Source organism: Anabrus simplex, chromosome 4, assembly GCF_040414725.1.
Source record: "Anabrus simplex isolate iqAnaSimp1 chromosome 4, ASM4041472v1, whole genome shotgun sequence".
Lineage (NCBI taxonomy): Eukaryota > Metazoa > Arthropoda > Insecta > Orthoptera > Tettigoniidae > Anabrus > Anabrus simplex.
Window position 1 is genome coordinate 77,833,949 of NC_090268.1, and position 144,179 is coordinate 77,978,127.

Below are 144,179 nucleotides of genomic sequence, written 5' to 3' on the forward strand. Positions count from 1 at the left end.
ATGTTTATAGTGTTATCATTTATATTGAAATTGTTGTATGTTTGACAGACTGGAATGTTTATATCTTACAGAGTAATATTTAAAACTCAAATACAAAATAATACCATTTTTTGCATTTAAGATACTATGAATGATTTCAGATTACGTTACTCAGAAACCAAAGTCAGTGCTTTTATTAGTCCACGTTAATAATTATGGAATTACTTCGGGTTAAGTTACTCAGAAATCCGAATCAGCACTTTTGTTAGTCCACCTTTACAATTACGTAACCTATAGTTTTGTATAAGGTGTTAAATTTTCAAGCTTTCTTAGCAGAAAGAATGAGGATTAGGGATGTTCTTTTACTTATTATAATATAATTAATGAGTTATGAAGGGTTGTATGAAGTCAATCATCATTGATCTGAATTTAGGACTGTCTATACTTCGAGGAATTCATGTCAGTGTTTTTATTAGCCCACATTTACAATTACGTGACCTGTAGTTTTGTACAAGTTGCTAGACTTTTCAAGCTTGGTTAGCAAAAAGAATGAGGATTAGGGGTGTTCTTTTACATGTTATAATATCATTGATGAATTATGGAGGATTCTATCAAGTCAGTGATCATTGATCTGCATTTAGAGCTGTAGCCCATTTGGCAGATTTCCTATCATTTTACCTAGTATTTTCTTAAACGATTTCAAACAACTTGGAAATCAATCAAACATTTCCAAATGAACTTACTGACCTTGTGTTGACACAAATTAAACAAATAGCAAAAATTAATCAACGAATGGATTAACCACATGTTGACACAATTCAAACAATGATTTTCCCTTGCTTTAGGCAAAAACAACTGCTAATCAATTGTCATATTTACTACAAATTGTACCAGATGGCAGCACAAGAAAATGCCATTTGGTCCTTGTTTCAATGACGGTGAAATCCTAACATTCACCTCCCCGCGGTAGAGAGGGGGCAACGACTGCATAAAAAATAATATTTTATATGCAGGCGGCTAACGAATAAAGGGACTGATTATCTCTCGGTATAAGGAGATCCCCTATACCAAGTGTCAACAGTCTCTTTGAGAGTGGATGAGCGGGTATGGGTAAGGGTACTCTATTGTCCTGGGGACAATTAATTGTTCCCAAAGGCGGAGGAACCAGTTTGGTCAACGGCAATAGGATACAGAAGGCAACAAGAAACCACTGCATTAAAGATCCTGAGAGATATTCCAATAAATTCACATGGCATGGCTGCAATGTCAAGATCAGAGCTGGCCGCGTAGATCGTCAACCTCCGTTCGGAGACGATGTCTTAAGAAGAAAGAGCCCATCAGCGGCCATGCTTTTCGAGAATGCGTTCTGATTAGCCAGGTCTTATTACCGTAGTGTTATACTTGTACGCATGTTATAGCAATAAGTGGTTAGATGAGTAACAGATGTAAATTTGAGTGGAATCTTTCTGATAGTTTTCTGTGTAATATTGATGAGAGAATAGTCAGTTGTATAGATGTAAAAAAAAAAAAAAAAAAAAAAAAAAGAATGAGTGCATGATACTGTATGTTCCTTGCACTTAATATTTTATCAGGCATAATATTAATTATATAACGAAAATTTTATTCGCTTCCCACGTAGATACCTACAACAAGCATTACATCTGTAGGCTCAGTTGTTTCTGAGAAAAGTGCACATGTGAGGAACTTACAAAATACCATGTGCTTATTACATTTTTTTCTTTTGAGCAGCTGTATATTACAAGTACTTACAGTATTTTCCTCAAAGAATTTGCATGTAAGTATTTTATATTTAGTTTTGGTCATGATTCTATAACATATTGGTTTTCAAAACCATGCTGCTGCTTTTTTTTTACAGAGAAGTTTAATTTTTTTCAAGTTTCATTTCTAAACGTAAACGTTATGATGAAACACTGAAAGCAACTTTAAAATATGTTTGACTCTGAATATAATGCTAATAATTGGCTGAATTTATAGTGGTAGTGTTCAAATTGATCTGCCACACATAGGTAGGAGAGGAGATGGTTAGGGTTGCAGTCTATGACATATAATAGTAAACTTGACACTCAGTACAAATAAATAATTTATTGTCTCCGGACTGTGGCTGATTTATCCTCGCAAAAAAGGAAACGATTTAGTGTGCGAGTTGTATCGGACACAATATATACCATTTAGCACCAACAATTATAATGATATTGTTTACAAAGAGTAACATTGACACATTTCTATAATCAAATATATCTATAACACTCAAGTTCAGAAAATATAAAAAGCTAAAAACTTAAAAATTGAAATATAATCTATTCAAGAACTTCAGTTGATATTAAATGCAGATAAATGTTTTTCTCAACTTACAATTAATTTGCTTTGGCAAGTGGAGAATGCTGTCAACACAATGTTGGTGTTCATGTAAACTAAAAGTAAAAAAGAAATAAGTTTTGTAACACTTTCAAGTGTTTGTTTAAAATTCATTTTCCTAGGAAATTAATAATCTTTTAATAAACATTTTTCTACATTACATAAAATGACTTAACAGTCATAATGCATACAGTCCCACACAGAGCATTATTTTCTAATTTACATAACACAGACATTGGTTAATTTCTTGTACATATTAAAATTTAATTTACAATTACTTTCCAGCAGGGCAATAAGATACTTTTGGCTGCAAGACGTTATACAAAATCACATCTCAAATATTAGCATTATTTATCACAATATTTTTTAGTAGCATGGCATACTCGTATGTACTTGGTGTGATACACAATCGGATTTTTAGACTTCTGCACTATCATAATGCCTCTGCTTTGAATGAGATTATGATGGTGTGTTCCTCCAAATCAACTTAATTATTAACTTTGATACAATTAAAAACTGTACAATATATCTACGATCAGTATCTATTGTCCACGTTGTTTGCTTCATAACTATGCTACTATTAACACAGACACATTGAAAATTCTCTATATTATTTTTCAGTTCTCTATATACTATATTTGGAGTCTATAGATATGTGTATTGATTCATTTACACATCATTTTTGAACATACAGGTATAGAATATATTTCAAACATATATATGCACTTAATATGGCCTCCCATTTCCATCAAAGAATTTCATTTTTGTATGCCAATCTTTTCTCAAAGCTGCTCCATTTGTCCATAAACATCACAAACATCATTTTAAAATACAGATGTATCTAGCTCTATGCAATAAAAATAAACCCTCTTTATGTTGAATATCAGAGAATATCAGCTCAAGCAAAATTGCTAATAATTGCACAAATGTACTTTGAAGGAATTCAATTTTTAGCTTACAAACTTAGGCAAAATGAAAGAACTGTTTCAACACACGTTTCATTCAAACATAAGCAGAAGTGAATGAAAAACAAAACTTGTTCTCACTAACTTGTACAGCTGACTTTCATTTAGCAAAAATAATTCATACAATTAACAACACAAGACAACATCATCCCCCACTACAGTTGGTGATATCAATCTAATACGCCTTATTTGCACATAAGAAAGGATGGCCTATATGGAGATGGCTTTACTTTAGATAGGAACGGACTGATAAAAAAGGATATCTGCTTTATTAGAAGGAGAAATACATTCACAATGACTTCTATGGGTTCTACAATGAAAGCATGACAGTGGCAGTCGTGATTATTGTTTTAAGGGGAAGTACAACTAATCCAGGGTAAGTGCTTCTTCAAAAAACAATATATGTACACACACACGCACACACACATTGTTACTTAAGCCTGTCTTTGACTGCTGAAATTACTATGTGAAAAGTAATTGCAAATGAACAATGGCTCATTAATCTACGATAATCACCACCACCAACACAATTCTCATGCTTTCATTATAGAACCAATAGAAGTCGTCATGAATATATTTCTCATTCTAATAAAGCAGATATCTATTTTTATCAGTCCTTTCCTATCTAAAGCAAAGCCATCTCCACACAGGCCATCCTTTCTTATGTGTAAAATGGAGTTCATGTACACATAAATGTAAAAACAAAAGAAGTGTTATAGTCTGAACTGTGTGGAGAAATGAGGAGTAAAAAAAAAAAAAGACAGAGGTTACCTAAGTTTCAAAAATCACCCTACATCACTGGTCATGAATAAATGACATGAAGAGAAAGAGTAAAAGAGAATTATGTTGTCTACTTGAGTGAATGACATACACTGAACATACTACCTTATTGGTATTTGTATCAGATGAAAGTTGTTAATTAATATAGCTGTTCATTGTACATTATTACAGAAAGAATCGAAAATCATGATAGAATAGCTTATTGTACTTAGTGAACTAGATACATCTCACAGTATTTAAAGCTACCATATCTTTTATAACAAAAAAGAAAAAAAAAAGAAAATTCTACAATCAAATTCCCTTCGAGCACAGGTAGATATGACACCAATATCAGGTATGAAATGCATTCGTGCTGGTATCAGTTGCACAAACAATGACAAACAGTTACGGTATACAAATGATTCTTGAAATGTTGATTAATTGTAATTCAACAGAGATTATAGAATTGAGATTTTTTATATTCTGAATTATTGCATATTTCAACATTTTAAATTATAGTATACATTTGGAAAGTTCAAGATAGTTGAAAATATTTAAAGAACAGACGTTTCTGCTGCTCTATTATTGGCAGCAGCATTTTCTCCAGAATGACTTGAACAGTAGAACTTCTTGTGGGCAATGAAAGTTGACAGATACTGGAATGAGATGTCACATGATTTACAGTATTTTGGTCCTGTTAACTTCACTTTGTTTCCACTTAGATCACTGCCTGCTGCTGCAGTCACATCCAAACAGTCTGTATCATCTCGTCCTACTTTGCCCTCTAATTTTGGAGACTTAGCTGGTGGCTGCTGTGTTTCTTCAGAATCAGATAATGTCTCAGACTTAATACCACCAACATCTTCTACCCTAACATATTCCTTTTCTCCCTCCCCATCCTCATGATCATGATCATGCTTTTCTTGTTTTATCACTATGTCTACTTCCCTTTCAATCTTTCCACTCTCTCCTTCATCCATCTGTCCTTCAATGCTATTACTAATACTATGAGCTATGCTACTTGGATGAGACTGAACCTCACTCTCTGATACATTCACTTTCACATCAGCTGATGAAGATGACGACGATGATCCACAATCATCCCCCAGTGGGCCTGATGTCTTATTATGTACCAGCTTGTAATGTCTCACCACATTTCCTTTGTATGTAGAACTGTAATTGCACAATTCACAGAAGTGCAGCTTCTCCAGTCTGCCTCCATCACCTACGGGTGTGTCTACAGGCTGTGGTTCCACAATGGCGGATACTGCTTCTGCTGAACTGGAGAGGGTAGGTGTAGAATTACTGGGACTAGCTTCATCTCCAAGGATGCACGAGATATAGTTCTCCTCCTGTTTAAAACAAAGTAGACATTTCAGTTTAAAGGATGTAATACCTGGGTGATTAGTAAAAAATATATTGGTTGTATAATGATACAGAGTATTCACTGAAATATACATTCATATGGTAGAAAATGAGAAGTTTTGTGTAATAATCTCAACCCTAACAACATGAAACTGAGGTTAAAATGGTTAAAATTTTCAGATACAAAAATAGGTTGTATAGACCTGTGCTGTAACTTTCAGATAGATAGATAAATTAATATACTCAGATTGAAAATAATTTTGGCAAAATAAATATATTTCTGGTAAAATTTCATGCATTTTATTTATTTCATTTGTATTTTACATATTCTATTTACCATTTTCCACAGAAAAAACCCCCAGTTTCTTAAATATAATTGTCTTTGTAATGATCAAACGTTTAGTATTTTGTAAAGGCACCCTTAGCCGCAATCAGTGCAGAGACCCTTCTTGGCATAATTGGATGGTGTTATGCATCAATTGACCAAGCGCCAAAATTGATTTCTTAAAAGATTATTGCACCATCTGGTAGCTAAATGTGTAAACTTTACATAGGTTATAGTTCAGAATTTTATTCTCAGTATGATTTTGCAGGAAATGAATTTTGATCAAACGCCAACCTCTCAATCATTAAATTGAAATTTTGCATCAAATGACCAACCACCATTTCTGAGTCTGACTTACGCATCAAATGACCACATGACACGCATGCAGTCACTTAGTGGTGTGATGCTAAATGTGGATTCCCGCGTTGCAGATTCCCGGGCAGGTTTTCTTCCTTGTTACACAGCTTTTGAGTTTGCATTGTTTCTCTGCAATGTGTCATCATTGTAGTTAACCTACCTTTTGTTTATTCACTGAAATCCCTCATTGTGGTAATAAGTGCTTAAGCCTAAGAACCGTTATCCTCATATATGTCGGTCTGAGCAAATTCTCTTGTTAACGAAGAATCAGGTGCTTCAATAATCTTCTGTTAATTAAATCAGTGCTTATAGGTATTGTTTTATGTATTTAAAATGCATTCCTATCTTAGGAAACCAAAGATATTTTAGAGGGTCCCATCACACCTGCAATTGCTACGCCCGTTTCAATAAACGCAGATCACTGGCAGTTGACAAACAGCTTCATAACGCTGAGTTCATTGACAGATGACCTAAATTCTTTGGTTACATTACACGAATTTGTGGTAAGTTGATACGGCCCGTTACCGTTACACTTATTAGATATCATAATAAGTCACGATTCAATATGCTGTTAAACACACTTGTAAATAAGAAATTCAAAATGTGAATGCACGTTTGCTAGCTTTCCCTAAAATATTTTTTTGTAATCGATGAACCACTATTCTAGGAAAATAATACAACAGAGGAAGCTGTTCCATTTGCTTTGGAAGAATAAGATGAGAAACAGGCAATTGAAGGTGTAGATCCCACAACATTCTCTCCAGCAGAAGTTAGCCAACAACACTTGACTGCAGTAAAAGAATTTCAGGTGTGTTAAATGCATTACTAAATATACTTAAATTTTCATTGATCTATTTAAGTTTTTTTATGCAGATTTATAACCTTAAATATTATTATTAATAGTAATTATTTCCTGCTTTTATTTAGGGGAAATCAAGGACAGAAACTAGTGATGAAAGTGAATTATGCTATGGAAGACCAAAGAAGGGATGAAAAAGAAAATATCCCAGCCAAAATAGGGAGACAAGGAAAATGAAATGTATAAGGAATGAAATTTACATAACTCAGAGGGGAAAATTGAGGGAATCTAAGGAGTTTCTCGAGTATCTATGCCCTTGCAAATGTCTGTCCAAGCTAAAAATGCTTAAAAGGAATTTCAAAAATTCTATAATACAGATTCTCACAATGCTCAAACAGTTCGTCGCCGGCTTCAGAATGAAAATGGAGCAGCTCTACATGGTCTGCTCACTCCGTTATGGCCCAATGGAAAACCAGTTTCAGAAGCGAAGCTGAACGACCTGTGCTCCCTCATGAAGCTAATTCCCAATGATGCTAAGTAAGCCTTTCTACGAGGACCTGTTTAGTGATCCTGGAATAGACGATGATATAGATGGGTTTGATTGTGGAAATATGGATTTTGAACTTGAAAATTCTTAAAATCCTGTATTATGTTACACTTGGAGAAACTGTGTGTTTATGATGTCTTAATACTATGATCTACCAGTGTAATTTCTACACTATATTCTAAACTTCATGCTTTTCTATGTCATGTTATATGCTGTTATGTATAATTTAATCCTGTATTTAAATAAGCAATAAAATTAGTTAACAAGTATCATATTTTACACTTCACTGAATTTTGAAAAGTCCAATCGATCACTAAATAACAATTTTATTTGTTGCTCAAGTGATGCAAAACAAAAAAACTAAGGTAACCGCAATAAAGCATCAAGTGACCAAGCACCATTATCTCAGATTACGACAATATACTTCAAATATCCCTAAATTTATACATTAAGAAGAAACTTTATGTTTCTATCTTTATTTTGGTATAGCATACCTCACATTTAACAGAAAATGTGAATTAATACAAAGGATTTTGCACTTGTGTCAATATCTCAAAATCTACTTTTGGCGCTTGGTCAAGTGATGCATAACACCATCCAATTGTAATGCATTTTCTTGTCTGTTCCTCCATATATGGGCTGTTCCAAATCTCATTCTTTCTAGGACCATGTTCTTGCTTGTAATGCCACCTTTTTAAAATAATTTCTTTCTTCAGTGCCTTCCAAATATTTTCTATTCTATTCTATTCTGGCCAGTCCAATACATTAATTTTTTGATTCTGTAGGAATGCTGTTACCGATTTAGCCTTGTGGCATGATGCTGAATCACGCATGAAGGTAAAATCATTTTTCAGGAACCATTCCGAGACTTGAGGCAAAAGTTCGTTCCTTAGCACCAGCTCATACTGATCCTTCCCCATTGCGTCTTGAACAATATAAAGAGGCCCATTACACTTGCCGCTAATCACAGACCATATCATTATGGAGAGAGGATTTTTCACCCGTTCTACAACACAGTCTTCATTTCATTTTTCATTGGTGCGACGTCAAACGAACTCTGTTTTATCATTAAGGATCTGTATGGAAGATTCATCTGAGAGGCAAACTTGAAAAATACAATGCCAGTGTAAGAAAGTATTAATCAATATTATCTTATATCATGAGAACACAAGAAATTGCATGTACAATTTTACAAACCTTATTCCATTCTTCCTCTGACCAGTTTTTGTGATCCTTAGCCCACTGAAGCCTTTTTTGTTTCATAGCAGTTGTCAACTTTGGTTTCTTTAAAGGGCAGTGGCACTTCAGACCCATCTCTTTGAAACGCCGCTATTAAGTTCTTTGCGATAAAGCAATCCCAGCATTCCAAAGTTTATTGGTTAACACTTTAGCAGGTGTATCATAATTTTTTGTTGCATAATTGTGTATTATTCTGTCAGTTCTGGGCGAAGTTATCCTCTTTCTGCCACACCAACCTCTGCGGCATGAGTCAAGAGGTGTGCTTGTTTTAATTATTTTGGCGATATCTCTCGCAGATGACTGTGAAACCCCCACAATTGATGCAACTGGCAGTGGGATAATAATGTAGGAATTGTGGCTTTCTTACGAGGGCTTAAGTCACAAAACTTCCCCATCTCAATTTGTAGGTTAGAATCCCTAAACGGAGAATAACAACAGATTTAATGCATTGTTCCACACAGCTTCTTATTACTAAGTACTCTGTATTCCTTACTGTAAAAGTAACTTGTAACCTTAAAAGAGAACAGATAGACCACAATAACCATAGGACATCAACGAACAATAGTAATATACAACTTGCGCGCCAATAGTGCTGAAGTTACAGACTGACCAACAATGACACAACACTATTTCAGGACTTGCCAACTTCTTTATATATGTAGCAGTCTCCAAAGAATAAATAATTCATGAATGGACAAGCTATAGAACTAACAATGGAAAATATAACAGCTTTGCTCTTCAAAAAGGCAAATATTTGTTCTGAGTATAATAATTTGGCAGACCACTGTATTTATTAATATAATTCCTCATCATCCTCATCATTTCCCCTTATCCAGCTCCTGCCAGGTCGGGGTATTTATGGCACTTCTCCATTTTCCTCTTTCCTTCAACCATTCCTCTTCTACAAGCTTGTCCCAGTCTAAATTTTGTCTTCTTATGCCGCTCTTCAGTGATTTAATCCACCTTGTTCTAGGTCTTCCTCTTGTTCTCTTGCCCTTGCACTTTGCTTCCAGCATCTGTCTTAGAATTCTATACTCCTCCATCCTCTTTACATGTCCAAACCACCTTAGTTTATTCTTTTCAACTCTCTTGTTTAGCTTTCCTATCCCAACTTCCTTCCTAACATCTTCATTTCTCACTCTGTCTTTCCTATCATACTTCTTAGGAATTTCATCTCACTGGCTTGAATTCTACTCTCTTGCCTGCCAGTCAAAGTCCAAGTCTTAGCTGCTTAAGTCAGTATGGGTACATAGTACATTTTGTACATTATATCTCTTTACTTTTCCTTAGTACTTCTTTGCTCCAAACAAGTTTTCTTACAGTTTGGTAGAATGCATTACTCTGCTGTACCCTCCTGCTAATTTCCATGTCCACCCTAGCATTTTGCATTAATTCACTTCCTAGGTATTTACAGCTGTCCCCAATTTTCAGACTCTGACTTCCAATTTTCACAGTGCCCTTTCCATGCCTTTCCCCTCTCAACATCACCATAGTCTTGCTTTTCTCAAGGATATTTTATCTCCAAGTTACTTAAAGTTTATATTGTTTGGTACCGGTAATTATTTATTATTTATTAATTCACATTTGGTAAATTCTAATTTCTCTTTGTTAAAACCTGTTCAGTATTTTAAATATTTCATATTGTTTTCCAAATATTAATATTCATATGTCATTTAAAAGAATATGTTTATTTATTAATTATTAATGCTGGGACGTCCTAAACATTTTAAAATTTGTTTTATTTCAAGCTTATGTTTTAACTGAAATATTCAAAAGAAGGGTGGTTAACTTAAAATCTATTACTTAGTGAGGGTTTATGCATTCTTTAGTGGAGTGTTTTAAGCATTTAATATCCTTTACTTTATATCTCATTGTTGCTATTATCTTGTCTCCATTTTGTCCTATTACATAATGGTGTTATTGTTGCCTGACCTTGCTCATCTTTCTTTTGTTCTTACGTGGGGATGCTGTTTGTTTTGATGTTGGCGTGGGTTCGTTGTTGATTCTCTGTGTGTACAGACGCATGGGTTACTGAGTCTGCTATTATTTCTATTTTATCGCCCACGTGATTTTATTTTGTTGGTTTACTAATCCGTTTGATTTTAATTTTGGGATTTCTATTTGATTTATGTGTGATTGATATATTTTTTGTTCTCTAAATTTTGGGCTTATTGTGTGTTTGAATATTTTTCTCGTGGTTTGTCCTTATAGTTCCATCTCATTTGACCATGAATGGCCCTATGCCTCTGGTTACATTTTAGGTGGGTGATATCTCCACTAGGAATGGTTTTAAACTCTTCATGTTTATTCACCCTAGCTGTTCGTCCCACATTTGATTTTATTAAATTTTAGAATGTTAAAATGTTATTTAAAAATAAATTTATGGTGCACCATTTCTAGTTTTTGTTAGTTGAGAAATTTATTTTAAATTCCTATATTTATTTTAGTTTCATTGATTTATTTATTTTGCAGAAATTTGATTATACTGTATCTCGTTGGCTGAACGGTCAGCGTCCCGGGTTCGATTCCCGGCCGGGTCGGGAATTTTAACCTTAATTGGTTAATTTCAATGGCACGGGGGCTGGGTGTATGTGTTGTCTTCATCATCATTTCATCCTCATCACAACAGGCAGGTCATCTACAGGCGTCAAATAGAAAGACCTGCACCTGGCGAGCCAAACCCGTCCTGGGATATCCCGGCACTAAAAGCCATACGACATTTCATTTCATCACTAAATTGTTTCCTAATATTTTCAAATTTTCATTTATTTAAAGATTTTCTTATGATTAATTATATATTTCTTTTAAAGTATACTGGTGTTCTCTTTTGGTAGTTATGCCCAGTATTATCCCAGGGTCCCTGGGTTTTCAGCACAGATTCCATTGCTTCTGCTTGTGTCTGGGAAAGTTAATTTATTTTGAGGGTTTGTGTGTTGTATATTTTATTTGCGCTCCTTTCCTTTTTTGCTGTTAATGTGACCCCATGGCGTTTGTGGACCATAACATCATTCCCTTTCTTTCTGGGGTTGCGTTGCAAGGAATGAGAGTCATGGAGGAGAAATAAATCTGGTAATAATAAGATGAGAAGGAGAAGGAGTAATAAAATGTGGCAATAAAAGAATATTGAAGTTATAAAGGAATCTAGAACTGAATTATTAGTGGATGCATACCTGCAAGTCAGCAGATCTTTTTTCAAAATGCATGCGGATATGTGTCCTCATGCCCCGTAGTGTATTTCCTTTGTAGCGGCAGATGGTACAGCGAAAAGCCTTGACCCCACTGTGAGTATCCATGTGTCGCTGGGCTGCACTGGCCGTGGGACTCACAACATCACAACAGGGACACCTCCATCCTGAACCAGGACTTGTTCCTGCTCCTGCAGGTCCTAGACATTGATGTGATGACATCTGCTCCAAAGGGACAACTACCTGCAAATGGAGCATTACTTAAATTTCACTGTGGTGAAGAAAAGTTTCATATTACATAATTGGTCATGTATAGTTAATTTGTAATAAATACTTTTGTTTTTAAGAGTTGTTAATTTGAACACTAGAATTGTTCAAAATATTCTTTCAATTCTTTGGAAATTTTGCTTAGCTTCAGTTCTTGTTGATAACAGTATATTCTGAAGTATGAGTTATGTGATAATATTACTTATAAGTTTATATATGTTCAATGGCAGTAGTTTCTATGCGTACTGTAATGTTTACAGATGGAATCTATTATTATTATTATTATTATTATTATTATTATTATTATTATTATTATTATTATTATTATTATTATTATTATTATTATTATTATTCCACATATGACCCAATGCATGGAAAAGCACCCAAAGTCACAATGGAAATTTTACAGCAGAACTGAATAAAAGTGTCTGAGTAGTAAAAATTGCATTTCTTTGTTTTGACTTCTTGCACTACCTATGGGTCCACTAAGTTATGCAGCAGTTTGAATCTTTGCCATTCAATATCATGAAAACTTTGTACAATTCGTAAGAAAAGTAGCAAAAGCTGTAACTGCATTTTTTCTCAAAATACAGTTTTCTTAATAACAACAGTCAATAATTAATATCTTCTGAAGTACTGTATTGCATGTAGACGCATGGATTTTTTTTTAACTGCTCAGTATCTTATGACAATTTTAAAACCACAAAACTCTCAAAAATGAAAAAATCAGACTTTAGGACTTTAGGATATTATAATATCCTTCTTACGAGTCTGACCATGCATTCTCACTTTTTGTCAAGTCTGTTATTCAACCATGGTAAAATTTAATATGATATTGTGCAAGTAATCATACGCCCAACAAAATGAGAAAAGTGGTCTTTCTGACCCAGAGGCCAATGAAGAATGAGGAAGGTGTGGTTCTGCTATTCTTGGACTTCAAGAGGGAGAGATAAGGGGAGTGAAGTCAGGACTATGTCTTAGCAGGTTCTTACTGGCTGAGAAAAACATTTTTCAGGGGAGGGAACATCTCTAGGATCTTTTGGAAGTCTGCAGAGTTGACTAGAAGCTGTATTAAAAGGTAGGGAGACTTCCCAAATTCTTACTTCTACAGGGAAGAAAACACTTTGCCAATTGAGCCATGAAGGCTCACATTATATGAGCCATTTATTTCTCAGGTGGTGTGTCCAAAATTGTCAGGTTTGGACTAATGCCGTATTCTTTAAGGGGTCCTTTATATACTGACAATGTGGTGTATGTTGCAGTTAAAAAATTACCTACATAGAAGCAGTACAAAGTTGGCATGGTGAACAAATTCACTCAACACTCTTAACCCGGCACAGGGCGCGAGGTTACTAGGAACGGAAGTGGGCACATGGTGAGATTTTCCCTTACCCATTAAATAAATTAAGAAAATCATCTTTATACTTCAGGTTTAGATTTAATTGTTTAATTACAGCTTTCTGTATTTATTTTCATAAGAATTATCGAAGCCTTACAATATTTTAGTTACAAATATAGGGTATTCTACTCAAGTACACCAGCCTCCTGAGGGAAAAGATATCGGCACCTCGGGTTCTTCAAAAACCATAAAAAAGTATACAGCGAGGCATGAAACCAATAATAATAATAATAATAATAATAATAATAATAATAATAATAATAATAATAATAATAATAATAATAATAATAATAATAATAATAAAAAATTACAAAGTATTAATATTTCCCTGTGTATATGGGTTTATTTCATACCAGTTGATTAGAATTTACAACAACAGGTTCTGTTTCAACTCCCAAAAACTCGTTTTTGCTATTTTGTTCAGTTTGTTGAACATTATCACTGCAACTGTCAATTACATCATCTACATCTTCACCTCCTTCTTCCTTCCTGTTCATGTCTTTTTCCACTTCATCTCTCCATTGTAACACTTTCTGTACAATTTTTGTCACCCATAGTTCAATATATTCACATATAGCCAATATATTTACAGTAAACAACAATGCCTGAAATACTAATGTAACTAGGTGCAAGTTGAGAGAAAATCTCACAAACTGCAAGGATTACAACAATGCAATGCAAACAAAAAGCAATGAACCCTCACCAACAAGCAACAGTTGCAGACTGATGCAGAAAATAATGAATTTGGAAATACCTAGAGAGATAGACATGTGCCAAACTCACTATGCAGTGGGACATGACAAAATCAAGGAATGAGAGATTCCCTCACCATGTGCCCAGTGCTGGATTAAGGACCTAGAGGTGTGCATCCAGCACACATGGTTCTTATTCTATTTGCTATTTTGGAACATCAGAGACTATATTTTCCCTCTTTCAATAAAAGTGTTTCATTTTCTCTATCATAGTCTTGATTACTCTTGTAACCATATAAAAAATTAGCCTGACAAACTAAAACTGAAATGTAATAAAAAGGAAGAAATATTAAAAAATTGATTCCAAAAATATTTAGTCACTGATTTGGAGCAGTACAATGTTTTCGGAGATACTGAGGTGCCAAATTTTGTCTCACAAAAATTCTTTAGTACCAGTAAATCTACAGATTGAAGGTTGGCATAATTGAGTACCTTCAAATACCACCAGATGAGCCAGCTTTGAACCTACGTACTTTGAGTCAGAAGGTCAGTGATTTTCTGCCTGAGCTACCCAACCTGGCTATAATATATATATATATTTTTTATCATTGGACATGTAAATTTGACAAATTTTCCATGTGTTTCTATATGCTTCCTAGAATTCACTGTGAGATCAAACATCTCAAAACCGCAAGTATGGACTTACACCACTTGAGAAATAAATTCATATGCAAGAATCAACACAATTCATTGTATAAAAGTTTTAAATTTCAATCTAGGAAATGAACTCCCAGTAAAATATATACCATACTGCTAAGATGTCCACCCCAAATAACTCATGAACTGTTCAATATATCAACATTCTGTTTTCACTTTCAGTAATGTTACCAAGAGGCTCATAATTAAACTTGCAGTACATTTCCAGGCTGTCAGAATCTGCTGAAATAATGGTATTAACTTTGTCTTGAAACAGAACTATGCTGTTTTCTATACCTGGACTATAACTTACAAATATTACGAATTCAGAATCATGATTGTTTTGAAAATTGGACAAGTACTTTTGAGAAAATTTAATGTATTCAAACGTGCTTCATTTGCCACCTGGGGACTGCCCTGTTCAATTCGCACTATGTTTGAAACATGAGCTAGCTGTTGACCTAGAGAGTTGCTTCACCCTTTTCTGTGCTCATAAATACACTATGATAAAATGAACAATTTCACACTTTTAATATCACCAAAGTTAACAGGAAGAGCAAAAGCAGATATGCAATGGGTTTCCTATCCAACTTACCTTAGTCAACCCTTGTTATTTTCTAATTCTGATGGCATTAGGTTTGTGAAGCCTAGGGAGTCTTTCATTCTCATGGCCTTTGTGGCTGTTCTCTTGTTCATTCTTCAAAGAATTAAACCACTTCTTATTTCCCCTTCTGATTAACATTAAGAAGGGGTGATTGCCCAGTTGAACTAGTTGTACTCCTTCAAATAATGCTCACTTCCACCACCTCCATTTCTTTAAAATATTTATACTAGGCCTTCCTTTCTTTTTGTTTATTCATGTTTCTCTTTTCTCTGTCACTTTTCCAAAAATTTGTTGGTGGGAATGTGTTGCAATCCATGTCACGCATGTCGATTTGACCCAGTTTTATGAGCAGATGTCCTTTCTGACACTGAGCCAGGTGGGTTTTCGGCGACAATGGGACAGGAAAGGACTAGGAAGACAGCGGTCATGACCTTAATGAAAATGGTGTGGAAATGGCAAACCACTGGGAACCATCTTCAGAGCCACCGATGGTGGGGTTCGAACCTACCATCTTCCGAACGCAACAGCTAAGTGGCCCACAGAACATGCTAGCTCGTCCGGTACTATGTGGTTTAATGTCACATCAGGATAATAATGTTGTCCCATAGATAGAGCCCTGCGCGGATATACAAAATATTATCTACATCCGCTCCACATCTACTCTTCCTTCATCCGTGAGCGGTTATCCGCATCCACGAATGGCTATCCGCGAATATTGTAAATATTTAACTACAGTATTTTATACCCAAGATATTAAAACTGATAGATCTGTTAACATAATACAATAGGCCAGGTACCTGGCACCAGAAACTCCAGAGTCACAGGTTTATGAGGGATTTTCTCTTCCGACAACTACCGACATATTAACCTTTGTTCCTTCTTTCCATTAACTGTGGGCAGGAGCCAGTTCAGCTTAGGTCAGATTTACGGCTTTATTGTGTCAAAGCTCTTTTATGTATCACCATTCTCCCATACCACTGTCAAGGGTCGCCTAACCACAAGTAAAAATAAGAGCAGCATATCTGAGTGAAAAATCAATAAACTTCATTATTTAAAAATTATCCACAAAATTATCTGCATTGCCTCACAGTTTGCATCCACCAAAATACTAACTTAGTGGATATCCACATCCGTGCAGGGCTCTACCCATAGAACCTGTTGAATATCCATTTTTCATTTACCTGTTACATACAGCAATATTAAAGGCATTAAATCATACATTTTATCAGAGTGTATTTTTGGGCTCAATGTAGTAGATTCCTAGGTGTCAGAAGAGTGTGAAGGAATTCCGTATGTTAACAGCTATATGATTTTTCACGAGAGTTTAATCCTGATGTACCGGTAAACAAGGCATGTCCATGCCTCAGCCAAAGAAAGAGTTATGATTCGCTGAGCGTGTAGTATCAACCTCCGCCTCGTCAACGTCTCGTGTTCGGACATACAGTGCTGCGCATATGACCTAAAATAGACGAGGAACAGTTTTTGAGCTGTGTGAAACTAAACAGAGGGGTCTGAAGGGAGATTCTGGATTCTGTTCACTTATTTTATTAAAAACATTCACAACGCACTGCCTATGGTCACTTCTAAGCGGTTTTCCTCTTTTGTGCTTCACTACACGCGATGGTCCTACGTCTTGCTCCATTTCTCTCACTATGAATACTGACACTGACAGCTGCTGCAAGATGCAACACCTTATCTCTACGCTGTACAGCTTGGGACTTTCCCTCACTATGAGAAGACTTCCTGTATTACACCACGCCTTCTGCCTTCATATCTTGTTATTTAATCACTGTTTTATTTAAAGAAATATAGATATATATACCGGTATATATGACAACCATATTTTAATTTGATTACGTACTCCTTCAGACTATCTAAATGTAATAAACTAAGATAAAATTAAATTAATGCGACGTACTAATTTTCTTCGAGCTCGCATACAGTCCAGTGAGTGCGACGGTTGATTCTCCAATCAACTACGTATATGTCCATGTGCAAAGCCAAGATGCTCCGCCTATTTGTTTACATCAGGATTAAACTCTCGTGAAAAATCATATAGTTCATGTTTCATACATAGCGTGAATCAAACAGGGCAGTCCCCAGCTGGTTAAAGAAGCAAGTCTGAATACATTACATTTTCTCAAGAAGTACTTGTCCCATTTTCAAAATAATCACAGTGCTGAATTTTTAATATTTATAGGTTTAAGGATAGGAGAAGAAACCAGTGTAGTTCAATGTAAATAACAAAGTTAGTACCATTATCTTTGAAGATATTGATGCTATGTAAAAGTACTGTAAGTCGAATTATGAGCCCCTTAGGACCATTACTAGGAGTGAAAACAGAATGTTAATATCTTTAACTGTTCAAGAGTTATTTGAGGTGGACAATTTGGCTGAATAACCCTGTTGTCTACATAAAATAAGCAGTACATACCTTGCATTTACCACATTTTCGGCCTCCTTTGTCATTAACAGCTTCAGTTGTTTTGCTGGCCTGAATTTCTGACCTTTTTGGGCAATAGTAAGCTTGATGCGCAGTCAGATTATCAAACGAAGTGAATTTTATTCCACATGCTGCACATATGAACTGAAATAGTGTTGGTTTCTGTGACACTGGCTGACCTGAGCTTGTTGGACTAACTGATCTACACTCTTTACCATTGCTATTTGTTGGCGAGCCAACTGAATGCGAACTGTTCACAGCACTAGGCGAGTTTGAGACTGCAAGAGGACTTGGTGTACTACCTCCAGGTCCACTGGCAGCACCTTCTTCTCCTCCTGCTGAACTGCTATCAAGGCGTGCCGAACAGTAATGTTTTTTGTGAGCAACATAGTTCTCGTGCTTGCAAAACACTATATTACACTCACGACACTTCGATACACCTTGCTTTACTACAACTTGAGGTGAATGTTGGAGATTTTGTAAGTTTGGCAACTCAGCAGCCATCCTAATGGCCATTTCTGGTGTTAGCAGTGGTAGTAATGAGGCAGAAGCCAGTAACTCTGAGGAACTAGGTCTTGGAGATGTCAGAAGGGCAGCATTTGCTGGCGTTCCCAGAGGTAAGATAGGAATACCTCCGGCAGTTGAGATTACTGAAGACAGATGAGATGCAGTTTTACTTGACAAAGTCGAAGATGGTGATGACGAGGATCCTCCTTTGTTATTAGATTGTTTCATGTTTATTACTGATGGGTGATATGAATGGGGTAATCCTTTCAGATTTGGAGTTGCAGCTCCATTACGATCCTCTCTCTGTGCTGATGCAGCAGTCATAGCTAGTAACAAACTTGACAAATTGCTGCCTGGTTCCTGAGATGCCAACTGACTGATTGCTGCTGCTATAACTTTCTTGTGAGTTGCACTGCTTGCAGTTTCCATTGTATGCTTAACCACACTGTTATTTGCACTGCTAGTAACCAGATTAATAACACCATTGGGCGTTCTTCGAGGAGATCTTGGAGAAGCCATAGGCTGATGAGGTTTGGGACTTGGACTATTGCTACCAGATTCTGTACGAGGTCGTTTCAATGGCACATCAGAAGATAACCTTTTTGTGTTTGACAGTGAAGAAGCTGATGGAGTAGGAGAGACAGCAGATGGTGATGGTGTGGAAGATGCCGAAGAAGTTGAAAGCATTAACGGAATTGATGGAGCACATACAATATCTTCACCTTCAGGTGATGAAGCAAATGTCCTACAAATATTGGAATTGTTATCAATACTCCGACGATTTTCCTTCTCTTCTTCATGGTCATCATCGGTCCCGAGATCTACAATGAGATCCCTAACTTCAGATGAACGTCGGATGCTCAGATCTAAAGGAGCAGATCCATCTCCACTTTGCTGTGAGCGACTGATTTTGGCAGGTTGGGGTTTCGCCTGAAACAAAATGTTTGAATGCACATAGTAATTCAACTTAGAGAAAAGAGGGCATCATTTTACAATATTAGATATTTGACTGAATTATTACTAATGACAAGGCTGTTGTAATTTCATCGTTATAACAGACCCCACTGCTCTTTCTGAAACTGAATCTGTTACTTCACATATCAGATATTTCCTCAATTATCCTAAATCTTGTTCCAAATGGTCATGGCAAGGAAAGATTCAAGGCAAGGTTGGAGTTTAAATGTAGAACTGCCGTTGCACTCTAGTTCATTGGTGGACAGGACTTGTGCCCATTGCATGCTGGCACGGCTTAGGAGTATGGCCATGTCTAGCTAGCACTCTGCTAGCTATGATTTCGGTGAGAGTGTGTGAGAAAGTCTGATGTAGGTAGGTAGACACAAGCTGAAGGTGTGTTTGTGGTGAAATTGGTCTAATGAAGACAACCCACATTCACAGCCATCATAATGAGATGTAATATGACCACAAAAATAATTTATAATTTATTGTATGATAACAATAATTTTGCATAAGGCTCATGCATTCACTCTGAGATGAGATTTGTGTTAGTTTATTTATGTTTGGACTGTACAATGTGTTTTAATGTATGTTTAAAACAAGGGTTTGCAGTCCACTCAATTGCACTGAGTTGCATTAAACGTGCATGTTGCCAGGACTTCATTACCTTCATAACAATTAAACAAAAACCCCTGTTACACTGTTTGTTTTGGGTGATTTCCGACAAAGGAGCAGTGTTACGAAAATGTTGCAAATTTTGGGCAGGGAAGACTTGTGAGTAAGGAAAAGAAATGCTCAACTATGTGGTATGTTTTGAGCTGTCAGTGGAGAGTTGGTATGGAATGACATAAGTAGAGAAATAAGCTTGAGTGGAGCTTTTAAAGTAGGAAAGAATATGAAGTTGGAATTCAGGAGGACAAATTGGGGCAAATATTAATTTATAGGATGAGGAGTAAGGGATTGGAATAAATTATCAAGTGAAATGTTCGATAAATGTCCAAGTTCTTTGAAAACATTAAAGAAAAACCTAGGTAACAATTTATAGCAAATCTGCCACCTGGGAGACAGCCCTAAATGCAGATGATTGATTGATTCTGCAGAACATCAAAGCTTTAGCAGCTTGCATGTGCAGTCGATGATGGTGTTGAGGAAGTATTTCATAAATAATCATGCACATTTTGAAATTGCAGAAATATGTTCTTGAACAGTAGATCTGTCAGCTTAACTGGAAGTAACAGGGAACCTTCTTAGCCAAAAGCAAGAAAGACTTGATAAACAAATGGAAATCAGTCTTGAACCTTTTGAAGTGTTGAAAACCTCTCTAAAAACAGATCAGCTGACAGGCTGATGTCATACACTCAGACTGTTAATCTTTCCCTCCTCCTCTACCCTCAGCATGCCATAACCGTGTTTGGTGCACAAGGTAAGAGTGCAGCCTGAGCGCTCGCTGTCTGACCAGGCCTGCTCTAGCTACTGCTGTAGACCAGTAATCAAACAGTTCAGCTATTTATTTTTAAAATCACTGAACAGAATGATGCAACTACTCTTGTGCAGGAGTAAGAAAACAGTGCAGGAATTATATATATTTTTTGTTAAGAAGGGAGCCAAACTTTCCAGTTTCTATTCAGTCAAGTGTGAATTAAAAGCTTTCAGTCTGACAAACACACAAGTTGAATATAAATATAACACTGTAACATACCAGTAAAAAACATACATTATGAAGGAATAACAATTTTTAAAAATCAATAAATATAACATATTAGAAGAACTCTCTAATTTTAAAAATTAAATTACTGGTATAATAGGCAAACCATTAAATGCTCATTAAGGACCCTTGCATCGTTTTTAATAATAATAATAATAATAATAATAATAATAATAATAATAATAATAATAATAATAATAATAATAATAATGGTACACTAGGAGTAAAGCACCAGAAGGGGAAGTGCAGCATATCATTGACGTGACCAGGGTGGGGGGCGTAACGTAATGGAGGTTCAGCGGACTGGTAGCAGGTTTGGATACAAGCCAATGAAAGAGTAACGGTTTTTTAAATGTCTCGCATTGTGTGCTGGAGTAGAGACAATGCAGGACTTCATTAAGGTAAGTTTGAAATTTCAAATTCCTAAATGTTTTGACAGAAATATACATAAATATTTACAAATGTTGAGTGGGACTTGATAGAATCTGATGATGTTCTTTTATAAATAAAATATACATTTTTTGTTTAAAATGTGTACTTTTTTACACCTTGTTTAATAGTGTGTTTTTTACAGGTAAGTTCTTGTTCTGCATCTGTTTATCCTCCAGGGTTTGTTTTTCCCTCGGACTCAGCGAGGAATCCACCTCTAACACCTCAAGGGTAGTGTCCTGGAGCGTGAGACTTTGGGTTGGGGGATAAAACTGGAGAGAAGGACCCAGGGGCCTTGTGGCAAATGGGAAGATTGGAAGGGATAGACAAGGACAAGGGAAGGAAGCGGCCGTGGCCTTAAGTGAGGTACCATTCCGGCATTTGCTTGGAGGAGAAGTGGGGAAATCACGGAAAACCACTTTGAGGATGGCTGAGGTGGGAATCAAACCCACCTCTACTCAGTTGACCTCCCGAGGCTGAGTGGACCCCGTTCCAACCCTCGTACCACTTTTCAAATTTCATGGCAGAGCTGGGAATCGAACCCAGGCCTCCAGGGATGTCAGCCAATCACGCTAACCACTACACCACAGAGGCGGACTTACAGGTAAGTTATGGTGTAATATTTAGATTGAACATGTGTGCTCGACAGACTGAAAAGCTTGCAAGTTGGAATTATTTTCGTTATGCTCATGTTCTCTGTTAGCTTTAGTATGATATTCTTCAATCAACCAATTATATAGAGTTTTAATTCATATAAAACATATGAAGAGAATGATTCATGAATTTTGTGGCAGTTTTGGAAGGTGTTGTAACTGGTAAAATATTGTCTCCTAGCTTTTGTTTCAGAAAACAAAACATACATTCTCACACTTCTTTGGTTTACTATGTTTCACTCTTATGTTTCCTAACAAAAAACGTAATAAAAGGGTTGTAAGGTATAAAATTATTCACCAACTCAAGGCAGGATATTGTAAAAATTAAACTGACTTTCACTATCTTATTTTAACATGTGTTCAATACATTAAATAAAGGATTCTAGTGATGCCATGATAGAAACGGTAAAAGACTGGAAAGATGGCACTTGCTTAGTGTAAAAATGAGAAAACATGGGAAACCAGGTTCAGAACTGCCAATAGAGAGGTTCAAACTTTCCCTGTGTCAAACAAAAGCCAACATCTACATGATATCTAGTGCAGAACCAACTTGCTTAATTTCATTCTCTTATCTTGCTATGCTAAATTAATTATCTAATGTCAAGTCATATTTATATATGTAGGTAGAGAGAGAGAAACATGAAAAGGAATACATAATAGGATAAACACAATGAAGGATCAGTGTTGGCAACTAGAAACAAGTTTTACACTTATTTGTTCCTTTGAGAGAGAGATTTTTTTTAAATCGTCCGTCCTCCAATGAGGGTGACCATTTGGATCCGGAATACAGTCAGGTTGCAATTTCTATAGAATTTTAAAATACCGGTATCTAAAAGTGGAAATTTACAACTGTTAATACTGTATTGTCTTCTTTTCCTCTGGGTGGAGGATTGGGAGGGGGGATATTCATCATGTTCTCAGGTATAGATGGAAATGAATGATTTATAGAGAGTCCACCAGAATCTGTATTACTATTTTTTCTATTTTGCAGAATGGAACTTTCAAATTTTTTTACCAAGGCCGATATCTGACTAAGGAGGATGCCTCTTGCTCCGAATAACAGGCCTCTGACAATCCAACGATAGCCAGAATTTAAGCCAACCACCATATTGTTTGGGCTACAATATTATAGACTGGTTGCTGTCTGTTATTAATCAAGTTACTATACTTAAAGTCAATACAAGGATTCAGTATTATTATTTGAATTTATTGAGAAGTTTTATTTTTACAATTTGCTTTATGTCGCACTGACACAAATAGGTCTTCTGGTGACGATGGGATGGGAAAGGGCTAGGAGTGGGAAAGAAGCAACCGTGATCTTAATTAAGTTATGGCCCCAGCATTTGCCTGGTGTGAAAATGGGAAACCACGCAAAACTATTTTCAGGACTGCCGACAGTGGGGATCGAACCCACTATCTCCCAGATGCAAGCTCACAGCTGTATGCCTCTAATCGCATAGCCAAGTTGTCCGGTATTGAGATGTTGAAATGAGTTCTAACAAAAGTGAAGGTATGGACTTAAGGAAGAAATTAGAAATCTACAAATAAATGGCAGGATGAGTTTGACTATGGTAAAGCTAGACAAAAATATTGTTCATGCAGAAATTCTGATGGGATTAGCTTCAGGAAGAACCTGTTTTATGCCAAGAATAGATTTGGAAATTTTGACATACCACTGATTCTTAAGCGGAGGCACTTTCCTCTAAATTTAGCCTTCTCTGACACAGACAACAAGCCACAAGGACAAATTTGACCAAACTTTACATAGATTTGGGATAAATCTCTCCACTCAAATGTTTACCCATGGATAACGAACTATAGGCCTATGGAACTCAAGAGTTCACAGTTCCATAAACGTCAAAATACAACTCCCGTCGACAACTCCACTCAACATGGTTCATGAGAAAATTTCATAATTCCTGTACGATTCTATACAATTGACATGTATGTAACATAGGAAGTGTAACTTTTGTTCCTAGGATATATTAGCATATTCATTTCAAATTTCCAATTACATCTAACATTCTCATTTTTACTCTCCAAGACAGGCTTACATACCAGTCTTATATATTGTCCTTCTAATCAAAATGTTTCTGAAGGACACAAAAGATCAAGGGTCCTTCTTCTAGAAGTCATTTACTGATGATGACTGTGCAGCAAATCATTCAAATTAAGGTAAAAACATTTGCCATTATAAAAGTAGTGAAAGTTGGTTTAATTTTGTGAATTGTTAGCATTACTATGTAATAAACATCAACACTGTAGAATTTGAAAACATAATAAATAAGTTTTTACCTGTTCAGAAGTTTGTGTTGGCAATGCAGATTGTAAAGTTCCACTTGCTGGCACTCTTGAATTTGAATGACTTGTTAGCTCCTCTTTGGATGGTAGTTGTTGAGGTGGTACAGCTGCTATGTTAGGCTGAGGTAGGATCCCTTGAGCCATGGGCTGCAAAGTACCATTGGGTAGGAGTATGCAGGCAGTGTCTTGAGATGGCATACTCATGGTCACTGGACCTGTCAGCAAACTGGCACCTTGGAATAACGAGTATGGCACGATGAGCATTGGATTTGTTGGTAGTGCAAGAAATGGCTGTGTTGGAATTTGGGGATTTTGGTGATTTTGATGACTACTACGATGACTTGAAGAGTCTTGAGTTCCTGGAGAAGATGGAGAAGTTCGAGATGCAATATCTATCGGAGATTGCGGTGCAGATTCTATGGTTGACGGTGTCTTAGGTACGGAGGGTGTCGAGACAGGATTTGGCGTACCTTTAACAACATGTCGAGTACTACAATAATGCAATTTGTGAGCTCTAAACGTCTTGACAGATGAGAACCTTATATCACAGTCTTGACAATAACGATCCACAAGATGTGGTGAATTTAACATGGCAGCAGCTACCTCTGGTGTATGTGGGTCTCCAAGGCCTGGAGTGCCGTTGATTGCAGCTGCTTGATTTGGAGCTGGCATGGGGGAAGCAGAATGCATGCGCATATGTCTGTTGAGACTCACTTTCTTGTCAGCACTATACGAACAGTGTGGACATGCATATTGCTTGCCGGTCCGAGACACTTTATTCACTGGGCTCAAACCATTCGATTCTCCTATGCTCTCTGACACAGAGTTATCATCACCATGCATAACCATATTTTCTGCAGTATTTGGAGTTACTGAAGCACTAGGAGGCTTCCCATCTTCTGTATCACTATCTCCTCGACCTAGAAGACATAAACAGAAATCTGTCACAATGTTGAATCTAAGCAGTTTATAACACAATATATTATGCAACATCTGATGTTCTTTCAAACATATGACTGTTACATGAATTTTTTCATTCATTTTTCATTTTTTCATTATGAGAGAATAAAATGCATTTTGAAAAAATAGAGAAAAAGTAAATATTTAACTTTGTGCTATATAAGAAAAGGCATGTTATTGAATTAAACATCATAGTAGTAAGTGAAAAGAATGTATATAAGAAGTTTTCACATGCATTTTTGAGGTCTCTTATTTCTCAATGGTTTTCTGCATAAAGCAGCAATTTTCCAATGGCTATGGAACAGATTTTAGAATACAACTTATGTAACTTACTCCGTTGGCTCTGCAATTACAAGATAAAACAGAGGAATGCTGCCTTCAGGCTCTTCGTAATGTAATGAGAGAAAGATATATTTCAAAGGAAGTAAATATGAAGGTTTATAAGGCAATCAATCCCAGAGTTGTGTATGGAAGTGAAAAACTTTGACTTTGTTAGCTTTGGCAGCCTGGACTCAGAAAAATACTTGTATAATTGCAGACCCAAGGGAGTAAATTACACATGTTGTATCCTAAAATCTGTTCCATACTTGATACTGGTAATACCTACTCATCACCTCCTCCATTCCTCAATCCAGGAATTTGCGGGCAGTTAATCAGGAATTAAATACTTTATATTAAGATCCTGCTATAGTAACTGACAAAGGTAAGAAGATTAGAATATCTGCACCATGTAGTCAGAATGGATAGGCACAGTATCCTGAGGATTGTGTTAGATGCAGCAACTGATAGGAAAAGGAAAACAGAAGACCAAGACAGAGATGGGTAGATGAGGTCTAGTGAATCTAGATAAAGTTGGCTCAAAGGGATGGAGAAGGAAGGTGGAAGATTGAAATGAATGGGCAGTTATTACTTAGTAGTATGAGGACCATAATGCCAAAGAAGAAATGAAATTAATAATAAAGTAAACTGCACACCACAGCAACAGAATAATATGAGTAGGATTCTTCTAATCTGATCTCCTCTGATCACTTCCATCCCTTACGGACCTTCACATGTTTCCTGATCAGTTATTGGTTTAACAGTTGCTGTTGTCATGGTAGCCAGAGAATGGCTTGGAGAACTGGTCTCCCTTGTTCCTACCCTTCTACAGTATTAGTGAGTGACGACTTCCTGGTAACAAATACCTCAAATACCCGAGTCTGCTCAATTCATCTACACTACTGGGAATCAAGAAGGAAACTGAATATCTTTTGGCGTGTTCAGCAACTAGAACACGGCTTTAATTCAAAATATCTTGGGGTTGATTTGGATAGATCCCTTACATTCAGACAACACTGCCTCAGCACAAGAACTGAGATTAATGCCAGAAACAGCCTCTTGCAAAAGCTTACTGGGAAAACATGAGGAGCACAACCAGCATTACTCAGTATTCTATTACACTGTATCCTAGGATGCAGCTCCTGCGAAGCAGGTTGACTTAGTCCTCATGCCTCAACTGAATGGTTTGCCTCATTACAGGCCACCTCAAACCCATTCCTGTTCACCATCTGTATCACCTTGTTAGCATTGCATCACTGAAGACAAGAAGAGAAGTTGTCACAGAGGTAGAAAAGAAGAAGCAAGAGACAGACTGTAGACATTCAATGTATGGCCATCAACTGGCCAGACTTAGACTGATCCTGTCATAGTTTTTTGGCAAGATCAACACCTTTAAAAGGAACTGGGGAAGCTAGCAGGAACTGGGGAAGCTAGCAGGCTTCACAGATAGAGAGCCAATAACCAGTTTCGCCATCGTTCCACTAAAGAAAGAGCTACCATTTGCCTTTCCTTGTAAGGAAGCCTTCAAACATGCTCTGCACTGGAGTTTCATAATGAAAAACCAATTTAAACTAATGGGGGATTCGCTAAAAAGGAGAAAATGCCCTACATTCCTGTGGGATAAGGCAGGACTCCCAGCATTTGTTGACTTGTAGAAGTGTACAAAGTACTAACAGCAGCTATTTATATCATGGACATCTGTTACTACAGAAACTAATTATTTGAGAACATCATGCCCAACTCTGAAGTGATGTAACATCAACTAAAACTCATTTATTAAAGGTGTTAAAGGAATGAGCCAACACCACCTGTATTACTGTGTTCAGTCTGTGAGGCATTAATAATTATCATATATTTTCAAATTTACCATAACTTTGTTTGCTACTTTTCAGGAAAACCAAAGCACAATGGTCTATTTTAATGAGTTTGAGTTACCGATAATAATATTTCACAATATCCAAAATTCCTTACAAAGAATTACACCAACGCACTGTAAACAAGTGTTATGATTAATACAGTACCCTATATCTGAATTCTAGCCAGGAATCACTGTACATGCAAAAATGTTAAAGATTTTTCTCAACATCTGTGTAACTGACATTTTAAATTCAATTCTTAGCAGATCACTGTTAGAGAATGATGGAAATGAATCTGTTCAAGTATTCCTTTGTATTTATTGCTGTGATTAAGATTTTGAAATAAAATCTATCCAAAACTGTATAATTGTATAGTTAAACTTAGTTTGAGTCATGCATTTGCAAGTAATATTTTATTTCTAAATTGATGAATTTAATTGTAATGGCAGAGAAACAAATTTACATTCATATTTCAAATAAACAATGTAACTGAACTGTTCATGTAAATATAGAAGAAGATTAATGAATGTTTTTTAGAGATAACAACTAACACTTTATCACTAAAATTTCATGATTTGCAAAGAGATAATAAAATAAAATGAAAATAATTACCGTATTAGTAAAATGGCAAAAAGTATCTAGTCATTAACCTTCCAACAGACAAAATTACCTTTAAAATGAATAGTGTCTTTGTTGTATACCACTGAATGCATGGCAGTGATTGTATAAAATAACATAAAATAAAAACATATTCTTCTCAGCATCTGAGTTGGTAAAGGAATTGCCCCATGGTATTCCTTGTCCATCTCAAAGGACAACTTATGGACCATGTCTGCTGGGGTGAAGAAGGAAATGCAGTCAAAATTTCCTCCTTTTCGTAAAGAATGACTGAAGTCAATAGTGGTCAATACTTCATAATTAAGAGTAAATGAGCAAATTTACTAGTCACTAGAGGACGTAGTGCAGGCATGAGAGTTAGAAAGTCCATGTACAACATTCCCACTGCTAGCTCATAAACAGTCCTATAGACTCCCTTAGTCTTCATTTATCTTAATAGAGGTATTATTGTTATAATTTATGAAGACATAGAGGTGCCATAATTTTGTTCTGCAGGAGTTCTTTTACATTCCAGTAATCTACAGACATGAGGCTGGCATGTTTCAGCACCTTCAAATATCAGTTAACTGAGCTAGGATTAGAAAACCGCCACTCTATGGTCTGAGCCACTTAGTCCAATTCTGTCTATCGTTAAGCATGCACTCTGAACAAAGCTTAATAATAAGTATAACTGTAAACCACTGAGATGGTCATTCTCATATTATAACCTAATAACATGGCTTACTGTGACATCTATCCAAGTAAAAATCACTATAATTTTAGGGGGACACAGGATTAGGATAGGTGTCCCACAACTAAAAGTATGGTACCCACAACATTCCAGTACATGAATTACTGATTTCGTTATGGATTCTACACAACTGTAGATCTATCCTTGCTTTCACATATCTTGGCTGTTTGTTGAACAGAGAAAGGGAGCTAGATAGAGCACAAGGTACATCTATTAGCATGGAAGTGTTGTGTAAGCCAGAGGGAAGGGGAAATACCAGCTGTACTGAATGAATATGGTTGACTCTCAAGAAATCCTGCCCCCTCCCTGTATACCGCATACACTTCCTCACCTGCCAAATTATCTGCAGCGTAGTTGTCACAAGGGAAGGTGGGTTTAGCTGCGCTTTTGTGTTAGTCTGAACAGCTGCATAATACTCAGTGGTAAGCGACACTGTTGTGTGTTTCTTTTCACAAGGATAAAAGCCACCTTGAGTGAATAGTTCCTTTTGTCACAAAGAATTTATAGGAAGTACCAGTAGTGGCTTTAGGTTGTATTATCAATGTTCTCTTCCCATGCACATCATTTTAAGGGAATTAAAAATCCTCTTCTACCCACTTTCTGTGAAAAGAGTATTTTGGAATACTTGAACAGTCCCAAGGAAAGATAATTACTAAGTTTCTATTCCCACCTTTCTGAGCCTTATGTCTGTGCGAGCAGTAATAGGTCTGATGAGCTTCCAGAGTACTCAATGAGCTGAAGCGGATGCCACATGGAGCACACATGAAGATGGGAGCTGTGACACAGTGAGACAAACACACATTAGCAGCAATATCGTAGCACATTCGGTAGAACATTTTAAGCGCAGATCTAGAAAATGTTGATAGGAGTGATGGGAACTTAGGGCATTACTAGTACTTTAAAACATATAAAATTATGAATAGTTATATCTTGATAATGAAATAGCTGGAGACACTCATTTACAAGTTAACAATGCAATATATTAAATGTTTTATTGAGGAGAGAAAGGTTTCTGTAGAGGAGGAGGATGGTGGGGGGAAGAAATCCAGTAGAGGATCTCCAATATGCTTTTCTTTCAGCCAGCTTAATGAAGATTACATTAACAATTAATTCTAAAATGTTATTTAAGTAAATCAATTACACAATGTAACATGCTTTTTGTATCAACTTAACAACTTCACGTGAAATATCACGTTAAAATGATCGCCTTGTAGTCGAGATTTTGCACTTTAAAATTTTGATATATTTCCAAAATTAGAGATAACTTTTTGTGCACTTCGATTAACTGGTATGTGGTTTTAGGAGAGCTACACAATTTGAACTGAAAAAATGAAAAACCAATGCAAAAAGGTTTGTGACTACATATTTTTTCAAGTAAAAAAAAAGGTGATAGTAATTTCTAAATACTTAAAGCAGAGAGATTAAGTCCTGATAACAAAGGCAATCAACCTCCTAAAATCTGAAGGATTTTCCATTGCCTTTAGCTACAAGAAATACAGTACTTCTCATTTAGTCATTAAATTGACACAAAAAATCAAAATGTGTAGCCAAATGTAATAACATGCACTGCAATATACATATTATCACTAAGAAATAATATTTTGAAGTTCAGAAATGTTGAGAAAGTCAGAGTGGGCCTAAATGTTTTCTAAGTAAGTTACTTCATTTTCTGTGGATTTTAGACATTTAGAGAGTCAAAAATCCCCATATATCTTGAAAGGAATGTTATAAAGAGGAGGGACTGAAACAACCAGAAACTGTCCCTACTTCCATATACTGTTAAGTATGGTTTACCACTAAAAATTTAGTAAAATAAAATTTCTCTCAGTACATATCCCCCTTCTTCATGTCTTCATATCCACACCTATGAAAGCATAAAGGTTGGGAGAAGAATAACTAAACTGTGCAGGAGAAAATTTGTATTTCAGGTAGGAAATAGTTGCTTTACTAATAATTTTGGTGTGTACTGCTCTCTGTATGATTCAGAGTAATTTAGAAGTGCACTGAAGTGTCCAACATCTCTGACCAAAAAAAAGAAATTGATCAATACATCCAGAGATACCAGTATCACTGTTTATTGTTTATGTTAGCAATACAAATTTGGCAAGGAATTTTAGTGTTGGCCAAATCCTGCTCCTTGGCCGAATAGTTAGCATACTGGCCTTCAGTTCAGATGGTCCTGGGTTCAATTGCTATCTGGGCAGGTGATTTTTAAATGCGTAAATTACATTTCTTTAGCTCAGAGAGTGGGTGTATATGTGTGTCTTAACAGACATCATCATCCACATAAAACACACCACACAATAATGAATACATTCCACCACATACAGTTGGCATTAGGTAGGACATCCTGAGCAAAATCTACATCAAGTGCTGATGCCAGTAAACTGGGAAAAAAGGCCAGGAAGAAGCCAATTGTGGTGATCAGCAATATAGTCATATTGAAATGACAATCAGTGGCATACATAGGATATAAGATTTGAACAGAGTTTTCTTTGTTTTTGCTAGTGGTTTAACATAGCACTAACACATCTATATTCTTGGTGATGCACGGATAAGAAAGGGCTACAATTGGGAAGGAAGCAGCCCTGCCCTTAATTAAGGTACAGCCAACAGCATTTGATTGGTATGAAAATGGGAAACCACTGAAAACCTCATTCAGGGCTGCCAACGGCAGACTCGAAGCCACCCCGAATGCAAGCTCACAGCTATGCGACCCAAACCACACAGCTAACTTGCTTGGTTGATCAGGGATACCTTGTATGATACAGCACCTTAACATTCTCAGGGGTGTAAAGTAAAGCAAGGTGAAGAACTCCTTTATGTGGTACATTAAGAACCTAGGTCTGCCAAGATGACTCATGGCCTACAGATAATGGATAGCCACATGGTCAGCGAGACATATTCAAATGTACTACTCGAATCTTGGTTGGGTCCACTGACTCTCATATCACACAACTCAGTTGATCTCAAATAGCTGTGATAATCCCATCTCACCTCTCACACCATGGGGCTAGGCACTAATGGCAATAGGAAGAAATGAAATGAATATATGACAGAAAACACTGCAACTTGTGAAACAATCACTTATTTAATTTGTGTAGATAGTTTTTATGTTCTACTGGTATGTGTCTAGTGTCATTATTGCTGTTCCTTACATTGCAGGCTTTTAGGAAAATTTCACCCAATTTCTCAATTCGTTACTTTCAACCTACAACCTACCACATGAAGGTCCATGAACTTTCCCAGTTGGTATTCCCTTTCAAATGGCAACATTAAAGAACGACAAACTGAAAATTATGTTCAATGCATTTCAGCTTCGGAAAATAATCCAAAAATTAAACTAAATACATTGAGGCATAGGAAAGCTTGAGCCTATTGTTGTGACTCCCATATCCTTCATTCCTCTGTCTGTACACCACTGATGTGGTATTTTGATAGGTACCGTGTGCTGTTGACTGTTGGAACAACAGAAAAGGACTAACAGCTAGGCCACCATCAACAAGACATTATATGATTGGTTTTGCACTACGCAAACTATTATTGCGTTCCAAGGTTCGTTAGAAGACAGGAATAATAATAATAATAATAATAATAATAATAATAATAATAATAATAATAATAATAATAATAATAATAATAATAATAATAATAATAATAATAATCTTCCTTTCCTACCGCTTTTCCCACACCTGTGGGGTCGCGGGTGCAAAATGTGTCGCTCATACGGATTGGGCCCTGTTTTACGACCGGATGCCCTTCCTGACGGCAACCCTATGTGGAGGGATGTAATCCTTATTGCATGTTTCTGTGGTGGTTGGTAGTGTAGTGTGTGTGTAGTGTAGTGAGTGAATATGAAGAAGAAAGTGTTCGGACAAACACAAACACCCAGTCCCGAGCCAGAAGAATTAATCAGAGGCGATTAAAATCCCCGACCCAGCCAGGAATCGAACCCGGGACCCTCTGAACCGAAGGCCTAAACGCTGACCATTCAGCCAATGAGTCGTCGGACAATAATAATAATAATAATAATAATAATAATAATAATAATAATAATAATAATAATAATAATAATAATAATAATAATAATAATATATTGCCAGGAAACACTCACTTTTCGTTGGGTAGCGTGAAGAACTGTTAACTGTTGTCAAATCAAATTCAAACTGAAATAACATCTGATTTGCAAACAATGAGCCAATAAGTTTGAATATTTTATTTTATGATAGTTCGACATTGTGAAAAGAAGTGAATGTAAATTCGCGTCCTGGTCCCGAGGTGTGCAGGTCTTTTCAGGCACACCCCAAATGGCGATGAACTATATGCACTTATTTAACGACATACCAGCCCTCCTGCCAATCCTGAAGTCCTGGTAGTAGGCCTACTGGGAACGGCAACTACTATCGCTACCCTTATCCTGCGGTGGTGGACTGAAAAGCGGTGCTAATATCTCAAGGGAGGAAAGAATACGTCATTAGAACTTACGTATTCGTACAACAATGCGCACTGGAGCAGAAACCTCGTTGTCCATGCAATACTGTCAGGTAAATAGAGATGGGTCGAACCAGTTCATTCGTACGAACTACTTCACTCATTCACACTCTTAACTGTGAATCGTTGAAATGAAGTAGTTCGTTCATGAAGTAACGAAGCTGTTCACTATGTCGTTCGGCAGCGATTTCATTCACAGTTCCTCATTAATACAATAAAGCTTCAATAATACTTAAAAATATTACCAACAGATGGCAAAAATTTGTAATTATGGACACGCAATGGCTTACCCACTTACAGCATCTAGAATATCTAGATGATGGCTGATAGCCTGATAGGGACAAAGAAAAGAGAAGCCTGTCTCATAGTTAAAGAAGGAAACACGTGTAAAGGCGGGTTTACACGCAACGATAAATTGCTTATCGTTGTAACGGAATCATCACGATTTATCGTTGCGTGTAAACAGGACATTGTAGCGATTCATTGGAGTTGGAATTGGATTGCATGGTTGGTGCCGGCCGGCATCAATTTCTACGAATCCTAACGACAGGTTGGGACATGTAAACAGTTGCAGCCACGTATCGCTACAATTTGACTGTTTGCGTTGGCTGTTCACACAAGAGAGATTGTTTTGAAATAGTGTTTTCATTCCTTGTGATCATGGTAGGTAGTTTCCAAGCAAAGTCCGCATGAGTTCTTGAGTGAATTCATTGAACAATATCAGAGTTTTCCGTGTTTGTGGCTCATTAAGAGGAAATAATACTCCGACGGAATTAAAAAAAAAGACCTGGTGTATGCAGAGCTTGTTAAGAAATACAAGGAGTTTGATCCGTCGGCAGACAGAAACACTGTAGTGAAAAAGATCAATACATTGCGTACTGTACATACAAAGAACTAGCCAAAGTCAACAATTCGCTAAAATCCGGGGCAGGTGAGGATGATGTATATATACCTAGTTTGTGGTACTTCGACCTTCTGCATTTTTTGAACAGCCAGGACTCTGCAAGACCTGGTAGGAGTACAATGGACGATGGAGACGAAGAAAGACCACACGATGTAAGTAAACCGAATTTTTATTTGTAGTAAAAGTAATCACATGTCAGAAATCAGTAGGCCTACATTAATTGTAATACATATTAATGAATGAATGGCATATATGGTTCAAATTCATTTTCTGTCTATATAATTAAATGTTTGCAAGGTAATAAAGTGAAAAACATTACTATAAATGAAACAAAATGATCATAAACAATGATTATAATACGCTTTTTTCAGGAACTGTAACGTTCAAACGTTCAATGCACTTTGTTCCTGCCCGTTAAAATACGTACAGAACTTTTCTCGAACAATTTTTGCTTTTTCTAAAACTTGACCTCCTGAACGTCTACTTCAGTACTTCCTCCATCGCAACAACAGCTGATTGCGTTGTACCGCTTCAACAATAAATATTGGACAAGACATCGCTGTGTGTAAACAGTACTAACTCTTTCGATTTATTTATAACAATGAATTGTTACAATCACATCGTCACGATTTATCGTAGCGTGTAAACCCGCCTTAAGAACAGGTAGATAGGTGTGCCTGGGAGTGAAGGGGTTATGAATGAAGCAGACAGTGGGAGGGGCTGAGAGTGCGACAGACGAATCAAATGAGTTGTGAATGTTATGAAGTGTCAGAACCGTTGCCTACGCTATAATACAAGGCTTTGAAATGCACTCACGGAAACGGGTGGCATCCTAGTTCACCATTCAGCCGCTAGGATCGCTTTCTTACCCCCTTGTATTCGCATGGCCGTATATGTCAATAAGTAAATTATATCCCAAATAAAAATAACTGAATGTTTTTGCGAGTATTGACAGTACTTTATTTATAGAGCGGTGCTGCATTGGCTTGGATATGTCATTGAAGTTTCAAAACTTTCCTTTTGAGGGGCTTCTTATCAAGTTTCGAAACGTTCTCTCTTGTACTTGAGTGGCTCGAAGCAATGTGGTCTAATAGAGGTCTCAGAAATGTTTATAGTAGAAAAAGAGGTGTTTTGTCGTCTTTACACTTTCTACACATAATTTCACTGTTGAACATGTCTTTCGGAAAAAACGTATACCTTTTAGAAACTCTCTTCGGGGCAAGTACTGCGTAGCGGAGGTGACAAATTCCGTCGTTCACTGCAGAAGTGCCACAGACGATGATTTTCGGTATCTGAGGGCTCCTCAATCTTGAAAACGAATAAGATACAATGTTGGATTTTGAGTAGCTGGAGAAGAGATATGTTCTAAATAGCTTTTACAGACTTTTCTTTCTTTTGCCACACGAACCATAATGTCATTGCATTCCGCTTGGCGTCTTAGGTAGCTGAAGAAGAGCTCGATATTATCGCTTGTTAGGTTCCTCGGCAATGCATAATGCAAATGTATTCTTATGAGGTATTTTACGCAGGCCACAGTGGACTGGGTAGTCAACATCATGCCTGATACATTTCCCTCATGAATCGTTTTTTACTTTCTCTGAATGCGTTTGAATTTTCTTAATATATGACAGGAAATCATTAATTAACCAACTGAGGCGTTCATCTTCAGCACTAAAAGATGCTCGTTTGTTCTCATTACTTGAATATATCCCATGTGAAGTGTTGCAGATATCATGCGCATCGAACAATTTCATAAAATGCTCCATAAAACAAATGGTTTATTTTAAACTTATTTAATCATCTCGGGACAAACCACCTCCATACTTTTCAACAGGGGAAAATACAATATTTTTAGCTCTTGCTACATTCATTTTCGCCAAATTTGTTGGGCAAATTATTTTTCTGGTTGGTTTCCTAATTTAAAATTTCTGAGTTTGAAGAGGCCTCTCAAATGATCGCCGATCACGGTAGCATTGTTTACAAAAAAGTCCAGTAACAAATTTTGGGACCGCCCGATTTTTATGACGTAACTCGGATCAAAACTTAGGAACAGAGACCTAATTTCATCAGCTTGAAGTCGTATCTCATGCGTAATACTTCCTCTGTATAATGTTTCGAACATTGAACATTCACTGGAAACTTGTGAAACGAAATTCCACTACCTTTAATTTCTCGCGAATAATCTATGACTGGAACTGCGAATGCTTAACATCAGACGAATATATAATACATTCACAACCAACTCAGTTAATAAGCACGTTCAAAGGCGCGAACCTGGTAGACAGGGGCAAGAAAGCGATCCTAGCGGCCCGGCATTGAACTTCAGTGTGACCACTTCGATAGCGTTTTACGGGCTCTATTTCCAGGCCTTGTGTTATAACGTAGGCAACGGTCAGAACTGTGAAGTGTTTGAACTACCAGTTCACTGAAATTGAGTGGTTATTGAGTACGATGACTTTAAATTTCTCAGAGTAGTAATTAACTATGACAACAAGAAAGTAGCTATTACAGGAGTATATCGGTCACATGAATATCACAAACAGCGGTTTCTCAGTGCGTTAGATCATTATATCCAAGATAGATGCCATGTTGAAACCGAACTGATAATAGGGGACACAAATATAGACCTTTTAAATGAACACGACTGTGACGAATATCTCAACATGGTACAAGAAAGAAATTTTCAGTCCTTAATAAACAATCCTACTAGAGTATCTGGTACAAGTAAATCCTGTATTGATCATGCTTTGATTAAAAGTAGGTTGAGAAATGACGACATTCTGTCTATCATCTCTCAAAGTAAAATTTCAGATCATTATCCTATAATAGTAAGTCTCAACATTCAAAATGCCTCGGTCCCTAATAATATACCAAATTTTCGACGTAACTGTTTTAAAATAGATCATTTTGAGCTTAAAAATCATTTAAGTAAAATAAATTGGGGAGACATCTTAAACAGCAGTGATTTAGATATCAAACTTGATAAATTCGTGAATACAATTAAAAGCTGCATGAGCCTGTCCACTGTTAAATTGAAATCAAAGGAAGTCAAAAGAACAGAATGGATTTCTTACGGTTTGGTAAAATCTATTCACACAAGAGACCGACTTTATCAACAATATTTAAAAAATAAGGATAACTTGGAAATTAAAGAACAGTACAGGAAATATAGGAACAAACTAAATGATCTAATTATGAAAACGAAAACTGAGTACTATAGGAATCTGATCAATCGCAATTCAAATAACCGGGGTAAGGTCTGGGGCATAGTCAATGAAATAACACAAAGGTCAGTTAGAAAAGAAGAGATCAAGGAAATCAGATATAAAGGTGAAATCTGGAAAGATGACATAAATATCTCTAATAAATTTAACAATTATTTCATTAACGAAACCACTGAGAAAGCAAAGCATCACAGACAGATTTCCGACCCCACATTAAATATCGCTCGCAACCCTCATACTTGCTTCCTTGTACCGGTAACAGAATACGATCTGAAGAGATGTTTGAGTGAAGTACATGAAAACAAAGCTGTAGGAATAGACAATATTTCGGCTCGAATTATTAAAGAAAATATAGAGTCATTAAAGGAACCGTTGCTGAATATTATCAATGATTCCTTCACCTTAGGTTACTTTCCAAAACAGCTTAAAACAACAATAGTAAAACCTCTTCACAAGTCTGGAAATATTTATGACATTAGAAATTACAGACCCATTTCGATAACTACAACAATATCAAAAATATTCGAGAAATGCTTAAAGAACAATATTTACCAATTTTTAGAAAAACACCAAATACTTTCGCCCAGACAGTTTGGATTCATTAAAAATCTCGGAACGACTGATGCTATATCCGCCTTAACAAATAGAATATACGAAAATCTTAATTCTTCTCTGCTCTCCACAGGGATATTTCTCGACCTTGAAAAGGCATTCGATAGTGTGTCACACCGCTTGCTCCTCCAGAAATTGGAAAAATACGGCTTTAGGGGTAATGTGCTGGATTTGCTTGAGAGTTATTTGACAGATCGAGTACAGTATGTCAAAATTAATCAACATCTAAGCACACCAATGAGGATAATAAAGGGTGTCCCACAAGGCACAGTATTAGGTCCTTTATTGTTTATTCTATTTATTAACGATCTAGAGAAAACAATAGCAAATGCCGAACATACGCACGTCGTAACATATGCAGATGATACAGTCATTTATGTTGAGGGTGATAGCTGGAATCTCGTCAGACAGAGAGCAACTCGAGCACTGCTTAAAGTTAAAGCATGGTTAGATAATAATGAATTATTTCTAAACATTAAAAAGACAAAATTTATGAATTTTTCTGTAACAGATACACGAAACGATTTTAATGAATTAATTGTACACAACATCAACTGTAAATTTAATTGTAACTGCTACAAAATTTATAAAGTAAATAATGTTAAGTATTTGGGATTATTAATTGATTCGAACATGAAATGGAAAAGTCACATTACCGATTTAAGAAAGAAAATCAGAAGAACTGTTTATATATTTCATAATTTAAAATACATATCCAGTATAAAATTGTTTAGAGAGGTTTATTACGCTTTAGTTCAGTCTATTCTTAGCTACGGAATTTTGGCATGGGGAGGAGCCTACAAAAATGTAATCAATAAAATACAGGTTGTTCAAAACCTTATATTACGAATAATGTACCAGAAAGGAAGATTATACCCAAGTAGTCAATTATATGCTGAAGCAAATATATTTAATGTAAAACAGCTCTATGCCCTTGAAATATACAAATATATTAACAAAAACAAAAATATAATTGAGAACATTAAACATGAATATTCAACACGCAGTAAGATGAACCACCGTTGTATGTTATACAAACCCAAACTTAGCACAACAAAGCGCAATTTCTTGTACTTCATTCCAAAATTCTTTAATGTCCTTCCCGGTTCTTTACAAACTACTTTATTAGGTCAGAAAATGAGTCTGAAGTGTCTTAAATCCTTTGTCAGGGATAATAAAACTGTTATGGAAGAAATAACTAAATGAGAATATCACGTCACCATATCCAATTTCTATTCAATGCTCCACCATGTGCTGTTGATCATATCCGTCATTCACTCATACCCATACTCGTATTTCAGGCATCATTTAAAATATATTTCTCACTATGTAATTAATATTCTAAAATTACCACACACAAGGTTTCACCTTACGTGGTATTTTACTGATACCTACTCGACTCTGATGAGGTTGGTGTGATTTTGTATAATAATAATAATAATAATAATAATAATAATAATAATAATAATAATAATAATAATAATAATAATAATAATTTATTTAATGTGTGCAAGAGATAGTTAGTAGTTCAATTTATTTTAAGTATTAATATGTTGATAATATGTCCTACTACTTCTGTAATATATGTGGTTTAGTTATAAGATTAATATTTCTCAAGTAATAATGTTATTAGAAGAGTTATGTATATATAAAACAGAGTCCTGTAAATATGTAAACGACGTGATGAATGAATAAATACTACTACTACTACTACTACTACTTCATAGGAGTGAAGCGTTCATTTTGAACGACTCATTGACGAACTACCCATCGCTGGTTGTTAGGCTAGATCTTGTTATACTGTTATGATTTATATTATGTTATACTGTGATTGTGAGCGACGACAAAATGACCTAGACAATGCTGTTAGATAGACGGCAGTGAATGGTATGATGGTAAACCGTGTGAAAAGTCAGGTTGTAAGTTTCACCAAAAGGAAAAGTCCTCTCAGTTTTCATTACTGTGTTGATGGGGTGAAAGTACCTCATATGGATCACTGTAAGGATCTAGGTGTTAATATAAGGAAATTACATTTCTTGGGGTAATTACAAACAGGACTGTAAACAGAGGGTACAGATCTTTTCATATGGTTATAAGAGTGTTAGGGGCATAGAAGTCAATAGTAAGACCACCATTAATTTATGGTTCCAGTGTATGGGACCCCTCACCAGGATTACTTGATTCGAGGAATGGAAAAAATACAAAGAAAAACAGCACAATTTTTGCTTTATTATTTCCGACAAAAGAGCAGTGTTACGAAAATGTTTGCAAACTTCGGGCTGGGAAGACCTGGGAGTAAGGAGACGAACTGCTCCACTGTGCGGTATGAGAAGGGAAGATCACAATTTGAAGATCAAGTTGGAATTTAAAATGAAAAATTGGGACAAATATTCGATTATAGGACGAAGAGTTACGGACTGACATAATTTACCAAGTGGGATATTTGATACATTTCCAAGCTCTTTGAAATTATTTAAGAAAATACTAGATAAACAACAGACAGGGAATCTGTCATTCGGCGATTGCCCTCAATGAAGATTAGTGGTGACAGATTCACTGATCGATACATTGATTGATTGATCGGTCTTTGATAAAAGTCGATATTGTTAATCAAGTGTCGAAAAGAGACTTTTGAACTACCGTATGCACGGAATCTATTTCCATTCAGATAAACCGAGAGTTCGCGAGCTAAGAGCTCCTGAAAAGCCGCCGCCACTGCGAAAAGCACTTTCGGGACATTGTGACAGGCCACTAATCTGGAACTGTCCCAAAAAATCAGGAACGTATAGTAACCCTAAATAGTGCCTATGTTCACAAGACAAGCTGAGCTGCTATGTTAGGTGATTCTTCTCCTGAGACCTTTAATTTCTGGTAGGCACCATGGCTAAATGGTTAGTGTGCTGGCCTTTGGTCACAGGGATGCCGGGTTCGATTCCAGGCAGGGTCGGGAATTTTAATTATAATTGTTAATTCCGTTGGCACGGGGACTATGTGTATGTGTCGTCGTCTTCATCATCATCTTTCATCCTCATCACGACGCGCGGGTCGCTTACGGGCGTCAAATCGAAAGACCTGCACCTGGCGAGCCGAACTTGTCCTCGGACACTCTCGGCAAGTTCGTGTTTTATGTTCTACATATCTTAGTGTCAATATTATCATTCCCTACACTTCACGCTTTTACGACAGTATTTTCTCCTTATAGAGTGTTTAAGTTCAGTTTCCGTTTCTTTCGGTTGATTAATTTCTCTGAAGTTTGATTTATCGATTGGGTATAATGTGAAGTAGGTACGTCATTAATCAGTGATAGATAAAAATGAATTCAGAATCAGAGAGCTCAATCGCAGCAATTTACTTTCATTAAACTGATAAACGTTTGTTATTCCTCGCACTACTTACGTTGTCTGGATTCATGGCCTTCAGGTTTATTGTGGGCAGCAATGACAGCCCCTTCTGGCAATGGCGGCAAGCAGAAGTATGGATTTGAAGCTAGAGCTGAAAATCCAACAAGGAAAACTGCATTAATTCCATTAATGTGTAACTATTGCATTTATGGTCATGCTCATTATATATCAGGCCTGGCCAACATGCCGAACGCGGCCTTATTTTTGGTCGATAGCTGAACGTTTTTTGAGCGAGGAATATTCAAATTCATTAGCTCTGCGACTTAGATTTCTGACAGATTTCACTGGCAAACTAAATTATATGAATATAGAACTCAAAGGAAGACAGAAAACCAGTGCTGGATTAAACCCTGTTGAAGTCCCTACGCAAACGAAATCTCGTCTCCTAGTACGTTTTAATTATATCGACCAAAAATATTAATAAACCAGTTGTATTAAAATATAGTAACAATGTCAAGAAGCAAGTTAACACATATTATTTAATACCATTTATTGAATATTAGGCAAATTAAACAATATTCCAGAATAATGCACAACAAAAATTTAAAATATGAAATTTAATAAGCCATCAACACTTTAAATATTCAATATCCTATATTTTTGTGGTGAAGTCTTACAGAGTATTTTTGAAGTCTGTCTTTTGCAAGACATCGTATTCAGTGGCCTTAATGGCATGTGGGTTCCGTCGTTCTAGTGCCTTTCTAGACCGATGACAATTTTTCAGCAGTTTTGTTCACGAATGGCGTTTGTGACATGACACACCTAGGGCGATAAATTCTTACCACTGTCCTAATGTTTGAGAACATCAACTGCACTATATTTTCAAAAAAAAAATACCGAGCTCGATAGCTGTAGTCGCTTAAGTGCGGCCAGTATCCAGTATTCGGGAGATAGTAGGTTCGAACCCCACTATCGGCAGCCCTGAAAATGGTTTTCCGTGGTTTCCCATTTTCACACCAGGCAAATGTTGGGGCTGTACCTTAATTAAGGCCACGGCCGCTTCCTTCACACTCCCAGCCATTTCCTGTCCCATCGTCGCCATAAGACCTATCTGTGTCGGTGCGACGTAAAGCAACTAACAAAAATTAATTTATCGTGGCTTTTGTTTTTCTTGTAAAGAATTATATTTTGTTAAACGTCAGGCTGCACCGAAGTTTTTTCGAAACTGACAGCTGACAGAAGATGAGCTTCAAACAGACAAAGTGTAACGCAAACTTGTATATCGTTATTGTAGTTTAAATTTTTAATAGGGTCATTACACTAATAGAGGACTTTTAATGCGAAGTTTTTGTTTCTTCGAGTTCCTACTCTGCCTGTTCGGTAATCCGGTACTGCTAACAAATATTGGCTTCATTCCTTCCTATGAAAACCAAACTGATGATTATTGAACTTCAATCAAAAAATTTCCACCACTTTCCATGCCTGCAAGATCAAAAGTACCTTGAATGTTTGATACTGAAATCGAGAAATTTGTTGTTGAAGTTGACATCGTTCCTTGGGACCTTGAATCTAGATTCAACTTCAGGAATATCTGATATACTTATTGATCAATATATAATTTTTCCCAGTAAGAGAAGACTCACATACAACATTGCAGGAAAAAAACAGTATGATCTTCATGGATAGTGCATCTCTTGAGAATGAGATACCGGTAATAACTTAAAGGCTCGGTGGGAAGAATTTTGAAAATTATGTATGACAATATATTTAAATATGAAATGCAACATTCTTGTTTTGGATCAACATTGCAGTATTGCCAACTTGGCGGATTTTCCGCTAAATTTGGCGGAATTAGAAGACTGTCGGCGGAGAAATATATAATTTAGCGGACAGTGGATTTTTTGGCGAAATTCTAGACTTATTTTAGCGGAATTTAGTGTTTTATCCATTTTACGTTTTAAAAAAAAATGCATACTCCAGTCTGTCTCCGAGCTAGTCCGTATTTCTTGTCAGGAGCTAGCAGTCACATGAGGAAAACATGTTATTTGGATTTGATGGTATCATAAATTTGTAATGCGTGGGGAACGGTTACTTATCTCTTAGTTGACGAATGACGACAGATAATGAAACTGTGAGAGAGTAACATTTATATTTATGCTATGAAGGAAGACCGTTTAATGAACTGGCCTGTTCTGTGTGTGGCCCCTGAGGTAGGGGATTCACCTAGTTTGCACCCGGCAGTAAAACGTCTACAAGTTTTAACTCGCCGGCTCGCAGACAGAGGGTTAATCCCAGTGAAACTCACAGATCAGGTGAGTGCAGACATTTATCATTATTATTATTATTATTATTATTATTATTATTATTATTATTATTATTATTATTATTATTATTATTATTAATTTATTTAATTAATTATTTATTTATTTTTATAATTGCTCATTATTTGAGATCGGATTTCTTAGCGGAATTTTAGCGGATTTTTAGTAGTATTTAGCGGATCTTGAAAATATAAGTTGGCAACACTGCAACATTGCTATGTATCTGCATTTTTCTAATTGAACTAACGAGGATCAAACACCGCTCCAGTTTAACGGATCTTACTTGAGAAGTTCCTTTGAGATTCTCCTTTGTCACAATATACGCCTATTTGGAAGCCTGGCAGAGGACATGAAACCACATTCTTCTAACACAGTACCTTTCTTTAAGTATTAGTATCTCCAAATATTGTATTTGTAGATTCCAATCAGTATTTTGAATGAGTTAAAATGCACGTACCGGTATGTAGACTTCTTTGTGCTTGTGATACTGAGGAGGTGGTAAATATATGTTGGTTGGTTTTAATGGGGGTAAAATGCAGATCACGCCATAAAACAAGTTGGCCAGACCGGCTATAGAACAATTGAAATTCATGTGTTAGGTCGTAATGTGATCACGGTATAAAGTACCACCCATGTGTTTTATTATTTAGGCATCATCATCATCATCATCATCATCATCATCATCATCATCTTCATTATCATATATTAGTCATAATCCAAATGTGGCATGAAGTATAACATTTAAAGTCTGATTATGTGCATACAATGAGCACACAAACATTAATTAATAGGAGCAAAAGATCCACATGGCGACGCCCCGAACAAATATCATTAAAATAAAAAATAAACATTAATTAATTAATCAATTGCAAGGTTATCCACAAAATTTACAGCCATTAAGGCTGGTCATTTGATAAAACATTTTAACAATAAAATAAGGAGTTAAAAATAAAAATTATTATTATTATTACTCCGTTCGTTAGTACATTGACACATGAACTTAACAGCCTCATTCAAAACAAAAACAAAAAAAAAACAGATTTTTGAATTTGTTTTAGATGCCTTTAAAAAATAATACGGTACACAGTCACTATGTATGAAAACAAAATAAGGATATTTGAGATCATATCAAATAATGAGAAGAAACACGTTAAATTTGCTAACATCTCGTTATACTGTATTTAGGCCTACGTTTATTAACTGAAAACAACGCTTACTTGTTTCCATTTCGTAAAAAAAAAGAAAGAAAACAAGCAAGTGTTCTCTTCAATGTCATAAAAATAAGACATTGAAATGAAACTCAATACTCTTTTCATAAATAAGTAACCAGATCGTGTTACTGTTTCTATTATGTTTCATGCCGAACACATGCCTCTCCAACAGGATCTTTGCAGGCCGTTTAACTGGACAGTACTAGTCTTGGCAGATTTAGGTCCCTTACGAGCTGTTAGTGCCACGTGCTTATTCTTCGTATTCCTTAATTGTTACCAAGAACTGTAATTTGATGTTAAGGATTCGGTAAGTCTATCTCCGGAGAATTGGAGCGGCTCCGGGATTGCGTCAGTAATAGCAAATGAAAGAACAATTTAAATAAAATGACAGCAATTTACTAAATTCTTCCAAACACTCAAATATGAGTAGGGAAGTCCAGCGAGATATAATAATAATAATAATAATAATAATAATAATAATAATAATAATAATAATAATAATAATAATAATAATAATAATTTGAAGGCTGGTTGGATCCCCCAGAGTTTCACTATCAGCTGTCATTGAATGCCCGCGCGTCATTGCGTAAGGAATGGGATTACTTAACATCGCACATACCTCACTTTTATATGGTCAAAGCCAAACTTTAAACCTAGACAGGGTCATTAAACTAACAAACTTGTTTGAGCTTCTATTAGGAGACAGTGTTCTGGGCTTAATAATAATAATAATAATAATAATCATAATAATAATAATAATAATAATAATAATAATAAACAAGAGAAGAACTGATATTCTATGAAATGTGAAATTTACATTATTATTATTATTATTATTATTATTATTATTATTATTATTAAATGATTAGCCTAGTCATTGTATGTAAAACACTTACCTGCGGGGAATCCCGGAGCGAGTGTCGATAGATACTCTATGTCTGCAGCTGTAGCAGGCAGGACAGGACTAGGGGAGTGTTCAGGCTTGGTGGCCGCAGCAGAGGCTCGAAGCGCCGGGTCAGTGGCTAAGCTGGCGTTGAGACGGAGCCTCGGTGGAGGCGCATCCTCGCACTTCGCTGTCACACCAGCGTCCGAGCCGCCGCTGTGTGGAGATGAAGGTGGAGGCGGCGTTTTGCTGACAGAGGCGGGAGACGATGCGACCGTAGCGCTGGCGGTGGTATTTCCCTGCTCGTCGGCCGAGGTGTTCACTGCGTCCGCAGTCGTCGCTTCGCCATCAGCGTCGCTCCCCCACTCGTCCTCGTCACCTGCAGACAACAAATAACACGGTTTAGCGATAATCTGGTAGGTTACGTGACAACCGCCTCGGAGTCAAGCTCTTGTTGTAGTTCGTAAGACTGCCGATAGATACCACTGCCAGTGCCAACTCACGATCTTCAGTGGAAAGGAACTTTCATCGTATATTAGAAATACGATAATAAAGTCCTGTAAAAACCACTCACTCCCAGAAGTTATTACTCATTTCCTCATGTGAATAATAAATCTATAATATTAACTTATAAAGAGGAAAAATTTGTATATATGTTTGTAACGGATAGACTCAAAAACTACTGAATCGATTGTAAAAAATACTTCATCTATAGAAAGCTACATTGCCAGTGAGTAACATGGGCTGTATTTTATTTTCAAAACAATTCGACGGGGGGGGGGGAGGGGGGCGACGGGGAGATATATAAAATATAAAAATAATACGCTAATAGCAGAAATTGAATTTGTCGTACAAGGACGATACAAAGCTCATTTTAAGCCCCTTGACGCAAAGAACAAAACTCGGTAAGCCCTATGGGCCCGAAAACCATGTTTTAAGGCCCTAAAACCAACCGTTATGGAGATATTGGCACCACACTACCCCTGCTCTGGGAATCGGATAAAGAAATGAACTGCCGTAACCATGGCAACGTCAGCTCCAGTATTCTACAGCAGTGAGATTATCTACAATATCACAAAAACCTAACCTGTTACAGACATGAAAATTGGTATTTGGAATCTCCTTTAGAAATAAAGAAACTCTTTTTTTTTTACGACTTAAAGGAGGACTGTTTCTCACCTGTAGATTTCCATGTCGCATGTTCCAGATTTAGCTCTGCCAGTAGCCTGGTCATCTTAGCCCCAAAAGGCAATGCCACAAACGTGGTTTACAAAGAGGTTCTGGAGTAAATGAAATGCAATATTTCGGTGAGTTTTTATAGGGATTTTCAAATAATGTCTTGGTGCAGTACCGAGGAACAATTACTTTTATCAACTTACGAAATCCTCGCGAGCGAAACCGTGGGTAACAGCTAGTAAAGAATAAATAAAAAAATACCTTTATTTTTTTTAACTATACCGATCGGGAAATGCGTTTTAAATGCTGGCCACTGTGATATCATGCATTTAATCCAAAGGGCAGGTGTTCTACAGGCAGCCATCTCATGATATACTCTACTTTCTCATATCAACCTCTTGCAAATTTTGGATGGTGAATGCCATACACCACAGAAACTTACTTCATTGGCCTGCCTGCACCCACAATGAACTGATGAGAAAGACGTTCCAAACCCCAAAATCAGTACAACGAACATTTTAAAAAAGGTAGAAAGTTTGTCGTTTTACATGATTTTTGATAACGTGATCATAGTCACGGGACCTCCAGTTTAACGTGGAGTCAGAACTACAGGGATGTGTTTAAAAACTACTCCAGATTCCAAGATCGCCGCGGGTTTAAACCCGAGAGAGGTAGTCTGATTTTTTGAAGGGCGTATAAAGTCCATTCTCCACTCCATGGCATGTCGTTGCCATGTAAAATATTTCTAGTTACACATTTGGTGTTTACCTGACAAAATTAATTAAATCTCAGCTACAGATCGCCCAAGAGAGACCCAGTTTACAATGCCATCTGGTAGAGTAAAACGGAACGTCGAAATTTGAGCGCAGGCAGCCCAGATGGCGTCACATTAAAATAATTGTACACGATAGCTGACGCCATCCATGATGATGATGATGATGATTATATTATTATTATTATTATTATTATTATTATTATTATTATTATTATTATTATTATTTTCTACGTCCCTAAACTACTTTTGACGGTTTTCGGAGACGCAGAGGTGCCGGAATTTTGTCCCGCAGGAGTTCTTCTACATGCCAGTAAATATACCGATACGAAGCTGAAGTATTTGAGCACGTTCAAATACCACCGGACTAAGCCAGGATCGAACCTTTCAAGTTGGGGTCATTCAAGATTTGGATGAGTTGCCACGCGCTGTTGGTGGGGTTAAGGGAATGGGGGAGCGGAAAGGAACTGCTTTAATGAATAAAAGTGATGATCAGGTGGATACATATGATGCCCTGATTGATAATTATAACAAGCAATATTATCAACATGCAATTAATATAATAGGCTTAATTATAGGTACTCGCCGAATTTGAAATGTAAGGAACACAAGCTGCATTTTTTGTAACTACCAACGATGTGATGAGGGGCTACGGAAATTACAGTTCTGATTGAAATACTTGAAATCCAAAGAATGATTTCCCGTTTCGAAAATCTCACATGAATTACCATGAACTTGTATCACTTGAATTAACGTGAACTTTAATTGCAGAAACCTTGATGAGAAGTTAATTGGTTGCCAGTCAAAAGCAAACAATTATAATTTAACTCCAACATCCATTTGAGTCCCTCTTTAAATTATTATTATTATTATTATTATTATTATTATTATTATTATTATTATTATTATTATTATTATTATTATTATTATTAGGCCTATTAGAATACAGTTCAAACTCTTGTCGTTGACCGAGTCCAAGTATAAAATGAAATACGCCAGGACTTGAGTTTATCGCAGGTTACTAAGGATATGATCCGAACAGATTTCTGGAAATCATTTTACTTACATCTGAACATGCATTAAAAGTGATTAAATAATTGAAAATTTTTCCCTCGAAAAGACATGCGGACAGGCAAGAACATTTTACTCGAGGAAGGAGTTTGAAAATAGGAAGTTCACCTTCAAATGGTTTTATTTCTTGTATGATCCACGTTAATTAAAAAAAGCAACATAGTTTACCATTACAAAAAGATGAAGTCATTAATATTATTAATACCGATATTAGTAATATTATTTTTTCTCAGGTTATGGTACTTATTACACTTCCGTTAGGGATCCACAAAGTATGATAAAAGTCCCACTCCTGAGATCCAATAAAAAGACACGGACCGAACTTCGTATTCCGCTCATTAGATCTCAGGTAAATAAAATAGTCAAGATGGCCAAGTCTAGAATCCTCCTTAATCAATCTACCGACCTACTCTTAAACCAGGTCGTACGGATCAAGAAGCCGAATACCCGTTTCAAACATCGGCTCTTGGCTAACTTACGACCTGTTTTAACTTGTTACCTCCCCATTTTCGGCCTAATTTAAATTAATATTCTAAATTACTAAAAATCTAAATTAATTCCCCCCTTCCCACTGAAAAGGTCCGTTTGTTAAGAAGGGAAGCTTTCCACCCTCTCTAAATTTACTTCGACCCCATGATTAGATGTTTAACAGAGTAGCGAAGAGGGGGTTTCTTTCCTGACATGGAGAATTTTTTTCTTCCTCATGGCAGATCGCTTCTTCCCCCCCCCCCCCCCCCACCGCGCCCCCTCCACTGTACGTGATGGAGATTTTCAGACTCATCAGCACGTCGCGGAAACATCAGTAGAAGGGTATAGTTTTCACCCTGGGACTCATATGTATTCGCTCTTAACAACAACAAAATAGTTCTTGAATCGTATCCATGTGCTATGCTGTGGTATTTTGTTCTTCAGCTGTGCTCGGAATCCTGGAGTAAACAAGAAAGACTTCTCGCGACCCCATCTGTTCCATCAAGCTGGTCGGCATCATTAAACACGGTACATGGTGTTGTTTGATAAGCACGTTGAAATAATTCGGTAAACGTGTACTCCATTAAACGTCATAAATAAGCATCGAGCGATCAAATCAGGTGTTCCAACATGCATTAAACTCCCGCCCAGCGAACATCAGAACCGAGTCGGCCTTTGGGATCTCAACCTTCCGATCTTGCAACACGACTCCACAAGCTGGAGCGAATTGTGGGCATTTAGACTGATTAATACAAGGTCACTAATGATCCGTACCCAATCGATCTTCACTTTTGTTTATTTATTAACTGCACGAAAAATCGACATTTGTTGTTGTAAGCTGGACTCTCAATCTTTACTCTCATAGATCCAATCGAAACTTACTTTTCTTTTTCTTATCCAGATACAATTGTTGTAACCTAAATAGAGAAGAGCACAGTTAAAGGGTACGGTCAGGTTTCTAATCGTCTTTGTTTTGAAACTAGGGTAAGCTATGTGATAGTAAACCAGTAAATTTCGAGATTTCTTATCTATATTTTTCTGTTAGTAATTTACGTTGCCACTATCGGCAGCCCTGAAGATGGTTTTCCGTGTGGTTTCCCATTTTCACACCAGGCAAATGCTGGGGCTGTACCTTAATAAAGGCCACGGCCGCTTCCTTCCCATTCCTAAGCCTTTCCTGTCCCATTGTCGCCATAAGACCTATCTATGTCGGTGCGACGTAAAACAAAATAGGAAAAAAATTACGTTGCACCAACGCATACAATCTGTGACATACAGGTTAATAAAATCGTGATTTTTTCGTTTCCTTGTTATTCTTATGCTAATGAATGAATAGTGATTGTAAAGTACAGAAAACACATTAGTACAGTGTCAACTCTAGTTCTTTTCCGACCCCGACGATATTAGAGCACTCGAGGCCTTTCATTTACACGTCCTTCGTGGCCCTTGTCTTTCTCTGGCCGAAGTCGTCATTTTTCGAAGTTTCGGAACCCTCCAATTTTTTTCTCTCTGATTAATGTTATATAGAGGAGGTTGCCTAGGTGTACTTCCTCTTAAAACAATAATCACCATCAATCTGGCGTTTCTTCCCAATTTTGAGATGTAAAATTGTAAAGTAATTATGATCGGGGTCCACTCAGTCTCGGGAGGTCAACTGAGTGGAGGGGGCTTCGATTCTCTCCTCAGCCATCCTCGAAGAGGTTTTCCGTGGTATCACACTTCTCCTCCAGGCAAATGCCGGGATGGTACCTAACTTAAGGCCACGGCCGCTTCCTTCCCTCTTCCTTGTCTATACCTTCCAATCTTCCCATCCTCCCAACCAGGATCCTGTTCAGCATAGCAGGTGAGGCCGCCTGGGAGAGGTACTGATCCCTCCCCCAGCTGTATCCCGGACTCAAAGTCTCACGCTCCAGGACCCTGCCTTGAGGCGGTAGAGGTGGGATCCCTTGCTGAGTCTGAGGGAAAAACCAACCCTCGAGGGAAAACGGATTAAGAAAGAAAGAAACAAAATAATGGTACTTTTTAAATTTATTTTTTTGCTATTTGCTTTACGTCGCACCGACGCAGAGAGGTCTTATGGCGACGATGGGATAGGGAAGGCCTAGGAGTGGGAAGGAAGCGTCCGTGGCCTTAATTAAGGTACAGCCCCAGCATTTGCCTGGTGTGAAAATGGGAAAGCACGGAAAGTCATCTTCAGGGCTGCCGACAGCGGGATTCGAACCCACTAATCTCCCGGATACAAGCTCACAGCTGAGCGATTCTAACCGCACGGCCAACTCGCCCGGTATGGTAATAATAATAATAATAATAATAATAATAATAATAATAATAATAATAATAATAATAATAATAATAATAATAATAATAATAATAATAATAATTGGACATTTATAGAGAATGGATGACAACAGGTTAACAAAACAGATCTTCAAATTCAAATATCTTTGAAACAAGAAATTAACAGCAACCTGGATTCATGAAATCAAGAAAAATTTGGAAAGAAACAACATAAGAGAATAAGCAGCAACTGAGATATTTAGAAAGAAAGTGTTGGAAGGATTCCAAGGTCGGGAGAGAAAGAAATAGGCTCTAAATGGTCCGAGGAGAGGAAATGGAGTATTGGAGGATGAAGGAACGACCAAGGATGAAGCACGGAAATTGTCACGTGGTCACTAGAAGACGCTAACGGAGAGATAATAATAATCAGTTCACACGGTAACCTTCCCGGCTTCATTGCTTAAAAAAAAAGCTTTCAGTTTCACATAGCCTACACATCTAGATGATATTATTTTATTTTGTATTGACATTTACCGTGTTGCTACAAAGGAAATTAGCCAATTTCTTAATAGAAATTTTAGAAATATAAGTATTTATTTCACAACTGCCACTCAAGTTGAGAAATATCTCCAAAGAGATCCGAACTCACTTCTGATTGACCAAAAATTATATTTTTTATGTAGCCATAAGGTTCATGTCTTTGAAGTTATTTCCCATTTCTTGAGGACCATGACTGATTACTCGCTTGCTTCTGATTCGGTTGTTGCTTTTACTTCTCCCAACGATTAGACTGGTATGAGTGAAATATGAGACTTTCTTTAACTGATCTAACGATGGAATATGATTGAGTTTAACTATAATAATCCTATAAAGCAGACTGTCCGCCTTCGTAAGGTAGCTGCCGTCCTCGGAGGCCCGGGTTCGATCGGCGGTACTGCCAGAAATTTAAGAATAGCAGGAAGACTGGTATGTGGTTGAAATGGTACATGCAGCTCACCTCCATTGGGAGTGTGCCTGAAAAGAGCTGCACCACCTCAGGACGAGAACACTAGTTTGGTTTGTTCGACCCGTTAGCTGACTGGTCAGCGTACTGGTCCCGGGTTCGATTCCCGGGCGGGTCGGGGATTTTAACCTTCATTGGTTAATTCCAGTGGCCCGGGGGCTGGGTATTTGTGCTGTCCCCAACATCCCTGCAACTCACACACCACACATAACACTATCCTCCACCACATTAACGCGCAGGTACCTACAAATGGCAGATGCCGCCCACCCTCATCGGAGGGTCTGCCTTACAAGGGCTGCACTAGGTTAGAAATAGCCACACGAAATTATAATAATTATTTTTTACAGCAACTTCGGTGAAGATTAAGAATGGAAAAATATTGCGATTTAGAAAGGTAAGATATAGTGATTCACGAGGCCGCTAGATGTAGGTGGATGTTTCCTAGAAATGGTGCGGAATCGCGTGAGTGACGCGAGCGGATTCTCTTACGTCTACCTCAGGCCATTTCCATTTCAATACATAGCAAGGACCCTGCACGCTACTACTAACACAACTCAACTGATTGTGAGCAGTTGCATTACAGACCTGTATATCACTACTCTGCACTAGGATCTACCTCAAAACCATCACTCTTGATACCAATATAATTTGATTTAACTGCAGTCCTCTATATTCTATTCCAATAAATTAAAACAGTGTTTTCAAACCTTTTAACACTTGTATACTCACTTTAAATAGATTTCTTACTGGTTCTTACTGGTTTACTGGTTAGCATGATAAGCTGCCATCCTCGGATGCCCGGGTTCGATTCCCGGCTCTGCCATGAAATTTGGAAAGTGGTACGAGGGCTAGAACCGGGTCCACTCAGCCTCGGGAGGTAGGTCAACTGAGTAGAGGTGGGTTCGATTCCCACCTTAGCCATCCTGGAAGTGGTTTTCCGTGGTTTCCCGGGAGGGTACCTAACTTAAGGCCACGGCCGCTTCTTTCCCTCTTCCTTGTCTATCCTTTCCAATCATGCCATCCCCCTACAAGACCCCTGTTCAGCATAGCAGGTGAGGTACTGGTCCTCCTCCTCGGTTGTATCCCCCGATCCAAAGTCTCACGCTTCAGGACACTGCCCTTGAGGCGGTAGAGTTGGGATCCCTCACCAATCCACGAGGGTAAACAGAATTAGAAAGAAAGAAAGAAAGAAAGAAAGAAAGAAAGAAAGAAAGAAAGAAAGAAAGAAAGAAAGAGCTGAGCATCGGCCGTTTGGTTGACTAAGGCCCATCAGAACTGTGCTATAACATTGTCTTGCTGCAGTATAGTTAGGGTGACCTCTTTTATCCGGACATGTCCTCCTTTTTAGACAATTGTCCGAGGTCCGGGTGGATTATTTAAAAAAAAACGAAATGCCCTCCTTTTTTTAGTTAATCTGTTCATTTTGGCGTAATCTGTTTTACTACTTTGTTTTTACAAGTATTCTTCACTACGCGATGGCATCATCGATATCGTATCGATATATAGAAATGCGATTATCGATGTACAGTACATGCGATTATTCTGTGCATGCCTTGTATTGTGGTAAAGAAATGGCGTATGGCTTTTAGTGCCGGGTGATCCCAGGACGGGTTTGGCTCGCCAGGTGCAGGTCTTTTGATTTGACTCCCTTAGGTGACCTGCGCGTCGTGATGGCGATGAAATGATGATGAAGACACCCAGCCCCGAGCTAGGGAAATTAACCAACGATGGGTAAAATTCTCGACCCTGTCGAGAATCGAACCCGGGACCCCTGTGACCAAAGGCCAGCACGCTAACCATTTAGCCATGGAGCCGGACTGTATTGTGGTAATCGACGCTATCTACCATTCTACATGCTTCTCTCTCAGGAGTACCCCATCGAAACACTGCTATGTTAATATGTTACAAGCTATAGTTCATTTGGATTTGAAGGAAGCCTGTTTTAAATGAATGGCGCTGTAAGTTATATTTATTGTTGTTATGTTGAGAAATAAATTCTGTATTTGGCTTTCCAATTGATGGTGTGGAATCTTTTGATCAGTTCCGCAATTTCAAACAATGACTCGGAATATAACAATTTACCTTGTAGTCAGAAATGGGTAAAGTTGGTTGTAGTTCAGAGTTATTACAACTTGCAGAATACTTTTTACCATACTAAGCCACAATGCGAATGTAGAAAAAGTATTTTTATTGATCTCAGCACAATGGACTGATAATACGAACCGTTTCAAAGTAGAATCCTCTTAATGGTTGAATATAATCTAAAGGAATTTGCATCTTTTTACGTGTTAGTCACGCCAAAACTCCTGAAGACAACTGAATCTTCAGGAAAGTACTATTTAAATTTTGCAAGAATTTACTGTATAATACATAAGTCTAAATTCAGACTCTCAATGGAGGATTTTTGTGTCCCTTTTTGGGGCATTGTCCTCCTTTTTAAATAGTTTTGTCCTTTTTAAATCTATTTGCATCCGGCCACCCTCTCTGAAGGCCACACGCATCCATCATCACCTACTAACAGTATTTTCAGTGTCAGACATTGCACGCGTACTATGGTATGTTATTTTCAATGACAAGGATCTAAGGATATTTCTAACGATTTCTCATAATAGTACTCGACGTCAACTTCATGGACGTTCGGAACATCTAGAATATCGAAATTTCATCAAACGTAGAGCAACATCTTTTATGAAAAATTATCTTGATGGACTACCGACTGAGGTTTCTTCACGGAACAATTACTTCTATGGGGGGCACACTTCCAACTCGGGCGACCCTGGTTTGAATCCTGATGACATCGGGTTCACTAGAACCACCTGGGAGAGGGAAGAAGAGGGTTCTGTGTTAAATCCACTTCCATGTCCTAAACTGGGTGCTCCATACAATCCACACAAACCCACATAATGAGGGGAGGTTTCGATGAAATAAAAGCATTCGGGATTTGCACTGTATACTTTGTAGAGTCAATCAGATGAAACATGTGGTTTTCTTTATGGTCCATTGGAATGGATGAATACAACCGTGTCCTTGAACAGCCCTCGCGAAGCTCTCCCGGTGAGAGGATAACCCTCCCGGTAGTAGCGATAACCTACATCCACATCTTCAGTTAAATGACTCACGGAAGCAGTTTACAGAACGAAAATCAGTTACTTTACTTACTCTTCCACGTACAGAGGATTGAGGTTGCAGAACGGCTCTCACGCCATTACAAGACGTAATTATCCTTCATTTGTAAGCCGAACACGCAGCCGGCATGGTTAGAATGCTCTCTTCGAACTAGAGATGCGACAATACTGTACCTCCCTCTATAAGAATTCTCATTTCATTATCCTAAACTTCCAAGAAATGGCAAGCATTTTTAATGCTAGTACACTCGTTTGTTTCTTGCAGATGAAGATCAACTTACTAAATGAAAATTCTGAATGGAGAGACATAAATTCGACGACGTTAAACTGTTAATGCTATAACTAGAGACCTGGAAATTTATTGAACATCTCACTTGGTAAATTATTCCAATCTCTAACTCCTCTTCCTACAAACGAATATTTGCCCCTATCTGTCCTACTTTTAAACACCACTTCAACTTATTCATTCCATGCCATCTCTCCGCTGACAGCTCGGAACATATCACTTAGTCGCACTTCCTTCATCCGCACCCGCATCCGCGGTAATTGTAAATATTGAACTATATCACACCGAATGTATTGAAACGAAGATCTGTTAACATAATACAACAGGTCTGACACTTGGCAACAGAACGCCTATAGTGACAGGTTTATTAGGAATTTCCTCTCGCGACTACCGACACGTTGAGCTGTTCTCTTTCGGACCTTTTGTTCCTTCCACCAATTCAGGGCAGGAGCCAGTTAGGCTTAGGTCAGATTTACGACTTTATGGTCTCAGGTATCTCACAGTCCTCCCACACCAATATCACGGGCCGCCTAAACACAAGCAGAAATAAGAAGATATCTGAGTGAAAAACCAATAAACTTCATTATTTAGAAATTGTCAGCAAAATTATTCGCACTGTCATACAGTTTGTATCCGTCAAGACACTAACTTCGCGGATATCCGCATCCGTGCAGGATCTAGCTATAACCCCTTCTGCCAGATATTCGTCACACAGTTATTACACGTTCAATCGGTCACCACTGATCTGTATTTAGAGCTGTCACCCAGGTGGCAGATACTCTATCAATTGTTTACCTAGCTTTTTCTTAAACTTTTTCAAAGACCTTGGAAATTTATTGAACATCTCCCTTGGTAAATTATTCCAATCTCTAACTCCTCTTCCTACAAACGAATATTTGCCCCTATCTGTCCTACTTTTAAAAACACCACTTAAACTTATTCGTCTGGTAATATCATTCCATGCCATCTCTCCGCTGACAGCTCGGAACATATCACTTAGTCGAGCAGCTCGTCTCCTTTCACCCAAGTCTTCCCAGCCCAAACATTGCAACATTTTTGTAACGTTCCTCTTTTGTCGAAAATTACCCAAAACAAATCGAGCTGCTTTTCTTTGGATTTTTTTTTCCATTTCTCGAACCAAGTAATCATGGTGAGGGTCCCATACACACTAACTGGGGTCTTATCAGAGACTTTACATCCTCACTACAACTCCTAAATACCCTCATTAATCATGTGCAGAGGTATCTGTACCCTTTATTTACAATCCCATTCATGTGATTAAAAAAATGCTTTAAGTTGCACCGACATAGATAGGTCTTATGGAGACAATAGGATAGGAAGGGTTTAGGAGCGGGAAGGAAGCGGCCGTGGCTTTAATTAAGGTACAGCCCCGGCATTTTCATTATATGCTGTTCACCCATTTTCTCGTGGCTTGACTCTGATATGGACTTAGCAACAAAATCGAAATTCATGAATATCTCTGTTATCATAGCCGATACGGTAAAATGTTTTTTTTTTGCTAGTGGCTTTACGTCGCACCGACACAGATACGTCTTATAGCGACGATGGGATAGGAAAGGCCTAGGAGTTAGAAGGAAGCGGCCGTGGGCTTAATTAAAGTACAGTCCCAGCATTTGCCTGGTGTGAAAAATGGGAAACCACGGAAAACCATCATCATGTATAAGACATAAATGATCGGAAATTTAATTCTATATAACTTTACTTATGCAGTATTTATCGATACCACTTATAAGATAAATATTTTGAGTATTGAATGTTAGGCCTTCCCCTAAGTTACCATTTCACTCAGCGTGAATATAATTATTTATAGCCTAGATTGTAGTGCCTCGTTACCAGACTTTACATACCGATTTTCATTAAATTCTCTTCAGTCATTTCCTCGTGATGCCCTTACAGACAGACAGAAATGATGGAAAATGTAAGTGTTACTGTGGACAGGACCGATGCAGAAATACCATTCTTTTTAAATTCTGAGCAATGTACAGATAAAATATATATACATTTACTCATTAATTTATTTATTACCGAGCTCGATAGCTGCAGTCGCAGTATCCAGTATTCGGGAGATAGTAGGTTCGAACTCCACTGTCGGCAACCCTGAAAATGGTTTTCCGTGGTTTCCCATTTTCACACTAAGCAAATGCTGGGGTTGTGCCTTAATTAACGCCACGGCCGCTTTCTTCCCACTCCTAGCTCTTTCCTGTCCCATCGTCGCCATAAGACCTATCTGTGTCGGTGCGACGTAAAGCCCAAGTAGAGGACTGCCTGTAGGGGTGAAGTACAGTGGGGACTTCGAGGGCCCTGGGACCGCTACGGTAGCTGTGAAGGCCCTTCAGGAACTCTGAAAAGTGGTGGCAAAAGGGGCTCTGGTTAAGACGCAGCAGGTCGTTATGCTACTTAGGTTCCAAAATGGGTAAAATATAAATATGTAAATAAATTCAATGTTAATTTTAATCTTATACCAGTTGTATATTATTATAAGTAATTTCACATACTGTATATGAGTTGACTATGTTTGTAAGATATTATAAGTAGAATTTTGTAAACAATATAAATTTATTAAGGATGATGTGTGTGTTTAATAGAACAAATTATTAGCGTAAATTGTATAATATTGTATTCTAGGAAAATTTTCTTCGTCTCTTGTTAATTTAAAATTTAGTGCTTAACAATAATGTATTTTAGTGTACCATTTGCCACCGAGGTAGACACCTCATTTGCAAATAAAGAGATTTTGATTTGATTTGATTTGAACTAGCAAAACAAAAAAACAAAAATTCCTAGAAAGATACGAGTGCCCCATCGAGTAAGCCTACTTCGGATATTCGGAAAGGAAACTCGCTAACGCACTGTTTAGCTCCACATAGCAACGTAGTTGAATTTAACCCGAGCTCAAATCGGGACTAACGTGTTCGACGAGACATACAGTACACTGTATGATACACAGTATTACTCAGTACCTTTTAAGTACCGAGCGAACCTGCCTAAAGGAGGTCGAGCCATGTAAGTAAACACGCCTCATACGAGTATCTTATTGGTGTCCCTTCGTACGGTATTTGATTGACGCCTATTACGCACTCACTGTGGTCTAGGAGGCTGGACTGTGGTGATAAACGTCTGTCGACGACCGGGATCGGTGGAAAAGACTGCAAGTTGATGATATCGCGTGTCCGCCAATCGCATTCGGGCACAATCACTAGTGTTGAAGACCCGTTACCATGGTCACTGCCTCGCCACTAATGAAGCAATACATCAGTCAGCCTGTTGAAGACTACCTGCCTCGAGGTAAGGTCAGAGAGAGAGACTGGTCCATTTCTTACTCAAGGGCACCATCCGAACTGTTCGGACACAAAGAATAACAGGCGAACGCCTTAATCTAATGTAAATAAAAATTCTAATTTTTATCTGTACAGGGAGCTTGATTGGCTCAGTGACTTAGCCGCTGGCTTCCCAACTGGAAGGGTGAGGTTCGAATCCCGGCCGATTATCGATTGAGAGTTTAATCTCAGAAATACGTAGTATCCGGCCTTAAATCCCTGGTCAAAAACAAAATGAGCCTGGATGGCAGATTTTTATCTGTGCATCAAACTTTTTGCCTCACTTTTTTGTTTGTCGAGAGTTTTTTTACAATTTGTGTTACGTAGCACCGACACAGGTCTCACGGTGACGATGGGATAGGAAATGGCTAGGAGTAGGAAGGAAGCGGCCGTGGCCTCCATTAAGGTACAGCCTCAACGTTTGCCTGGTGTGAAAATGGGAAATCACGGAAAAACATCACCAGCGCTGCCGAGAGTGGTGTTCGAACCCACTATCTCCCGAATGTAAGCTCACAGCTGAGTGACCCTAACCGCAAGGCCAACTCGCTCGGTACCGGGTGAGGTGTTTAGTAGGTTCAAAGTAGTTGAATTGGTTAGACAAGCCCTATCGTAGTACATAGGGGTCATTTACTAAATGCTATAAAACGACAAGGGAGAGGGGGGAGGAGGACTATGATGATTCAGTTGGGTGGACATATAGTAAGCATTTTGGCCTATGCTGATGACTTAGTCTTCAAGACAGACTGCACTGAAAACTTACAATCTAATATATTGGAGTTTGAAAACAGATGTAACGAGTAGGCTATAAGTGGCATTTCCAAGATCAAAATGATGTTAGTTGGGAAGGAAACTACGACGATTGAATTTCAGGTATGGGATACAACTTGGAACGAGTGGATCATTTCAAGTACTTAGAATGTGTATTCTCTTAGAATAGGTAGTGGTATAAGTAAGTGAAATCCAGTCAAGGTGTAGCGAAGACTCAAGTGAGATCTCCCCCTGTGGGTGGGGGCGATAGAATAACACCCACGTTACCCCTGCCTGTCGTAAGAGGCGACTAAAAGGGGCACCAGGGGCTCTCAACTTGGGAGAGTGGTTTGGCATCCACAGGGCCCTTAGCCGAGTCCTGGCATTGCTTCCACTTACTTGTGCTAGGCTCCTCATGTTCATCTATCCTATCCGACCTCCCTTGATCAACTCTTGTTCTTTTCTGACCCTGACAATATTAGAGCGCTCGAGGCCTAGGGAATCTTTCATTTTCACACCCTTCGAGGCCCTTGTCTTTCTTTGGCCGATATCTTCATCTTTCGAAGTGTCGGATCCGTTCCATTTTTCTTCTCTGATTATATAGTATTATACAGAGGATGGTTGCCCAGTTGTACTTCCTCTTAAAACAATAATCACCACCACCACCACCACTCCAGTGAGCTCAAAGTTGCTATTAACAGCGAGCTAGCCCTGTGACGAAATTATGTCTACATCGGTCTGTTTTTAGGCAGAGACTTCTGTACGAGAGTGAAAAATGGTTGAAATAAGATATCTAATTCACAAATTGGAAGTAACAGTCATGAAAGGATCGAGAATAGCAGCCGGTACGAACGGATGAGAACAATGGCAGGAGGTTATCGCAACAAGTTGGGAATTAACTTGATGTACGAAGCTGTTCGTATGGACCGGCTTCGATGGTAGGGTGATGTGAAGCGAAGGGAGGAGGAGAATAGTGGTCTCGGCCATAGATGGTAAGAGAAGCAGAGGGAGATCAAGACTACGATGGTCATTCAGAGGTGAAAAACGTGGGAGTAAGCAAAGTCAACATAACTAATTGCAAATATTGGATTGTGGTCGTGCTTGGTTACCTCTCAGAGACTTCTTGACTCCAACACTACAAGGTATAGAATGAAAATGCTTGTACACATGTTATTATCAGGAAAGTATTTTTATACATGATATTATTATAAAAATTGTTGCCATTCGCCGTAATTCATCACATAATTGGCAACGCTGATGCCAAAGTCATACCTAAGAACGGAAAGTGTTACCAATCACAATCCAGGACACAAGCCGAGGCGGAGAAACTTCTAGAGCGCGTACTACGATTCCATCTTTATAGCTCCATTACGTTATCCTCAATCTAAAAGACTACATGCAGATGTGAAATCTACCGAGCTCCATGGAAAGTTTCTAAGCAGATTTGGCAATAGTTTGCAATTAATGTCTCGCTTTTAAAATTTGTAATCAAGAAGATTGATCTAGTTTAGAAAGATATCCTGATATTAGTTCAAATAATAAGAATTTTATCAAGGAAACAAAAAAGATATTTCTTCCTCACGAACCTTAAACACGAATGGTTGCTTGTTTGAAGAAAAATCACCAACTCCAAAGAAAGAAATTCACCTTAATCTTGTACTTGAGATCCCGCTCGGATATACCACAGCCATGACTCAGCGCTGCAATAAAGTAACCCAAGTCTCACGGGTGACTGAATACGTGAGAGGTTTAAAGGCACGTTTAAAATGCAATTTGAGTTCCCTAGATTTTACTGCAATATTATTTTATATAATGTGGTTTCACGTAATTAGGTTTAATAACTTTTATTTTTGCTAATTGTTTTACGTCGCAGACAGGTCTTACGGCGACTATGGAATAGGGCAGGGTTAGGACTGTGAAAGAAGCGACCGTGGTTTTAATTAAGGTACATCCCCAGCATTTACCTGGAGTGAATGGGAAACCATGGAAATCCATCTTCAGGTCTGACTACAGTGGGATTCAAGTCCAGTATCTCCTGATTGAAAAACTCAAAGCTACGCGACTCAAACCCCGTGGCCAACTGGCTCGGTAGGTTTAATGATTTATTTGATTTATCACCTAAGTAATAAATAGCACATGTAAGTTTTATAAAAAAAAAGGCGCCTGGTCTTCTATGGGCATCTAACCCACAGGAACCTCCTGGAGAACCACCAGGATCTTCGATATGGCAGTAAGAGGGAAAGCATCTAGGACAAGAGATCTCTTCCGTCAGGACGGTTCTGGAACAACTGGGGATCCCGCATGAGTCCCTATAAGACAGCCCACAGTTTAGGCAAGTCATCCGGCGAGGAATTTTTCCAACATCACTTACTAGTAGGAAGAACACAGGGACCAGCAGATTTATGTGGACGGAGGAAAGAAAGCTGGCTCACAGCCAGAAAATGAAGGAGTACTGGAAAAGGAGAAATCAGAAAGCCCAAGTGACGAAAAGATATGAGCCCCGTGGTCCTCAGTAGGCCGCAACAACAAAGAAGAGGAGGAAGAAGAAGAAGAAACAGCAGAACGGAGAACACGCGTATCGATTAACACGTTGTTCAAAGCAAAGTAGCATGGATACGAATTTATTTCCCAAATTTAACGAGTCTGTATGGTTAATATATGTACATTCATTACGTATATGTATAAACATACAAATAATTCTTTTTCAGTTATAAGGGATATTAAATATATATTAATTCAATTCCAGCGTTACTCGAACCCTAGGGCCAAATAATTACAACACCGAGCTCGATAGCTGTAGTCGCTTAAGTGCGGCCAGTATCCAGTATTCGGGAGATAGTAGGTTCGAACCCCACTGTCGACAGCCCTGAAGATGGTTTTCCGTGGTTTCCTATTTTCGCACCAGGCAAATGCTGAGGCTGTACCTTAATTAAGGCCACGGCCGCTTCCTTCCCACTCCTAGCCCTTCCCTGTCCCATCGTCGTCATATATGTGTGTCGGTGCGACGTAAAGTAAATTGTAATGTTATAATAATTACAACTACACGCATTACGACGGACCTCACAACAAATGAGGTCACGTATCCAACAAGTACCTTTTTTAAACATGGATCCTGGCGCGGGGGTGTAATCATTGGTGGTGGTGGTGTTGATAATTATAGACACCCTAGACCTAGCTACGTAATACCATCGGGGTCGACAAAAGAACAGGAGTTCACCAAGGGAGGTCGGATAGAAGAAAGTGAGGAGCCTGGCGAAAGTACGTGGAAACAATGCCAAGAATCAGCGAAGGGCCCCGTGCTCGCCAACCCACGCTCCCAAGTTAAGAACCCCTTAAGGCCTCTTTTAGTCACCTCTTACGACAGACAGGGGAAACCGTGGGTGTTAAGTCTATCGCCCCCACCCACAAGGGGAGACGTAGTCATTACTTACAGCTAAACCAGAATACACTGATCTGACGCTCTGCGCTTGTGTGGCTAGTTGCTTTACGCTTCTCTTCCAGCCAACAGCTCGTGGGAATCTCAACTAAAGCTATGCATAAGGTCGTGGGTAGAAGTTGCGTTGCACATGTGAACTTAGCACAATTTTACGGTCGGGTGCCCTTTCTAACGTTATGAAAGATTTTGCAGTCAGTCCTTCCATCATCAGTCTGACAATAAGTTTAGCAACTACAAAGTTATATTAGAGAGCGCACACGAGTGATCGTAAAATCGGCCGATTTGATAATCTATGTCTGGACACAGATTTCGGATCCGACCGCGATCGGGCGAGTGGGTTAGTCCAATGTTTTCTAGCGAGAGCGCGCGCACAGCCTAGTGCTGTCACCGTCCCCTACCTTATTACAATTGTTAGAAGTTTTGGACAAAAATAGGCTATGTCTTATGGCAGGGCGTCATCTGAAAATTTGCGCCACGAAATTAGTGACACAAAACGTGGGATGCGGTGTTACCTAGCAACCCTGCTGGCTGTGATTGTGAAGTATTGATGGATGACCATGCCAGGCATATAGAAGGCTCTTTCGTTAAATAGGCCTCAATTCATAATACTCTAGAGAAACTATTATTTAATTCGTGGTAGTCTCATGGACCCTGAGTCAGTTACCCATTTCCATGCACTGAATCCAAATAAATCAATCACCGGGCGAGTTGGCCGTGCGGTTAGAGGCGCGCGGCTGTGAGCTTGCATCCGGGAGATAGTGGGTTCGAATCTCACTGTCGGCAGCCCTGAAGATGATTTTCCGTGGTTTCCCATTTTTTACACCACGCAAATGCTGGAGATGTACCTTAATTAAGGCCACGGACGCTTCCTTCCAACTCCTAGGCCTTTCCTATCCCATCGTCGCCATAAGACCTATCAGTGTCGGCGCGACGTAAAGCAACTAGCAACTTTAACAATTCTCAGAATTTTAAAAGTAATTTGAACAAGGTACCTTAAAAAATTGTTTCATGCATCTCAAGTAAGGCAGATGTTAACATTTTGCAAGAAGAGGAAAAATGAGTTTGCTTGAGTATGCATGGAAAGCTCCTCAACATATTTGCGACTCCTTTCGGCAGGGTCTATTGATAAGAGTGTAATGAATGGGTTCTGGATGTAAAAGCAATTGCTAATGAGGCGCTCCAGAGCGTGCGGGACTCGTATCAGCTTCAAGATGTTTATCCGCTGGCCGTTTATCGCTCTACTGCTCTAACTTAGACTAGAGTTTCGATATGCAAATCATCGTGTGACCTGCACGACATTGTGCGTACAGTGAACAATGACAACCACGAGTTTTCTTAAAACTCAGATATACCAATTTCTGTTCATTTGTTAAAAATGATCATAGACGATTTAACATTATTAACAATAATTTAGTTTTATCTAATATTAGAGTTATATATGCTTGAATCAATGTTGTATAGTCAGTTCATATTTCCTTAATGTCATGTTCCATATAGTTATTTTTACTCAATTATAAAATATCTTCCCCATAATATTTCAATACTTTCATTTATTATATAACATGGCTATCTGTACATGCTTTATGCTTATTACATTTGTTAATTCTCTTACAACTTATGTGTACTTAATTTACTCTAATTTTAAGCAGATATATCTGGAACGAATCACACAAACGCAGTGTATGTGTTCGATGGGATATAGCAGTGCATAGTATCTGGCTCTCTTCTTCTTCTTCTTCTTCTTCTTCGCCTTCTTTTTCTTCTTCTTCTTCTACTACTACTGCTTTTCTCACATCTGTGGGGTCGCGGTTACGAACTGTGTGGCACAGATGGATTTGGCCCCGTTTTACGGCCGGATGCCTTTCCCGACGGCAATCCTATATGGAGGGATGTGATCACTATTGCGTGTTTCTGTGATGATTGGTAGTGCGGTGTGTTGTCTGAATATGAAAAGGAAAGTGTTGGGACAAACACCCAGTACCCGAGCCAGAAGAATTCTGTGGCTTGGTTCTAAAAGGGCCAATGTCAAAAAACCTGTTTTTGAGCTATGAGCATTTGAAGTTTTGCTTATAGTTTTCCAATTATTTTTTTCAACAACTAACTTTAAATAACTTTATACTTTCTTTGTGGAAGTCACCTTATTAAACGCTAATTTTTTCTATCGTATTCTTTAAAAATTGCCAGGTCTCTAATCTTTATTGGTAATCTAACATTATTGGCAAGGGCTTATTTAATTAAACGTCAACTGTTCGTTTAGTACTTAACAGAGACATTGGCCCTTTTAACATGTTGCAAGCCAGGATAAAACGCGTTTGTATCAGTTAATATCCAAATTTCGATAAAAAAAAATGACATTGACCCTTTTAGAACCAAGCCACAGAATTAATTAATCAGACGCGATTGAAACCCTCGACCCAGACGGGAATCGAGCCCGGGACCCTCTGAACTGACGGCCTCAACGCTGACCCTTTAGCCAGTGAGTCGGATTGCATAATATCTGGTTAGGAGGTATGAAATATGGCAACATGTTACTACTAACAGACACTACTGCGTATATAATGAAAGCAGTGATCTTCCGTTTCAATTCCCCTACGGTATGCACGTTGTGTATTCAGTGCTTCATATAGCACATGCAAATTAACATCAAACAATATATTACATATTATTTATTTATTTATTTATTTATTTATTTATTTATTTATTTATTTATTTATTTATTTATTTATTTATTTATTTATTTATTTATTGAACAATCTTCCCGCAACAGCTGCAGATTGCCCAAGGACAAAGAGTACCTGAATAACAATAATTGATATAATTGAACGTATTAGCCATACACGAGATAGTATGAAGTTACGTACGAGTGGACAAAAGAGTGAGGCACTTCAAACATTTATCCGAGGTCCACAAGCATGGTTCTTGAAGATCATGATGGAGTTCCTGAGAGTAGTCATGGTGATGTTATAGATGAAATCTCTGTTCAGCCCAAAGGTATTGCAAAAGTTGACAAAAAATTTAGTTATGGTTCCTCGAGCACCTAATACCAAGTCTATTATGGAGATGAATGAGAGCTTGTACGTCTGCTTATAGAAGTCCACCATTTTTCATAAATTCTTATTTTTTCCGCACCGATTTGTTTTGGCTGTTTTTAGTCTTAAATACTGTTGGATCAATGATGAAACCTTCAGAAGATGGCTTAAAAGCAATAATGTCAATTAGTCAGTTGCTTCCTCTGTTGGAGAGACAGCGTACTTCTTCATGGATCAAGCCCGGATTTGTATGCAGTAACAGGTTAGACTGCAAACTAATTAGGTCAGTAGGAAGCGTCGGCTACCCGCTCTTCCATAATGCACCAAGAGTAACATAAATTATAGGGGTCCTGATGGGCCGTACTCCTAATATTTATGCAAACCCCATAGCACAGCCGTTGTGAAGGTAGACTATACTTGCTACTCGCTTCAGTAAGTTTGCATTCTAACCTATTCATGCAAAAAAACCGGGCTCTATTCATATACATTATTTATTTGATATTTATTAAGCACAATTTGCATATACGTATAATATAATGTGAAATCTTCAGAAGCATTATATACTAAATGTAATATCCATAGATATATAGCGGATCATGTACATCATTAACAATTCTTTCACCAGTCTTTAGTAAATGCACTGCGAGATTGTGTTCTTTTGGAATAGGTCATAGTGATAACGTGGACATAGCATGTCACAAAGTCGGCAGACACAGTCATCTCTTGGGGTGTGAAATCCATTCGTCATACATATCTTCCCATGGAACCCATGAATGCCAAAGCGCGTATATATGTGGCGTAATTTGTAGTTAGGCCCTTTTCAGACACTAGTCTTTGCTACTTCTGTGTTGAAGAACTCAGCTGGTATTTGTTGTGCTATATATCGTCTTTCTTCTAGTACCTCGATCGAAGAAACAGTATCCGGGAGTCTCAATATAGACTTAATGTCCTCCAAGAAAAAATGATTCATTAGCCACTGCGTATGTGAATCGGTTTTGTGTATATTTTAAAATATGAAAAATTCGTTTTAGATTTCTGGATTTTATAGTTTCATATTCCCAAGTTATAATACGTGTCTTGTAACCGACTATAAATAAGTTATTTGCTAATGGAGAGAAAGTTTATTTGAAATTACCAGAAGAATAGAACTGTTTAAAAACATAGCACCACATACACTTCGCCTGACGAATACCAAAATACTGTGTATATGAATGAATACGAACATTGTTACGACAGCTACTTCGAGTTATTTTCTGTTTCAATCACTTTCTAGGAGGTTACTCTGCCGATATGAACATCCATCGTTTGTTAAATTAGTTTTGTGGAATGATAGTTGAATTCATGATATTTTCCAGTTGCCTCGCAAACAAGAAGTATAGGAAAAGGAATCCGTCAACGCCTGAAGGAAGAAAAGTACAATCTAAGAATTTGGAGCAATTCATGGAAAACAACAGTTAGGTGGCGCTGAGCCACGGATCAGGAGAATTTGATAAGAGTGCCACACACGAAGATCTTAGCGAACAATGTTGCAAAGTGCAGAGGGTGGAGACACACTTGTGCTACCGAAAGCATTAACGATTCCAGCTACGTGAGCAGCCTGGAAAAATATAAATGAAAAAAGGTAATAAAACGGGAATTGAAAATACAATGGAAACGTGAGAGAGGTCAGACTGGTCAAGCTTGTTTGGAGTAGATCATCTTTCGGCCGACAAAGGCGGCAGCAAGGCCTCCACGATCTTCATCAGCAAGCGGAACCGACAGTAGATACACTGATTTCTCATCACAGTGCGGTCAGTTTTAGACTGGCATCAATAACGATGGTATGTATACCACCTGTCTGTTATAGTCCCAAGAACGTGGGATATCACGCACAGATCACGAGCACTTCTTTACTAAAGAATAACGGTCTAAGAAACAAAGGAACTGATGGTAAATTATGAGAGAAGGACACAAATAAAGCCCTTTGCATTTCGGCCGTGCTATGATTACAACACAATCTTTAAGGTTATTTAAATTAGGGGAATTCCTCAAGGAAGTATTATTGGACCTTCATGTTTTCTTATATATGTAATAGATATGAGTAAAGAAGTGGAATCAGAGATGAGGAAGGTTTTTTGCGGATGATGTTATTCTGTATAGAGTAATAAATAAGTTACAAGATTGTGAGAAATTGTAAAATGACCTCGATAATGTTGTGAGATGGTCAGTAGGCAATGGTATGATGATAAAAGGGGTTACTGCGTTGATGGGGTGACAATTCTTTTAGGGATTGTTGTAAGTACCTAGGTGTTAATATAAGGAAAGATCTTCATTGGGGTAATGACATAACTAGGATTGAAAATAAAGGATACAGATCTCTGCACATGGATATGAGGGTATTTAGGGGAGGTAGTAAGGATGTAAAGGAGAAGGCATATAAGTCTCTGGTAAGACCCCAATTAGCATATGGTTCCAGTGTATGGGACCCCTCACTAGATTCAAGAACAGGAGAAAATCTAAAGAAAAGTAGATCGATTTGTTCTGGGTGATTTCCGACAAAAGAGTAGCGTTACAAAAATGATGCAAAATTTGGGCTGGGAAGACTTAGGAGGAAGGGGACGAGGTGCTAAACTAAGTGGTATGCTCCGAGCTGTCAGTGGAGATATGGCGTGAAATGACAGTGGTAGACGAATAAGTTTTAGTGGTGCCTCTAAAAGTAGGAAAGATAGCAATATGAAGATAAAGTTGGAATTCAAAATGACAAACTGGGGCAAATATTTGTTCATAGGAAGGGGAGTTAGGGATAATAATAGCTTGCCTAGGAAGATGTTCAATAAATTTCCAATTTCTTTGCAATCATTTAAGAAAAGGCTAGGAAAACAACAGATAGGGATGTGCCACCTGAAGGACTGCCCTAAATGCAGATCAGGAGTGATTGTAGTTGTACACCTTGACAAAAAGAAGACCCATCTCCTATATTCCATACCTATTATTAAAATGTGATTTATTACTGCTTTCGTTCATCCTGGAGGCTGGTTAGGTACTCAAATGGCATCACCAAGAGTTATGCAGGTATAAGGAAATCGCGAAAACCGTTTGCACTGCTATAATGCATGATAAGGAGCGAGGTAGTTTGCAATTGCTTTCCTTTACAGGACCAGAAAATGTTAACTGCATCACGACTATGAGTATAGTACTCGTCATGTAAGGCTATACACTACGACTGAAGTGTAACAGACTGATATAACTTGAAAACAATATTCCTTAACCCATGTGTAAATAATGCCAGTATCGAGCTCAAATTATTATTATTATTATTATTATTATTATTATTATTATTATTATTATTATTATTACTACTACTTGTGAGGCATGGCTATGAAGTGCTTACATCTAATTATTATTATTATGATTATTATTATTATTTACGTAGTCGTGCGATTGCATTACTTGTGAGGTTAAGTCATGAAACATGTGCTGTATATACGGGTATATTTATATGAGTTTAGTTAATGTAAGAACCTGTAATTAATAGTATATAATTTATTATTATCTGTATATACGATGTACAATCCTAAGTAACATTGTGCAACACACTGTAACATCCGGAATAACGTATCTTTGACACTAGATGGTTTTAGAATGTTCTTTACATTATAACTATGTTATTAGGCACACTAGAATTTACTAGAAGTTATGTTGTAACATATCCTTCTAGAAGCCTGGCCAGGCAACCTATCGTATATAAAGAGACAGTCTCGATGGTGGAGTAGAGTTATTGTTTAATAGGAGTTGTTCATGTGTTGTGTTCATGTCGACATGCTAAATGGCAGTCAGCAAGTTAACTGTTTCAAGACGGCAGTCTTAGTCTCCTTGTGCTTCGTGATAAGCAGTTGTTAACAATGGTGGTTTGTTGATATGTGTCTTTAATGTGAAGTTAAGTTGAAAATAAAGTTCGCAACTGATGGCATTTTGTGTGCGTCTTTGTGAATACATCAACCAAAGGACAAATATCGCCGCCCTATTTTCTTTTTTGATAGGCTCATCACTGCTGACAACTTGACAAGTCACAAATTCAGATCACGAGACATAATCATCAACAAACTAACATTAATGTAATGGTGGTTCTCTTACCCTAGTAAATGATAAGACAAGATATTCATAATTAAGTCGATTTTCAAGCTTAATGAGGAATTAAGGAAACACACACTCTCCCTCACCCTCAATCAATAATTATTACCCTCGTTTAGGGCCATTACAGACCACGTCAAGTAACTATAAGGCATTTCTAGAAGCCTTTCTTGCAGCCCAAAAACGTTGCATTCTTTCTCTGGCCGACTGTCTTCTCTCTTCTGTCCAACCGCTGTTCTGCTTTTGCTCACCGTGAAAACTCTTAAAGTTGTTGATCACTGATCTGTATTTTGATCGGTTAGAGATGTCCTGATTCAGTGCCTTGCTCTGAAGATCCTTCCTTACTTCCTTGAATCATTTATCCGAGACGTTAGGTCTGTTGTCCAACACATTAAAATCTCCTTCGGGTTGCATCCATCCTGAACGGATGTCCGTAAAACTTCAGTCGTCGTTTCCTTATTGACGTCATCAGCCATTCTTTGTCCCTGTATAGCTCTTCTCTTCCTCGGAGTCTATACTGTCCATCTGATATCTTAGGACCCATTATTTTGCGAAGATACTTCATACTTCTCTGCTTCTCTCGGTCAAGCCTTTCCTGTCATCCTGAGGCACTCACTAGGATACAGACACTCGGGTTTGATCACTATGTTGTAGTGCCTGAGTTTAGTTTTCCTTGGGATTGAACGGCCTCGATGGCGAAAGAAGTACATTCCCAACGGCACAGGGGGTGGAAGAATCGGCTCTACGGCTTACAACCGTAGTTCTAACTTTGGACAGAGATATCTATCCTCCCAAACATACTGTAAAGTAACAATTATGCATGATGGAAACACTCAATTTAAGGTTATATATTTCTGCCTTTATTTTGATATACACACCGCATTCTTCGGTGTTTGCCTTGTGTCAATAATGCATCACCCTGCTTGAAATTTGCTAATACTTGCCTAACTGAAGAGAAACCACGCTGTAATAAAACACACAAGCCATGCATATACGCCGTAAGTCAACAAGAATGCACAAAGACTAAGTCTGCAAACGTCGTGACAAGACAAGACAAGGTTAGGTTAGGTTAGGTTAGGTTAGGTTAGGTTAGGTTAAATTACATTACGTTGATAACAAAATTTCCTTCCATTTCAACTGAACTGATCTTTATAGAGGAGGTAATGTTGCTTTCCTTTTCGGGGGAGTTTTTGCAGATTTTTCTTGCTTCTTATACATCCTAATCGAATTCTATACGTAAGTACTGAACGAAATAAGACAGTAATTAATAAAATGCTGTGATCGTCACTTCACATCAGCTACGTTATTAAATTCGAATATGCCACAATTCTACTTACCTGGTATTACCCAGATTTACAATCCAACAGGAAAAGAAAATATGTTTTAATTATACCCGCAAACGCAACACTAGTGATTTTTAACATTACGACAGTGACAATATGTAATTTTTGCAAGTCATGAAATAAACCATGACTGCCAACGTGCCAGATTAACAGTAACTGTAAGACGGCGTATCGGCAAGTAAGGTCCCTAAACTGTATGATTGGCGACACTCAATCGAATCCAACTAAAATCACTACCTTTCATTTCACCTAGTTGCAATAATCGTGCATTAAACGTCATTACTCAGCAATATCCGTCCGTCCATCGTGACACAGGTATAAATGGCACTGAGACTTCGGTAGAGGCTATATTCTGCACTGGTCTGTGCCAAGATATAATAGCAAAAATATTGCACATACCAAGAAATAGCTACAGACCGCAGCTGTAGTATTTTGGAGATGAGATAAAACTCTGTATCATATCCCATGTACTGCATTGTTTGAATGTTTTATACTCGTTACGGAGGCTTGTTGTTTAAAGGGGCCTAAAATCGAGGTCATCGGCCCCTAATGGTACGAAATGAGACGAAATGGAATGACAAATTAAAAGTCCAAAATACTCCACTGACCAAAATTCAAAACGTGAGGACGAAGAATGAATGGATGGATATGAATTTAAAACAATCAGTGGATCCGATCCGGAGAGGCTCACATTCACAAAAACTGACGTGAAACAATAGTATCACTGACCAAGGTACTGCGTGTATAGCATAATACTGAATCGATGATGCTTGTAGTCTAAAGGGGTCCAAAATCCAAGTCATCGGCCCCTCATAATGGTACTTATCGCTAGGAAAATAGAACCATGTTATTTGTCAGGTTGCGGTACCAATCAAAAGTAGCGTAGACTCGCGGTGTCCCACACATTATGGTACTACTCAGAGGTAATGTAATGCGCACATGTAACACAGACCTATGGTGTTTCGCACGTTGCGGCGCCATTTACAGGCAACGCAAACCTATGCTGTACGCCACATACGTGTACTAATCACAAGGACCCGCACTATCCTGTGGTGTTCCTCATATACTGGGTACTAATCATAGGCAAGCCAGAACCATTGTGTCGCTTACCCATGGTGTCGCTCCTAAACTGGTACTAATCACAGGTACTGTAAAAGCCGGCAGCGCACTCTGTTGCTACTAATCACAAACCTATTTGGTACCTAACATAGTGGTACTACGCGCAAGTAAAAGCGACCCATGGTGTTCGCCGCCTGGTGGTACTAATCACAAGTAGTTTCATGGTTCTTATACAATCATCCCTTGGTCGCTCCTTTTAGTCCCCTCTTACGACAGACAGGGGATACCGTGGGCGTATTCTTCGTCTGCGTCCCCCACCCACAAGGTGATGTGTGTTTGGTCCGCGAGAGATATTTTATTTGCCTCAAGTCTTCCGGCAAGCCGGTTAGGACCCCCCTATCCGCCACTGGGGACGCGCCACGTGGGAGTATCACCTCTCCCCCTGCTACACCATCGTAGTAGGTTCGTGGATAATCGTTACAAAGCGGATCGGTATGTGCAGAAGTTAGTTTAAATAGCTCTTCTGGTGGTTTACACTCTGCTACACGAGATTTAAAACCCGATTACTACACTGTAGAGTTTTACTATTAAGAATACGTGATTTGAGGAAAAACAATTTGACGTTCCGTCTTCCTCAAATTGAACTCAAATGGTTCCAGTGACTCTAGAAATAATTGGATCACGCTATAATGAGATTAAAAATGAATTTCTAGGTTTTTTAATGAAAAATGCACAGGGTAAAGTGTTTGGAGGTAGGTTGTACCGGGTTGTTCAGATACATACTCCGAAGTATAGACCTGGCAGGAGCATTCTTATGGAAAGGAAAAGTGAATAATACATTTTGTTGCAGGTTTCATCGCAACAAATGTTCAAAACAGCCCCCTCCCTGTCACATACTACTACTACTACTACTACTACTACTACTACTACTACTACTACTACTACTACCACCACCACAATCATTATGTATTCGTTGCATCCCGAGCCTTGCATAGCGTCCTTACGCGCCGTTTCAGCAAATCAAGTTCCCAGTTAATCTGTAGCTCCTGCAACATTCGACAGCTTCTCGACGCTATCTTGTTGCGGGTAGCCGTTTCGTACATCACAATGAAAGCTCCTACAGCGGATGACGTAGACCACCCACTCTAGTGCGGAGTATGTATCTGAAGCATCCGGTACACTACATATCTTGTCAATAGCTTAGTACGAAATCTTCCATACACCTTCATAATGAGAAGGGGTTGAGAATTCAGCAGACACTGTGTAAGGTATATGAATGACGATACCAATTAATCACTTAATTCCAAGGAAACATGAATGGGGATATAGGTAATATCAGTTTGTTGGATAAAGTAAAGCTACGAACTCCAGATTTCCAACGCGGTAAAGGAACTTCCACCCTCACGATAAGTCCTACTCTGATTGCTGATAAGGACACAAGCATGGTGTCGTGCAGCCGACGCACTTCAAATAATCACGATTTTCATGCGGAATGTTTTTTCCAAAGGATTGTGGAAATAGTTCGGTACAGTACGAGGACAATGTTGGTGAGACATGGCAATACAATTTCTAGTAGAGTGACGGCAGGTAGCTATATTACAGTTTACAAACCCGCATCTCAAACTCATGTGAGTCACTCCGTATCAAAACAAGGAGTGTTAATAATTTACAGCGTTATCTTCTTCATGGTCTTTGTCCCACTTTAATGGGGTCGGGACTTATCATAGAGTTGGCGCAGTTTTACAGCCGGATGTATTCACTGGTTCCTGTGGTGATTAGCAGTGTAGTGCCTTGCGTGTAGATGAAAGGGTGTGCATTGAGTTGAACAAAGATACTCAGTCTTAGAGCCAGAGGAATCCCGACCCGGCGGAAAATTGAACCGGAGGTCCTCTAAACCGAAGGTCAATATGGTGATTATTTAGCCAAGGAGCCTGATTAACATTAAAAGGATAAGTTATTATATAGTTATTGTTTATCTAAAACATATTTCATTAAGGGGGAAAGTCAAATTAGAATTTCGCAAAACTGATTTTACAGAAAAACGTATATTTATTTGCCTCTCGTTATACAGTGTTGTGAAATTTGGCGCAGAAATACAGTTTATACTACAAGTAATGCTAGACGTGAACCCTTCCCTCATTTATTAATATATATCTCAGATATTTTCAAATATACAGTATAAGGGCGATATAAAGAAATTACAACATGTTTAGCACTAATTTTAAGGAGTTAGAAATAACGTCAGTAGAGTGTATTTGTATTACTACGTTGTAAGTATATATATTATCATATTAACAAAAAATGAAATAGGGCACTAATTTCAGTATCTTTCACCTATTTGATTGTAATATTTTTAATACTCACTTATTATTAAATATGTCACATTAACACAGGAATAGTAGGTGTACCGCATACTTATCGTTTCTTATGACCAAACGGGCATATCCGCATAAATAGTTCTGAATATCGAAAAATCAATACACTAAAACTAAATACAACTTCTCCGTCAATGTTCTGTCGAAAAATAATTTAAATATGGCAAATTATACGAAATAATTTATTAAAAAATTCAACAAAATACATTGATTTGAATCATATCTGAGGGTCTATCGAAATCATAGTTCGTCATGACTGTTAATTTACTGACATTTACACTGACTGACAGAGCAAATGCAACACCAAGAAGGAGTGGTCAGAACTTTATGCCAATTGCAGGGTAGACTGACGTCACTGAGGTATGCTCATGATGTGAAATGCGCCGCTGTGCTGCGCACGTAGCGAACGATAAATGAGACACGGCGTTGGCGAATGGCCCACTTCGTACCGTGATTTCTCAGCCGACAGTCATTGTAGAACGTGTTGTCGTGTGCCACAGGACACGTGTATAGCTAAGAATGCCAGGCCGCCGTCAACGGAGGCATTTCCAGCAGACAGACGACTTTACGAGGGGTATGGTGATCGGGCGGAGAAGGGCAGGTTGGTCGCTTCGTCAAATCGCAGCCGATACCCATAGGGATGTGTCCACGGTGCAGCGCCTGTGGCGAAGATGGTTGGCGCAGGGACATGTGGCACGTGCGAGGGGTCCAGGCGCAGCCCGAGTGACGTCAGCACGCGAGGATCGGCGCATCCGCCGCCAAGCGGTGGCAGCCCCGCACGCCACGTCAACCGCCATTCTTCAGCATGTGCAAGACACCCTGGCTGTTCCAATATCGACCAGAACAATTTCCCGTCGATTGGTTGAAGGAGGCCTGCACTCCCGGCGTCCGCTCAGAAGACTACCATTGACTCCACAGCATAGACGTGCACGCCTGGCATGGTGCCGGGCTAGAGTGACTTGGATGAGGGAATGGCGGAACGTCGTGTTCTCCGATGAGTCACGCTTCTGTTCTGTCAGTGATAGTCACCGCAGACGAGTGTGGCGTCGGCGTGGAGAAAGGTCAATTCCGGCAGTAACTGTAGAGCGCCCTACCGCTAGACAACGCGGCATCATGGTTTGGGGCGCTATTGCGTATGATTCCACGTCACCTCTAGTGCGTATTCAATGCACGTTAAATGCCCACCGCTACGTGCAGCATGTGCTGCGGCCGGTGGCACTCCCGTACCTTCATGGGCTGCCCAATGCTCTGTTTCAGCAGGATAATGCCCGCCCACACACTGCTCGCATCTCCCAACAGGCTCTACGAGGTGTACAGATGCTTCCGTGGCCAGCGTACTCTCCGGATCTCTCACCAATCGAACACGTGTGGGATCTCATTGGACGCCGTTTGCAAACTCTGCCCCAGCCTCGTACGGACGACCAACTGTGGCAAATGGTTGACAGAGAATGGAGAACCATCCCTCAGGATACCATCCGCACTCTTATTGACTCTGTACCTCGACGTGTTTCTGCGTGCATCGCCGCTCGCGGTGGTCCTACATCCTACTGAGTCGATGCCGTGCGCATTGTGTAACCTGCATATCGGTTTGAAATCAACATCAATTATTCGTCCGTGCCGTCTCGGTTTTTTCCCCAACTTTCATCCCTTTCGAACCACTCCTTCTTGGTGTTGCATTTGCTCTGTCAGTCAGTGTATATCCAAACAGAACGAGTTGGCTGCGCGGTTCGACTCGTTTAGCCGTATTTTGTATTCTAGAGATGGCGGGTTTAAATCTTACCATGGAGTATTGAGTATGACGGAGGAACGCAGTACTGTACGCGGCCGAGACGATGACACTAGGCATGAGGCAGAGCAACTGGAGAACGAAGAGAGACAAATTCCGAGAATGATATTCATCATCATCATCATCATCATCATCATCATCTATTTTCCGCTCCAGCAAGCCGGGTGCGGGTGTTTGCGAGCCTCTTGCAGTTCGTCCTGTCCATTCACAGCTTTTGCTGCCAATTTACATCACACTTGGCAAGGTCTTTGAAAATTTGCTTTTCCCAACTGTCACGAGGCCTCCCTCTGGGTCTCTTACCAACAACATTCCTAATTGAAGCCATCCTTCTCATATGTCCATACTATGGTAATCTGCTTAATTCTAAGGTTTCCAACAGGCTCCTGTCCAATCCAAGTTGTTGCCGAATACTTTCATTCCTTATTTTGTCTCTCCTTCTCTTTTGGAGACATGACCGAAGGAACTTAATTTCAGTGGCCTGTAGGCGACTTTGTGCAGATCTAGTCAACGTTGCTGCTTCCAGTCCGTAAGTTAGAATTGGTACAAGATATGTTTTGTACAGCGTGAGCTTGCAATCTTGGGGAAATGAGTCATCCCAAAGTAATTGACGAACGGAGTGGTAGAATTTTGATGCAGCTTGTATTCTATTGCCTATTTCTTGGTTTATGGTATTGTCAGAAGAAACGAAGATGCCTAAGAGTTTGAAATTATTGGTAATGTCTACTTTTTAAATTTTGCACTCGCAGGATTTCGACTCATTACTAAACCGACGGTTTTAGTTCGGCTGATGATCATTCCCATCCTTTCAAATTCTTCTTGCCAAAGATCTAGAGTTTAGCTTGAACTTCTGCTTCTGTTTCACCCCTTCTAGGACCAAAAAGAGGAGGGGAAAAGTGGGAGCGAAGATCAAGGGACGAATTGTACGGAATCATGAGGACGATCTCCGAAGAAATAAGATGTGATCAGGGTGGGCATGGAGAGAATGACTAGAAGAGTATGGGAGACAACGGGTAGGACGAGAGGAAAGACGGGAACTAAGTGCGTTGTCAAACTCCGGAAGGACTGGACTGAGATGTGGATCAAGGTGAAAAGGACAGAGTACTGGAGAAATTTAAAAAAAATCGTACGTTCCTCATCACCAGATATTTAATTCCATACTTGTGTTAGTGCCATATTTTCATAATGTGTGCACACCTGTTATGTGACCCCTCTCAGACTGATTCTGATGGTGCCGTCAGCTACCGCTTCGAATGCTAGCGCTGTACCGCATAAGGTGAGCCATCTGGTGACGAATGAACGTACTACTTACACTTCTTTAGTAACGTCTAAATTCAAACTTTCATTCTTGGAGATGTCTTCCTCGTGAACAGTCGAGATTTTCTTCTGAAGACGCAGAGCAAAGTTCTCTGCGAACGTAAAGAATTTCACCTTATTTCCTTGACACGGCATAAGTCCAAAAAGCCGTGAAAGCACCAATGGTAACATTAAATTTATACCAACCAACATGCCAGAGCCCACTGACAGGGAAAAGTACAGGAATACGATAGAGAAGCACCAGTGTGGAAGACGAGAGAGGAGGATACTAAAAATGTAAATTGAAAAACGGGAGAGAAGAAGAGAGACTGGGAGGAGGAGAAGAAGAAAACCTAAACCATGACAAAGCTGAAAGTTGTCTTATTGACGTCCGAAACGGGGGAGGAGCTTACCGTCAGCTGTTTCCAATAAGGCGGCGAGATAGTGACGGGATGTAAACACGACAGTGATCGGGTGTGCGTCTGTAGGATTTATTAAGTGTTCAAAATGTCTTTGGTGTCGTATGCGCAACTGTTGAGAGTTGTCGGAGATTTCATGCGTCCATTAGTGGAAGGGGAAGAAATATTCAAGCGTAATTACTTGATATGTGTAGGTAAAAAGTTTGAAACAGAAGATGAAACTGGTTGTGTTTACAATCATCCCACATCGATTCAAAACAGCACAAAGTTAATGTTGTCTTGAACAAGGGGGTGAAAATGTGAAGTGCAACTGTATATGTAAAGCGGGTTTGTCAGAGAAATGTTACCGCTGACACGCTAATTCACCTTAACAGTTAAGCTACTGTAATTTTCCACTATTAGATGTTATGGAGTAATTTCTTAGCCAGGTGACGGGGGAGTTACCTGTTTTGTAAACTGTAATCTTGGGGAAGAAAGAAAATAATAATTCTACTAAGTAAATGTTGTAAAGCAAATAAATCTAGGCTTTATACAGGCTTGTGTTGGAACAGCCCACATAAACTTAAATGTTCTTCCATTTTTACCATCAGCACAAAAGTTAGAACTTAGAACCGACAATAATAAGTATAAAAAATTATAAGTACCTACAGAATATGCAGAGCAAAGTTGGAAAATTATAATTTAAGAGTACTATAACCTCTACAGTCACAGCTGTTTGGGGTTGAAGAATACTTGCTTTGTCCAATTCTACCAAATAATTAGGTTATGGCTTCTAATTTATGATGACCGGGCGCGTTGGCCGTGCGGTTAGGAGCGTGCAGCTGTGAGCTCGCATCCGGGAGATAGTGGGTTCGAACCCCACTGTCGGCAGCCCTGAAGATGGTTTTCCGTGGTATCCCATTTTCTCACCAGGCAAATGCTGGGGCTGTACCTTAATTAAGGCCACGGCCGCTTCCTTCCCATTCCTAGACCTTTCCCGTCACATCGTCGCCATAAGACCTCTCTGTGTCGGTGTAACGTAAAACAAATAGCAAAAAAAGCTAATTTATGACGGCAAAATACTACATATTTTCTTTCATTGATAGAAGTATTATATAGGCAATTTAAATTCAGTGCTTAATTACTATCAGTTAAAGATATTACTCACATGTAGATAGTTAATTTACTGTCTGCTGTTACACATATGAAGAAGTTTACAAAGAGCGGATAACATTCTATGTGCGGCGCAGAAGTATTAGGCTACAAGTTTATCAGTATTTTTGATGTAGCTAAATCTTTGTGAATACAAATTAGAGATAATAACTATCAATGAGTACAATAAACAGTACCGGTACCTACGCTGTGGAAAGAAGTCGTCTTCACGAGAATGCAGACTGCGCACTGTCATGTATCGCGCAACGCGTTTTTCAATTGACAGCGCGGAAACCCATCTTTCTCTCTGAACTTTTTGTACAGGAAAGTAGTGACCAGATTTCGCATCCGTTTTATACGATTTGCAACCTTATACAGAGCAGTACCTCCTCAAATTTGACAATTTTCTTTCTGTTTCCATCACGACGTCAATGCTTCGCCATGTAAATATACCTCACCAGTCACTATGTTGCAGCTTCAACATTCTACCGCGTGGCTGCGCCATCCAACTTTTCTGACGTCAATACAAGCCGTAACGAAAGAAGAAGATGATGATGACGATGCTTCTTTAAAGGGATCTACCATGTCGATCATCGGCTTCCCATGAAGTATTATCGCATCGATAATCTTACGCTTGTCATTATTGTACCACTGTGGTTTTGTAAACCAGCAAATGTATGGAAATATATGCTTTACTATATAATTAGCCATCGTATCGCTAGGCAACCAGCCAGGTTTAGTTCGCAATAAATGATGTCAATAACATAACAACTGTACAGATACAATCATTAATCGGTTTTATTTATTTATTTATTTTATTTATTTATATATATTGACGTGATAATCGCCCACTACGATGCCATTCATCTCTTGCTATAGTTGCCATCAGCCACTGAAAAATGAAGCTGTACTGAATTGAATATCCAACGTCTCATTCAGTTCACCCAGTCATATTTGCGCTGGGTGGCGTTGTCTCAAAAACTCAGCAGGGCTGTCCTCAGCTGTCCCTACTTTTATTGTTTTATTTCATATTTTCTAATAGCCTGAAAAATGTTCAAATTTTACCTAGCAATTCGGTACAGGCTTGGCAGTGAGGGTTAAGTAAGGTTGTAGCAACCACTGTGTTGAAAGGTAAACGTTTATACCAGTGCATCCAGTTTTACGCGAGAACTTTATATTAAAACTGGCATCTTAGGTGGGTTCTATTGAAGCGGACAGAGAGGTGAACGGCCTCTCACTGCTGGGCTCCGTGGTGGTGGTGGTGGTGATTATTGTTTTAAGAGGAAGTACAACTTGGCAACCATCCTCTATATAACACTAATCAGAGGGAAAAATGGAAGGGAACCGACACTTCGAAAAATGAAGATATCGGACAAAGAAAGACAAGGGCCACGAAGGGCGTGAAAATAAAAGACTCCCTAGCCCTCGCAAACCTAATAGCGTCGGGGTCGGAAAAGAACAAGAGTTGACCAAGTGAGGTCGGATAGGATAGATGAAAGTGAGGAGCCTGGCACAAGTAAGTGGAAGCAATGCCAGGACTCAACTGAGGACCCCGTAGTCGCCAACCCACGCTCAAAAAATTCAGAGCCTCTGGGGCTGGGCTCCGTGGTTCAAATATCGCTCACTCCATGTGAGATTTGTGCTGGACAAAGCGGAGGCGAGATAAGTTGTTTTCCGGGTACTCCGGTTTTCCCTGTCACCTTTTATTTCCGTAACACTCTCCAGTATCATTTCATTTCATCTGTCAGTCAGTAATCATTGCTCCAGAGGAGTGTGACAAGCTTCGGCAGCCGGCACAATTCCTATCCTCGCCGCTAGATGGGGGATCATTCATTCCATTCCAGATTCAGTGGAATGCCTGGAAACAGGCTGTGGATTTATATACTTGAATGATTAAATAAGAGAAATGGAACGGTGAAGGGATTCCTGTTAAGTAAGTATAATACTTCTTGCTGATTTACTATCTCTTAGTCGCGTTACTTGATATGGGGTCGGGGATGAGGTGATATTATATGGCTTGTTTTCACGGCAGGATGCCCTTTCTGTCGCCAAGCTCAGTTGAGGAGCTAATGAAGATGAAATGAATGACGGTGAATGCAATTGGGTAAGGAGGTCGAAGAAATCAGCTGTGGTGTATGAGTTGGAACTGTCCCTGCATTTGCCTGGAAGTGAAAACCATTCTCAGGACAGCCGACGGTGGAGTTCGAACCCATATATACATCCCGAATGCAGAGATTCATAGCCGTTGTGCGTATAAACACGCGCGGCCACTCCACTCCGTTAAGGAAATAAAAGACTGATAATTCTCTAAATATTACGGTGGGTCTGGAGAAGGATATTGGTGTTCAAAGGTAGAACCGATTCATGTAACTCGTCCCACTTGCAGCGGTCTGATCCGAGTAAGTCATTAATTTCTCGGTGAAGAGGATTATGTGTAGTACTGAATGGTAGAACAAACTTGTGGAACTTGATCTAGTGGAGCGCGGAGGAATGCGGACAGGTGGTTAGCGGGCGGCTCAGCAGGTGGATAACTGACCAGAACGTCCTCTTTGGAACGACATTAACACCCATCACAATTGAGCGTTGCCTATTAAATGCACATTTAATCAAAACAAATAAACAACTTTATTAATGACAAGCTCAACTGATAAAATCTAAACAATTCTGAAAATAAGCCTAGGCCTCGTAATTTGTACCTACCTCTTCCATAATATCACTCCCAGAACCTTCAGATCTGAATTTCTATCATCTAACCAGCGTAGTGGTACGGTTTCTGGATCGCTTTTGCTGGTGAGGTAGTGTTTCCAAAGTACTATAACTTCTGATATGGGCTGGAAAAAATATGTTACTTTCATTGATCTGTCTCATTCTCATCCCTGGCCTTGACCAATATGAAAATGACGGAGGTGTAACAAGTAGCGCCATTCCCTGTTATAAACAATGCCAGTGTCAGCTGGCGTGTGAACTTCGGTAGGTTCGGCATACTGATATGTAATAGCAACGTCTGGCTTACCTAGGAAAGCAACAGGGAACTACGTCAGTCCTCATTTCCCTACTATGCTTCTTCAGAGACGCCTTGGTTTCTATAACGGCTGATGGTGGAGCTACTGAGGATCCAAATAGTCTTCTGGCAGAGTACTCAACATACATACATACATACATACATACATACATACATACATACATACATACATACATACATACATACATATTACATACAACATGCTTTCTAGAAGGAAAATCCACAGCCTGTTTCCAGTCATTTGATCTGGTCACGAATGGAATGAATGGAGCCCTATTTAGCGGCGAGGATAGGAATTGTGCCGGCTGCAGAAGCCTGTCTTACTCCTCTGGGGCAATGATTATTGACTGACAGATGAAACGAAGTGATATTGGAGAGTGTAGCTGGAATGAAAGACGACAGGGAAAACCAGAGTACCGGAAGAAAAACCTATCCCGCCTCCGCTTTGTCCAGCACAAATATCACATGAACTGACCGAGATTTGAACCACGGAACCCAGCGGTGAGAGACCGGCGTGCTGGCGCTTGAGCCATGGATGCTCTTCTAGAAGGCTAGAATTTCACATAATTACCTCTTTTACGTTCTAACAACGGGCCCGGAACATTCTTTGATGGATCTTTATAGTTCTTTAAATAATATTGTTCTAGTTCACAGCTATGAACTTCGTTCTCTGGCAGTATTTAGAATGACATTTAGGATTGTACGTTACTTATTAAATGTATATCTAATCAAAACAAATAAACATCCTTATTGATGGCTAACACTCAGCTTATAAAAGCTGTACATTTTCAATAGTGAGATAGTGGGTTCGAATCACACTGCCGGCAGCCCTGAAGATGATTTTCCATGGTTTCCCATTTTCATACCAGGGAAATGCTGGGGCTTAATTAAGATCACGGCCGCTTCCTTCCCACTCCTAGTCCCTTCCTGTCCCATCGTCGCCATAAGACCTATCTATGTGGGTGCGACGTAAAGCAACTTAAAAAAAAAAAAACTTGTAATGTTATTTTAGAAAAGGTAGTAATTTAAGCAGTTGTTTAAACCTCTACATTTCACTCATTTTCAGTTGTCCATAATCGTAGTTTACTGAGAATTTGGTTTTATCACTGCATTTATCTGAAGAGTGCCCGACAGCTTTGAACGGTATTTTAAGAGGCAGATCAATGCGATAATAGTCAGAAACTCCTTGACGAATTAGGGTGTCAGATTAAGGGAAGAAATGACCATGAAAGGTGAGAAAATGGAAGAACGCGGAAACCTACTACTGCTAGACTCGGAAGAGAACGACGGTTGATCAAGGGAGGTCAAGTGCGAATTATGAAAAGAACATGGCACAAGTAAGTGGAGGCAATACCATAAAAAAAGCTGAAACCACCGAGCGAGTTGGCCGTGCGCGTAGCTGTGAGCTTGTATTCGGGAGATGGTGGGTCTGAATCCTACCATCGGCAGCCCTGAAGATGGTTTTCTGTGGTTTACCATTTTCGCACCAGGCAAATGCTGGGCCATGACTACCAGCGACCGCTGCTCAGCCTGAAGGCCTGCAGATTTTGAGGTATCGTGTGGTCAGAACGACGAATCCTTTTGGCCGTTATTCTTGGCTTTCTAGACCGGGGCCGACATTTCACCATCAGATAGCTCCTCAACTGTAATCACGTAGGCTGAGCAGACCGAGAACCAGCCCTCAGATCCAGGTAAATATCCCTGACCTGGCCGAAAATCGAACCGAGGGCCTCCGGGTAAGGGGCAGGCACAGTACCCCTACACCGCGGGGCCGGTAATGATAATAACTACCAACTCCTTATTTCCTGCCATATTCAAGTTTATAACCAGAACTTGAAAGCTGAACTTACGAGAAGAAAATTCAATCAAAAACGTACAACACAGTACTTCATGCTTTCCTTTTTGCTCATAATCGAACGCTGTCAGTCCAGTGACAGTATTCGTGATTAGTTTACTTCCTTGACTGAACTTACCTGACTCCTTTGGAGTTGCAGACGGAATAAACTTCATCTATACACTCCACACAAATGTTACCTAAACAAGAAATCTGATTACTTATTTTATTGTTCTATGGAGTATAATTCTCTTTATCTGGTCCTTTCATTGTATCTGAGTGCGTGTGTCTGGAACAAGCTGGACTGTTCAAACTTCTCGCAGATTTTCTTCAACTTTTGTTTCTTCCCTCTCTCTCTCTCCGTGTAGAACTTTCTTATTTCTATTATCTACATCAATCAAAGCCGTTAAATCACAAATGTTGGCAAGTTGCGAAACCCGCGCAGTCCGTTGTTAGAATCCCAATGTAGAAACAAATGCCGCCAAACATGGCGATCAGCCGTCCACCTCGGTAGAGACAAGCGCAAGTGCTCTCTGTTGTGCTATCAACCAGCAAATGTTTAAAATATGTAAATTCATGGGCAACGATGGCTTGATACGTATTAAGGAAATATTACCTTTTATTTTACTTTGCGAATTTAAGGGTTTAAAACAAATGATAGAAGGAGCTTATAAATAGGGGCCAGCTGGCTAACCTGCGCATTTAGAGCGAAAAAAGATCCCTTCAATAAGATAAAACTCTTCCTTTTATTGAGGCCGTTGGTGCAGAATGTATATATAATGCTTAATATCAATTGTAAAGGAGAAAAGAAACACGGCAATGCTTACAAGTCAAGTAAAACGGATCGCGGTATAGATGCATCCAGACGCAAAGAACAGAGCCGCCTTTCTGCACTTTATTACTGTACGCGAACAGGAAAGAACAATTTCACTTCCTTCAATAACATTCGGTACTCTTTTGTAATAACCTTATTACACGTGGTTGCAATATAATGAACCAATTTTCTAAAAAAAATATTCAACATTTGAGTGACCAGCGGTTTAAAGCTTCTTACCCAAATTAATGTAAAATGCCCTTCAGGCAAGCAATTCAGTGTTGAAAACATCCTAGGGATATGAGCTACGAACTTAGGTAAATTAAATATAATAAAGTACTGTATGAGAGTATATTCTTTATTTATTCTTAAAATTTACAATCCTTTCCTTATACATGTAAGTAATCATCTAATGTAATCATGTAAGTCAGAAATAAATAAATAAATAAATAAATAAATAAATAAATAAATAAATAAATAAATAAATAAATAACGGTCGATTAGATTAGCAATTTGCCTTTTTCTACCACTACGAGCGCTATTGTGAGTCAATACAGAGTTTCACTGAAGACCTTTTAACTACATTCGGTGTGGACATTTTTCAATAAATCAAAAAACGCCTAAGGGAATTGAACCAAGGAACACATTACAGAAATAATTAAGTAAATATGTTAATTTGACTAGGATTTGAATAAAAAGAATACGAGTAAAGAAACAAACGATTTAGGCTGTCTTTCCGGAACTACGTTTAGGCCGGAAGTGATTTTTTGACATTTTTTTTAGTTTGATAGAGCTATCCGAGACACAATTTGAAATCTTTGCGGACCCTCTAGACCAGGGCCTCTCAAACACCCAAAATCTCACGCGTGCAGATCGAGGCGCAAGAGCTCCGTGCACTGTGCATCGGTGCCGCTCGGCATGGCTCGGTTCAACGCTTCGTCTCTGGGCTACTCGGCTAAGCTCGGCTCTACTCGGCTCAACTCAGCTCGGATTTGGAGCGCTACGGCGCAAGTGGGGCAGAGGGAGACAGGCGGAGCGAGCGAGACAGGCGTGAGGCTCCAAATCGAGGAGTGGGGGGTCTGCACTCTGGTCAACCAAGCGAAGTCGTCTTTTGCACCGTGCACAGTGCATGCACCCTGAGAGGCCCTGCTCTAGACCTTCAACTTTTCGGCACAATTGAGGAACTTGCTTAATTTTACGATTTTCGTAGTATGGTGACCTCTACTTCGTCTGTTAAGAAATATTTTCACCATTAAAATGAACTCAAATAAAATTTTTCCTTTGCGAAAATCTAATGATAATACATATATTCTTTCAATAAATGGAACTTATAACTTGTAGCCGCAGCATCTTTGGCGACCAAGACCTACGGTAAGGACTAATGTGACGTCATTCCCGTCACACGTTTTCGGATGACCTCTAGCCATAAGATATATTCAAGTCAAAATTATGTAGCTTTGAACAACCTGCTAATGTTCAGATTTTTTTTTCGATTGAGGTGGGATGATTATTATGTGTGGACATATTCCAAACCAAAATTCTAATCTATAATTTATCAACTGATGCAGGGATTTTTGGGAATACGTGATTTCAAATTCACTAAAGTAACTTTTCCTTGCTATTGGTTTTACCTCCCACTTCGAGATTTCGACATTTTGGTCCGTACGAATTATTTTACGTATAGGTAAATCTACTGACACGTGGATGATGCATTTGAACACCTTCATATACCACCAAACTGAGCTAGGATCGAACCCGTTAACTTTGGTTCAAAAAGCGAACACTTCAACATCTGAGACATAAAATAGTGGACATTTTATTTGTTTTTTGATTTCGATTTAGAAGGAACTTTGATTGAAATCTAATTGCCAATCTTTTTGAAAACAAGCCACGCTTCACGTTTTATCCTGGTTTAAAGGAGATTTTCAGATTAGTAACTAGTGTGTGTGAATGAAATCCAACCGAATCTCATATCTCATATTTATCAACTGAGGTAAGGTTATTTAATTTATTTTCCGGGTTGAACCGTGTTGTACTTGTACGCATATCACGTACAGTTTGCCGACGTTTCGAATACATTGCAGTATTCTTTGTCAAGGCGACTGAAATACCCCTACTCGATCCGAGGTAATCAGTCTCCCAGGCAGAAATTACACTACTAGAGTGGCCTTGATCTTGGCCTTTTATATCCTAGCCTATCGGTTCTCGGAATTATATTATTTCAGATTCTCTGAACTGACGGATCAAAATAGCAATTTTATTTGCTATGAAGTTCGGTTTAGTGGGGAGATTTGCATGGAAATTTTGGTGGAAATCTAATTTTCAACTTATTTAACGGGCTATGTGAGAGGTGTTCCAACGACCAATCAAAGAGGAAGAGCGTGATTAGTGATGCTCTCTAGACGGATGTACTAATTACGAAGACGAAGAAATGCAGAGAATGAATTTTACGACAGATCTTAGGAAAACAGAAAAATGCCGCGAAGTTACGACCGAAGATAATCGAGTATCATTAGGGGAATACGCTCTCTCTCCTAGTATTTTCATGGTGTGTATGTTTAGGCTCCCTTCAATTGTTACTGGTCCTAAGAGACGCTGGACTGCTTTGAAATTTATTCCATTAAGTGTCAATACGTATTCACGAAATAGTCATTCATATTTTTTGTTATTGGTTTAACGTACCACTAACGATTTTTATGTTTTTCCGTGACGCCGAGGTGCCGGCATTTTGACTCGCAGGAATTCTTTTACGTGCCAGTAAATCTACCGACACGAGGCTAATGTATACGAGCACCTGCAAATACCACTGCACTGAGCCAGAGCTCTTAACCGTCGGTTCTCTCATATTTAAGAACTCTATAAAGTATTAATCAATTGTGGAGGGATTCAATATTCTGCAACCTGAAGAACATGAAAATAGCACCTCACTAATTGAGCAATGCCAAACAGTCAGTGGATAGGGGATAATACCTTTTTCCAGTTATGTACGATTTAAAGAATACAAGAAGTCATTTAATCATCTTGTAATAGTGTTAACTTCACAACAATTTCCCAACCGAGTATTTTTTGGAAATATACTGAAATAAGAAAAATGTAATTTAACCCCAGCGATACTAAAGGATATGGAAGCCTTAGAAACCCACCGATTTATTTTTGGGCGCGCTTTAACCGTATCCATCTCTAAAAGAATTTTAAACATTCTGTTATTGTCAGTTACAACAATTAGAGCAATGAAGTTGTGGGAGATTGCGGCAATAAATATCTCGTGAACGATATGTGCTTAACCAAAGAATGTAATATGCGAAATAGATTACTCTTTCTAAAAATGTACCAAAATATAGTGGAAACTCAAAGTCGAGTAAGCAGCAATGCTAAAACGAACAAGATACTTCCCTTTATCTGGCCATAGTCTGCAGTTGTATGTTCCTCCAAGTCGTCAAAGTACAGTATAACCTTAATGTGTTACTTTATGTTAAATCAAACATTGGTAGTATGTTAGTTCATTCAATTTTATGTTTAGGCACCAAAAATGTAGTGAAAGATGCAATGAAAAGGAAATCACTTCAGGTCAACTACGTACTACCTACCATCTTGTATTCAATGAATCTAAAAATTACGTATTATTTTAATATCCAAATAATAGCCACAGACGTTCAGAGAGAATGCACAAGTCACAGTCAGAGAGAATGCACAAGTCACAGTCAGAGAGAATGCACAAGTCACAGTCAGAGAGAATGCACAAATGATCAGTTTCAATCTCCCGCAGAAGTATAATAATGTACTAAATATATCCATTCATTTTTCAGAAGTTAATGTACCTTTTTTTGATAGTTTTCTGTTTTATTTCTGTTACCGTTGAAACCTGGAGATTTTCAAGCGTGATATTCATCTCTCTTGAACCAGTGATGGAGAAAGTTTTGAAAGAATCCGATTTAGAAGAACATGAAATTCGCATACGCCTACATGGTCGTAGTGCCATAATGTAAAAGCAGAAATATCATGTAGCTTGTATAAGTGAAGGTAAATTGAAGTTTTCTTTAAGGGCTTCTAAGTGCTTCCCCAGCTCCCTCCCCACTCCTAATTGTTGGTAATTCGTGGAACAAAACATATCTTACTAGGGTTAATTTAAAAAATTCTTGATGGAGTTAAATTATGGACTTACGTATTATTAGACGATAATATTTCAGGGATGGTGAGCCTCCGTGGATCCGGCCTCTTACCGCTGGGTTCTGTAGTTCAAATCCCGGTCACTCCATGTGAGATTTGGGCTGGACAAAGCGGAGGCGGGACAGGTTTTTCTCCGGGTACTCCGGTTTTCCATGTCATCTTTCATACTAGCGACACCCTCCAGTATCATTTCATCTGTCAGTCATTAATCATTGCTCTAGAGGAGTGCGACAGGCTTCGGCTGCCAGTACAATTCCTGTCCTCGCCGCTAGATGGGGCTTCATTCTTTCCATTCCTGACCCGGTCGAATGACTGGAAAGAGGCTGAGGATTTAAAATATTTCAGGGATGGCGTGTTTGAGGACGATGCACTTAACTGTATAGAACTATTCTAGATTAATGTATGTATTTTGGTCTTTCATTTTGAAAGAGTTCCTCTCTCAAGACCGCTATCCCCTAATGACTGAACTTCAACCGAATCTGACAACAGATGGACAACTTAAAAAGAGGAGAGAAATAAAAAACCTGAACAAATAAATAAATAAGTAAAAAATAGAGAGCAAGAAAATAAAGATCTCCATCTTTAATTAGAAAGCCAGGCTATTAGGAATCTAGAAGGCTGTGGGTGCGGCCATGTCTAGTAGTTGGATAAGCATCACTGCTGCATGGTGCTGGCATCTGTAGAGTAGAGAGGTAGACACGGCAATGCAATACCTTGCCTTGAGATTTTATCTGTTTGGATGCCAAGTTTTATTAATTACCTCTGGATCGAGAACGGGTAAACTTTATAGCAAGGCAGGACGGGACGGGAGATTAGCGGACCTGATCCTGCAGGCTCACTTGCGATAAATCACGCGACATCGCCAGCTACAAAACTTTAAATCAAGATTACAGATTAACTTGACTGACTGGCTAGCTGGCTGGCTACCTCGCTGACTGCTTTGTTTTTACAAGATATTACTATAGATATTGCATCCAGTATCCATGAAAAGAACGCAATGAATTGGCCGCCACGTAACGCTAATCTTCGGCTAGGAATTTTCCGCCACCGACGGCGACAAGCTGTTGCACCAACGTTTAACAGTGACAGCGTGAGGCAGTGTCAGACCAAAGAGAGTAGAGAGAAAGAGAGGAAGGATTTTCGCGACTTCTCCGTGATGATGAGCTCGTCAATTCCCCGCGAGAATCGTTAATAAGCTACAGACATGAGTCAAAGTATTCAAAAGGTACACATCATCTACCCTGTATTTCGACTCATTGAAGTCCGGACATCTATGCATTTAGTGGACCGAGCTCGATAGCTGCAGTTGCTTAAGTGCGGCCAGTATCCAGTATTCGGGAGATAGTGGGTTCGAACCCCACTGTCGGCAGCCCTGAAGATGGTTTTCCATGGTTTCCCAGTTTCACACCAGGCAACTTCCGTGGCTGTACCTTAATTAAGGCCATGGCCGGTACCTTCTCACTCCTAGCCATTTCCTGTCTCATCGTCGCCATAAGACGAATCTTTGTCGGTGCGACGTAAAGCAAATAGCAAAAATTAAATAAATAAATAAATAAATAAATAAATAAATAAATAAATAAATAAATAAAGAATAATTAGTGGGTAGGTTCAAACACCATATACCTAGAGATATTTACTTCAATATAGCTGGCTTATGTTGGTTGTGCAGTTCTGATAGATTTTGAAGATTCCATCGAATTTTTCTTGTTGGTTAATTTACTGTAGGCCCTATAACCAAGGGATATGATGATAGTTTCATGTGCATTCTGAGAAGCCATTAGATTTATGTTTTTGAACAGGTGAAAATGAAAATCCACAGCCTGTTTCCAGTCATTCGACCGGGTCAGGAATGGAATGAATGAAACCCCCATCTAGCGGCGATGATAGGAATTGTGTCGGCTGCCGAACCCTGTCACACTTCTCCGGGGCAATGATTAATGACCGACTGATGAAATGAAATGATAGTGGAGAGTGTTGCTGGAATGAAAGATGACAGGGAAAAACCGGAGTACCAGGAGAAAAAACCTGCCCCACCTCCGCTTTGTGTAGTACAAATCTCACATGCAACGATCGGGATTTGAACCACGGAACACACCGGAGTTATGAGTCAATATTACATAACAAATCCTGATCAAAATAATAGTAATAATACATTTTGAGTACGCTGTACGCTCTCGAGAAATACTGAAGTTTCATTCTATGAAAATGTATTCTTTATCAATAAAAAAAGGGCATAATTTACTGTGTGAATATCAAAACGTTTGTTCTACAAAATGGAATTCTAATGTTGTTTTACTCGACGCCTTACTGTGCCTATGAACGAACAGACTTTCTAAGTTATTCAGTGGTGTGAAAAAGCTCTCTTGTAGGGATTAAGCCGTTCGAAGGCGAGCGTATATATCTCCGTAGAGTAATGAGTGAATTCCAATGTCTTTACCACCACCTTACCTCCCTCAGCCGCAGCAGATGAAGCTATGTGATTACGTCGCTCTACTTGGTCGAGCTGTAACTAAGAGCTATCCTGCGTGATGGAAACACGCACGCAACCAGGCACCGAAAACTTTTTAATATTATTCAGTTTTCCTAAGAGATACTTCCTTCTCTGATGACAAGTTGCTCTTGCAGCCATTCATAAAATACCGGTACATCTACGGTTACGTGCCAGATGCGACCGCGCCGGATGCGACCCGGCCATTATCGTGCCATTAGCGACCGAGTGGATAAGCATCGTGCCGCATGCGACCCATCAATCACTTACAATTGATCTGCATTAAGGGCTGTCACCAAGTGGCAGATTGCTGATAAGTAGCTAACTTGGTCTTTTCTAAAATAAAGGTCTGACACCGTGGTCAGCAGGTTCGAGTGCCGTTGGTCGAAAGAAAAATGTAATAATGTTGCTGGCTTTACGTCCCAGTAACTACTTTTATGGTTTAAGGAGACGCCGGGGTGCCGGAATTTAGTCCCGCAGGACTTATTTTACGTGCCAGTAAATCCACCGACACAAAGCTGACGTATTTGAGCACGTTCAAATACCACCGGACTGAGCCAGGATCGAACCTGCCAAGTTAGATTCGGAAGACCAGCATCTCAACCGTCTGAGCCACTTAGCCTGGATGAAAAAAAATTCACCATCAGAATGTTGGCCGGCAGGGTAGGAAAGTTGGTGGTAGACAGTTTCTAATCACTAGGTTGCATGCCAAAAGCCGGGATTCAAATCCAAACCTTTTCACAGTATACAAATGGAGTGAGGGAATATGATGCTGTTGATGGTGATTCGGCCGTCGGATGGCGACGTAAAGCATTGAGCAGACCCCTTGGTATTATTCGAGAGGAGTAGGCTACGTGCCGAAACCGGGTTTCATCTCTCCCTACTTCATTATCATAATCCCACATCCAGACGCGCAGGCCGCCCACGGGTGTCAGGTAGAAAGACCTGCACCAGGCAAGCCGAACACGTCCTCGGACACTCTTGGTACTAATAGGACACGATGAGTAAGTAGGCCTAAGTCGTAAATAATTTCAGAGAATTAGGATCTTTTCTTTTTTTGCTAGTGGCATTACGTCGCACCGACACAAACAGGTTTTAAGGCGACGATGGGATAGGAAAGGGCTTGGAATGGGAAGGAAGCGTCCCTGGTCTTAATTAAAGTACAGCCCCAGCATTTGCCTGGTGTGAAAATGAGAAACCACGGAAAACCATCTTTAGTGCTGTCGGCAGTGGGATTCGAACCCACTATCTCCCAGATGCAAGATCGGGGCCGCGCGCCTCTAACCGCATGGCCAACTCGCCCGGTGGGAAAAGACGTAAACGCATCACCATGTTTCGTGTTGTAAAACGAGTTTCCCCCAGATGTGTTATGTAAAGTAGGGGCAGTAGCTCCTTATAGGTCTTATTGAAATGGCATTGCACTTCGTTTAGCTTACCTTATCTTGGGTGATGACACAACTTATCAAATGACAATTTGCTTATCAACGCCGGTCGCATCCGGCACGGTTACAGATTATGCGGTCGCTAGTGGCACAGGTCGCATGCGGCACAGTCGCATCTGGCACGCCACCACATCGATATCTACTGTACCGAGTGAGTGTCTGTACTCAGGGGCCAAACGTTTGCGATACAAGCCCGCCTGCCAAATTCAAATTTCGGGCCCCTTCAAATAAAACGTAAAAAACCTATTTATAACAAATATAAATTTAATTACAGCAGGTATTCGTAATGTAATATATTGTCAAGCTATACGAACAAAGGGACTATTCATTATCGTAAGATTATTAAAAATAATGCATAATAGGCCTCAGTGGTTTATCAGCGAAGTTGCTGACGTATCGGTTATAATAATTTGTTCGATTACAAAAAAAGCTAGAAGAACATAATTGAATCAAAAAATGTTCAAATAAAGTTTGAAAAATATCAAACTTTACAACTGATAAGTCTAATCGATTATTAATTTCGGAACCGAGTCCACTGATTGCTAGTACCCCAACATCTTATTGGAATTATACATTGTTGTCGAATAAATGTGTGACAAAAGTTAAATGTTCAGCAAATGTGCGTATAAAATATACCTTACTACCTCGGGTGCAGTACACATCAACAAAATATATTCTAACTAAAATATGATATTTTGATATCAATACTTTTATTGTTGTGATTGTTCAGCTCCATGGCTAAATGGTTAGCATGCTGGCCTTTGGTCACAGGGGTCCCGGGTTCGATTCCCGGCAGGATCGGGAATTTTAACCATAATCGTTTAATTTCCCTGGCTCGGGGGCTGGGTGTATGTGTCGTCTTCATCATCATTTCATACTCATCAAGATATGCAGGTCGCTTACGGCCGTCAAGTCAAAAGACCTGCATCTGGCGAGGCGAACTTGTCCTCGGACACTCCCGGCACTAAAAGCCATACGCCATTTCATTTTCATTGTTGTAATTATTTTTCAATAATTTGGTGCAGGTCTTCTGTGAGGAGTATGTCACGGTGTTGCAAGTGACGGCAAGGACAAGCATTTGTTTACAGCTATGATGTGTTGCAACAAACTGCACCTTAGTGAAACCAAATGGCAATTCCTCTGCGAAAAAACAAACAAACAATTTCGACAGATTCTACAAAACCGTCCTGATGATTTCCGTGCAGAGTAACATTAGTCTAGATATATATTACTTATACAGTATACAGTATATATTTTATTTGTGAGGAGTCTGCGGGGCCCCTTAAAGGTCCGAGCCCCCCTGCATTGCAGGGCCTGCAGACCTTAACGTTACGCCCCTGGATGTACTGTTGGGGTCATGTACTTATCAGCTTCCATTCGGGAGATAGTGGGTTCAAACCCTACTGTCGGCAGCCCTGAAGATGGTTTTCCGTGCTTTCACACCAGGCGAATGCAGTGGTTGTTCCTCAATTGAGGTAACGGTCGCTTCCTTTTCACTCCTAATCCTTTCCTATCCCATCGTCGTTATAAGATCTCTCTGTGTCGGTGCTACGTATATAAGTTATACTACTGTATCCTCCATTTGAAAATGAAAATTCACAGTCTGTTTCCAGTCATCCGACCGGGTTAGGAATGGAATGAATGAAGCCCCCATATTGCGGCGAGGTTAGGAATTGTGCCGGCTGCCGAAGCTTGTCGCACTCCTCTGTTGCAATTCTTCATGAATGACAGATGAAACAAAATAATAATAATAGTGTTATTTGCTTTACGTCTCACTAACTACTCTTACGGTTTTCGGAGACGCCGAGGTGCCGGAATTTAGTCCCGCAGGAGTTCTTTTTACGTGCCAGTAAATCTACCGACACGAAGCTGACGTATTTGAGCACCTTCAAATACCACCGAACTGAGCTAGGATCGAACCCGCCAAGTTGGGGTCAGAAGGCCAGCGCCTCAACCGCCTGAGCCACTCAGCCCGGCATGAAATAAAATGATAGCAGAGATGTTGCTGGAATGAAAGATGATAGGGTAAACCGGAGTACCCGGAGAAAAAAACCTGTCTCGCCTTCGCTTTTTCCAGCACAAATATCACATGTAGTGACCGGGATTTGAACCACGGAACCCAGCGGTGTGAGGCCGACGCGCTGCCACCTGAGCCACGGAGGCTATCCTCCATTTGGTTTTGTTAATTATTTGTTTGAAGTTATTCTACATTTGTTTATCAATCCGCAATGCTTGCATTTGTATACAGTTTGCAGCATGTATAAGTGTAATTACAGGGGTATTAAAGTTGGCTTCCACAGTGAACACCGAAGGACATAAAAGTCTGCAATTAAAAGAATGTGTACATAATGGGTTTAAAATAACACGCCCGCGGTAATAAATCATAAGTTGAGCGCGGATTTGTCTATGAAATGTATGTGGTTTCTTTTTCACATTTAAAGATATGTGGTATTGTATTGGAATACCCTTATGAGACTATTTAACCGTCGTTTGATGGTGCAAATAAACGGACATTCCGCAGGGAGAAGGAAACAATTTAATTTTTATTACAAAAATGCACATTTTACTCGTAATTGTTGTATTAGGTTATTACTTTATCCCCTTTTATAATAATAATAATAATAATAATAATAATAATAATAATAATAATAATAATAATGGCATTGGATCACGTCAGTTAAGTCAGATATGGAACAACTAGATATCCCACCGGGACAAACTCATGACCGACTACTGTTCCGTCAAGCCATCCGACACGGAGTTTTCCCAACGTCCCTTACAAGTAAGAAGACTACAGGAACTAAGTGGACCGAGGAGAGAAAGCTGGCTCATAGTCAGCAAATGAAGGAGTATTGGAAGAAGAAGAAAGCAACAACTTTACCCAAGAGTAGATACGAGCCCCGTGGTCCTCAGTAGGCCTAAACTACAAAGAAGAAGAATGGCATTGGCTTTACGTCACACTAACTGCTTATACGATTTTCGGAGACGCCGAGGTGCCGGAATTTATTTTAAATTTTCCTTTCTGTTACAATATTGGTTTACGACGCACCGACACAGATATTTCTTATGACGACGACGGGATAGGAAAGGGTTAGGAGTGAGAAGGAAGCGTCCGTGGCCTTAATTAAAGTACAGCCTCAGCATGCCGGAATTTAGTCTCGCAGTTCTTTAACGTGCCAGTAAATCTACCGATGCGAGGCTGACGTATTTGAGCACCTTCAAATACCACCGGATTGAGCCAGGATCGAACCTGTCAAGTTGGGGTCTCTCTTTTATCAAAAGCTAATAACTAGTAATGGAAAAATATACAATCAATTGTGTATAAAACGAAAATAATAAGAAAAACTAACACATCTCTGTGTAACGGGGGTGAGGAGGCGGGGGGAGGGGGTATACCCTTGTTTAATGTGATATGATATTGCGCAGTTAAGATTATGAGCAAAACTAGACGAACTTGATGAGCTGTCGTACAGTCAAAGCAAATTCTATCCGTACAGGAATGCCAACACGTAGTAAGGGGGTTCCCCGTGTTTCGTCAGTCTCCAGCTCAATTACGAGTTGATGCATGAAGACTGAAAGGGCATTTCCACTGCATGAAACAATCTTTTCTAACGTAAGAGTGTAAAAGCACGATTTACCACAAAACATATTGTTTATTTTACTTGTGTTCATTCATTTCTGCATATAATGATGAATATATACATATATCGTCAAAGCCTCCGTGGATCAGGCGGCAGCGCGTTGACCTCTCACTGCTGGGTTCCGTGGTTCAAATCCCGGTCACTCCATGTGAGATTTGTGCTGGACAAAGCGGAGGCGGGACAGGATTTTCTCCTGGTACTCCGGTTTTCCCTGTCATATTTCATTCCAGCAACACTCTCCATTCTCATTTCATTTCATCTGTCAGTCATTAATCATTGCGACAAGCCTCGGCAGCCGGTACAATTCCTATCCTCACCGCAAGATGGGGGCTTCATTCATTCCATCCCTTACCCGGCCAATGACTGGAAAACAGATTGTAGGTTTTCATATACACATATCGTCGCTTCTATGCAAAACCACGAATGTGACAATGCTTCTCCAACCCATTATTCTCTTAAGACTGGGCACGCCTCACAGCCACATATTAATATGCAGTCCATCAGAAAAATTTTCGTTCAGTTCATTTTCCTATGCGCTTGTGTAAACGAAAATGAACCTTAAATACATCATACTCTAGGAGTGGGTAAATAGGTCAAGCAAACATTCCTACAGTACGGTGCAGTAAGGTTCATTTTCCTTTACACACTGTTCTGATGGACTGTATATCAATATGTGGCTAATAAGAGGCATATCCAGTCTTAAGGGAAATGATGGACAGGAAGAGCATTGTCACATTCGTGGTTTTGGCATAGGAGCTACGATATACACATTTTTCGTACAAACTCACTCACTCACTCACTCACTCACTCACTCACTCACTCACTCACTCACTCACTCACTCACTCACTCACTTCCAAATCTGGCTCCGTGGCTGAATACAATGCTGTGGTCTTTGAACCGTAGGATTCTGGCTTGGATTCCCGGCCGAGTCATGCGATTTTAAAACTGTATGATTAGAGTTGTCCCTCATGGAGCTGGCCGTTTGTTCTTCCCCCAGCATTTGTACAACTTACCATATAACTGCTCTACACTCTGCGACAGACTTTCTTCAATAACACGAAAAGTCCCCACATTACAATTAATTATTTTTTGAAATATTCTATCTGAAGAGGAGCGCGATGAACTTGTAGAAGTGATCTGTAATGGTTCGTTGAAAATATTTTTCAAACGATGTACTCATAATCAATTCTGGGTTAAGGTATTTTCTGACTAAAAGGAAAAGTGTGAAAAACTTTGAAATGTATCGTTCAATTTTGTTCTAGATATCTTTGTGAGCAAATAGTTTGGATATATTGTAATCTACAGAACAAACATAGAAATCGCCGCTATTTTGATCCTGATTTAATATTAAATGTAGGAAATATAGAATCAGATATTGAAGGAATTTTCTAAAACAAAAATAAGCATACATTCGCCCAAGATATTTAAATGAAGAAGTTATGAGTCTGTACTTTATAATTCTAATCCTCTATTAATGAAGGTTTTTTTTGCAAATGTACTCTATTTATACAATATGATTGTTAAAAACTAGAAAATAGGGGGTCTAGCTAGCTCTTCAACTAACTTTACAGCCACGAGTTGCCACTGGCTTTTGTGTAGGTACATGGCTTTTTAAAAATTTTTTACAAGTTGCTTTACGTCGCACCGGCATGGATAGATCCCCTGGTGACGATGAGATAGCAAGGGGTTAGGAGTGAGAAGGAAGCGGCCGTGGCCTTAATTAAGGTCTGGTGTGAAAATGGGAAACCTAGGAAAACCATTTTCAGGACTGCCGAAAGTGGGGTCCGAACCCACTATCTTCCGAATGAAAGTTCACAGCTGCGCAACCCTAACCGCACGGCCAATTCGCTCGGTGGTACATGGCTTAAAATACAATGTATTCGTTGCTGACAAATCAGCAATGAGGAGGTAATTATGAATCACCGCATGGAATGATGCTACCCGTATAACAGGAAAGCTCCACACTGATAGATAATGTACAGTATTTATCCTGGAAACAAATAGGGATAGCTGTCCCTGTCTTAAGAAAGTGGGTTGATATTAACATGTTACGGTATAAAGATGACCACAACAGACTTCATAGACTTCGTCATGAGCGCGGTGGTTAACGGGCAACACTGTTTTTTGTGTTCGGACGTTGAAACCCGGTGCTGATAGCATATTTGTATGCGTATTTCAGTTCCATGTAAACCACAATAATGAATACTATCGGTAATTATGGTCACATATCACATTCAACGTACTCCACTATGTTTGTGTGTTAGCCAACAGGGAACCAATGTTCTGTAACATCGACGCGGAGTTCACTTCTGCAGCATACTCCGCCCGTCTTCATCCGAGAGTCCACCGTACACAGGTTGCACCTTGTAACGGTTCAAATCCCGTTACAAGGTGATATCTGTATTATTATTATTATTATTATTATTATTATTATTATTATTATTATTATTATTATTATTATTATTATTTTCTCTGTATTATTATTATTATCATTATTGCATAATTAATATCATTATTATGTCCGTATTATTATTATTTCATCTGTGAGATTACTATTATTGTAATATAATTATTATTCAATTCGATTCTGCAATGCTTGTCGCTTGCGTGATTGTAGTTAACTGTATGCATATATACGTGTGTGTAGATTAACGCTAAAGATATGTACAGTAAAGAGTTGCTGTATATTCGATGTGGATATGACACTGCTACATTGTGCAATACTGCTGGAGTAAATGCAGAGTCATCGCAACGTCATCGTGAGCATTTAGCGATGAGCTCAGATTCTTTGAGTATCCCAGGCCGTTCGGGGCTATTTCACCAATGTAGGTAATATATGTCGCGAGGTGGGAGTAGATCATTGTTATTTCTGGAGGTTACGTAGGTGCGTCAACCTATGTCTATAAAAGGTGGCTGCATATTGTAGCGTCAGTCATTATTCAATTGGAAGGCGAGGCGACAGTTGGTCGGAGTGTGAACGAGATGGAGAGACCTCAGTTGGTCAGTCAGTCATTATTCTACTGGAAGGAGAGGCCACAGTTGGTCATTAAGTGAACGGGATGGAGTGGACTCAGCCAGTCAACGGGAGTCATTAGTTAAACGGAAGGTGAAGAGAGAAGTGGATGGTGAACAGTGATGGAGTCATACCATACAGACTTACAAAGAAGTCATATGATATGGAGAAGAAGCAGTCACATGGATACATCACCAAATTAGGCGTGACACATCTACAGTAAACACCAGATCTAAGGAATACGTCGTAATTACACTCAAAGTGTTGAAGGTACAGTCAAGTGAACCAGTGAGGGATATATTTCGTATAAATTGTTGAATGTCCGGTCAAGAAGAATTCAAATTCATGCCTAGTTCCTTTCAGTTGCAATGTTATAAGTTCATATTCTCATCTGTTTTATCGCAACAAGACTGACTATTTTTTATATACAATTTCAAGAAAATATTTCTTTCTATCAAATTAATCTTTCGTTTCATTTATACAGTAACATTTTTTAACCTCAAATTTAATGGGGAAACCGAACGCCAATCTCCATTTCCCAGAACTTATACGGTATGTTGTCAAAAGTAAGCTTATTACCCCACACCCTAGAGATAGTCAAGATTTTCATTCTATTATCGCTACACTGAGTTGTAGCTGGCGCCCTTCAAATAACGTATGTGTAAGTAAGCAGGTAAGAAGTAAGTGTGAGTACAAGGTTCGACGATTGGGTATTTTCCATTTTAAATGCAGATATTTCATATTTTTCATTTTAAATGCAGATGAGTATGTCTTAAATTTACTAAAGGAGTTAGGAACTCCACAACCTCTACTATATTATTTACATATGCTTGTCTGAATAACTGAACTCGCCTATTTCTTGTATTCCAAATCGATTCTTCGATGCAGCACACTTATCGATGATGTCTTCATGGAATGGCTATTCCTTCATTAACTGTAATGGAAGTTCTTTCTGATTAACAATATTCCCTAAAGAAGAAAGTCTCTCTTTTGAAATTGCAATCCTGAGGTATGGTTTTAAACATTTCAGTTCAGACGACGTAAGCTTCTTTCCACAGATGATGTAGTAGAGGAGATGGACAGAATAAGGGAGAAAGATTTATAAGGTCCGTAGAAATGTCCTTATCCACAAGAAGCATTTCTAACATTCTTTCGTTGAAAATCAGTCTGCACTTCTCATCGGCATATAAAATAGATAATTGATTTCGAATAAAACACACCCTATACCACAAACAGGATTCTTATTTAAAACAGCACACGATTAAAAAGGGAAGCGTAACCCACACTGGAAGATGAAACATGTATATTTCTTATTACTTCGCCCAGTGCTTCATTGCACGCCTCTAACTGTGTCGGATGACGTCACGGTTGTCATAGCAACCATCGAACTAAGCTCTACACCCGGAGGTTGAGCAGCGTGATGTAGTGGTGGTGGTGATTATAGTTTTAAGAGGAAGTAAAACTAGACAACAATCCTCTAAAATTATAACACTAACCAGAGAGAGAGAGAGAGAATGGAAGGGATCCGACACTACGAAAAATGAATGTATCGGCCAAAGAAAGACAAGGGTTACGAAGGGCGTGAAAACGTAAGACTCTCTAGATCTCCATACGTAATACTGTCGGGATCGGAAAAGAACAAGAGTTGACCAAGGGAGGTCGGATAGGATAGATGAAAATGAGGAGTCTGACACAGGTAAGTAGAAGCAATGCCAGGGCTCAGCTAAAGGCCCCGTGGACACCAACTCACGCTGCCAAGTTAAGAGCTCCTGGGGCCCCTTTTAGTCACCTCTTACGTCAGGCAGGGGCTACCGTGGGTGTTATTATAGCAGTGTGAAAGGAAGACTATTACACTTTTCCAATCACTGTGGTCTGAATTACACAGCACTCACTGCCTAAACAGTAAGAGTCCGTTGCCTTTCCAGTACAAAACTACATAGATAGGCCCTACGTTTACATTAAAACCAGCATACGTGACAAGGAATATAAATATTAAACATAATTTTGATCATAATAACTGGTGAGGTGCCATTTCACCTAATATCTCCCAATAATCGCACCTGTTGGATTATAAACTGCCGGTAGCATAAATTCGAAGAAATTCATCCAGGCTGAATGGTTAGCGTATTGGCTTTCGGTTCATAGGATCATGTGTTCGCTTCCCAACCGGGTTGGTGGTTCTAACTGTGTCTGGTTAATTCCTCCGGCACAGAAACTGGGTGTTCTTGTTCCTGTTAATAAATACATCATATACAATTATACATACAATAAGATCAACCACCAAAGGAAGGGTAATAGTGAATACATCCCTCCAAACAGTTGCCCACAGGAAGGGCATCCGGTCGTAAAACTGGGCCAAATCCACAAGAAGTGCCAACCCAAACGAACTGAGAAGAAGGTCATGAAGAAGGACCATAGATAATACTTTCTTCGGTGTAATCATCTTCCTAGATATCTGCATTAAAATTTTCATCCAGATGCCTCACATATTGCGCCAGTGTAGCACTATTTCCAACTAAAACTGGATTGATTCAGGTTTTCTCTGATAAAAATGGGATTCACAGAACAGAATCGCTACAATAATAATAATACTAATAATTAATCTACGTCGCACTGATACTGATCTTGGCTACTTCATGTTAGGTTACACTTTTTCTTCTATGGAATTAAGTGAAGTTCTGCATCGCTTCTTAAGAATGCACTTCGGATACTGAAAGATAAAGATTTTTCTACCGATACTGTCAAGAAAGTTAAATGCTTTTAGATGGTTATTCTTAGACAAGAAAGTTATGCTAATTAACCTCAATGATCCTTCAAGACATTCAAAGAGATAATACTGTTCCTTCTTCAAGACAAAGTGCTTGAGATAAATACTACTGCGGTTAACCACTGACTTGCAAATATTCGAATGAAGTGCCAGTTAAGTATCCATAATTTACTTTAGGAGAGTCGTTGGTTCTAGAGATAGAAGTAAAGAAGGCAATTTTATTTCATATATACTCTACTTGACAAACTTACACTGGCAAGAGAGCTCTTAAACAAACAAAAAAACAAACAAACAAACAAACAAACAAAGATAAATAAAATAAAATAAAATCAATAAAACAAACAGGGGGTATTTATTTAAGGCTTTTACTTCATTAACTATTACGAATACTTATTGCCAGAAAATAAGTTATTCCGGGAGGAAAAACTAACGCTCTATTCCTGAAGAGCAGCAGAAAATCAATCAATCAATCAATCAATCAATCAATCAATCAATCAATCAATCAATCAATCAATCAATACTGATCTGCATTTAGGGCAGTCGCCCAGATGGCAGATTCCTTATCTGTTGTTTTCCTAGCCTTTTCTTAAATGATTTCAAAGAAATTGGAAATTTATTGAACATCTCCCTTGGTAAGTTATTCCAATACCTAACTCCCCTTCCTATAAATGAATATTTGCCCCAATTTGTCCTCTTGAATTCCAACTTTATCTTCATAGTGTGATCTTTCCTGCTTTTAAAGACGCCACTCAAACTTATTCGTCTACTAATGTCATTCAACGCCATCTCTCCGCTGACAGCTCGGAACATACCACTTAGTCGAGCAGCTCGTCTCCTTTCTCCCAATTCTTCCCAGCTCAAACTTGAACATTTTTGTAACGCTGCTCTTTTGTCGGAAATCACCCAGAACAAATCGAGCTGCTTTTCTTTGGATTTTTTCCAGTTCTTGAATCAAGTAATTCTGGTGAGGGTCCCGTACACTGGAACCATACTCTAGTTGGGGTCTTACCAGAGACTTAGTTATGTACTCTCCTTTACATCCTTACTACAACATGTTCCACTGTTAAGAGGAGTAGTTCTCATTAGAGTTAAATCAAAATATTTTCTTTCTATTAATATAGTGGAGTGTATTACCAGTGTAAGTTTCAATTTTTTTTCCCTTCAGCTCTCATCGAAACTGACTCTCTTGCGCGGTACTATTTTGGGTTCTAAGATTCTTGCACATTTTATCTAAGGACTTTTCCATTCCGTTCAAAATTGTCCATGATTTGAATGAATGAATGAATGAATGAATGAATGAATGAATGACTGACTGACTGACTGACTGAATGAATGAATGATTGAATTAATTAATTAATTAATGTTCATCTTTCCTTATCACGGATAACCAGCAATTGTGAAGAGTATGTTCACTTATTGTAATTATTACTAAACATCCAGTTAATTATTTATGAAGTACTGAGTATATTTGAACTTGCCCGCACAGTGACCATGATAGCTAAGGCGTTGAAGTCTAAACGGTTTGACGCAGTGGTTAGCCGGTTCGAAAACAATTTCACCATCAGAATGCTCGCCGGCAGGGTAGGGGAGGTAGTGGTGTACAATTTTTATCACTAGATTGCGTGCCGATTCCAAACCTCTCCGCAGTGCTCATATGGAGTGAGGGCATACGACGCTGTTGACAGTCATTCGTTTGTCGGATGGAAGCGTTAAACCTTGAGCAGACCGCTTGGTGCAATTCGCCAGGAGTAGGCTATGAGCCGGCACTGGGTTTCACTCTCTCCCTTCCTATTATCATATATCACGCCATTCATCTCATTAACTCCTCTGAAGAGGCTGACGTCAGGAAGGGCATCCGGTCATAAAAACCCGCCACGACAGATTCATCTCACCTCATACCCGACCGCGCAGAGGAACGAGACAAGGGTTGGACAAACAAATAATTCTGAATGTATTTGAACTAACGAAATGGTATATAAATAATTAAACATATATATATGTGTGTGTGTGTACGTGTGTTACCAGGAGACCCCGTGTTCGATTCCCAGTCAGGTCAGATAATTTTTTACCTGGATGTGTGGGCTGGTTAGAGGTCTACTAAGTCCACGCGAGAACAATTGAGGAGATATCTGACTGTGTACGACACCTCCGATCTAAATAGCCAAGAACAACGGTTGAGAGGATTTGTCACGCTGACCACGTGTCACCCCGTAATCTGCAGCTCTTCGGCTGAGCAGTAATTGCTTGGTAGGTCGTTGTTGAGGGCTGTAGCAACAGAGAAAGTGACCAACATAGCAGCAGATATCAGAAAATGAAGATGGAAACTTTATGGACATGTTCAAAGACTCCCAACAACAAGGCTTACACACAAGATCATAACATATAGCAGAAAGCTGAAGGGTCTACCATGGATCCAAGAAGTCGAAAAGGGCCTCGAGAAAACTCAGATTGATGTATCAGAAATATTAGACAGAAATACGTTCCGTAAAAAAGTAAACGGATGGGTAGTACAGCCAGAGAATGAAGTTTCAAGGAGACCAGGAACGAAGTGGGAGGAAGGAAGGAAGGAAGGAAGGAAGGAAGGAAGGAAGGAAGGAAGGAAGGAAGGGAGCCCACGGAGAAAAAAAAGAAAGCCATATAGATGACCAGAAAGGCAAATCATAAAAGCACTGCGTGATCCAACAGGCTCCATCCGCAAATAATAATAATAATAATAATAATAATAATAATAATAATAATAATAATAATAATAATAATAATAATAATGATAATAATAATAATAATAATAATAATAATAATAATAATAATAACCATCATATATTCCACAAATCCTTTTCGACGTATCTTTAATTTAGACAAACTTAGATTTCCGAGATATTTCCTACATTTCTTCCGTGGTTTGAATCCACAACTGCGGACTCTGGAAGTGACCAACTGCATGTAATTTACGGTGCAAAACAAAAGGTAACTATTACCTTTAGTTTAACAGCATAAGGCGATTGATTAATGCTCGTTTCTCTGAAACAGAAGCCGATATTTTTTTTCTCCCAATCGTTCTTTCACCTGGAATACAGTATGTGGTTACTTTCATTGAGCTGTCTGTCTTTCTTTAGTGAAGTAACTCGGAAATACGATTTATCCCACCGAATATTCTGAAAGCCCACATAAATCTCTATGGACGACAACATTTCAGCTTTAAATAGCTTCCTGCACTGTCACACTTGATTCTCCCGCACAATCCACTACACACGCTCGTCACACGGATGTTCTAAGCGAGTTACCGCTAGGAGCGCCAGCAGGTAAAATATCGCCATTCGCACGAGGTCTATACCATAACATACCTTCGAAGGAATCCATGACAGAGTCTCTAAATGATAATGTTCATCTTTTGAAGCACAAACAAATTTAATCCTTAAGTAAACTCATTATTTTTTATGGCCGGCAAAACAACCCTACCTACATCACATGTTGCATGTTTGGTTTAGACCGCTCCCCGCCACTGGCTACCTTCCCCTCTGACTCGGCACTTCTCTACTGTCTTCCACTGGTACAACCTTCAATTTGCCACCACCCCTAATTACCTTGTCAGCTCCTTGAGTTTCCATTAGTTTTCTCTATTTTCTCTTACACACATACACAAGCACACACACAGAGATAGTCTATCTTATAAGTCTACGGCGCGTACCTAAGTCTGGCCCCGCCAATTTACTACCTTACGGAACAAACAAACAGTTGGTAGATGGACGTAGTAATTTACCTGTCGGTAAGTGGTATTAAACAACGCCACTACCCGAGAAACTGGCAGCGGGAAAAGAGACAGCAGGACCTTGAGAGAAGGAAGAAAAGAGAATGGCCATGATGTTATCAGTCTGTAATCAGTTTATTTGCTGCGCGGCGAATGTGGAATGCTATGCCACACAGGCTTCTAACAACGCACCATTTAGGTGTCTGTTTGCATTGAGCTAGAGGTATTGTTTAAACACTATCATTAGTTCAAAATGTCTTGTTAAAATGGTTGCACCACTACACGTTAAATTATTACTATTATCTCATGAAAAATTCAAAGTTAAAAATTGCACAAGCAATACATTCTTTTTTCTCCTTTCTCATTAGAATTTTTATATCAGATTAAAAGGAAAATTTATCGCGTAGGGAGTATGTTGTGGAAGCAAAATAAAGAGAAAGAGATGGATGGGATTCAGTTTAAAAGGTGCTGCCGTAATACATCACTAGAAAGTAGCCAATGAGGAATCAAGAGCGCTACAGAACGACCCACGACAGTGGGTAAACAACGTTCAATGTGAGCAATAAGTTATGAAAACTCGTCTATGATTGGAGAACAAACGACAAAAAAGGAAAGTACTGTAAAGGATGGTAAATCAGGCAACATTCGAAACAGTATTCAAAGGGTAATAAGTTTGGACATTTGAGGTCACCTGGAAATGAATCCTGTATGTTTTACAGTCCACATTATGGGTTCATATCTAAGAAATTATTTGTCCGAAGACTACAAAAGCCGGGCTGAGTGGCTCAGACGGTTGAGGCACTGGCCTTCTGACCCCAACTTGGCAGGTTCGATCCTGGCTCAGTCCGGTGGTACTTGAAGGTGCTCAAATACGTCAGCCTCGTGTCGGTAGATTTACTGGCACGTAAAAGAACTCCTGCGGGACTAAATTCCGGCACCTCGGCGTCTCCGAAGACCGAAAAAGTAGTTAGTGAGACGTAAAGCAAATAACATTATTATTATTATTATTATTATTATTATTATTATTATTATTATTATTATTATTATTATTAAGACTACAAAACTTAGCTCAGCTGTTAACATCTACTAGATAACAATACATGCGTTATATCAACTACATATATCTCTCTTGGTTCATGAACAGCTATGCAAATAGTAACAAATCACATTTAAGACAGAAGGGCCACTAAAAAAAAAGAAGAATGTACGCATAGTACTGTATAAGTTCCTCGCAAAAATACTTTCTCATAAACAATCACACCTATAGATATGCTTTTTGTAAGTACCATCTCCGTAACAGATGTTCTGAAGTATATTTTGGTATTGAGACATTTGATATCTTCTATAGTGGGAGTAATACAGTAGCTTTCCAAAGAATAAAATTAAAAGAAAGTACGAGGGTCATCCAGAAATTAACTTTCCATATTTAAAAAAAACATAGTTACAAGAAAAACTTTATTAGCAATCGATACAGCAATATTGGAGCTAGTTTTCGACATAATCACCACCAGAATTGAGACACTTGTCATATCGTAGGATCAACTTTTGTATGCCGGTGTCATAGAAGTCTGCCACCTGGGAATGGGACCAGCGTGTGACATTCGTCTTCAGCTCTTCGTCTTTGTGAAAATGCTCGCAGGAGGACAGGAAGTTCTTGAGGTGCAAGAAAATATGAAAATCACTGGGAGCAAGATCAGGACTGTACGGTGGACGATCAAACACCTCCCAGCCGAACTCCTGCAGGACAGATGCTGAGCGTCGAGCCGTATGTGGGCGAGCATTGCCCTGGATCAGCACAACATCTGCACGGAGAACTCCACGCCTCTTGTTTTGAATGGGCCATCACAATTTCCGCAGAAACTTTACCACAGACAAAACCTCGCAGGCGGCGGGAGAAAGAATACGAGCCGCCATTACGACCCACTGCTGCTGCGCTACTGACACCAGGCGGGACTTGTCTGGCCGGTATATGATTGATACTTCGTAAACGTCACGCATTCTCATATTTCTCGGCTCAGTAAGTTTACTTTACGGGAAAAGGAGTAGGGAAACTTAATTTCTAGACGGCCTACGTATATTACATTCGATCCTCTCTCTTACGAAGACAGTTTGCTGAGCCTCCGCAATAATATTATACTAAACTAATTTTATAAACTTCTTTGCGAAACGAACATATTTCTTAATGAAATTAAAATTTACTTCACACAGTCTTGATATTTTTCATCTTATTTATTTTATCCAGATTTCAATATGAGATAATTCTATGAAGTGTTTACATTATCTGTTCTGACACACACAAACACGCGTGTTTAATTCTTATTAGTGATTTAAGCCCACGAGGGAGCGTCTATGACTAGTTCTTTTTGCGTTTAATTATATTTTTTTTAAATATGAATTTTCAGATGAAAGACATGATTTCCTTTTTCGAAAGCTGTTGCTCGAATCAAAAAACTATCGTTATTTTTCTAAAGCGTAATCAGTTTCCTAGAAGGTAAACAAAAGCAAAGTCATTAGCCATTAGGAAAAGCTAACTAACTTTCCCCTTGCTTTTCCATCCCTAAATGAAAATATCACCACGTCATTGATTTTTCGTTGATTTTACGGTTTTAGGAGACGCAGAGGTGCCAAAAAGTTTCCTACTGCATTAACATTGAGAAGAGAAGAGAAGAGAAGAGAAGAGAAGAGAAGAGAAGAGAAGAGAAGAGAAGAGAAGAGAAGAGAAGAGAAGAGAAGAGAAGAATGATCTGGATTTAGACGGCTACGATCGATTTCCGACCCCTCAGTGATGATGTAAGGTTAGGGGAGACCGAAATGGTGATTAAAGAATAAGGAATAATGATGAAAATGTTGAGATTTAAAATTTAAGAAAAGAGATTTTCACTTCCGGCGGTGCATATGGCCCTGAGGTTCACTCAGCCTACACCAAAAATGAGTACCAGGTTAATTCCGGGGGGCAAAGGCGGCCGGACGTAGAGCTAAACACTCTACCCCATCACGTGCCGCGGTTAATAATGGTGGAAGCCTTTACCTTCCGCTCCTCCAAGGGTCTTCATGGCCTGTACGGAGGTGACTTCGTCTTTGTCTTTGTCAATTGCTATAGATTTTGAAGAAAGGTTCTTCAACGCGCTTGAAGTCACCAACATGGGTTTGTCACACTTGCAAATATAAGGAGAACGACAAATCGACTGGTTCGCTGAGGTTGGCTAATGGAAATGGTGTCAATACAGTAGAACCCCGATTAATCGAGGCGCCGTATTATCCGTGCCAAATTTGTAAATCTAAAATACATTACTTTCTTATGCAGCAATTTTTAAAAGTATCTTAATGAATACTGTTATGCGAATACGTATTATTTCAGCATAGAAACGAGGTGCCCTGTATGTGAAACAAAACTTCTGACGAACTTTAATCAGAAAGTTTTAAGTGTAAAAATGATACAAAGTTTTATTATTTTCTTTAACATTATTGAAGTTTCATTATACTGTACGTAGGCCTAGTCTACTATAAGAGAAACAATTCGTGCAGCATTAAAATATAACAACGCAGTACATAATAATATGCATTTTATTACAGCATATACAGGATGAAGCGAAATTCGCGCACTCGGGCGTCGCAGCGCGACTCCTCACTTGCCAACAATACAAAAATGTCTTTCACAAAAGTTCGTCCTGCGAGTATATCCGGCAGAAAAAGAACGTTGCAGAGTGGCAATCTGGCAACACTGTAACCACGTGTAGGGTAACTACCCATGTCAGCACGCACTAGTTGTCCTGAACAGTTGGTGCAGTGGACAGAGTTTTGGGTTAGCATGCAGGAGGTCGAGGGTTCGATCCTGGTTGAGGTGCACTTTTTATTTGCTAATTTCCATCGGACGTTACATACCGTAATACAGCAAGACGCCGATTTTTTAGGTCACATGTATCCTACATTTACAAAATTTAGTAACGCTGAACACGTTATAATGCATCTAGTAGATGAAGTGATGCGAGTAAATTCACGCCCACGACGTGGAAATGGCATCTTTAAAAGCTGACCAATGGAAACGAATGTTCGTCCATTTCTTTTTTTTTTTTTGCTAGGGGCTTTACGTCGCGCCGACACAGATAGGTCCTATGGCGACGATGGGATAGGAAAGGCCTAGGAATTGGAAGGAAGCGGCCGTGGCCTTAATTAAGGTACAGCCCCAGCATTTGCCTGGTGTGAAAATGGGAAACCACGGAAAACCATTTTCAGGGCTGCCGATAGTGGGATTCGAACCTACTATCTCCCGGATGCAAGCTCACAGCCGCGCGCCTCTACGCGCACGGCCAACTCGCCCGGTCGTCCATTTCTAGGATCGTAGTATGTAAGTGCAAATGGTTTCTAGAGGACGCGCTGCAATCGCTGTTGACGATTAAGATGCCAGATACCATACCACGTAGACTTCATTTACGAAATAAAAGAAACATACGCCTCAAACCAGAATCGACCCCATCGATCTCCTGCATGCTAACCCAAAACTGTATCCACTGCACCACCTGTACAGCACGTGTGAAATGTGCTGACAGAGGTAGTTGCCCTACATGTGGTTACAGTGTTGCCAGATTGCCACTCTTCAACGTCCTTTTTCTCCCCGATATACTCGCAGGACGAACTTTTGTGAGAGACATTTTGTTATTGCTGGCATGTGAGGAGTGGCGCTGCGATGCCCGAGTGCGCGAATTTCGCTTCACCCTGTGTATCTACTGTTTGTATTATCTACATAGTGCAGTTCATTATTTATTGCCGAAATAAACATGAATGTGTTTGTTTTTAAATAGTATCTAATACAGTAAGATATGAGAAGTAGTTCGGTGATACAGCGTGACCGTCCGTATTATCAGAGTTGGCCTCAGTCCATACTACCTCGGATAATAGGGATTCTACTATAATTTGTCTATATGGTAGTCGTGAATGAATCGTAGTATCTCGGCGCGAGTGGTTGAAAGTCTAGGCTAAATATGATCACAGGAAAATTCAAGGAACGTGAAAAGGAACATCAAAACTGGAGATATAGATTTGCAAATCTTATTTTCTTATGACAGTAGAGATCACCTTATATTTCCTGCAGCTACTTCGGTATAAAGCCAGAGATAGAAATAACGAGTGTTTGTCAGTAGATAGAAGACATTGCGTAAATTATGTCAAAGTTATACCAACCTCTATAGCACGTCGTATATGCAACCCAGCAAGCACCCACGTCTTGTTAATCGTCTACCCTCCAGGCAGCGAAACGCTGAAGCCATATATCAACCTGCCAACACCTTGTGCTTGCATGTCTACTTTTCTCTGCCCCACCTGGGAGAACATTTTAAAAATCAGCGTTCCGATTCTACTGTACTAAAAATGCAATTTAAATTTATATGAAGCCCTGGTCTGCATGCTGTAGCAGGCAATGAAAAACCAGAAGAACAACCTTGGTTTACATTCCAATAACAAAGAGTGGTATGACAGAAGATTTAAAATGGCAAATGTCTTCATTGATGGGACAGTTCTTGGTTAGATTTCTACTTTTTCGGGCTATATCACATCAAGAGCATATATCTCTTTTTTTTCTGCTAGTGACTTTACGTCACACCGACACAGATAGGTCTTATGGCGACGATGGGATAGGAAAGGGCTAGGAGTTGGAAGGAAGCGGCCGTTGCCTTAATTAAGGTACAGCCCCAGCATTTGACTGGTGTGAAAATGGGAAACCACGGAAAGCCATTTTCAGGGCTGCCGACAGTGGAATTCGAACCCACTATCCCCCGGATGCAAGCTCACAGCTGCGGGCCCCTGACCGCACGGCCAACTCGCCCGGTGGGAGCATATATCATCACGCGTATTTAATGTTTCAATCACACGAAGAAAATGAAATGAAATGGCGTATGGTTTTTAGTGCCGGGAGTGTCCAAGGACATGTTCGGCTCAACAGGGTCAGGTCTTTTGATTTGATTCCCGTAGGCGACCTGCACGTCGTGATGAGAATGAAATGATGAAGACGACACATACACCCAGGCCCCGTGCCAGCGAAATTAACCAATGATCGTTAAAATTCCCATCCCTAACGGGAATCGAACCCGGGATCCCTGTGACCAAAGGCCAGCACGCTAACCATTTAGCTTATGAAGCCAGGCCACGCGAAGGAAAAACTAATTCTAGTAGTCAGGTTGCAAAGGGATTAATACACTCGAGAACGTTTAGGGAATTTCTAAGACATACAGGAGCTACGAATATATTATTTTTAGAAAATTAAAGTATCTGTCTTCTTACCGTCATATCTGTAGAACTTGAAGCTAAGAGGTAAAATTCACTTCAGGATAGAACTAGGAAGCTGAGGAATATGACAGAAGGAAAATGTGTTGACCATGAAGAATACATCAACACTGGATTTATACTGATGAGAAATTTAATTAAAGATAGTTGCCGTTCTGGTAAAATTGCACTTTGTTCGGCCCGGTGGATGTAACAGTACGGCGTAGCACGTGACTGCGCGATGTCGTCAGACCTCGTACTGGCCGTGTGGGTAACAGTTGATCACAGGATGGGCAAACATGAGATCTCTATGCATGCATTTGATTACGGCCAGATTGTCGATGCCATACATACGGGTCATTCCGTCTCCCAACTCATGCAGGCACTAGGCTTTCTATAGGCTACCGTGTCAAGAGTATTCCATGAGTACGTGATTTACCTCTACCACCAGGGTAAACTTCCGTGGAGTACAACGTGTTGATGTAGGTCACCGTTGTCTAGCTCGGATGGTGTGGGGTGATGGACGGGCCTATCGTGTAGTAGATCACTAGTGAATTCAATGCTGGACAACAACAAAGGGTGAGTAGCTTTTTCCTCGCAGTAGGATATCACTATCCCACAGGAGTACTGTACCTCCACTCACCGCACGTAAGAAGGCACAATGACATGAGCAAAGGAACACCACCTTTCGACTTTCGAAGTATGGAAAAAAGGTCGCCTGATCGGATAAGCCGAGGTACTAGTTTGTAAATGACGAGTGCGTCACCCAGCACATGAGACGTTGGGTTTCTTTTACCAGTTGGTTACAGCTCAGTCGGTGGTGGCGGTATCCTCATATGAGGACTGTCCTCGGTGGGATGAAATAGGACTCCTGGAATATATGCCAACGTCCCTCTCCGGCGAACGTTACAGGAACCGCTGTCTGATCATCCAGCACCCTGAAGGAAACCTTTTCCTGCAGCAAGACAATGTACCGGCCCATCACTCCCGACTTGTGGCCGATTGGTTCAATGAACACTCCGCAGATATAAAGATGCTTGCCTAGTACCGAAGGTCAACATATCTCAATCCTATGGAGCGCATCTGGGATGCTATCGAAAGGGATCTGCGCGCCCTAGTCCTTGCGCCGACCAATCTTCGTGCAGTATGGGAGGTTATACTGCGGTCAAGGATACGTATGGCTCCCTAACACCTTCGAGTCCACGTCACCCCACGTGACTGCCTTCATCAGGGCTCTATTCTACCCTACTCTACTAGCCAGGTAGGCTATCTCTAATTAAATCGCTCATCACTGTATATTCCAAATCTTGATTTCACGTAGGCCTACCGAACATTCGAGATACCTTATAAGATGCTGATGTACGGTGCGTCGCTTGTCTTTTGAGGAGAAAATTCTTTCTGGAGAAAATTATGTGGTTTGAGTGCAGAGGATTGCGTATTGTCCTAGTCGCAAGCTGTTTTACGTCTCATCGACACAGATAGGTCTTATGGCGACGATGGGATGGGAAAGGTCTAGGAGTGGGAAAGAAACGTCCGTGGCCTTAATTAAGGTACAGCCCCAGCATTTTCCCGGTGTTAAAATGGGAAACCACGGAAAACCATCTTCAGGGCTGACGAGAGTGGGGTTCGAACCCACTATCTCCCGAATACTGGATACTGGTCGCACTTAAGCGACTGCAGCTATCGAGCTCGGTTGTCCTAATCGACTGGGAAGTAACGCTCTGCGGATAACAAAGGGCGCACGGGTAGCGTGACAACTCTCTCAGTCCTCAACCTTAGTTTAGGAAGGCGAGCTGCTACTTTCAAACATTTTCCAAAATATCATCGCAAAGCTGGATCAATCCTATTCCAGTCCACCTGCCAATGTAGAATCTTGGTCAGGGCTGCGGGCCAGTAGTCAGAAATAACCTCCCCACTAAGCCACGGTGTATCATTATTCACAATAAGATAAAATGAACACGATTAAAACAGTAAAAGAGGCCTGAATTTAGAATAAAATGATAGGAGTGAATGTAAATGTTTTCCCAAAACTTCCGTCCTTATGATACCTGTCAAGTTACTACCATCCAGCACTGAACCGTTTATTTTAAATTTCGAGTCCTCTTAAGGAAAGGTGAGGTAATGACGGGGCTGTACCTTAGTTAAGCTTCCTTCCCAATCGTAGTCCTTTCCCGTCCTTGACTCCCGGAAACTTAGGATGTATTAGTGTGATGTTAAACCACTAGCAAGAATAAAGGTGAATTAACTTAAAAGACTGGAGTAGTTCTTATGTTTAAAGAGCTACACAATGTAAAATAATAATAACTAGCAGATTCCCGCTGGCTCCGCCCGCAATGTACAAAGTATGGTGTTGTTCGTTACTATCTTCACGGATGTATTTGCAAAGTTTCGAGTTAATGAAATAAAGCACATGATCTGCTGTGGTAATAGAATGTGATATTATGTCAACAGAACACTTGAAAATACACCACACAAAGAAACTGAAATAAACGTTCCTTGGAACAACACTACGCACCGAACTGTTAAAGTCTTTCGAAGATCTTCATCATAGAGACAAACATACTCATAACTTTTCTCAGGGTCTACCAATTTAAGTAGTTATTACCTCAAAAGAAAGCGCTTGATCCACTGAGTATTTTTAGACTAAAACGAACTGCGTACCTCAACTAGAACGAAAGACATGATTGCTTCAACGAGAAAAAATGTTGAAGACACGAGACGTCAAATTGAATGTGCACTTATAACCTTCCTCAGAATCAACCAATTTGAGTAGCTAAGAGATGAAATGAAAGAGCTTGATCCACTGAGTGTTCCTAGGTCAAAACAAACTCCGTACCTCAATTAGAACCAAATATATGATTGCTCCAAAGAGACAAAACATTGAAAAATCAAATAATTTGTGCAGGACGGAAGTTAAGTGAGTTATAGTACCTGATGACAAATCTGTGCACGAATACCTTTCAGTTAAAAATGAAGGAAATCGACCCGATAGACTGACTGACTTTAGTTTTCATATTTTTTAATATATAGGTAAAATACTTAGGAAAATTGTGGGACCGCAAAGACATTTGATGAAAAGTAAAAAATGAAGATCTCTACCGCAGTATAGAGAAAATTGCAGGTATACTTAAAAGACGGGGACTACTATTTTATGGTTACCTTCACAGAATGAACGCCGACAGGCTAAACATTTTTTATTACGTCTCCAAATTATAACAATCTACCGGTTGGCTAGAAGAGATACGATGGGATATACAAAGACTGAAGGTCACATACGACATCATAAATAACACGATGGCCCTCCGGCGAAAGATCACTTCTGTGGATTTTTCACTTTTGCAAATTGGACGTCAACTTCGGAATGTGTTATCGGAGGAACCGTGGCAGGTGATCAGCCGTCGTATAAAGAAGATCTGGGAAGAAATATATAAATAAAAATACTGTACCATAGTCTTAGGTCCTAAGCGATCTATAATTGGTCAAATTCTTCTATTAAAATAATAATAATAATAATAATAATAATAATAATAATAATAATAATAATAATAATAATAATAATAAAGGTTTTACGCCCTACTAACTACTTTTTCGGTTTTCAGAGACGCTGAAGTGCTGGAATTTTGTCCCGCAAGAGTACCAGAAAATCTACCGATAAAATGCTGACTTACTTGAGAGGTTCAGATGGCACTGGACTGAGCCGGAATCGAACCCACCATCATGGGCTCAGAAGGCCAGAGTTCTACTGTTTGAGCTCTTTAGTCCGGCGATGTTAATTTCTATAAAACTTGTCGTTTAGAACATCCTCTGCTCCTATAATTATCCGAGCGGTGGAGATTTATAAGCGCTACACCCTTCATCTACCTCCATTACCAACAGGAGAATAAGACATATAACAAGGATAAGTCCCCTCTAGTCACGTCCTCATTACTTCATTAGAGGCACCCCAGGGCGAATGAAGAGGCAATTTGGCGGTCATCCCAGTACACTAGTCTAATTGTTAGTATGAGTGTACTTTGCGAATGTGTCTGGCCGTGTGTTAATGCGGGGGCTCGGGGAGATGGGGAGACCGATAGCCGGAACGCGGGTGTGGGACGAGAATTAACATTCCCAACTGGTTACCAAGAGGACCTTATCTGCCAGCCTGCTTGACTCTCGAAAAATAAAGAAGCTCCACTGTTAAGACGTTCGAACTTTTTATATATATAATCCTCTTCTTCCTCTTCCCCATCACATTCCTATACCCATGCATCTTTCCCTTTCTCTTATCCTTAAAGACTGTCTCAAAACAGAAAGTGGCATAAAGCTATTATTAAACATGACTTTATTCCGTGTGAAGCGAAACAGTGATAGATAACTGCTAACATTTCGGCATTAAAGCACAGCCAAGGATTCTGTAAAAGATGTGCGGCTCTGCCACTAAATTTGAAAAGTGATACGAGGGCTGGAACGGGGTCCACTCAGCCTCGGGAGGTCAAATGAGTAGAGGGGGGGGGGGTTCGATTCCCACCTCAGCTACCCTCGAAGTGGTTTTCCGTGGTTTACCACTTCTCCTCCAGGCAAATGCCTGGATGGTGCCTAACTTAAGGCAACGGCAGCTTCCTTCCCTCCTCCTTGTCCATCCGTTCCAATCTTCCCATCCCCCGACAAGGCCCCTGTTCAGCATAGCAGGTGAGGCGGCTTGGGCGAGGTACTGGCCATTCTCTCCAGTTTCATCCTTCGATCCAAAGTCTCACGCTCCAGGACACTGCCCTTGAGGCGGTAAAGGTGGGATCCCTCGCTGAGTCCGAGGAAAAAACCAACCCTGGAGGGTAAACATTACGAAGAAAAAGAACAATATCAGGTCAATTATTCCTAGAAATAGATAACTTGATTAATAATAATAGTAATAATTTTTATTTATAACTTATCTAAAAACCATCTGCAAATGTGCAGTAGGATATTATACATTATCTTTGCAATAATTTACACCTGCAAAGCATTTAATGTGCTTATCTGCCGGTGAAGTTGTTTCATATTTTTATACTTTGTTGCTATCCATACTGTTTACAACATTAATGTTCGACTCGTTGGGTGAATGGTCAGCGTACTGACCTTCGGTTCAGAGGGTCCCGGGTTCGATTCCCGGCCAGGTCGGGGAATTTAATCTTCATTGGTTAATTCCATTGACCCGGGGGCTGGGTGTTTATACTGTCCCCAATATCCTTGCAACTCACACATCACACATCACACATAACACTATCCTCCATCACAATAACACGCAGTTACCGTCACATGGCAGATGCCGCTCACCCTCATCGGAGGGTCTGTCTTACAAGGGCTGCACTCGGCTAGAAATAGCCACACGAAATTAAATTAAACAACATTAATTAGATTTGTAGTCTACATTTACGCTGGCATAATTAGCATAATCATTTCGTCCTGCGGTGTGGTTTTTATCAATCCCTGAAAGTATCGTTCAAAATAGTAAGTCTGTGGTACATTTTTCTTTCATGAGCAAATAAAACAGAAACTAAAACTGAAATTTTGTTGTATGTTGTGTGTTATATATACAGAATTAATACTCAGAGAATTGAATACTGCCATACCCCGGTTCCGAATCGCCTGGAGCTGAGGAGAGAGTAATCATTTATTGAAATCCAAATTATTTTTTGTTACAATTAATTTACAATTAATTTATTAATTAATTTATCAATTACTACATTAAACGTAACAAATACGCTTATCATTATTTACACCCCGTCTCTAAATTGTAGTTTTTAAATTTTTATTTATTTTCGTCCTAGACATTAACAGTGTTATATATAGACTAGTCTAAGACAACACGTATCTTACCCTTATTATTAGTAAATTTAATGTTAATTGTTTTTTTTTACGTCCCACTACTTTTTGACGGGTTTTGGAGACGCCAAGGTGGTGGAATTTTGTCCCGCAAGAGTTCTTTTACGTTCAAGTAAAGCTACCCACACGAAGCTGACGTATTTGAGCACCTTCAAATACCACCTGACTGAGCCAGGATCGAGCCTGCCAAGTTGGGGTCAGAAGGCAAGCGCCTCAACCGTCTGAGTCACTCATACCGGCTCTTAATTAGTGCAAGTATTTGTTTTTGTTACAAGTCCGAACAGATTTCTCCTTAGCCTACAATAGACATTATGAATTAACTGAATGACTGTACGAATGAATGAACACTCCTCTCTCGCAGTCACGGATAGCCACCAACTGGAGAGAGAGCATTTATAATTAAATGAGTGATTGGATGATCTCAGCTTACACCTACGGAGCCCCAGCAGATAAGGTGAGAACACTCCAGTGTGAATCATGAATGATTCAGCGAATGAGTGAATATGTGAATGAGTTCTAATTTAAAATTCTCTCTTCCAGTCACGGATAACTACCAACTGGGGAGAGAGTCATTTTTACTGGGTGAATGGATGAGCCAATGAATGAATACTCTCAGCCTACATCCACAGAACCCCAGCAGACAAGGTGAGATCATTCCAATGTGGATGAATAAGTGAATGTATGAATGAACTGAATTCATGAATGCAATTATTTTCAGAAACAATACTTACACACACGCGCGCGGACTGTAAGAAACCCTAGACGGCATAAAGACTTTTTTTTAAAGTGTGCAGACAGAAAGAGGAATTATACCCTGTGGGCCTATATATAAGATGTCAAAGACTATAGAACCAAGATTATCGAAAGCTGACCCAATGAATCAATAGTAAGCAGTGTTGCCAACTTAGCGGATTTCCCCCTAAATTTGGCGGAATTAGAAGACTGTCGGCGGAGAAATATACCATTTAGCGGACAGCGGATTTTTTGGCGGAATTCTAGATTTATTATAGCAGAATTTAGTGTTTTATCCATTTTACGTTCTTTTTAAATTTGTATTCCAATCTGTCTCCGAGCTATTCCGTATTTCTTGTCAGGAGCTAGCAGTCACATGAGGGAAACATGTTATTTGGATTTGATGTTATGAGATCATGATATCATACACTTCTAATGCGTGGGGAAAGGGTACTTATCTCTTAATTTATGAATGACGACAGATAATGAAACTGTGAGAGAGTAACATTTATATTTATGCTATGAAGAGAGACCGTTTAACGAAATGGCCTGTTCTGTGTGTGGCCCTTGAGGTAGGGGATTCACCTAGTTTGCACCCGGCACTAAAACGCCTACAAGTTTTAGCTCGCCGGGTCGCAGGCAGGGGTTTAATCCCAGTGAAAATCACAGATCAGGTGAGAGCAGACATTTACTTTTATTGTTATTGTTGTTATTATTGTTGTTGTTTGAGTCATCAGGCCATAGACTGGTTTGATGCAGCTCTCCATGCCACCCTATCCTGTGCTAACCTTTTCATTTCTACGTAACTATTGCATCCTACATCTGCTCTAATCTGCTTGTCATATTATTATTATTATTATTATTATTATTATTATTATTATTATTATTATTATTATTATTATTATTATTGTCATATTATTATTATTATTATTATTATTATTATTATTATTATTATTATTATTATTATTATTATTGCTCATTATTTGATATCGGATTTCTTGGCGGAATTTTAGCGGATTTTAAGTAGTATTTAGCGGATCTCGAAAATATAAGTTTGCAACACTGATAGTAAGAGATACAATTAATGTAATATACCAAACCAAACCCCATGGCACAACAGCCCCGAAGAGCCATGGCCTACCAAGCGACCGCTGCTCAGCCCGAAAGCCTGCAGATTATGAGGTGTCGTGTGGTCAGCACGACGAATCCTCTCGGTCGTTATTCTTGACTCCCCTAGATCGGGATTAATGTAATATTACCGGAGGAATTTTGTAAGTAGTGAAAATAAATCGAGACGAGTAACCGCTTTCACAGTTGTGAATGTGTATCTGCCTTTGTTTTACTGTTTGTTTCTTAGAGTAGAATGTACAGCTAAATATATCATTAAGAAATATAACGAAGACTGGATTACAGGCAGTCAACATAATCGCTGAGAACTTGTGACAAATTTTGTGATGACACAGAATTGTCTGACACATTTATTTAGGAGGTAGATGTGTATAATTTTAAGAGTTATATTTCTTCAACCTGATAACGATGTGTAAGCCAGTCATTTAAAAAAAAGTTTCACAAAAGATTTCCATTATTTCAAGCAGCTACTCCAAAAAAAGTTGTAAGTAGTGGTGGTCACGCTAGCCGGCCTGTCTCACCTCCGCCCCCCTTCGAACTATCAGTGGGTTTCATCTCACTAAATACACATGCGGACACACGGAAAGCTAACCGTCGCCATTGTAATTGGGTACGGTGAGCATTCTATTGCTTGCGTTATTAAACCCTATGTCTATGTTGTTCGGAGGAGCGTAGTAAGACACAGATTGATGACAGTAAAGTACCCAATACAACTTCGTGACGGCAATGATGGCTGTTTTATTTTACAAGTTGCTTTACATCGCACCGACGCAGATAGGTCTTATGGCGACGATGGGACAGGGAAGGGCTAGGAGTGGGAAGGAAGCGGCCGTGGCCTTAATTAAGGTACAGCCCCAGCATTTGCCTGGTGTGAAAATGTGAAAATGGGAAACCACGGAAAACCATTTTCAGGGCTGCCGACAGTGGGGTTCGAACCTACTATCTCCCGAATACTGGATACTGGCCGCACTTAAGCGACTGCAGCTATCGAGCTCGGTGCCTTAATAGTAAGGTACAGCCCCTGCATTTGCCTAGTTTGAAAATGGGAAACTACAGAAAACCATCTTCAAGGCTGCCGACTTACTCGGTACAATGATTTTTGAAAATACATTTTTACCCGCATTTTCAGACAACTATTTTCTAGAAGTTACTTGACCTCATCGTATCGCTCTTATTCATTTCATCCCATCACTTGTTGGTAAATAAATAAATAAATAAATAAAATAAATAAATAAATAAATAAATAAATAAATAAATAAATAAATAAATAAATAAATAAATAAATAAATAAATAAATAATATTGTTGGTTTTACGTTCCACGAACTACTTTCACGGTTTTCGGAGACGCCGAGGTGCGGAATTTAGTCCCGCAGGAGTTCTCTAACGTGCTAGTAAATCTACCGACACGAGGCTGACGTATTTGAGCGCCTTCAAATACCACCGGTCTAAGCCAGGATCGAACCTGCCAAGTTGGAGTCTGAAGGCCAGCGCCTCAACCATCTGAGTCATTCAGCCCGGCTGTGGATTAAGGTGAAGCGTTGCAGAGGTTTGGTGATTCTATAATAAAAAGTTTCGTATTTGCATACGTTACCACTACCCTTTTCATTTTTCCAGCCGTCGTGTTCAGGTGGTCGTACACCTGGACTGGAAAACTTCTAAATCTCTTGTTCATCAGTACGAGAAGAGAAAAAGGCAAATTTCGCTTCTGGTGAATGTGAACAAGATCGCAACCACATCGCTATAGAAGACGAACACAGTTCGTAGATCTGAAACAAGTGAGCACTTCCCATATCTCTAGGGGCTTGTAAAACAAATATCACAGCAGAGGTGAGACCTTGATTACGTCCGCAGGAACGAGTCTTTAGTTTCAACATTTGCATACAGACCATAAAGTGGAAAATGAAACCGTAATTACATACAATTAAGTGTCTGGAATTGTGGAAATGTATTTCTTCACGCAATTCTGTTGTTGTTTAAATGTAAAGTTTCAGGCAGTCGAAAAACGTTGTCTACTTCACATTTCTAGGACTTCTTGAAAGGATTGGGGAGGTATTTTAGAAGCACTAAATTAAATACCAATAAATTGAGCTAGGAATAATAATAATAATAATAATAATAATGAATGTAACCCCAGAAATGTTGATTCATCTATACAATGGTGGTGATGGTGGTGATTATTGTTTTTTTTGCTAGGGGCTTTACGTCGCACCGACACAGATAGGTCTTATGGCGATGATGGGATAGGAAAGGCTTAGGAGTTGGAAGGAAGCGGCCGTGGCCTTAATTAAGGTAAAGCCCCAGCATTTGCCTGGTATGAAAATAGGAAACCACGGAAAACCATTTTCAGGGCTGCCGATAGTGGGATTCGAACCTACTATCTCCCGGATGCAAGCTCACAGCCGCGCGCCTCTACACGCACGGCCAACTCGCCCGGTGATTATTGTTTTAAGAGGAAGTACAACTAGGCAACTATCCTCAATATACTGTAACAGTAATAAGAGAGAAAATAGAAGTGTTCCGACACTTCGAAAAAATGAAGATATCGCCGAAAGATTGAGAAAGATGTCCAGGAATCCCGAGGCCTCGCAGAAGAGAAAAAATTAACAAGGAAGATCTGATAGTAAATATGAAAGTAAAAGCAGGGCAAAGCTATCTCTATAGAGGCCATGAAGGTCCTTCGGAACGTCAGCACTAAGTGAGATTGAGTGGTCAACTCTGTGCCTAGCCTCCTTTGCTCCCAGTAATTGGCCTGCAATCATTTTGGTTTCTACGTTTTGGACTTCTTGACGCGGAATCGAACTCATGTCCTTCATGTTGAACAGAGCGCGCTTTTACCGCCTCAGATAGCAATTCCTGAAAGTAGGAGGCCTGGTACAGGTAAATTGTAGCAATACAGGACTCAGATAATGACCTCGTGATCGTCACGCCAAACTCCTAAAATTTACAGCCCATGCTGAAGGGATGGACTTTGAACTTCCCCCCATATCTGTATACTCTTTCTTGCCTGGGAGGCCGCGAACTCTCTGCTTGGTGTAGGGACTGTACTCCTCCAGTCTGGCTCTATCCGAAGCACATTAAGATATTAGTTAGTTAGGCTGTTAACTCTAATCACAACCAGACGTGGCTAAAAGGAAAAGTTGCCACACATGTCAAGTGTGGATGTACGGAGGGTACACCTTGGGTAACAGCAATGGCATGAGTGAACAGAAACTTCTATTTATCTTTGTCTCAGGCAGACACAATTACGCTCCATATTCGTGACTCGATATGTCGTTTTCAATGAACGCTTGTTAACGCCTTACACATTAAGATTATAAAAAACCGATAACGAGATTCTGTCGACTGATTTACTCTTCCTTGTTTAAAAAGTGAAATGAAATAAGTTAAGTCATTTATCGCGTACATGTCCATAAAACCTCCTACATTCGTTCGATGAGAATTAGTTTTCTTGATATTAGAGTCATACATATTCAACACAATTAAAGGTGTAGGAATTATCGCAAAATTGCTCTAGTTTCTTTATCACTATAAAATCCTCGAGGTTTGACTCTTATGCTGTAGAAGAAGAGAAATTAGAACTGAAGTTTGGCCCAATATCTTCTCCGAACTTCTCCAAAATGAGCACCGTCAAATTTATATCTTCCGAAAGTCATAACTTGTTGAAATATTCCTGGAGAGGTATTGAAGCGACGTGTGTTGATTTGCTTGCTTGCTTAGTCTGCTTACCCTCCAAGGTCGGTTTTTCTCTCGGACTCAGCGAGGGATCCCACCTCTACCGCCTCAAGGGCAGTGTCCTGGAGCTTCAGACTCTGGGTCGGGGGATACGACTGGGGAGGATGACCAGTACCTCGCCCAGGTGGCCTCACCTGCTATGCTGAACAGGGGCCTTAATGGGCTATGGGAAGACTGGAAGGGATAGACAAGGAATAAGGAAGGAAGCGGCCGTGGCCTTAAGTTAGGTACCATCCCGACATTTGCCTGGAGGAGAAGTGGGAAACCACGGAAAACCACTTCCAGGATGGCTGAGGTGGGAATCGAACCTACCTCTACTCTGTTGACCTCTCTAGGCTGAGTGTACCCCGTTCCAGCCCTCGTACCACTTTTCAAAATTCGTGGCAGAGCCGGGAATCGAACCCGGGCCTCCAGGAGTGGCAGCTAATCACACTAACCACTACACCGCCGAGGCGACGTGTGTTGATTTAAGGTAGCAGAATACTCTACAGTCTCAGCCACTCTCCTGCATAATGTCTTAAAATTCATCTTACCGAACATTCAATGAGCTAAGTTTCTTCATAAAGAGAAAATTAAAACATCACGTTTCACGTGTTTCATGTGTAGCGTTTCACTGTTTTGAACTTCGTTGATTAAAGGCTGTAATTACACAGAGTGTATCCGTGATGATGTTACAAACTTTCACGGATGATGGACAGCAAATGGATCAATTTTAGATAAGGAACAGTTTTTTTACAAGCTGCTTTCCGTCGCACTGACACAGACATGTCTTACGGCGACGAGGGGATAGGAAAGGCCTAGGACTTGGAAGGAAGCGACCGTGGCCTTAATTAAAGTCCAGCTCCAGCACTTGCCCGGTGTGAAAATGGGAAACTACGGAAAACCACCTTCAGGGCTGCCGACAGTGGAGTTCGAACCCACTATCTCCCGATTACTATATACTAATAAAGAACCGTAGTCCGCAACCGTTCGAGTCAAAAGTTATTAATAGTCCAAGTTGTTTAACGTCCGTCCGTTCTTAACAGACGCCGGGGTGTCGGAATTTCGTCCCTTAGTAGTTCTTTAACGTGCCGGAAGCCAACGACATGGGGTTGTCACCATTAGCGGCGATTAGGAATTAAAAAGTGCGGGGACAAAAAACTACTCAGTACTAACTACTTTTATGGCTTTTGGAGACGCCAAGGTGCCGGAATTTAGTCCCGCAGGAGTTCTTTCACGTTCTTGTAAATCTGCCGACATGAAGCTGTCGTATTTGAACACCTTCAAATACCACCGGACTCAGCCAGGATCGGACCTGCTAAGCTGGGGTCAGAAGGCCAGCACCTTAACCACTCAGCCCGGCGCAAAAAAAAAAAAAAAAAAAAAAAAAAATATATATATATATATACAGACAAAAAACAGTGCCCGGGTTTGTGAGATATAGCGGACGACGGGGAGAGAGGAATAATGTAGCCTACATTAAAAAACAACTACAAAATTGTAGTTTTTTTATGCTCTCTCAGCGAATTTTGACAGAGAGTTAAATGTTGCCAGTTAATTGATTTTTGATTCGATACTATACAATAAAACTTTCATCAAAGGAACATTATTACACATTTATTAAACTAAAAAGGAGTATAGCGTGATTATACAATTAAAATCATTTAGCATTTGACTAAGAAACTAACAGACACTAAAGAGACTGCCAGACTGACGAATGCGCGCGGCAATCGGGTGGATCATATATCAAAGTCCCTGACCTTGGCACCTTGGCAAAAAAAACACCTTGTAGCGTTTCTCTCAATGCATGCAAAGTCTGCATTACATGCTGTGCGAATTTGTTAGCCGAGACGAACGACATTTTGTGCATATTTCTGCTAACAATGTTCTTAATAATTAAAGAAAATAAAGGAAGGAAGAAGTTTGATAAGACAACGGGGCTTGTACGAACTGTTTTTTAATAATGCCTGTAATTCCTAGCTTCAGCCAGCTAAAATTGAATAAAAATATTACTATTTTCCCCACAAAGTGGGGGGCAACGACCCCCCCCCCGCCCCTAACCGCCGCTACTGGTTGTCACCCTTAAACACCCTTAAAAGCCAACTCGTCCGGTTTTATTCATTTTTACCGTACCGGCTGTGATAACAGAGATATTCATGAATTTGTATTTTTGTTGCTAAGACCATATCAACGCCGAGCCACGAGAAAATAGGTAAACAGAATTTAATGAAAATCGGTATATAGAGTTGGGGAATAAGAAACTACAGTCCAAGCTATAAACAATTTTATTCACCCTGGATGAAATAGTAGTTTAGGGGAAGGCGCCTAAAATTTAATTTTTAAATACAATACCTATGTTATTGGTCCTATCGAAAAGTACTACATAACAGAATTTATAGAGAATACAATTTCTGATCATTTATGTTTTATTCAGTTTTACCATACCACCTATGATAAGAGTGTTATTTCAGAGTCGGAAGAAAACTAAACGTGAAGGCCTACAATATCGAAAGCTCACACAATTGATCAATAATAACTTTACGTTGACCATTGTTTGTTGTGATCTTATTTGTCTCTTATGTTGCCACTCATCTCCGATAGATGGGATTACTGATGCGTACCGAGTATAACAGCCTGCCTGAATATTGGCGGGAAATAGCAGGGGGCTTAGATAACTTTCTTCTCTAGCATACGATTCCTCTGATTCATATATTTTCTGTTACTGCTGGTACGTAATACACTGGTTCAGCATGGCATTCCAGTAATCCCTACTCTGAGGCACTGATCGGAATGAGCAGTGTGCACATTTAACGGAATAATGACAGAGGAGTGTTCACGGCTGTCTGCGGCCTGGGGACTGTTAGATCGGCAGCGTACTACTGTTTGCTAAAAGTGGGAAAATGTGTGGCTTTTCATTTGATCGAGTATTTAATATGATAGCACTGCTTTAAATCACGACATTCCTACTGGCGTCATTGTAATGACCTATGTTGATTTGAGTTGAGAAAACCACTGAGGCAGTCTTTCTCACGATGTAAAAAGGCAGGTGGAGAGTGAGAGTCTTCCATTATAATGAAAATTCCCCAACTTGACTGTGACTGATGGTAGGCAAGATGGCCTACCATTACAATGGAAATTCCCTAACTCAGTCTTTACATTAAAAAAATATGTTTGGTGACTTCCCCGTCGCGTTTCTAGGGTAACGTTAAGAGATATGCAATTTATTACGATCTTAGTCACAACGTGTACACTACCTAAGCTAGAATTCTGTATGCAATGTAGAATTCCGTAGCGAAGCACGGGTACATCAGCTAGTATTATTTAAAGTAGTTTAAGTATTAAGTAGTCCAAAATATAGCATTGAAATAATTAAAGTTGTAAACCATAAAAAATAATATTTTAATGAAATACGTAATCCGAAAGTACTACCGCGTCCTGTGTTCTGCGCTGGCGCGCGCGACCCGAAGGACCTCAGCTAGAGACATTTATGTGGCCACTTTCCAGGCCATTTTGCAGGAAAACTGAAAAATCCATGGACGCAAGTTTCAGATTTAAAAAATTAACTTAGATGATTTTCTAATTTTTCCTGCAGACATCATTTTATTGGCTAAAGAAATAAAAACGGGGTCGCCTACTGAATATATCAATACAAGATTTTACGGATTTAAATTTATTTGTTCAGGTTTTTATTCTTAATAATTATTTTAATTGGTTTATATGGAAAACAGTTATATTACCGAAATCAACAGTCTTTCCTGAAGTGAGTAGTATAATTTGTTTTGCATCATTATAGGAGGTAACATCAGGAGCTTGGGAAAGAACAAACTGCCTCGCGCTCCCAAATACTGAGTTCAATTAGACATTTCTTCGCCAGTTACTATATAACCTTGGCAATGGCGTAATTTCTCTGACCGGCGTAATTTGGTGGTCGCGACTGTAGTTACAAATTTGCTACTTCCATTGATCTGTCTGTCTCAGTCTCGTCCTTGGCTTTGACAATATAAAAATAACTGAGGTGTGAGCGATGGTGGTAATGCCATTCCCTATGCAGCCAGTCCCTGTTTTGAATGGTGTGAAAATATCGCTCATAGGGTCGGATGGTGCATGCATTTCAGTGGGCTACGCAGACTGGTAAACAAATTCATAGTATTCGCTTTGCAGATGATATTGCATTGATAGCTGATTCAGAGAACAAAATGACTAGGATGCTCTGTATACTAAACAACACGTTAGACAAGTTCAGGCTAAAAATAAACACAAAGAAAACAAAATGATGGTCGTTCAAAAGAAGAAGACTGAATTGAAAACAAACATTAAATTAGGCTGTGAACAAATAGATCATGTTAAAGGAATTTGTTATCTGGGCAGTGTTATTACTAATGATAATCAGTGCCTGACAGAAGTCAAAAGAAGAATTGCTATGGCAAAACAAGTGTTTCAAAGCAGAAAAAATCTATTGTTAAATAAGCACATAGGAATTGAAACCAGGAAGAAATTTGTTAAAACCTTTGTTTGGAGTGTGCTAACTTACGGTTGTGAGACCTGGACTTTGGGAAAACAAGCACAATCAATACTAGAAGCTGCTGAAATGTGGTTCTGGAGAAGACTGACAGGGACGAGTTGGACAGAAAAAAACTAATATCCAAATCTTGAATGACGTTAATGAGAAACGGACCTTAATTTATTCAATAGAGCAAAGGAAAGCTAAATTTCTTTGACACGTCCTACGACATGACACCTTTATCCAGAATGTCTTCGAAGGAAAGGTCCTAGGGAAGAAATCGAGAGGAAGACCACGTCTCTCGTACCTTAGGAACATAACCACTCAGCTGGGGTTTGCTTCCTATGTCACGATGAAATGGACTGCTGAAGACCGTGGGATGTGGCTGCAGCGATAAGGCTTAGCCTCTAGATAATGGATGGATGGACGCAGACTGATATGTAATAGCAACTTCTGGCTCGGCGAGGAAAGCAACGGGAAAATACCTCGCTCATCATTTCCCTACTACACCTCTGCAGTGATGTAAAGCCAATCTACGACAACAGATAGCCGAGATGTTGATGATCCAACCAGCCTTCGGGCTGAGTACTCAAACACAACCTACATACATACTGCGCCCAAGGGTACAATACATACACACAATGCGAGATGAAAACGAAGTAAGAGAGAAATACTTTAACTGTTAGAGCAAAATTATAGTGTTATTTATACAATTACCACGAATGGTGAGCGCAGAAGCCTTAGGTTCAGAAGGTCCCAAGTTCGATTCCTATAAGGTCCGGGAATTTAGCCATGAATGGTTGGTTCCTTTGACTCTAGAAAAAATGGCGTGTTTTAATACACTCATTTCATTTACTTATAATACGGCATACTACTAACCACCACAGAAACAACCAGCAATTAAATATGTCCGTCTACATAGCGTGGACATCAGAAAGGGAATCCGGCCGTAAATCTGCGCCAAATGAACATGTAAGACATTTTATCCACGACACTACAAGGATGTAGGGAAATGGCGACAGAAGAAGAAGAAGAAGAAGAAGAAGAAGAAGAAGAAGAAGAAGAAGAATATTACAACGTGAGGTCAGCGCGCCGATAGGTTCTCAAACTGTAATGGGATTGTACCCCTCAGCCATGGCTAAAAGTTCAATGCATTCTCACGATAAAATCCCTAAATGATAGGTTTAAAAAATATGAGTACCTGGCTAATTATTAAGGCATTTTTAACTGATTATGAACAATTATTTTAAATACACATCGTAAATAAGACGGGATTGTGAAATTAAATATATCTTGATAACACATGACAAGAAATTTTAAGAGTCTGTGTCTGTATCAAGTATAATAAAATGATACTAAAATAACACAGGTTACCCTGTTTGTATGAAAATTTCAGAAAACGCTAAATTTTAGCCTCAATATCCAATTAATAAATGATGATGAAGTATTTTTCTCTTAATTCTGGAATTCAGACATTGTGAACCATCAAATCTCAATGAGATGGGTGTGCCTGCATGGCGTGACAGTTTTCTGATGCAGTCCATGTGAAACGTTCAAGCGAAGTGTGGCTCCATATATGCATATTTAACTTTCTTCTTATTTATTTCCACATTACAATTTTTCATCATTTTTTCCCTGCAGGCCGCTCGCGTACCACACTACACTAAATGTCTCGTTCGTTCCCCTACGGGTACGCCTACCACAGTTTCAGAACCAAAGCTCGAGGCCAAAATTGTTGCCATCTCACCATCAGATGTTCACACGTAGGCAGAGTTGACCTCCATCCAGCCCTCGGATATAGATAACAATCCCTGACCTGCTCGGGAATCGAACCCGGGCTCTCCACGTAACAGGCAGGATCACTACCACTAGACACGGGTGATGGTTCAAGTACTATTGCACAAGATATAGATAATATTGTTCATAACCATAAACAGTGAGTGGAAATTAGTGAATTCTTACGAATGGGTAACAGTCTTCCACCATTTCTGGCAGCGAGCGAACCAACTCTTGACGCAGGCAGAGCTGCGCGGCTAGGCTTATCAGCATCGCGTCTGCCCAGTTATATATTTAGTCTGACATGTTTTTATTTTATCTCACTGGGCTGATTGAGGCGAAGTAATAGATTACGAGCCGGCCCGGGTAGGGTTGGGTTGTCATTCTCTTTCCTTCTGCATCATTATCTATCTAATGTCTATGGTTAGACTGGAGCCGAGGTGTGATGCTTTCAAAAGCTTGGATGTTTGCCTATCTCTTCAGACGTTACAAGTAGCATAATTATCATACTCTGTTTCTTCTAGACTTTGTTCATCTCTAACTGCACGATGCTCATTCCACACCAATTTAATGTGAGAGTATAAATATCACGTTCCAAAAGCAATCATTGTTGTCACAGTATTTAAAGGGGTGGCTACATTATTTTCCTGTTTCTTTGGTTGATTGATTGATTGATTGATTGATTGATTGATTCTGATGGGAGTCATGCTAAAGTACGAACTTTGCTCCCAAACAGGGAACGACTTCGTGATAAGATATTGCAAAAAGGATGGTCATCTCATCCACAATATCCATAGACTTATTTTGTTTGAAACAAGGTCTTAAAGACTGTGAATAACACAAGCAGTGAAAAGATATTTCAGCTAAGTAACTGAATGCTGTAATGTGCATTAGACGAAAATAACTCCCCTCCAACAGGTAGGCCTATTCATTCATATCTCTAAAGCTCTACATATAAATTTTCATATTCATGCATTAGGTGTTGTGTTAGGATCTACTCTCACTAAATCACTTTTCTTAATCACATAAAACGGACGAGTTGGCCGCGCAGTTACGGGCGCGCAGCTGTGAGCTTGCGTCCGCGAGATAGTGGGTTCGAACCCCACTGTCGACAGCCCTAAGAAGGTTTTCGTTGGTTTCCCATTTTCAAATGGTAATACTAAATTCCTATGAAGGGAATTAGATATTTTTCCACCAATAGAGCATATCAAAAATCAGATCAAAAATTGGATGTATGGCTTTTCAGGCGTTTGCTCTATTAACCAGCATTTCGTCTTAGGTCTGACACTAGACTCGTCAGAGTGGGATGTGTCAGACCCTACCCACTGATGCTGGGGTGTATGCAGGTGAACTTATCAGAAGCCTCTTATGTGGCACAGTCTGATAACTGCATACGGGAGATAAAACTCCACAATGGAATTAATGCCCGCCTAGCAATTCCAAATGGTAATACTAAATTCCCATGAAGCATATCAATAGAGTATGCTCTATTGGTGGAAAAATATCTAATTCCCTTCATGGGAATTTAGTATTACCATTTGGAATTGCTAGGCGGGCATTAATTCCATTGTGGAGTTTTATCCCCCGTATGCAGTTATCAGACTGTGCCACATAAGAGGCTTCTGATAAGTTCACCTGCATACACCCCAGCATCAGTGGGTAGGGTCTGACACATCCCACTCTGACGAGTCTAGTGTCAGACCTAAGACGAAATGCTGGTTAATAGAGCAAACGCCTGAAAAGCCATACATCCAATTTTTGATCTGATTTCCCATTTTCACACTGGGCAAATGCTGGGACTGTACCTCAATTAAGGCCACGGCCGCTTCCTTCCCATTCCTACCCCTTTCCTATACCATCGTCACCATAAGACCTATCTGTGTCGGTGCGACAGAAAACAAATTGCAAAAAGGTAATAATTTAAAAAATCATAGTCACTGTTCTGTCTCACTAAAATATGCCGATGGACGTAACTATGTTTTCTGGTGGAATGAAAACCTACAACCTGTTTTCCGATCATTGACCGGGTCAGGGATGTAATGAATGAAGCATATATGGGCTATTAGTACGATGGGGTCGCCACTCCCAAAGTGATTTATTAATGACTGATAGATGCCATGAAATGAGAATGGAGAGTATTGCTGGAATGAAAGATGACAGGGAAAAGCGGAGTACCCGGAGAAAAACCTCTCCCGCCTGCGCTTTGTCCAGCACAAATCTCACATGGAGTGACCGGGATTTGAACCACGGTATCCAGCGGTGAGAGGCCGACGCACTGCCGTCTCAGCCACGGAGGCTCTTTCTGGTGGAATATAGTATCGTAATTAGTATATGCATTAAATGTCAATCTTATGTGTTTTTCTATCGAGATTATGAGTGATAAACACGCATAACTCTAATTTTTAGTGGTAAAAACCCACATCTCTATTACAGGGGCAAATTGTCATGCCTTTCAGCGTTCAGACTGCAAGCCTTTGTGAATCATTAAAATCTGACTCTCTCCATCGTCTGGCAGCTCTTCCTCCACTTCTCTTATCCTCTATGGCCAGGTCCGTTTTTGTAGTTAGCCTAATATAACCCCAACTCGAGGCCTGTTCATACAGTAATCGAGTTCATCTCATTTCTATGCCTTACTCATTGCGGGCGCTCTCCTGCCATTGCTGCAACTGTTTGTACCGGCAATCATTCTCGAACTTTTAGGCTTATTGCCTCCAGCTTATGAAAAATTCCTGATTCCATTCGGAGTTCACTTCCGTACAACAAAGTCGGTAAAAACAAGCAAGATGTAAGTATAATTTCGTCTACTTCCTTCTTACAAAATGCTGTGCGATTTATTCTTCATCATCATCATCATCATCATCATCATAGCCAACGACCGTAGCCGTGTTGAAACACCGGATCCCGTGAGATCTTCGAAGTTAAGCAACATTGGGCGTGGTCAGGAGTTGGATGGGTTGCTACGCGCTGTTGGTGGGGGGTAAGGGAATGGAGGAGCGGAAAGGAACTGGCCACCCTACCGCACGTAAACTCCGGCTCAGCAACACCTCAGCGGAGGTTCGGACCTGCCTTCGGGCAGAATAACCCTTACCTTACCTTATCATCATCATAATCGTCACCATCATAATCATTCCTTATTGCAGGAAAACTTAGATCTGAAAAATCCCTCAAGGATGCTTACAAAGGGGATTTTTAAATTTAAAGATGTAAAAGAAGTCCTTTCAACAGCAGAATGACCTTTCACCCTCAGAATAATATGGCGTTTCTCCGGCTATAATAATAATAATAATAATAATAATAATAATAATAATAATAATAATAATAATAATAATAATAATAATAATAATAGTTCTTTTTTGCTATTTGCTTTACGTCGCACCGATACAGATAGGTCTTATGGCGACGATGGGATAGGAAAGGGCTAGGTGTGGGTAGGAAGCGGCCGTAGCCTTAATTAAGGTACAGCCCCAGCATTTGCCTGGTGTGAAAATGGGAAACCACGGAAAACCATCTTCAGGGCTGCCGACAGTGGGGTTCGAACCCACTATCTCCCGGATGCAAGTTCACAGCCGCGCGCCCCTAACCCACGGCCAACTCGCCCGGTAATAATAATAATAATAATAATAATAATAATAATAATAATAATAATAATAATAATAATAATAATAATGAAGTCTACAAAAATGTGAGAAAATTTCACAGACCATGGAAAAGAGGAGGTTATCATTTCTCGGACATTTGTACAGAAAGGACAAACAAAACCAGACTAAACACAAAGTTATACGACTACCTGTGGAACAAGAAGGCGATGACGGCATTGATTAAGGAGTTCGTAAAGATCTAGGAAAGTCCAACATCCAGCAAGTTCAGATGTTAGACAGGAAAACAATTCGGACCATGATTCAAAATTTGGAAGGGTTCAAGTCGAAATAACTGAAAAGGCGGGAAGAGCCTGGACGGATGAACAGAGGAAACAGCAAAACGCCCATATGGAGGAGAAATGGAAGAGGAGAAAACTTCATACAAAGAAAAAATAAAAATTGTAGCGTGATCCTAAATGATCAAATCGCAAATAAAAAGGAAATACGCAATTAGCTGACGATGACGGAGAATGACCTTGCGCATGCTCTGTAGATTATAACGATATTTCTTATTTTAAAGTTTTTAAATCGTATATATAATAACTGTTGAGTAATTCTAATTTCAAAATGCGTAGTGCTACTTGGAAGCGTTGAGGGCTGGTGTACTGCTGATACTTTGTAATTATCTTCTCAACCAAGAACCTTTTAAATATGCAAAAGTTGTTGTTGTCTGCTTTGCATTTCGCTTTACATCTTGAGCTGGACGATGATACATACGTACAGATACTACGCTAACACTTATATGCAAGTAATCGTGTAGGCAGACTCTAAAAACAAGAAGAGTACACTATCTGAAATATATGCATCTACTCGCACGGCCACTCAATATGCAAGAAAAATAATTAGAAATTCCTTTGAAAATACACACATATGTTGCACGAGTACTGACCCGGACAAATTTTAAAATGGTATAAAAATCTCATATTGAACTTCAACATTTGCGTAATGTATTCGTAAATGTTTAGCAAGTTTCTGGTAAGTAAATCTCATATTTGGGCCAAACTTAGCCACCGCGGTGAGAAAGAAATTTTTTGAAGAGATTGTCGGCTTACAAGGGAACTCCTCAACTTCCCGAGAAATATTAAGACGACACTCTGGAGATCATCATCATCATCATCATCATCATCATCATCATCATCATCATCATCATCATCATATTCTAAAGGCTAAGCCTTGTCGCTGCAGACACAGTTCCTCTTTTTCCAGCAATTTTTCCTTCAATGATATTACAAAGGAACTCCTCATGCCGCAGAATGTGACCAAAATTATTTTCACCTATTGCATGGATTTTCACGAAACTTTGTGGGAATGTCACCTACATAAAAGTAGAGATATCACGAACATTTCTTTCATATACAATTAATAGTTTTTCCAAAATAATTTTTTGGAATTTTTAATTCCATTTTTTCATGAAATTTAATTGACATGTTAATGTAAATTCGTATTAGGTAGATAAAACCACTACGTATCAAGTGTTTCGTACATAATTTATATACGGAGATATATCGTACTAAAGTTTGTGTAATTTTTACGTTCTAAAATTTTGGACTTAAAAATCCATACTACTTGAAAAAATTCTGCAATCAAAAATTTCTTAATATAGCTGTGATACATATACCATACAAATTTTGTTACATTTGGCAGAATATTATGGGAGAAAAATGGGATTTAAATGTAAAATTACAATTGGCAAACAAAGTATTATTACAGTAATAAATTGTTTGAAATCAGCGGAATAACTTCGTGACAAGAAAAAAAGAAACTCAATCCTTTCAATTTCAGTCATAAAAATAATTTCAGCAGAATGACCTAAATATCGATTTTTATCTTCGTCCCGCATTTTAAGGTATTTTGTAAATGTCCCGCGCGGGACGTCATTTGTCCCACCACCACCCTCTCTGTTGTCCCGCAGGGTAGGGTCCTAGGTCCCCTTCTTTTTACCCTGTTTATTGATGATCTTATCGATACTGTTTCCCACTATTCATGTGTCGCCTTAATAATAATAATAATAATAATAATAATAATAATAATAATAATAATAATAATAATAATAATCGTATGGCCTCAGCTACCGTGTGCACACATTTCGATTCGACGCCATCTGACTGTCTGCTCGTCAATTTCGACGTTCCGTTTTACTCTAGGCCCACTAGATGGCAGACCGTGTAAACCGGATATCTCTGGGGCGTCTATGGCTGAGATTTAATTAATTTTGTCGGGTAAATACCAAATGTATCACCAAAGATCTTTTACATGCCGACATCGTACGACATGGAGTATCGAATGGACTTTTTTCCGCCCTTCAAAAATCCGACTACCTCTGCCGGGTTTGACCCCGCTATCTTGGGATCCGGAGGCCGCCACTCTACCACGGATCCACAGAGGCAGATGTCGCCTTAATGATACTTAGAATTAAGGCCACGGCCGCTTCCTTCCAACTACTAGGCCTTTCCTATCCCATCGTCGCCATAAGACCTATCTGTGTCGGTGCAACGTAAAGCCCCTAGCAAAAAAAAAGATACTTAGATTGATGATCAATTAACATAACCTAAATTTAAGGGAGATTATCATTTTACAGATAGCGTTATAATTAATTACTGAAATATAGTTGGGTGGCTCGGAGCAGTTAGCTGAGAATACGTTGCGTATGCACTGTAGATTACACCGATGTTTCTTATTTTAATTCTTTTAATCGTATGGCTTTTAGTGCCGGGAGCGTCCGAGGACATGTTCGGTTCGTCTGGTGCAGGTCCTACTTTTTGACACCCACAGGCAACCTGCGGGTGTGCATGTGGGATGATTATGACAGTGAGGTAGGGAGAGGGTAAAACCACGTGTCGGCACGTAGCCTACTCCTGTCGAATAACACCACCAAGGGGTTCGCTCAAGCTTAACGTCTCCATCCGACGGACGAATCACCATCAACAGCGTCATATACTGTACCTTCATTCCATATGAACACTGAGGAGAGGTTTGGAATTAATCCAGGCTTCTGACACGCAATCAAGTGATTAGAAGTTTTACACCACCACCTCCCCTACTACCCTCCTGGCCAACATTCTGATGGTGAAATTTTCGTCGATCACCGGGATTCGAACCGGCTAACAACGCTGTCAGACTATATAGACTTCAACGCCTTAACGACCATTGCAGCCAGGTGGGCTATTTTAAAGTTATATAAAATATAGAGAAAATGAGATTTTGGCAAAACGAGCAGTATTTGATGCCCCCACCAATCTATTTTACTAACGGACACAGTATACAAATATATCAGAATGCTAGTGTTTATTAGCACTTCTTTGTCGGAAATCACCCAGAACTTATCGTGCTGCTTTCCTCTGGATCGTTTTCAATTCCTATATCAAGTAATCCTGGTGAGGGGCCAATACACTCGAACCATACCATACTCTAACTGGGAGACGTAGGGCCGAATTCATAGTCAGCACTTATATATAAGTGGGACCCTTAAGTAATAAGGAATCACTTATAATAAGTATTCACTTGTATGAGTTTACGTTTCATAGACAGCACTTAAAGAGCACACTCATTGATACAGTAAGTGTCACTGGAGATGTGGCAGTGCTGTATATTATGCCCATGCTTCCTGGATCGTGTAGTTCTGGCTACCGAATAGTGGGTTGATCTATTGTGTTATGTTTATCGAAGAACATCGCGCGCGACATTTTTGAGGTTAAAAGATCGTCTCTATTGTATTTGGTTATCACAATGGATAACGAAACAGCGAGCTAAGACGGCACCTGCAAGAACTTGTGTCGAAGTACATGCACATAATATAGAACAAGTAGACCGACGCAGTTTCTCATCAGAATATGAATGACGTGTGAAAAACTTGTGGACAACGCAAACTAAGAGAACGCCCAGAGTCTAATTTTTTCTTAATATAATATTTTTATAGTCATCCAGGTACTCGAACCTATACAAATATTCATCCAAATATAGAATATTAGCCTTACAACGCTTTTAATGAATTGACAAATATATCCGTAGCCGTTACGTTGTAATAGGCCTAATTACTTCCCCAGTAAAATGTAAATAGTATGTTTTAATGCGGGATGCCGTAATTTCAGAAACTTTTGATATAATCCGGGAAACGATTGGTTGACTCACCTGATATAATTAGCACAAATCAACCTTAAAATAAATGGTAGCAGTGCAACACATTCATTTTTCTTATAACTCAGTATAGTTTTTATCTATTCCATAGGCCCACAGTCTTGATAACTTATCAACTTGCAACACGTTTCCAATTAATTAAGCGAAATACCGGTAATGATGATTGTGATGATAATAACAACAATAATAATAATAACATGAAATTAAGAGGTGGCATAAAATCTCAAAACAATATCTTCATTAATGGTGATATAGTGAGTCCTCTAGATGTTATGTTCACTCTCTCACAAAAAGGAACAAGAATACCGGTATCCATAACTCTCACTTTACTAAAACGAAACCTTCTTTATATTGTTGGTCACATTACATTTCACGAGGATTTTCCACCTCTACTGTGTGCATGGAAAGCATTCTGTGAATAAAATGCAACATATTCAGCAAAATATACTATCCTTGGGTAAGGAGTACAAGATGAAAATAAATAAGTCCAAAACAAAAGTAATGGAGTGCAGTCGAACGAAGGCAGGTGATGTAGGAAATATTAGATTAGGAAACGAAGTCTTAAAGGAAGTAGAGGAATATTGTTACTTGGGTAGTAAAATAACTAACGATGGCAGAAGTAAGGAGGACATAAAATGCAGACTAGCACAAGCAAGGAAGAGCTTTCTTAAGAAAAGAAATTTGCTCACTTCAAACATTGATATCGGAATTAGAAAGATGTTTTTGAAGACTTTCGTGTGGAGCTTGGCATTGTATGGAAGTGAAACATGGACGATAACCAGCTCAGAAAGAAAGAGAATAGAAGCTTTTGAAATGTGGTGTTACAGAAGAATGCTGAAGGTGAGATGGATAGATCGAATCACGAATGAAGAGATAATGAATCGAATTGGTGAGAGGAGATCGATTTGGCTAAATTTGACGAGAAGAAGAGATAGAATGATAGGACACATCTTAAGACACCCAGGACTTGTTCAGTTGGTTTTTGAAGGAAGTGTAGGTGGTTAGAACGGTAGGGGTAGACCAAGCTATGAATATGACAAGCAGATTAGAGCAGATGTAGTGTCAATAGTTACGTAGAAATGAAAAGGTTAGCACAGGATAGGGTGGCATGGAGAGCTGCATCAAACCAGTCTATGAACTGATGACTCAAACACAACAACAACAATAATATTATCCTCCATCTTGCTGCAAGATAAGTGAGTCACTTAAGTGAGTGTGGGAGGTCCACTTATAACAATAAGTGGGACACTTAAGTAGGTAATATGGAATGAAACCTGGCTTATAAAGGGCACTTATGTGTAAGAGCTGTCTATGAATTCGGCCCGTATACTCCTTCTCCTTTACAACCCCTAAATACTCTCATAAGCGTGGAAGAAATATATAACCTTTCTTAACAACCTCGTTATTATGTATATCCCAATGACGATCATACCGTATGTTAACACCTAGGTATTTACAGTGATCCCCCTTATGACCCCATCACCCCTGTGCTGAGTTTTTTTCACGTAACTTAGTCTCTACTCTCTTTCATCCTACTGGTAATGCATTAGGCTACTTTTTAAATACACATACACACGTACTCTCACCACGGAGATTGTAAACGTAAAGTAAAAGGTTCTGTAGACTACCACAAGACAACAGGCTAGTCTAGTTTAAAATGACAGCGCCTCAAACAGGTGGAATGTGGAACTAAACAGATGCGCGCGTAGCGATGATCCGTATCATCAATAGCACTCTGAAGGTTAATTGATCACGCTAGTAAGTTTCATTGTAATCGATGCTTCAAAACAGCACGTACCATTTAAAATTGCAGCAACAAATAACTATTTGTTTAAGTATGTATTGTACACATTATTTTACGATATAATGATAATTACCATTAAGTTCGTGATGTCGAACTGATTATTCTACCATGTTTCATTATAATCAGCGTGGTTTAACCCAAAGAGTTCCCTTGTTAGTGAGAACGTGTCGTTTGGACATAATTACTTTAATATTTCCAAATGTGGGCTTTAATTAGGGTGGCCAATCGTCCCGCATTTTAAGGTATTTTGTAAATATCCCGCGTGGGACGTCATTTGTCCCACCCCCACCCTCTCTGGTGTCCCGCAGGGCAGTATCCTAGGTCCACTTCTTTTAGCTCTGGTTATTGATGATCTTCCAGATACTGTTTCCCACCATTCTCTTTGCAGATGATTGTAAAATCTTCAAGCTGATCGATCCTCTCACAGATACAATCCACTTGATTCGCTGTCACGTTGGTGCACTACATGGCGTCTTAAGACTTTTCCCTTCAAGTGTTCCCCCATTTCGTTCACACTTCGTATATCCCCCGTTCTACAAAAATATCACCTACTGAACCAACCGATTTCAATTGTTGATAATCAAAAAGACTTAGGAATGCATTTTGACAGTAAATTGTTGTTTGTCTCACACATAAACAGGGTCACCTCACGGGGTATGTCACTCCTTGGTTTACTCTACAGGTTTTCTGACATCACAGATGTAAATGCTCTCAGAGCATTCTACGTTTCCTGTATCTTACCGATTGTTGAATACGCCTCTCCAGTCCGATCCATTCCTGCTTCTTCAGATCTCAGCCACCTTGACCATATACAATCTTTATTCTGTGCAATCGTCAGAGCCAGGGTACCTGTCTGTCCCATCTTAAGCACTAACACAGTGCTTGGGAAACTAAAACTCAAAACTCTTTCTGCTCGTAGAAAGTAGCCGACCTAAAGCTGTTACAAAAAGCAGCTAATGGTTTATTTAGGTCTCCAGAATTAGTTTCCTTATTCCTCCTTCATTTCCCATCCCGTAGTACCGTACTCCCGGCTTTCTCTAACCCAAAGGTCCTGTCTGTCTGTCTGTCTGTCTGTCTGTCTGTCTGTCTGTCTGTCTGTCTTTTCCTTATACAAATCCATACTGTTCCACGAATCTGAACCAAATTGTGTGAACTTACCTCTTAGTACCCTGCGGGTAACCCAATCTACAAGAAATGTTAACAGTCCTCTACATTCACTAGATTTAGGCTCTTTGGCATTAAAATAGGCTAATATAGGCGAAATATCGAATTTGTTGCACAAGGCCGAGACAAAGTTCATTTTAAGCCGCACGATGCGAAGAACAGAACTCAGTAAGGCATCGAGGGCCACAAAAACCATGTTTTAAGGGCATCACACTATCCCGCTGTAGGAATGGGATGAAGAAATGACCAGCCGTAACCATGGTAACGTTAGCTCAAGTAGAATACAAGTCTGGAGATATTGGCATCACACTATCCCGCTCTAGGAATGGGATGAAGAAATGACCAGCCGTAACCATGGTAACGTCAGCTCAAGTAGAATACAGGCCTGGTTTTCGAAGTAGGCATGTGCGTAGATGTAGGCTGGGCTAAGGAGAGATTCTGCTACACATATGACTGTCTCGAAAAAAGCACTGTGGGGGTAAGCCACCCCTATAAGTGGAGATGGAGAAGGGGTGGCATATAAGAATAATTGAAAATAGTGTCGAATCCATAGGTTTCGGGGTCGCTGAGATGAACAGTGAAACTCCGAATGTCGTTTAAGTCCAAGTTCATCCCCCATCGGCAGGAGGGGTGAGAAGGGGTGAAGAAAGTCCAAAATGGCCCAGATTATGGATTTATGTGTGCGCGCCCCTCTGGGTGGTGGTGGAAAGTGGGTGAAGTATAAGCCAACGTTACAATAACGAAATCTACAAAAATATCGCTTGACAAATAATTAACAGGTAATAAAATACCTAAAAGTAAACAGTCAATAAAGTACCGGGCAACGCTGGATAATATAGCTAGCAATTTATAAAATAAGGATATCTTACTTTATGACTTGCCAATGCGCAGTAGCGGCCATTAGGAGGGGGAGGGGCGGCGAGGGGTCAGTCTCCCCCACCTTGTGGAGTAAACATCACATTTTTATTATATTTTAAGCGAAGTAAGATTGCCCTATCTCGCCCACGTTAATTTTCCAATTTTCAGGTACCATTTTCTTAAAATTGAGCAAATATATTAACTTGAAACTCCTACCAATTTTAGCTTGAACATTCCTTGACAAGAATAAGAATCAGTTTTTGAAAATATTTATCAGTTTCCCGGATATGATTTTTTTTCCCTCGAAGTCATATTTTTCCAAACAATCCGTTAAATTACCATATTTTGAAAAGTACCCATTTTATAGAAAATCGACTTGTTATTTTTGTAGCTCTGTAATGTAAGAACAAGCTGTAGAAATTTCATTCCTGTAGCGTTTATAGTGTAGGAGAAATCTGTACCAAGAATTAGAAAAATGTCTAACCGAGAAAAATATCTACAAAATTTTGCAACAGAAATATTACTTTTAAAATTGTCCTGCTCCATACTCTTCGTTCTCCTCATCCTCTCTGGACCTCTTCTTGTTTCTTCTCTTCCTTCTTGAACACTTTTTAATTTCTTTCATCATTCTGTCTGCTTTATTTACGCGAATTGTGTAGATTCAGCCTCTGTAACCATAACCTCACCGACCTCCTTACCAGTTCGGTAGTTTCAGGAAAAAATTGCGCTTATCAGACTTTTTTATTAGAACCATACTTGCTATATAACATTCACAAGTGATGATTAGAAGCACTACAACAGTCCCTTTTCTTCTCAGAATACCAGTACAACTGGCAAAAGCATAATACTTCAGCACAACAAAACACAGAGGAAGTAAACAAACTTTTCTCGCTATAGGCTAGAGACATCACATGTAGTTCAATCGTTTCCAAATGCTACCAGTATTACGGACGAAACATTCTCTTTCAAGTACTGGGTGCTGTCAGAAAGACAGTCAAGATAGGTCAAGTATATTTCCCATAACTTCCACTCGAGTCGCTGATAGTATAGAACGGGGCGTGGTTACAAATTGTCACATTTGAGAGTTGATTGAAATTTAAGCATTAAAACTGAGTTTGTGCTTTCCTTCTTTCGGCATAATGTTAACAATATAAGTTGTCAACATTTTTGGCCCAATTTTGGCTGGCTTATTCCCCTTAACTGGCTGAAACTAAGAATTATTTAAAAAAACAATTTCAACAAGTCTTATCGTCTTAACAGCTAATTATTTACTTTATTTTCTTTAATCATAAACAAACTTATTAGCGGAAATACGCACAAAATGTCATCTTAGTGTGTAGTTGTGCTGAATTGTAAAACATGTGTAGCCTAATACTGTTCCTTCGGTGAAAGTTTTATTGTATAGTACTGAATAAAAGAAACGATTATTACCGCACTTAAGTTGGT

The 144,179-nt window shown here is 39.3% G+C and overlaps 1 protein-coding gene across 1 annotated transcript; it reads right to left on the bottom strand.

Annotated features, from left to right (window-relative positions):
* Positions 1–2,067: 2,067 nt before the first annotated feature.
* ush (Zinc finger protein ush) lies at positions 2,068–110,336 on the bottom strand. The gene is made up of 9 exons (XM_067146016.2): positions 110,222–110,336; positions 108,699–108,995; positions 46,029–46,394; positions 41,656–41,751; positions 29,699–29,803; positions 24,541–25,466; positions 17,989–19,434; positions 11,882–12,139; positions 2,068–5,431 (listed from the first exon to the last, which is right to left on the bottom strand). The coding sequence occupies exons 1-9, from the start codon at positions 110,334–110,336 to the stop codon at positions 4,634–4,636; spliced, it is 4,407 nt and encodes a 1,468-aa protein (XP_067002117.2). The 3' UTR covers positions 2,068–4,633.
* Positions 110,337–144,179: the final 33,843 nt, after the last annotated feature.

Coding starts and splice junctions, on each gene's coding strand:
- ush (XM_067146016.2), bottom strand. CDS start 110,336: ATGTTGGTGACTTCAAGCGCGTTGAAGAACCTTTCTTCAAAATCTATA. Junction 29,804..41,655: donor AGGCCATGAATCCAGACAAC/GTAAGTAGTGCG, acceptor ACTGTGTCACAG/CTCCCATCTTCATGTGTGCT. Junction 25,467..29,698: donor CAGACATAAGGCTCAGAAAG/GTGGGAATAGAA, acceptor TATGTCTTCTAG/GTCGAGGAGATAGTGATACA.